Source organism: Melanerpes formicivorus, unplaced genomic scaffold (genome assembly GCF_026170545.1).
Source record: "Melanerpes formicivorus ecotype bairdi unplaced genomic scaffold, bMelFor1.0.p_v2 SCAF_84, whole genome shotgun sequence".
In the NCBI taxonomy this organism is placed as follows: domain Eukaryota; kingdom Metazoa; phylum Chordata; class Aves; order Piciformes; family Picidae; genus Melanerpes; species Melanerpes formicivorus.
In genome coordinates, this window is record NW_027142436.1 from 1,780,955 (window position 1) to 1,925,133 (window position 144,179).

At 45.8% G+C, this 144,179-nt stretch overlaps 2 protein-coding genes across 17 annotated transcripts in view; one reads left to right on the plus strand and one right to left on the minus strand.

Annotated features, from left to right (window-relative positions):
* Positions 1-7,628: 7,628 nt before the first annotated feature.
* Positions 7,629-95,469, minus strand: UBR2 (ubiquitin protein ligase E3 component n-recognin 2). Of its 7 annotated transcripts, none has more exons than XM_068165104.1 (47): positions 95,315-95,469; positions 87,912-88,171; positions 85,035-85,113; positions 83,708-83,821; positions 79,120-79,247; positions 77,499-77,637; positions 75,633-75,695; positions 73,875-73,995; positions 71,258-71,365; positions 69,929-70,017; positions 69,006-69,104; positions 66,575-66,738; positions 66,381-66,480; positions 61,236-61,364; positions 59,975-60,158; positions 57,702-57,763; positions 56,836-56,946; positions 54,820-54,885; positions 52,194-52,316; positions 49,569-49,632; positions 49,144-49,268; positions 46,586-46,638; positions 46,220-46,322; positions 45,355-45,403; positions 44,863-45,017; positions 41,724-41,826; positions 39,788-39,897; positions 39,477-39,557; positions 37,451-37,632; positions 35,450-35,649; positions 34,622-34,715; positions 31,872-32,033; positions 30,938-31,035; positions 30,642-30,714; positions 29,716-29,864; positions 29,570-29,625; positions 28,544-28,640; positions 26,376-26,443; positions 23,844-23,979; positions 22,569-22,659; positions 21,489-21,619; positions 18,021-18,129; positions 17,694-17,750; positions 14,351-14,428; positions 13,448-13,618; positions 11,172-11,273; positions 7,629-9,391 (listed from the first exon to the last, which is right to left on the minus strand). In XM_068165104.1, the coding sequence occupies exons 1-47, from the start codon at positions 95,390-95,392 to the stop codon at positions 9,250-9,252; spliced, it is 5,256 nt and encodes a 1,751-aa protein (XP_068021205.1). In that variant the 5' UTR covers positions 95,393-95,469; the 3' UTR covers positions 7,629-9,249. The 7 variants fall into 7 exon arrangements, with proteins under 7 accessions (XP_068021205.1, XP_068021202.1, XP_068021206.1 ...); XM_068165101.1 differs by having other exon boundaries at positions 37,451-37,668; XM_068165105.1 differs by lacking the exon at positions 69,006-69,104 and adding an exon at positions 69,179-69,277.
* A 20,355-nt stretch (positions 95,470-115,824) lies between these two features.
* The window catches only part of TRERF1 (transcriptional regulating factor 1), a 149,972-nt gene continuing 121,617 nt past the window's right edge, over positions 115,825-144,179 (plus strand). For 6 of the 10 annotated variants that reach the window (XM_068165126.1, XM_068165135.1, XM_068165133.1 and 3 more), the window contains exon 1: positions 116,927-117,228. The gene's annotated coding sequence lies outside the window, so the exon portion shown is untranslated. Of the gene's footprint in view, positions 116,050-116,784; positions 116,882-116,925; positions 117,229-144,179 lie in introns of those variants that run through there. The other 4 variants (XM_068165129.1, XM_068165130.1, XM_068165128.1 and 1 more) reach the window with 4 other exon arrangements.

Genomic DNA, 144,179 nt, shown 5'->3' on the forward strand with positions numbered 1-144,179 from the left:
GCCACCCCCTGAAAGACTAAAATCTTGTCTCTTCTGGTGTGACTCAACTAAGATAAAATCACCTTTGCTGCTTGCCCAGACAATAGCTGCTGTGTATTGGGCAGAGCCACTGGAGGGACTCTCGGGAAGGTGCATAGAGAAGGATTGCTCACCAGACTGCAGCTGCCCTGGAAATAATGGGCAGAGGCCAATCCACACTCTCTGGAATATACACACCTCAAAACTGTGTAAATGATCTGAGCAACTACTGGCTCAGGAGAAGGAAAACACCAGGGAAGGAAAAGACCTGGACAATGCTGCTCTGAAGAAAAGCAGAGAGAATACCAGGAGACAACAATGACAGAGACATCACCATGCAGCCTGGAAGAAGCAGGGCAGGAGGAAGCCTCTCTCCGTGTTGAAAGTTCCGCCTGCTGAGACTCATGGAGCTGAGGAGGCTGCTCAGAGGACCACAGCTCTTCTACAGCCAAAGCTACAGCATCCCTCCTCTACAGACTCAAACTGTCTTGGAGAGTGAGGGGTGTGGTAATACAATTCCTTTCCTCTTCTCTCTCTCTCCCTCTCTGTTTTCTCTCTCTCTCCTTCTGATCCATCCACTTGATTTGTGTAATAAATAGCCTCAGGGGCTGTTGATATTTTGGCCTCCTTTGTGCCTCTCATTTCATAACACAGGAATATTCAAAAGAACTGAGTCTCTTTCCCTCTCCAGACCGAGACACACCCACTGGGTTTGAGTGCCCCCTTAGGCTCCAGCAGTTAACCCTTAAGCCACAAGCAGCCTTACCTAAGATATAGGAAAGGTGAAGCAGGATATGGAGGCAAATTATGGCACCACAGCTACTGCTGAATCCTGGTGGGTACAAAAGACCTTTCCAAAAGTCAACTTGCCATCACCAATCAAGTGGCATGTAGGGAGGACCCAGCAGCTATTGCTTGTGTCCTCTGTAAGACATAGTGCTGGCCAGACCACTTGGACACACACATCTGGTGGATGTGGGGAGGCCTGTGGATGTAATCTACCTGGACTTCAGCACGGCCTTTGACACCATCCCCCATAGCAAACTCCTGGCCAAGCTGTCAGCCCCTAGCTTGGACAGCAGCACTATGAGCTGGGTTAGGAACTGGCTGGAGGCTGAGCCCAGAGAGTGGTGGTGAATGGTGCCACAGCCAGCTGGCAGCCAGGCACCAGTGGTGTGCCCCAGGGATCAGTGCTGGGCCCTGTGCTCTCTAACATCTTCATTGATGATCTGGATGAGGGCATTGAGTCCATCAGCAGTAAATTTGCAGATGACACCAAGCTGGGGGCAGGAGTTGATCTGCTGGAGGGTAGAGAGGCTCTGCAGAGGGACCTCGACAGGCTGGACAGAGGGGCAGAGTCCAAGGGCAGGAGATTGAACACATCCAAGTGCCAGGTTCTGCACATAGGCCACAGCAACCCCAGGAAGTGCTACAGGCTGGGGTCAGAGTGGCTGGAGAGCAGCCAGGCAGAGAGGGACCTGGGGGTACTGATTGATGGCAGGCTGAACATGAGCCTGCAGTGTGCCCAGGCAGCCAAGAAGGCCAATGGCATCCTGGCCTGCATCAGGAACAGTGTGGCCAGCAGGAGCAGGGAGGTCATTCTGCCCCTGTACACTGCACTGGTTAGGCCACACCTTGAGTGCTGTGTCCAGTTCTGGGCCCCTCAGTTTAGGAAGGAGGTTGAGTTGCTGGAGCATGTCCAGAGAAGGGCAACGAAGTTGGTGAGGGGTTTGGAACACAGCCCTGTGAGGAGAGACTGAGGGAGCTGGGGTTGCTTAGCCTGGAGAGGAGGAGACTCAGGGGTGACCTTCTTGCTCTCTAGAACTACCTGAAGTGAGGTTGTAGACAGGCTGATGATGGTCTCTTCTCCCAGGCAGCCAGCACCAGAACAAGAGGACACAGTCTCAGGCTGTGCCAGGGGAGGTTTAGGTTGGATGTTAGGAAGAAGTTCTACACAGAGAGAGTGATTGCCCATTGGAATGGGCTGCCCAGGGAGGTGGTGGAGTCACCATCACTGGAGGTGTTCAGGAGGAGACTTGATGGGGTGCTTGGTGCCATGGATTAGTTGTTTAGGTGGTGTTGGATGATAGGTTGGACACAATGATCTTGAAGGTCTCTTCCAACCTGGTCTGGTCTGGTCTATTCTATTCTATTCTAACCTTCTCTATGCAGGATCAAGTGGGACTCAGGGCCCCTCAGTTTAAGAAGGACATCGAAACACTTGAAGGTGTCCAGAGAAGGGCAACAAGGCTGGGGAGAGGCCTTGAGCACAGCCCTGTGAGGAGAGGCTGAGGGAGCTGGGGTTGTTTAACCTGGAGAAGAGGAGGCTCAGGGGTGACCTCATTGCCCTCTACAACTACCTGAAGGGAGGTTGTAGCCAGGAAGGGCTTAGCCTCTTTTCCCAGGCAACCAGCACCAGAACAAGGGGACACAGTCTCAAGCTGCGCCAGGGGAGGTTCAGACTCGAGGTGAGGAGGAAGTTCTTCACCGAGCGAGTCGTTCATCATTGGAATGGGTTGCCCAGGGAGGTGGTTGAGTCATCGTTCCTGGAGGCGTTCAAGAGGAGATTGGACGTGGCACTTGGTGCCATGGTCTAGTCATGGGGTCTGTGTTGATAGGTTGGACTCCATGATCCTTGAGGTCCTTTCCAACCTAAGTGATACTGTGATACTCTGATACTGTAACTCTCATCATCAGGAGGTGAGGAAGTGAACAGCTAATGACAGAGAACTGGATGCCTGCCTTAGAAAATTTTCCCTTACTGCCAGTTATGATGAGCATCATCCTACTCTCACCCAGATGCAGGACTGGCTATATAATGCTGCTGGCTCCCCAAAACCAGAGCAGAGTGCTCTATGAAAATATGAAGTTCAGAAAACCCACAGAAGCCCCAAGTTTATCAACCCAAATAGCTCTTGCTCTTACACCTCCCTGTCCTGGTCAGACACAAGACAGTTCAACTCTTCTAGTTGAAAGGCTTCTTCATAACCAAAAGCTGCTGTAAAGCCACTTTCCCTGTACAATAGGTGTCCTGCTCTAGAAAATTCTAATGCAATTGCAGAAAACATTCTTACAGGTAACCTGGGGAGGTGTAGATGAGAGAGATTGTAAAGTGGACAGAAACCTGGCTGGATGCTCAGGCTCAGAGGGCAGCAATGAACAATTGGGCCAGTTACATGTGGCATTCCCCAGGAGGCTCATATTCAAGCCAAAACTATTTAATACTGTCATCTGTGACTGATAGAACCATCATCCCAACAATGAAAACATGGAGCCAGTACTTCTCACCAATGATGATTCCTAGGAAGGTGCACAGGGCAGAAGAGAGGCAGACTGCTCACTCAGGACTCCACTGTGAAGAGATCTGAGATGCAACTCTTGTGCAGTTTCATCTCCCAGAAAGGAGAACAGCTGGGATTTGGTGCTGAAGGTATCACAGTATCATTCAGGGTTGGAAGGGACCACAAGGATCATCTAGTTCCAACCCTCCTGCCATGGGCAGGGACACCCCACACTAGATCAGCCTGGCCAGAGCCTCATCCAGCCTGGGCTTAAACACCTCCAGGGACAGGGCCTCGACCACCTCCCTGGACAACCCATTCCAGGGCTTCACCACTCTCATGGGGAAGAACTTCCTCCTCCCCTCCAGCCTCAATCTCCCCACCTCCAGCTTCATTCCATTCCCCCTAGTCCTATCACTACCTGAGATCCTGGGCAGTCCCTCCCCAGCCTTCCTGTAGCCCCCTTCAGATACTGGAAGGCCACAATGAGGTCACCTGGGAGCCTTCTCTTCTCCAGACTGAACAGCCCCAACTCCTTCAGCCTGTCCTCACAGGAGAGGTGCTCCAGCCCTCTGCTCATCCTCCTGGCCCTTCTCTGGACACCTTCCAGCACCTCCACATCCCTCTTGTAATAGGGGCTCCAGACCTGGAGGCAGTACTCCAGGTGGGGTCTCCCCAGAGCTGAGCAGAGGGGTAGAATCACCTCCCTTGCCCTGCTGGCCACACTTCTCCTGATGCAGCCCAGGATCTGGTTGGCTTTGGGGGCTGCAAGTGCACACTGAGAGCTCCTGTTGAGCTTTTTGTATCTTTTGTATCTGTACAGCAGGTCAAGCATCCAACTTCTCCTCTACACATTCAGCTCAAGAAAATCATCACAAGGTTAGAGTTTCTAAACAAAACACTGAGGTCCACTAGCAGAAAATGAAATGCACTTAAAATGAGACACCAGGGCTGGAGTGCAAGAGCTGGTAGGGCTTGATATCAAATGTGAAAGCACAGAAGAGGGGCTGTGTAGCTGCAGGAGCAATGCCACTGTCCATTTATGTTAACTGCACTGTGCAGCAACAGACTGAACCCTTCAGGCCAGGTTGTCCCCACTGCTAGAATGGAAAATGAGGCCTGAATTTACCTTTAGACATCAGCACGAAGACTTGCTGGTGGGACACAGAAGGAAGTTGTATGGAAGTGGGGGAGAGCTGAAGATGTAAAAAGGTTCAGAATACAGGAGCACTTCACCTCAGCCAACAGTAACCTTACAGATGAAGTACTTGGAGAGCTGGGGGGAGCACTGGCTTCTTGGCACGAGTCAGAAGGCATCAGGTGTGCCCTTGCTTGTATACTTCAAGAGTGAGAGCGAGCCTCCTATGGCGCAGTGTAACTCTGAAGAAGAGAATGACAATAACCCTTCACCCATGGGAAGCTCAAGCCTCAAGCCCTCACAAAATGCAACCCACAGTCCTTTGAACAGACCATGAGACCTTTGGGTGAAGGGCAGGAAAGGTTTAGCCGACTGAAGCAAGTGACACTAATAATATAATCATCTTACATTTACAGCCAAGGAACTGCAGGTGTTGCACATCCAAGCATTTCTGTTAGCTTGTGATTAACAAGGTGACACAGTAGGAGAAACAAGCTCAGCAAAACAACATTTGAGAAAGCACTTACTGACTGCTGGGACCCAAAGCATTCACTGGGTGCATTCAGCTTGGTTTGGAGATCTGTTAGAGCCGTTTCTGGTTTGGGGATTTGGGGTTGGGGTTGCTTTTGCTGTTTGCTTTTTGGTTGGCTGGTTGGAGGGGTGTTGTTAATTTGTTTTGTTTGATTGAGTTTGGTTTTTCTCCCTCCAAACACATAACACAGTCTAGATTGTACACATAATCCATAAATATTAAAGTTACAGCCAACTTTTTACAGATATTCTTTCCCTGATACTGAAACTGAGAAGGGCAACAAGGCTGGGGAGAGGCCTTGAGCACAGCCCTGTGAGGAGAGGCTGAGGGAGCTGGGGTTGCTTAGCCTGGAGAAGAGGAGGCTCAGGGGAGACCTTCTTGTTCTCTACAACTAGCTAAAGGGTGGTTGTAGCCAGGAAGGGGTTGGTCTCTTCTCCCAGGCAGCCAGCACCAGAACAAGAGGACACAGTCTCAAGCTGTGCCAGGGGAGATTTAGGCTGGAGGTGAGGAGAAAGTTCTTCACTGAGCGAGTCATTCGCCATTGGAATGTGCTGCCCAGGGAGGTGGTGGAGTCCCCATCCCTGGAGGCGTTCAAGAGGGGATTGGACGTGGCACTTGGTGCCGTGGTCTAGTCATGAGGTATCACAGTGTCACCAAGGTTGGAAGGGACCTCAAAGATCATCGAGTCCAACCTGTCACCACAGACCTCATGACTAGACCACGGCACCAAGTGCCACATCCAATCCCCTCTTGAACGCCTCCAGGGATGGGGACTCCACCACCTCCCTGGGCAGCACATTCCAATGGCGAATGACTCGCTCAGTGAAGAACTTTCTCCTCACCTCCAGCCTAAATCTCCCCTGGCACAGCTTGAGACTGTGTCCTCTTGTTCTGGTGCTGGCTGCCTGGGAGAAGAGACCAACCCCTTCCTGGCTACAACCTCCCTTCAGGTAGTTGTAGAGAGCAATGAGGTCTCCTCTGAGCCTCCTCTTCTCCAGGCTAAGCAACCCCAGCTCTCTCAGCCTCTCCTCACAGGGCTGTGCTCCAGACCCCTCCCCAGCTTTGTTGCCCTTCTCTGGACACCTTCAAGTGTCTCAATGTCCTTCTTAAACTGAGGGGCCCAGAACTGGACACAGGACTCAAGGTGTGGCCTAACCAATACAGAGTACAGGGGCACAATGACTTCCCTGCTCCTGCTGGCCACACTCTTCCTGATGCAGGCCAGGATGCCATTGGCCTTCTTGGCCACCTGGGTACTCTGCTGGCTCATGTTTAGGCAGCTGTCAATCAGCACCCCCAGGTCCCTCTCTGTTTGGCAGCTCTCAGCCACTCTGACCCCAGCCTGTAGCTCTGCATGGGGTTGCTGTGGCCAAAGTGCAGCACCTGGCACTTCAACTTGTTGAATGCCATCCTGTTGGACTCTGTCCAGTCTGTTGAGGTCCCTCTGCAGAGCCTCTCCACCCTAACTGACCAACATCTGCTCCCAGCTTGGTGTCATCTGCAAATTTGCTGATGACTGACTCAATGCCCTCATCCAGATCATCAATGAAGATGTTAAAGAGCACAGGGCCCAGCACTGATCCCTGGGGCACACCACTGGTGCTTGGCTGCCAGCTGGCTGTGGCACCATTCACCACCACTCTCTGGGCTCAGCCTCCAGCCAGTTCCTAACCCAGCTCAGAGTGCTGCTGTCCAAGCCAGGTGCTGACAGCTTAGCCAGCACTGTGCTGTGGGGGACAGTGCCAAAGGCCTTGCTGAAGTCCAGATAGATCACATCCACAGGCCTCTCCACATCCACCAGGCCTGATCACCAACCTGATCATAGAAGGAGACCAGGTTGGAGAGGCAGGACCTGCCCTTCCTAAATCCATGCTGGCTGGGCCTGAGCCCTTGGCCATCCTTCAGGTGCGCAGTGATTGCCGCCCAGGTGTTGGGTGACAGGTTGGACTTGATGATCCTTGAGGTCTCTTCCAACCTTATTGATTCTCTGATTCTAAGCAAGACTCACTGCAAAGCAACAGCAATGTCACCAAAAGAAGTGTGATTTCCAAGCAGCACACAGAGAAATTTCTTTCTGTATCAACCGGCTTAAGTAGTGAGGGGCAGAGATGAAGGAATAGAGTGGAGTAGAGTAGAGTAGAGTAGAGTAGAGTAGAGTAGAGTAGAGTAGAGTAGAGTAGAATAGAATAGAATAGAATAGACCAGACCAGGTTGGAAGAGACCTTCAAGATCATCGTGTCCAACCTATCATCCAACACCACCCAACCAACTAAACCATGCAACCAAGCACCCCATCAAGTCTCCTCCTGAACACCTCCAGTGATGGTGACTTCACCACCTCCCTGGGCAGCCCATTCCAATGGGCAATCACTCTCTCTGTGTAGAACTTCCTCCTGACTTCCAGCCTAAACCTCCCCTGGCGCAGCTTGAGACTATGTCCTCTTGTTCTGGTGCTGGTTGCCTGGGAGAAGAGACCAACCTCTGCCTGTCTACAACCACCCTTCAGGGAGTTGTAGAGAGTGATAAGGTCACCCCTGAGCCTGAGTTGTAGAGAGCAACAATGTCATTTTTCCCTGCAACTTCTGCATGCCTCTCAGTAGCTAGAGAGAGCAACAGAGAAGTGATGGAGTCTGACAGGTACCAGAGACAGAGTAGCCTGTGCTGTTTGCAAGAACAGGAAATCACCGTTGGCCAAGTTTCTTTATTTCGTACTTCACATCCTCACTCAATACTGGTACTGAAGGGTTGAAAAATTGTCCTGTACACCATCAATATACAAAATCATCTGAAGCATTAATCTGTAAAAATAGAAACAGTTAGGTCAGTGTATCTGAAGACCTGGCTGCCAGGGCAGTGAAGGGACTGCTCATCTGGGCTGAAGATGTAGTCAGGACGCGAGGCTTAACTAGCAGAACCACAGCTTACTACGGGAACAGAACAGCTACATTCAGATGGTACTACTTTGCCAGAAGATAGGAGAGAGAAAGGTAATGGATTTTATTTTAAATCAGTAAGCATAATGTCACCTTTTAGAGACACCTTGGTGGTCTAATTACATACAACTAGAAAATGCATTGCCCTCAGGCACCCTCATATCAAGTGCAAATCTGCGCAGTTACAGAATATATTTATAAAATATACTATATGCAAACATCTTTACAGAGCTTTCATTCAAGCCAGAGAGGAAATATACTTGATGAGACAACGGGGGAGGGGGGAGAAATCACTGCAAAAACGTGGGCAATGTGACTATGGCCCTTGAAAGCCAGAGGAAACCGCTCAGTTCATCAGCAACAAAAGGGAGGTGGGATTTGCACCTTTTGAAGTCGGCCGTTAACGAAAGGGAAGGAAACCTCCTCTGTGCTTCTGCAAATGAACACAACATCAGCTTTCATGGCATCTCACCTCTTGGCATGATCTTCAAATGTCCTCTAAAGCACAAGGTCAACCCTGGGATACCAACAGCCACTCATGGAATTGGGAGTGAAAGGGTTTCCCAGCTGAAGTCAAATTACAAACTACATCACCCTAAGGAGCGCAATGCTCTGGGGAAAGAAAGCTTTACAGCAAATCGTTTGACTTGTAAAGCTAGTGTTAGGTCTCTGTGTTAAAAAAACAACTGAAAGCAAGAAAGCTGCAGGAGTACAAGTGACAAAAATCAGTTTAGGGAACACCAAGTGAAAGAGTGAATCACCCACTGATGCACAGGAACATCCATTTGCTACATCATTTGCTTCCTCGCTTCATTCCTCCGCGTGTCCGCACAGCTGAAGTGTTCAAATGCAGAGTAATAAATAAAACGGCTCAGATTACTAGCAAGGGGCCAAACACAACCAGGATTGTGCTCTAGCTAGTTTCTGTTTCAGCAGTCTTTTCTCTCTGACAGTTCATAAGGAAACAAAAAAAAACCCCCAAACCAGACAATAAATCCTAGTCAGACTTCCAAAAAGAGTCCTTCTTGATCGGTTTTGTCAGGAACTCAAGTTCACTTGCTCAGGTTTATAACACAAGACATGGCTGTGAAGGAAGCACAGTGCAAATTAGATGAACTAATAAAACTCACCTACAGAGAAAGAAGATTACTTGATTAATGTTAAGTGGTGTCTTTAGGAAATATACTGGAAAACAAAGTTTAAATAACAGCACTGGGGGTGTGTTTTATTGTTGGTTTGGGTTGGGTTTCTCCTCAGCCTTTTCTTGTTTTTCCCCTAATCCCTCCTTTGAAAATCCTACTGGGTTACAAAAATCTTAACAGAGTTCCAGTCTTCAGTGGGGAACCATTATAAATGCTGCCAGTCAATGCCAACTAGTGTCTGATTTGCTTCCTGTGCATGTCCAATTTCTTCTGTGATACTGTGCTGCTGCCAGAGCTTTTGAATCTTTTTGAATCGTTCTCTGCACAGGTGTAAGGGATTCCCACGTCTGAAAAGGAAACAACAGCTCATCAGAGACCATAAAATACTGCAGCTGAGCACAAACACTCACGTGAAACAGGAAATGTTAGATAACCCTTGAATGCTCTTCTTGTCAGAACAAACCTGGTCTGGTCTGGTCTATTCTATTCTACTCTATTCTATATCAACAGGCATTTGGAGTAGTAAACCTGAGTGCTACTTTGTCTGGACTCCTGCACTTACTGTCCAACAGCACTGCTCCAGCTGTTGGGAATCTCATGCATAAGCACAGAAGTCTAAACTTAGGTTTTCAGCAACCCTTTCATGGTGACCCAGTTCATATTCTGAGACTGTGACCAGTTTCAGAAGTAGCAAGCATTAACAGATACAGAAGCACTATCAAGTCCCCAAACTATTCTCATAGGAACCAGAGACAGGAGATAGAATAGAATAGAATAGAATTAGAATAGAATAGAATAGAATTAGAATAGAATTAGAATAGAATAAGAATAGAATAGAACAGAATAGAATAGAACAGAATAGAATAGAACAGAATAAGAATAGAACAAGAATAGAACAGAACAGAACAGAACAGAACAGAACAGAACAGAACAGAACAGAATAGAATAGAATTAACCAGGTTGGAAAAGACCTTTGAGATCATCAAGTCCAACCTATCACCCAACACCATCTAATCAACTAAACCAGTGCACCAAGTATCAGAGTATCACCAAGGTTGGAAGAGACCTCAAAGATCATCGAGTCCAACCTGTCACCACAGACCTCATGACTAGACCATGGCACCAAGTGCCACATCCAACCCCCTCTTGAACACCTCCAGGGATGGGGACTCCACCACCTCCCTGGGCAGCACATTCCAATGGCTAACAACTCTCTCAGGGAAGAACTTTCTCCTCACCTCCAGCCTAAACTTCCCCTGGTGCAGTTTGATACTGTGTCCTCTTGTTCTGGTGCTCTAGCAACCAGCACCAGAACAAGAGGACACAATCTCAAGCTGCATCAGCCAGTCTCTTCTTAAATACTTCCAGTGAAGATGACTCCACCATGTCCCTGAGCAGCACATTCCAAGGGCCAATCTCTCTTTCCCTGAAGAACTTCTTCCTAACATCCAGCCTGAACCTCCCCTGGTGCAGCTTGAGACTATGTCCTCTTGTTCCGGTGCTGGCTGCCTGGGAGAAGAGACCAACCTCTGCCTGTCTACAACCTCCCTTCAGGGAGTTGTAGATGGCAAGCAGGTCTCTCCTGAGCCTCCTCTTCTCCAGGCTAAGCAACCCCAGCTCCCTCATGAAGTACTGCCACATTTCATCAAATTATCTCCCAGCATTTTCACTTGCTATTAAATTAGCACAGATTCTACAAATAAATGCTCTATGTACAAACAGTATTTTCAGTCTTGGTTTCTAAGGAATTTCACAGATGTTAAAATGATGTAAGCCTTCACACCTCAAGACAACTGTTTACAACCTGGGGAAGCTCTTCTGTTAAATATTTTCAACCTCAAAAACACACATTAGTGTTATGATGTTTGTAGGCATCAGATCCACCAGCAGGATCAAAATACAACATTGCCTCTAAATGTGACAGAAAGTGTACTGTATCACAGCATCACCAAGGTTGGCAGAGACCTCTAAGATCATCCAGTCCAACCTGTCACCACAGACCTCATGACAAGACCATGGCACCAAGTGCCACATCCAATCCCCTCTTGAACACCCTCCAGGAACAGTGACTCCAGCAGATAGTTTTAGAATTTCTCTCTTCACCATACCTGTATTTTAAATATTTACCTGAGTCCCTGGTCAGTCTCTCCATAGTCATCAAGGTAAGGAGGAGGATAAAAGCAGCCCTTTGTTTTTCCAGCTAAAAATAGCACCTGGCATTCTCGTACTCTAGAAAGAGATGCAGAGGAGATTTTAGGCATTGATTTTCAGGCAGTTTCTCCTGTTTTCATAGGCACTGCTTTCCCAGTTCTCACCTACTTCCATTTTGTATCATCTACATGTACAGGTGTTCAAAAGGCACTTCTGGTGGGTTCTGTTTGGTTGACTGTTTGAGTCTTCTTGTTTTGTTTTGATTTGGGGATTTTAGTTTCACAGTATCACAGTATCGCTAATGTTGGAAGAGACCTCGAGGATCATCGAGTCCAACCTGTCACCACAGACCTCAGGACTAGACCATGGCACCAAGTGCCACATCCAATCCCTTCTTGAACATCTCCAGGGATGGTGACTCTACCACCTCCCTGGGCAGCACATTCCAATGGCTAACAACTCTCTCAGTGAAGAACTTTCTCCTCGCCTTGAGCCTAAACTTCCCCTGGTGCAGCTTGAGACTGTGTGCTCTTGTTTTGGTGCTGCTTGCCTGGGAGAAGAGACCAACCCCCACCTGGCTACAACCACCTTTCAGATTGTATTGGGCTGAACTGAGGTGGAGTTAATTCTCCTCACAGCATCATTCTAGTGCTGTGTTTTTGCAGCAGTAGTTGATAACACCGCAGTGTGTTGGCTACAGCTGAATTCAGTATCCGAGCTGTGTCCTTTCAGCATTTCCCTGCCCCAAGAGTACATTGAGAGGTGGGCAAGATCTTGGGAGGGGACAGGACTGAGCCTGCTGACTCAGACTGGCCAACGAGGTCTTCCATACCATATGACATCAGCTCAGGTGTAAGAAGGAAGTGAAAGAAGGAAGTGGGGGGATTCATCCATGGCGCCTATCCTCCTAAGGAACCACCAAGCTTAGAGAGCCCTGCTGCCCGAGACTGACCACCGTCCTGCTGATGGGAAGCAGAGACCAACATCTCTCTCTCTGCTTTCTTTTGCTTCTGCATGGTCTATCTGCTGTTTGCTTATTAGTGTTATTAAATTGCTCCTATCTTATCCCTGGCTTCTGTTATATTTTCTTTCCCTTCTTCCCCTGTTCACTTAAGAATGGGAATGATAGAGCGGCTTGGTGGGCATCTGGCCTCCAGGCCAGAGCCAAACCACCACACAGGTAGTTGTAGAGTTGTAGATCTTACTCTGTTATAAACCCTTGGTAGCAGTTAAAAAAAGTAGTTTCATGCCCTATTATTTGCAGTCTGTGTGAAACACCAGGCATAGCCACAGCAAGGAAATAAAACCTTTGCCAAAGAGAAACCAGAACATATCTAACCTTTCCTTGTATGCTGGAAGACAGCTGGGTGGTTATGTTTTCAACAGCAAAGAAGCAATCAAGGTTTTACCTTCATTGTTTTGGAATAGTCAAATGCAAACAAATGTAGAGAGAATAAATTCACTTTTAAATGAAATTCAGACTCCTTTCATACTTTATCTTCAAAGAAACAATCTCTGAACCTCATACTAAAGTATAAGGAGGGTGAATACACTCTAGTTTTTGGGCAACCATGTTATTAACAAACCACTGCCTGTAAAAACCACTCCTGCAATCCCATTTATAGAACCACTCATTTCATGTGTACACACATGTGGTAGTTTAGGCTGGGTGCCTCCTGCTGCTACCACACAAGATACACCTTTGCTGCCCTGGGTGTCCAGCCCAGTGGTGGACACAGGAAGCTGCCTATGTCATTCCCATAATATCCTGCTCCCTATAAATCCATCTGCAAGGTCTCAGACTTCCTCTTTCTTCCCTTGCTGCTCCCATGGGAGATGCTCCCTATCTGGTAATGGAAGAGGAGTTATCTCAAGGCCTCTTGGGCCTGGCTAGGCCTAATGCCAGGAGGAGAAGGGGGAAGGGCAATCTCAGATCTGGCCAGCTGAGACTAGCCTAACAGTGGAGGGGGGGAAGAAAGAGCCCTGGGGGTTTTGGGTGTACCCTCAGGTAGGGAAAAGGGGAATGCTGGGAGGCTTCTGGGTATGCTTTGGGATCTCCTTTTGCCACTGTGCTTGTGGTTCCCTGTAAAACACTCACTGCTTTTCCATTGAAACTTTCCATCACTTCTGCCATCCCTTTGTCTGAGTCTCATTTTTCTGCCCCAGTGGGAGGCAAGGGAGGATCTGCCTTCCAACCCACCACAACACACCATCCAACCTAGCAACCCAAGTAGTGCTAGTCATTTCCTTACCTGAGGAATATGCCTACTCCAGAACCACAAGTGTATGTATGTGCAGTACAGGCTCCAACATCTTCTCCTTCTAATTCAGTCTGACAACAGTAACTCTGAGAACAGAGCATGGTCCCACACACAAGGCACAACGTTGGGGCTCTGCTTTTATCACCACCTGACTTCGGACAGCTTTTGTCAAGAGAAAAGAACAAATCCTTGTGTATTACCTCTGAAGGGACAAAGACTGCAAGCACTTTTGATGATCTACAGTTAACAGCTACAAAACCTTACACTTTGTGTTTCACTGAAATGCATGGCAGGTTTGCTGGAGGAGATGACAATTAACATGTGCCATTAACTTTAGGATTCTATAAACCACTTTCTGAGGCTTTCTGGGTAAGAGAATAGAAGTAACCAGGTTGGAAAGGACCTTTGAGATCATCAAGTCCAACCTATCACCCAGCACCATCTAATCAACTTAACCATGGCACCAAGTGCCTCATCCAGTCCCCTCTTAAAACACTTCCAGTGATGGTGATTCCACCACCTCCCTGGGCAGCACATTCCAGTGGCTAATCTCTCTTGCTGGGAAGAACTTCTTCCTCACATCCAGCCTAAACCTCTCCTGGCACAGCTTGAGACTGTGTCCTCTTGTACTGGTGCTGGCTGCCTGGGAGAAGAGACCAACCTCTGCCTGTCTACAACCTCCCTTCAGGGAGTTGTAGAGAGCAATAAGGTCTCCCCTGAGCCTCCTCTTCTCCAGGCTAAGCCATCCCAGCTCCCTGAGCCTCTCCTCACAGGGCTGTGCTCCAGACCCCTGGTGAGGGGGTGTGAGGAGAGGCTGAGGGAGCTGGGGTTTCCTAGTTCATCAAAAGGAGCAGAAGTCTTTAGGGGTCCTTGCTATAAATGCACAAAACTTACGAGAAATTGGACGCCTGGTTAATGAGGCAGCTGTAGTCATCTGGGAGGTCGATTAATTTGTTGGATTCTCGTGCATAGCTAGAACAAAACAGTGAAGTTAACCACAGGTATTTCACTCTGAGTAGTACACAGTGTGTTCAAACTCATTCATGTTTTCCTGACTCATCTAAACAGCACCTGTGAGAAACTGTTTCTCTTTGCAACTCAGAGAGCAAGATGGTAGCACAGAAATACACAGCAACTCACATCGCTCAACTCGACCACCTCCAGTTTCCTTAGTCATATCCTTTGTGAATTTGAGGAAACACACAGGCAGGAAGTTGGAAAGACTCATGTCATAGGGATATCTTTAACAAAACCTCATGGTGAGGCCACCACAGCTTTAACTATTTGTTCTGCTTCTTTAACAGTTTGCTTTGTGTCTTCCTTTTGCCACTAGTATTGACTTGGAAAAGAGCCTGAGTCTCCAGTTCAGAGAACTTGGGTCCTGAAGAGAATTAAATATTCATGCCATGAAAAAGGATTAATATTTCTATCTCTAGAAATGATAAATAGTCAAAAGTTGTTTGGATTTGCAGTGTTTTGCTGGTTTGGGGTATTTTGTTGGTTGGGAGGGGTTTTTCTGCAGATGCTATACACTACAGTCTAACACACTTCAACTAGGAGTAATGCAGATTAGACCATCAAAATGTAAGCAGAGGTTTGTAACAGAAGCAACACAGAAGGACATGCTGAGAGAAAACAACACAAATCATTGTCAGTTGAGACAATCCTGGGAAGAGCAGTTAAGAATCAGCAAAAAGAACATACTCTAAGAAATTCCAATCACCACATAGAGCAGGAAATCAATGATGCAGCCAGAGTAGTCTTGTAGTGTAAGAAACTCTGTGCACAGCCTGGTGGTGTTTGTTTTTAGAATAGAACAGAATTAACCAGGTTGGAAAAGACTTTTGAGATCATCAAGGCCAACCTATCACCCAGCACCATCTAATCAACTAAATCATGGCACCAAGTGCCTCATCCAGGCTCTTCCTAAACACCTCCAGTGATGGTGACTCCACCACCTCCCTGGGCAGCACATTCCAATGGCCAGTCTCTCTTTCTATGAAGAACTCCTTCCTAACATCCAGCCTAAACCTCCCCTGGCACAGCTTGAGACTGTGTCCTCTTGTTCTGGTGCTGGTTGCCTGGGAGAAGAGACCAACCCCCACCTGGCTACAACCTCCCTTCAGGTAGTTGTAGAGAGCAAGAAGGTCTCCCCTGAGCCTCTTCTTCTCCAGGCTAAGTAACTCCACCTCCCTCAGCCTCTCCTCACAGGGCTGTGCTCCAGACCCCTCCCCAGCTTTCTTGCCCTTCTCTGGACACCTTCCAGCAACTCAACATCTTTCCTAAATTGAGGGGCCCAGAACCAGACACAGGACTCAAGGTGTGGCCTAACCAGTGCGAGTCCAGGGCAGAATGACCTCCCTGCTCCTGCTGGCCACACTATAAAAAGAACATACTCTAAGAAATTCCAATCATCACATACCACAGGAAGTCAATGGTGCAGCCAGAGTAGTCCTGTAGTGTAAGAAATCGTGTGCATAGCCTGGTGGTGCTTGTTTTTGTCACCCAGTCTTACTGTATGTACAACATTGCAACACAGATTTCATGTATTTAGTGCAAGAGCCAGGATGTGTTTAATGACAGCACTTTGAACCTCAGACTCAATTATTTGGATAATTTATAACCACTATTTTTATTCAGACTTCATAAAGAAAAACACCTCCAATGCTTTCCTATGCATGCTAAGTGTTATAAGTGTTCTAACTGTTCTAAGTGTTCACCTGGAGTACTGCCTCCAGTTCTGGAGCCCCTATTACAAGAGGGATCTGGAGGTGCTGGAAGGTGTCCAGAGAAGGGCCACGAGGATGATCAGAGGGCTGGAGCACCTCTCCTGTGAGGACAGACTGAAGGAGTTGGGGCTGTTCAGTCTGGAGAAGAGAAGGCTCCCAGGTGACCTCATTGTGGCCTTCCAGTATCTGAAGGGGGCTACAGGAAGGCTGGGGAGGGACTGCTCAGGATCTCAGGTAGTGATAGGAGTAGGGGGAATGGAATGAAGCTGGAGGTGGGGAGATTCAGGCTGGAGGTGAGGAGGAAGTTCTTCCCCATGAGAGTGGTGAAGCCCTGGAATGGGTTGTCCAGGGAGGTGGTTGAGGCCCTGTCCCTGGAGGTGTTTAAGCCCAGGCTGGATGTGGCTCTGGCCAGGCTGATCTAGTGTGGGGTGTCCCTGCCCATGGCAGGGGGGTTGGAACTAGATGATCCTTGTGGTCCCTTCCAACCCTGACTGATACTATGATACTAAATTCAAAATAATTGCTCATTAAATAGAAATGTAGGAAGAGGATTCTTTAAAGAGCTACTTAGAAAAGCTCTTCAGTGCTGGGCATTTTTAAACAGAGGTTACAGATGCCTTTTTGGAACTGCATGTCTTCCTAATCAGCAGGTACAATTCTCTGGGGCAGTTTTTGGCTATGCCTTTAAAAATTAGCTGCAGATTTTGAGCAGAAAAGCAGAGAGATACAAATACATCACTGTGAAAGGGTGTAAAAAGGAAAACAAAAGATTATTCTAAGCAAATTCATTGGATGGGAGTCAGGGGTAAAAAGGAGCTGTATCAACATTCTCTTCCCATTCCTTTTCTCTTCCTTGGCTGTTCTGCTTCACTTGGGAGATAACAATGCTTCTGGCTGGCCTAGACAAAGATAAGCTACCCTGCTTTTCTCTCAACTCCTCTCTTTTCTCTTTGGTCCAAAGGGGAGGTGGGGAGGGGTGGTTTGGGAAGGGGGGGCAGTGGAGCACCTTCCCTGGTCTCTTCTGGGGGCCAGGGGGCTTTCCATGTCATTTGCTAATTGCAAATATCTGTACAATATTGTCACTCCTGTGTGTTTTGTACACATTCATTGCATACTGTTGCAGAGTGGAGTTTTTGCTTGTAAATACAGCTTCATTTGCTTCTGAGTGAGCTAGTCTGTGGTGAGTTAATGCTGGGGGGGAAACTTCAGCCCACCACAACCTGCTATAGGAACTATGAGAAGAAATATTATGGCTTCTGATTACTGCACATCCATCTGAATGAAACTTTCATCTTGAACTTCAGATCTACAACTTTAGGCCCAGTCTGACTTTTCTCACAGCATTCCAACGATCCTCTTTGCTTAGCACTTCATACATTGGTCATTCCACAAAGCAGAATGGGTAACTATAATGGGTGACTATAATCACCCTTTAGGAAAAGCATGCTTGGAGAACACTGCAACATGAAAGTTTATCCCCTTTTCACTCAGAATTTTCCCATCTTTACCTGATAGCATGCCTCTTGCCTTCCAGGTATCTTCTAACTTCCTTGTTACTGCACCAGCTGCAGAAGAAAAACACAAACAAAACCATCAAACTTTTCACTTCAATGTATGATAATCCCTGTAAACAAACAGCAAATTATCTACCATGTATCTATTCAACAATCCCTACAGTCAGAATGATTTCTTTCCAAAACCAGGTTTTTTTTGGTTACAAATGCTTTTCCAAGTCTCCAATTCAATACCATACACATGCCCTCCTGGGAAAACACATTCATGTCTCATGCAGGATCCTTTGTTGTATTTAAGCTGAGCATGGCAACATGACTTACCTTTCTATTAATGTGTTCAGAACCTCACTGTTTTCTTGGAAAAGGCAAGTGAGGTTGTTTGGCAAGGAAAGGTAGCTACATAAGTGTTCAAACTGGTTTGTTCCATTCACTGTAAAAACAGAAGAGGTGGAGTTATGTGGTTTCTGAAATTACATTATCCACAATAAATAGAATGGAACAGAACAGAATAGAATAGAATAAACCAGGTTGGAAGAGACCTTTGAGATCATGGTGTCCAACCCATCATCCAACACCACCTAATCAACTAAACCATGCAACCAAGCACCCTGTCAAGTCTCCTCCTGAACACCTCCAGTGATGGTGACTCCACCACCTCCCCAGGCAGCCCATTCCAATGGGCAATCACTCTCTCTGTGTAGAACTTCTTCCTAACATCCAAGCTAAACCTCCCCTGGCGCAGCCTGAGACTGTGTCCTCTTGTTGTGGTGCTGGCTGCCTGGGAGAAGAGACCAACCTCTGCCTGTCTACCACCTCCATCTGTCTACAACCTCCCTTCAGGTAGTTGTAGAGAGCAATGAGGTCACCCCTGAGTCTCCTCTTCTCCAGGCTAAGCAACCCCAGCTCCCTCAGTCTCTCCTCACAGGGCTGTGTTCCAAACCCCTCACCAACTTTGTTGCCCTTCTCTGGACTTGTCCCAGCAAGTCAACCTCCTTCCTAAACTGAGGGGCCCAGGACTGGACACAGGACTCAAGGTGTGGCCTAACCAGTGCAGTGTACAGGGGCAGAATGACCTCCCTGCTCCTGCTGGCCACACTGTTCCTGATGCCATTGGCCCTCCTGACTGCCTGAGCACACTGCAGGCTCATGTTCAGCCTACCATCAACCAGCACCCCCAGGTCTCTCTGCATGGCTGCTCTCCAGCCACTCTGACCCCAGCCTGTAGCACTGCATGGGGTTGTTGTGGCCAATGTGTAGAACCTGGCACTTGGATGTGTTCAATCTCCTGCCCTTGGACTCTGCCCATCTGTCCAGCCTGTCGAGGTCCCTCTGCAGAGCCTCTCTACCCTCCAGCAGATCAACTCCTGCCCCCAGCTTGGTGTCATCTGCAAATTTACTGATGATGGACTCAATGCCCTCATCCAGATCAGCAATGAAGATATTAAAGAGCACAGGGCCCAGCACTGATCCCTGGGGCACACCACTAGTGCCTGGCCACCAGCTGGCTGTGGCACCATTCACCACCACTCTCTGGGCTCTAAATAATGGGACATCTACCCTGTTTTTAAAACAAAACAACAAATCCTGTATTCACCCAGCCTCAAAATGTGCTATGAAGTATGGAAAATGGCAGTGAAGGGACCAGACAGCTATGCTGAAAAAGTGCAAGTCATGGAAAGCAACTTTCCTCAGACATGTTATTAAAGAACCACAATACAGCTCCATGGCCTCTGCCACTTACTATGCATTTCTTTAATGCTGTCCATTAAATGGCTGCTTGGTGCTCCCTGCACCTGGTGACAAACTGAGGTGGTCAGTGACAGGCAGCATACCACAGCCTCAGAAATGCACAAACTGCCAATGCCTACAATGCCAGTTTCTGGCAGGTCACCAAATCCACACTAGTCTGCTGGTTTGGCTCCCTGGGCTTCTGCTCTCCCAGCTTTCAGGAGAGTGCACCACACCTCCTCCATAGCACAGCCTCTTTTGCTCCTGAATAAATGAGTGAAGAGAACTACAGTAAAAACTGTGCTCACTTCCCTCTCATGCCCAAGTGAGTGCTGTTCCATAATAGCCAGTAAAAGACCAGAGAAAAGCAATACAGGCCAGCTGTGGGGTAAGGAGTGGCCTGGAGCAGGGAGTGGGAAGGGGAAGCAAAATATCCAATGCCATGGCTGCCACCAGGACATCCCTCAGGAGCAGGGACCTGCAGGGCCATCCAAGCACCTAAGACTTAAGACTGTTTGAAAAAAAGAGTGAGGCAAGACCTTCCTTCTTCCCTCTCCTACAACCAGGTCTCTACAGGCCCAATAATCTGCTGTCTGAAAGTACATCTGCACTTTGTACCTCACCTTTAGAGTATCTGTAACAAAGAACTCAAGTGGTCACTGCTACTCACCTAGACTGTGAACTTGAGAAACCCTGCTGAAGAAAAACTGAAGTTCAGGAGCAAAGGTTTTTACCCTTTTGGCCACTTTAACATTGCTATTAATAAAGGGAAAACTCATTAAACACCATTTGTCAGAGAGCTGTGTGTCAAGGAAACACTGTACAACAAGATCCCCAGGGCAAGAGACAACCATTGCTCTTGTGTCAGCTCAGCACCAAGCATCAGACCTTGTTTTAAACATGGGAATCTACAACTCCCTGAAGGGAGGTCGTAGCCAGGAAGGGGTTGGTCTCTTCTCCCAGGCAACCAGCACCAGAACAAGAGGACACAGTCTCAAGCTGTTCCAGGGGAAGTTTAGGCTCAAGGTGAGGAGAAAGTTCTTCCCAGAGAGAGTTGTTAGCCATTGGAATGTGCTGCCCAGGGAGGTGGTGGAGTCACCATCCCTGGAGGTGTTCAAGAGGGGATTGGACATGGCACTTGGTGCCATGGTTTAGTAGCCATGAGGTGTTGGGTGACAGGTTGGACTTGATGATCCTTTAGGTCTTTTCCAACCTTATTGATTCTATGCATCCTGAAGCAGCATGACCTACTTGTTATTAACATCTTCATATTTCATTCTACCCCTACAGACACCATAAGTGAAGGCCAGTAAAGTATGTTACTAACACAGATTCCTTGGGGTGTAACACAGTTAGGTGTATTTATGGAGAGCTGTTAGCTATTGCCAGATGCCAATTCATACAAAATCAATGCAAGCAAAAGCTGAAAATACTAATCAACCAGAGATTCAAAATCATCACATTTTCACTTTGTAACAGAAACCCATACATTTCTGTTTTAAATAATTAAGAACAGCATTTGCTTCTATATTAGAAGGGTCTCTCTGCAGAGCTCTCCTACCCTCCAGCAGATCAACTCCTGCCCCCAGCTTGGTGTCATCTGCAAATTTACTGATGATGGACTCAATGCCCTCATCCAGATCATCAATAAAGATATTGAACAGGATGGGGCCCAGCACTGATCCCTGGAGGACACCACTGGTGCCTGGCTGCCAGCTGGCTGTGGCACGATTCACCACCACTCTCTGGGCTCAGCCTCCAGCCAGTTCCTAACCCAGCTCAGAGTGCTGCTGTCCAAGCCATGGGCTGACAGCTTGGCCAGGAGTTTGCTGTGGGGGATGGTGTTGGGTGATAGGTTGGACTTGACCTCGAAGGTCTTTTCCATCCTGGTTAATTCTATTCTAAATACATCTATTTTCCCCTTTGTCATGCTGCAGGTATGATTCTGCTGTAGTTACATCTCATGCAATCAGCATCATCAGAGAAGAGAGTTTAAATGCAGTTTACTTTGTCCCTAAATGTTTGTCTTGAAAGGCTGATTTAATACAAAGCAGACAGTACCTTGTAACTCGGAGGGCGCTGGAACTCCATTTAAGTAATGGAAAAACAAAGCAGAACATCTCAGGAAAGGCATAATCCCAGCTTTTAGATTCCTCCACAGGTGCCAGCCTGAGGAAATTTCTTTCAAGGCACTTAAGAGAACAGAGTGAAAAAAAATAAGTTGGCTTTTATTTAATCATCTCAGTTTCAGATCTATATTAGCAAGTCTTCACTTGAAATTCACATGAAATCACTTCAGTTGAAACAAGCACTATGGAAAATGTTTATTTCAAAGCTAACTCCAAGGAAAGCCACACAGAGATCTGTAAAAATACAATCAATTGAAACAGTAAATTAAGGGCAGCTCTGCATAGACATTTCAGAACTTAAGTAGTTCTTTGTATTCAGACACTGCCAATTCCAGACTCTACACAGCTGCAAACTGACTGACAAAAACAATCTTCCAGAGCATAACCTTCATGGGCAGGTATGCCTTGATCAGCACAGGGGGAGTTATAGGAACTTCATGGGCAGCTATGCCTTGATCAGCACAGGGGGAGTTATAGGAACTTCCTGGGCAGCTATGCCTTGATCAGCACAGGGGGAGTTATAGGAACTTCATGGGCAGGTATGCCTTGATCAGCACAGGGGGAGTTATAGGAACTTCATGGGCAGGTATGCCCTGATCAGCACAGGGGGAGTTATAGGAACTTCATGGGCAGCTATGCCCTGATCAGCACAGGGGGAGTTATAGGAACTTCATGGGCAGCTATGCCTTGATCAGCACAGGGGGAGTTATAGGAACTTCATGGGCAGCTATGCCTTGATCAGCACAGGGGGAGTTATAGGAACTTCATGGGCAGGTATGCCCTGATCAGCACAGGGGGAGTTATAGGAACTTCATGGGCAGCTATGCCTTGATCAGCACAGAGGGAACTGTCACTTCAAAACTTCTAAGTAGTGGATATGAACAAGATGTAAGAATTAAAGTTAAAAGTCTCATCTCTGACAGCATCAGTATACAGAACTCAGTCAGTAGTTACTGTGGAGTCTGAGAGGGACAAAGTATTAGACAGTTTTAGCAACAGACAGCATATTTACCTTCCTGTACACTGGCAAAGAAATTTATACAGTGTAAGCACAGCTACTTCCTCTTCAGTGTTGGCGTTTTCCTGATCCATGCCATTTTCTTCTGGAGAAGAAAGAAACAAGCACCAAGGCACTTCGTGTGTACCTCATCACTTCATTTATCCAGCAAAAATGCAATTTTTCAAGTTTTGAGAAAGAAGCCAAAAAGCCCAAACTAAGTGAAACATTCCGCTGTACTACAGTATGATGGACTGAAATAAAAGCTTTCTGCAGCATATCTCACGTGGTAAGTATATGCCACTGTCAACTCCAGAGAGGTGCTGCTGAGCTCTCCTAACATACTTGCTTGAAGTGCTTGGCTTTTGGCATATCACACCTCAGCCAGTTCTTCTTGCCAGAAGATACACTGATTCCTTACTCTGCTAGGTCATTCTGCCCCTGTACACTGCACTGGTTAGGCCACACCTCGAGTCCTGTGTCCAGTTCTGGGCCCCTCAGTTTAGGAAGGAGGTTGACTTGCTGAAGCGTGTCCAGAGAAGGGCAATGAAGTTGGTGAGGGGCTTGGAACACAAGCCCTGAGGAGAGGCTGAGGGAGCTGGGGTTGCTTAGCCTGGAGCAGAGGAGACTCAGGGGTGACCTTATTGCTCTCTACAACTACCTGAAGGGAGATTGTAGCCAGGCAGAGGTTGTTCTTTTCTCCCAGGCAGCCAGCACCAGAACAAGAGGACACAGTCTCAGGCTGCGCCAGGGGAGGTTTAGGTTGGAGGTTAGGAGGAAGTTCTACACCGAGAGAGTGATTGCCCATTGGAATGGGCTGCCTGGGGAGGTGGTGGAGTCACCATCACTGGAGGTGTCCAGGAGGAGACTTGATGGGGTGCTTGGTCCCATGGGTTAGTTGATTAGGTGGTGTTGGATGATAGGTTGGACACGATGATCTTGAAGGTCTCTTCCAACCTGGTCTATTCTATTCTAACTGCAGCTTATTCATCATGCAATGCCTAAGTCATGTCTCTGCAATAAACACCTCCAGGCATTGCTACGTTCCCTTGAAAGCCAGGATCATGACTAGCTGTGCTCCAAAAACCCTTCAGTGCTATGCAGTAAGGACAAAAGTCTGAACTCTCAGGAGTACAGTTTATCAATACTTTCTATGGGCTGAAAGACAGAGTACCAACAATCTTATTTTACAACTGTTACGGGGCATACATTTACCAAGAGCACCTCAGTGCTTTTCAAGAACAGAATGGAGGAATATTTTCAACAGCATTTGAAAGAAAGGAGCATTACCTGTTGATGAGGTAAGTAAAATTTGTATTATGTGTGCCATGGTGACAAGATGAAACAGGTGAAGATCTCCAGCGCCAAGACTGACCCCTGAAAAATCCTGACAATGTATAGCAGGGAAAGAGAGCACCAAGCTTACCTGCAAGAGAAAACAGGAAAGATGGAACAGGTCATCCTGAGTGCAATCACACAGCACTTAGAGGATGGCCAAGGGATCAGGCTCAGCCAGCATGGATTTAGGAAGGGCAGGTCCTGCCTGACCAACCTGATCTCCTTCTACGAGCAGGTGACAGCCTGGTGGATGTGGGGAGGGCTGTGGATGTAGTCTGCCTGGACTTCAGCAAGGCCTTTGCCACAATCCCCCATAGCAAACTGCTGGCCAAGCTGTCAGCCCCTGGCTTGGACAGCAGCACTCTGAGCTGGGTTAGGAACTGGCTGGAGGCTGAGCCCAGAGAGTGGTGGTGAATGGTGCCACAGACAGCTGGCAGCCAGGCACTAGTGGAGTCCCCCAGGGATCAGTGCTGGGCCCTGTGCTCTTTAACATCTTTATTGATGATCTGGATGAGGGCATTGAGTCTATCATCAGTAAATTTGCAGACGACACCAAGCTGGGGGCAGGAGTTGATCTGCTGGAGGGTAGAGAGGCTCTGCAGAGGGACCTGGACAGGCTGGACAGATGGGCAGAGGCCAAGGGCAGGAGATTGAACACATCCAAGTGCCAGGTTCTGCACATTGGCCACAACAACCCCAGGCAGTGCTACAGGCTGGGGTCAGAGTGGCTGAGAGCAGCCAGGCAGAGAGGGACCTGGAGGTGCTGGTTGATGGTAGGCTGAACATGAGCCTGAAGGGTGCCCAGGTGGCCAGGAGGGCCAATGGCATCCTGGCCTGCATCAGGAACAGTGTGGCCAGCAGGAGCAGGGAGGTCATTCTGCCCCTGTACACTGCACTGGTTAGGCCACACCTTGAGTCCTGTGTCCAGTTCTGGGCCCCTCAGTTTAGGAAGGAGGTTCACTTGCTGAAAGGTGTCCAGAGAAGGGCAACAAAGTTGGTGAGGGGTTTGGAACACAGCCCTGTGAGGAGAGGCTGAGGGAGCTGGGGTTGCTTAGCCTGGAGAAGAGGAGACTCAGGGGTGACCTTATCACTCTCTACAACTACCTGAAGGGGGATTGTGAACAGGCAGAGGTTGGTCTCTTCTCCCAGGCAGCCAGCACCAGAACAAGAGGACACAGTCTCAAGGCTGTGCCAGGAGAAGTTCAGGCTGGAGGTTAGGAGGAAGTTTTACACAGAGAGAGTGATTGCCCATTGGAATGGGCTGCCTGGGGAGGTGGTAGAGTTGCCGTCACTGGAGGTGTTCAGGAGGAGACTGGATGGGGTGCTTGGTGCCATGGGTTAGTTGATTAGGTGGTGTTGGATGATAGGTTGGATGTGATGATCTTGAAGGTCTCTTCCAACCTGGTTTATTCTATTCTATTCCTTTTCCTTTTGAATCTTCCCATTCCCTTGGCTCATGCTGCAACTACACCCTTTGAAGGCAGCATCTCTCATGGCTAATGTTTCAGCTGATTAGCTAGTTCATTATTTTGTTCACTGAAATAATGGCCATCAGGAAGGTTTTAGGGGTGTGGGGGTGTTCACTTTTTCTGTTTGTGGTTTGCTGGGAGGGTTTCTTTTCAGTTTAGGTTTTGTTTGGGGCTATTTTTTTAAAGTTAATGTTAGTTTTTGGTTTTTATGTTGTTGTTTCATCAGCTTTTTATTCATTTGAGGTTTTGGGGGGAGGTATTTTGGGTTGTTGGGCTTGGCTCTTTATAATATCCAAAGAACAGAATAGAATAAACCAGGTTGGAAGAGACCTTCAAGATCACTGTGTCCAACCCATCAACCAATCCATCTAAACCATGGCACCAAGCACCCCATCCTACCTCATTTTACCCCTATTTGTAGCTAAGAATCTCCTATGAGGACAGACTGAAGGAGTTGGGGCTGTTCAGTCTGCAGAAGAGAAGGCTCCCAGGTGACCTCATTGTGGCCTTCCAGGATCTGAAGGGGGCCTACAGGAAGGCTGGGGAGGGACTGCTCAGGATCTCAGGTAGTGATAGGACTAGGGGGAATGGAATGAAGCTGGAGGTGGGGAGATTCAGGCTGGAGGTGAGGAGGAAGTTCTTCCCCATGAGAGTGGTGAAGCCCTGGAATGGGTTGTCCAGGGAGGTGGTTGAGGCCCTGTCCCTGGAGGTGTTTAAGCCCAGGCTGGATGAGGCTCTGGCCAGGCTGATCAAGTGTGGGGTGTCCCTGCCCATGGCAGGGGGGTTGGAACTAGATGATCCTTGTGGTCCCTTCCAACCCTGAATGATACTATGATAGATACTATGAAATCAAAAAAAGAGTCTTTAAATTGCACTGAGCAGTAGGGGGAAAGTACTAAAAGGCAGAACATTTGGAAAGGTTGCTAAACCAGAGTCAAGAGAAGGTTTCCAAGTAAGTTTTTACATAGTGCCTTCTTGACCAAAAGATTGTTTAAATGTGTTGTGGAACACTTACCAATAAATGGAACATGTCAATATCAAGTATGCAAGGAAGATTCCCGTTGTTTTCATTAGGCACCAGTGCTGAGAATATTAGAAAGAGAAATAAATCAATTGAAGAGTTACACATGAAAAGATTTCAGTGTACTTCAGTTACACAATGAGAGCCATCTCCTTTGTTTACATGCTTAGGATACTTCAAACATAATGCACCTGCTGCAGCCAGAAAGGTGTGAATTCCAAGTTGCTCAACATTACAGGAACAGACTCATGCCTGCTTGACTACATTGCATTAAAATGGAACAAACTGAAAATAACCAGAACAAACTAAATGCTACCTTTCACTACCTCCATGGTGACTTTCTTTCACTGCTTAAGTTTCCAGGGGGAGATGAGACAGCATCTCAATGAGACAGTATCTCAAGCTCTGACCCACAAATAAGCTGAAACAGTAGTGACTCATCAGAAACATTAATTGTTGTCTACTGGAGAGATGTGAAGATAATTGTGAGTTCCCTCTGAACTTTAAAAGGTTTGTAACAGGTTCCTCATGCTACCCTTTTGCTTTCTGGGCTCTAAAATGCATGTTATGCCTAAGAAAGGTATTGGTCTCTCCATCTCTGAAGTATTTGCATTCACAGTAACCACAAAATATAAACCAAATCACTCCAGCTAACAACAGAAATTCACACACTTAATAAATGGCAGGTACTTTCACCTGAAAGCAAACATAAGTGGCTTGAAAATGTCATGACAATTAAAACAAAATCAAGAAACAGTTACAAGATTCTTTACTGCAACAAGCAGTAAAACCTGATTAAGTATTTTCAACTGTAGATAGAAGAACACTTTTACATTGCAGCTATAAACCCTAAGCTGCAAAGTCAAGTTTAAACCCATCACTAGAGTAAAACAAAGTCTCATCATAGTAACTTTAAAACGCTTCAGTTGAAGGCTACTGCCCTGCTGGACAACAAATTAACAGCTGAAGATCAGTGATACTTTGAAGCTACTTCTATTACCACTGAGATTTCAAATGCTTATTTCCACAAGCACAAAGCCACAGAACTCAACCCAGAAGCATGAAAAACGCTTCCATCAAAACCATGAGCAGATCAGGGACCTTCCAAAAGCAAACCTTTAATCAGTAAGTTATCTTCATGTAATGCTAGAATGCTGACAGATCAAAGGATAATAATCTTCCTTATTCCTAGCCTTGAAAAAAAACCACAACTGCAAACCCTTTTCCTGCTGTCAGCTGGAAGGCAGAGCAGCCTTGAAGAAACTGATTCAATTTTAAGAAAAGCCAAACCCTGCAAAACACCACAAAATTCCAGTCTAATTGCTAGCAGTATTTGCTCTTCTGCTTCACACAGAAAATGACTCAGTCATTACTGCTGTATAATGATGCCAAATAAGCTCTTCCCTGTAGAGGTACCAACTGTTTTCTGAACTAGATGGCATCAGTTAGTTCTACTAGTGATTGCAGGATATGAATACACTCTGAAGTTTCTCTCATCCACCAACACATTTTGTACCACCCCTTCCTCTCACAGGTAATTACTGCATGAGGCTTTTCCTCTCTCTGTGTAAATGCTTCAAGCTTAGAAAACATGTTGGCTGTTCTCAGTCAACTTCTTAAAATCCAGTATTACTTCCCAAGTCCTGTCTTACCACAAACCCTCCTTTTGAAAGGCAGTCTGCAGATACATTAGCAACCCCTGCAAATATCCTCATTCCTTTCAATACTATATTAATCTTTATCTCCTCCTGTTTAAGGTTCCAGCATATCACTTGCTTTTGGGGAAGGCCCATGCTTCCTTTTCTTTGCTCTAGGTATCCTTCCAAAAGCAGCAATATAAATGCTGTCTTTGAGGAATCAAGAGAACTCCTTCATAACTAAATACCCATGGCTCTCTTGAAAATGTATCTTGGAACTGGAAGGATGTATCTTGGATTGAAATGTAAAACTGTATCTTGGATTGAAGGAAGTGTCCTTTTTTTCTCCAGTATGGTGTAGTATGTAGAGGCACAGATGTGAAAATGCCAGTTCTCAGTCCATTACATAAACCCACTACATGAAAGCATCCTCTCAGATTAATCTGTAATCACAACTAACAATAATTTTGTAAGCATTTTTCTCCATCTGCATCTTTGGAAAACAGCATAAGGTGTGGAACTTACATGCTAAAAGAGTACAAAAATGACCCTGTACTGCTGAGAGAGATGAAACTGTCCAGTGTGCTGCTGCAAATCTTGTTAATGATGTAAGGCAGTCATCCTTTGAAAACAAACAAGAAACATTGCCACAGTTAGTGAAGTTCCTCAATAGGTCTTTTCACCTACAAATCCCTCAGCTGTAGTTTATGGGAGCAGTTTGAGTGTATATAGACACACACACACACACAGAGCATACATACACAAGGTATAGCACAGATTCCTATTTATGCAAATACTCAAGTTTTCTGCAGTATTCAGCTCTATGAGGAGAGGCTGAGGGAGCTGGGGTTGTTTAGCCTGGAGAAGAGGAGGCTCAGGAGAGACCTCATTGCCCTCTACAACTACCTGAAGGGTGGTTGTAGCCAGGAAGGGGTTGGTCTCTTCTCTCTAGCAACCAGCACCAGAACAAGAGGACACAGTCTCAAGCTGTGCCAGGGGAAGTTTAGGCTGGAGGTGAGGAGAAAGTTCTTCCCAGAGAGAGTCATTTATCATTGGAATGTGCTGCCCAGGGAGGTGGTGGAGTCCCCATCCCTGGAGGTGCTCAAGAGGGGATTGGATGTGGCACTTGGTGCCATGGTCTAGTCATGAGGTCTGTGGTGACAGGTTGGACTCAATCTTTGAGGTCTCTTCCAAGCTTGGTGACACTGTGATACTAATCTTGGTTTGACTGTTACCATGAGAAGCCTTGACTTACTGAGCTACACAGCTACACATTTATTTAAAAAGGTTTTGCTAGATTTGACATTTAAATAGATTAATAACCAGATATTGATTGACTCAACAGTGGGATCCAACAAGTATAACTCTCCAATAACCGCAACTTCAACTTCAGATATTCTACATTAAGGACAGGACAGGACAAACCAGGTTGGAAAAGACCTTCAAGATTGAGTCCAACCTAACACCCAACACTATCTGATCAACTACACCACAGCTGCCTCTTTCTTCACCAGTTCAGAGAAGAATGAGGAATTGCCACTCGATCCTTACCTGTCGACAAGGTAAATGACCAAACAAGGGCTTATCTTCGTCAGCTAATATTCGTTCTAGAACAGAAAACCAAAGTATTTCACTGCTGTGAATTGAACTAAATTCTGAAATTCACACATTAGGGAGCAAAATGAATCCATTGGTACCTATAGTCTGTATTGTGTAAGCACAGCTGCCCCAGCACATAATGGGTACACGTGGGTCTTCCTCATTTGGATGAACCTTCAAGCCTACTTTGTAAGTTGCCGTACCGAAAGTTGTCAACATCTCTTTTATGCTCTCAGAGTAAGGATTCCTGAAACAAAGAAAACAGCATTACTAATTCATTATGACCTCCCCTAGCAGCATAGTACTCTTAATAATGAGCATTCACCCCATAGGTGAACACCTGGCTTTTTAAGTGAGAACTCCAGTGTTCTTCTGTGGATCTGGTATTCTGTAACCTCTCTTCTATTGCAGATACATTCCCAACTATTATTATTTCATTGGAATCACTCTCATTTTTTAGTGTTAAGAATAACCATTATTCAAAGAGAATATAGTTAAGCCTAAATAAAGAGAATTGTGGGACTGATAAATCTATCAGCAGCTGGGACAGGTGTCTTGTGTGCAGCTGGCAGACCCATGTCTGCACCAGGTAATGAAATGCATTACTTTCTCCTCAAGTGATGAAAGGGTAGACTCAAACACAAACACACTACAGTAACTGAAATTGCACACTAACATACTCTCCACTTCACAGCCTTCCTTCATGTTTTAGTGGTAGCAGTGCCAACTTATAATGATGAATCCTTCATCCAGCTACAATTAACACAGAAACAAAGTTTAATCCTGATGTTGAAGCTGATACAACTGCAGCACCTCCTCTGTCCATCCACTTACCACATCCACCTCTGAAATTCTACTGCACTATTTACTACTTGTCACTTGGACTTCAGTAGCATATCAGCAGAACCAACTTTTCTAAAGAAAGCAAAATTGATGTGTTTGCCTTAATTACTGAGGCCTTATAGCACAGAAGCTACATCTCTTTTCATGTTACCATTTAATGACTGAAGATGTAAATACATACTTCGGTTTGAAATTTGGTCTAAATCCTTCTGGCAACTGCAGCTGATCCATTTTCTCTGAATTACCAGAGCTGCCTGTATGAACAAGAAGTAATAAAAACTGATTATTCACCTATGCATGTTTATTTACTTGCTAAAATGGTGCAGGAGCACATCACCTGAAACTGAAATTCTAAGCTGTTCTCACCACGTTTGCCACCCTCTCTGAACTCTGCTCTGGTAGAGCCAAGATACTTGGTCTCTTCCCTAAACAGTGTAACATTTTCACATACAGACACACATGTTTCTTCACACTTACTTGCAGAGTCTTCATCTTGAAGTAAATGCAGTGCTTTTATTTGCTGAGATACTGTTTTGACCCACTGAGTTAGGTTTGGTTGGCCTGAAAAGTCTAACCTGTCCAAAAATACACAGAAACAGAACACAGACATTAGTAACAACCAAACTACATACAAAAATTATTTCATAGGCATTCCAGGTTCTTCTGTTCCTCAACAGGCTCTTTCTCTGCTGTCCACATATTTCTCCATGCTCCATTCTTCTCCTGTGGGTCCCTTTGCTGGAATGAGTCCAGAGAAGGGCAACAAGGCTGGGGAGAGGCCTTGAGCACAGCCCTGTGAGGAGAGGCTGAGGGAGCTGGGGTTGCTTAGCCTGGAGAGGAGGAGACTCAGGGGTGACCTTATTGCTCTCTACAACTACCTGAAGGGAAGCTGTAGACAGGCAGAGGTTGGTCTCTTCTCCCAGGCAGCCAGCACCAGAACAAGAGGACACAGTCTCAGGCTGTGCCAGGGGAGGTTTAGGCTGGATGTTAGGAAGAAGTTCTACACAGGGAGAGTGATTGCCCATTGGAATGGGCTGTCTGGGGAGGTGGTGGAATCACCATCACTGGAGGTGTTCAGGAGGAGACTTGATGGGGTGCTTGGTGCCATGGGTTAGTTGTTTAGGTGGGTTGGATTGGTTGATGGGTTGGACACGATGATCTTGAAGGTCTCTTCCGGTCTGGTCTGGTCTATTCTATTCTATTCTACACTTCACTGTCCTTTCACAGTCTAAATTCCATACTAGACAACAACCAAGGAAGGTCCATAACCCAAAATAAGCATGCAGGTAATCCATCTGAGGTTATCAAGGCAGAATGCAACAAACATTGTGAAAGGAGGTTTTGGGGTGTGGCTTCGTAGATATTTTGGGGGTTTTAACATTTATAGAAGACATTCATAAAGCAAACAAACCTGTTAAATAAACCTCTGGGTGGAGGAAGCAGAGGAATAACAGTGTTGCTTAAGCATTCACAAAGGGGGCAAAGGAATTCCCCGTTTTCTACATCGTAACTTGTGTGTACTCGCAACCGCTGCTGCCTTCGTTGTTCTTTTGCTTGCACAGCATCAAAATACCTTGAGAAAAGAGTCAGATGTTAGTGGCACGTTATTAAAACATTACTTTAACATACAAATTCATGAAGTCTCATGAAGACACTGTTTTGCCTTTTCCAAGAAAATGTCTACCCCCTGACTGGCAGCAGGCTGCCGGCAGTGATTGGCAGCCAAGGGGGCTGTTAAATCATATTGAAGTCTGAACTTTAGCCATCTCCACTTAGGAAGAAAAAAAGTTAGGGGAATAAGTAGAGAGAAAGATGAAGCATTAAAGAAAAAATAATTCCTCACTTTTACATCAGATTTTAAATTTCTCACTTTCACATCAGATTTGAAGGGGAGCTGCCATGGCTATCATTCATGTCCATACTCCACTAAAGGCAGCAACTGGAAAAGCTGGTGGCTACTCTCTGCATACATAAAAACTAAATCATAGAATCACAGAATCACTAAGGTTGGAAGAGATCTCAAAGATTATTGAGTCCAACCTGTTACCACAGACCTCATGACTAAACCATGGCACCAAGTGCCACATCCAATCCCCTCTTGAACACCTCCAGGGATGGGGACTCCACCACCTCCCTGGGCAGCACATTCCAATGACCAATGACTCTCTCCATGAGGAACTTTCTCCTCACCTCCAGCCTAAACCTCCCCTGGCACAGCTTGAGACTGTGTCCCCTTATTCTGGTGCTGGTTGCTTGAGAGAAGAGACCAACTCACTCCTGGCTACAACCCCACTTCAGGGAGTTGTAGAGAGCAATGAGGTCACCCCTAAGCCTCCTCTCCTCCAGGCTAATCAACTCCAGCTCCCTCAGCCTCTCCTCACAGGGCTGTGCTCAAGGCCTCTCCCCAGCCTTGTTGCCCTTCTCTGGACACATTCAAGTATCTCAGTGTCCTTCTTAAACTGAGGAGCCCAGAACTGGACACAGGACTCAAGGTGTGGCCTAACCAGTGCTGAGTACAGGGCAGAATGACTTCCCTGCTCCTGCTGGCCACACTGCTCCTGATGAACTGCTTTGATAAATACACTGCTATTCCAGAAGCCTCTGAGATGGTTTAGAGCATGCTCTGTCATAACAAAAGTGTCTGAATACAGACAACAAAGAACAGGAGTTACTGGCAAGCACACAAGGCTGTAGGTGAGCAACAAAATAAGATGAATGCCTCTTCAGTGAGCAATGCTATCAAAGACTGCAAATGAAAGCTGCACATGGTTATGGCCACAGAGTATCTGGGAGCTCCTAACAGCCTTCACACACAAGGCAGAATTTGAAACCAGTTGTTTTAAGGGCAATGTGCAAAAGCCCAAAGCAATGGCCCAAAGTCAGGGGCTTGAATTGTTTTCATTTGTCACGTGGCACTGGAACCACATAGCACTAAACATGGCTATACCCCTCCAAAAGAAACCAAAGAATTGAAATAACTCTAAAAGGTTTTCTAAAAAAATTAAAAATATTTTAAACCCCCAAAACAAAAAACAACCACCAAAAACCCAAAAGAAACATAAAAGGCCAGTGGCATCCTGGCCTGCATCAGGAACAGTGTGGCCAGAGGGAGCAGGGAAGTCATTGTGCCCTGTGCTCAGCACTGGTTAGGCCACACCTTGAGTCCTGTGTCCAGTTCTGGGCCCCTCAGTTTAGGAAGGAGGTTGAGTTGCTGGAAGGTGTCCAGAGAAGGGCAACAAAGCTGAGGAGGGGTTTGGAGCACAGCCCTGTGAGGAGAGGCTGAGGGAGCTGGGGTTGCTTAGCCTGGAGAAGAGGAGGCTCAGGGGAGACCTTATTGCTCTCTACAACTCCCTGAAGGGAGGTTGTAGCCAGGTGGGGGTTGGTCTCTTCTCCCAGACAACCAGCACCAGAACAAGAGGACACAGTCTCAAGCTGTGCCAGGGGAGGTTTAGGCTGGATGCTAGGAAGAAGTTCTTCACAGAAAGAGAGATTGGCCATTGGAATGTGCTGCCCAGGGAGGAGGTGGAGTCACCATCCCTGGAGGTGTTTAGGAAGAGTCTGGATGGGGTGCTTGGTGCCATGGTTTAGTTGATTAGATGGTGCTGGGTGATAGGTTGGACTCGATCTCCAAGGTCTCTTCCAACCTGGTTAACTCTGTTCCATTCTATTCTAAAACTAAAAAAGTCACTTTTAAGACAAGAACAAAGGATAACTCTGAGTTTATGTTTCAGTCTAAGCATGGAGGAATTAAGAGTGCAACGAATGCACTGTCATTTAAAACTCTGGTGGAGAGAACAAGCAGCAGCAGGAACACATCTGTTACTGAACTGCAAAAAGAACTCCAAGAATCTAAGCTTCAGAGTTTAAATCATGTGTGCAACAAAGGGCATCATGCATTTGGCTAAACCACCAAAAGGGAACAGAAGCTGCCATGTGTGGCTTTGGATTTTTCTTTGCCCAGATGACAGATAGTAAATCAAAATGATTTTGGACACGTTGACATTATTTAGGATTTCCACTTATTTTTTACCCTGTTTTAAATGCTTCATGAAATTCCCTTTTTTTTCCCCCCACATTTACTACATTGCAATAATTTTGCCATGAAAATTAGTGCCATTAGGCAAACAATGACATGAAATGCTACTTGAACTAGCCTCTTACCTTTGCCAACAGTGAGCATGCATAATATGTCCACAGCTCCCCGTGTGTGTCCCACATGACAGATCAGGGTGCATGAATAATGGATCATACTTTTCTGTAGTTAAAATAGAACAAAGCAACTTTGAAACAGACATTTATTAAAATGCTTACTTGCAGATAATGTTTTGTGTCATTATTAGCTTTATCACTCATTTGAGCACAAGACATATTACTAATCCCCAACAGCTTCTGTAATCCTTCACACATATCATGCAGTTTTGAGTATATTGCACTGCACTGAGACTTTAAAACAAGCTGATAACGGTCCCCATGATCTACCTGCACTGAACAATGCTTAAGAATATTAATCTTCAGAGTGAGAGTACAAAATGATTCAGTGCAGAAATCTTCTACATCTTTATGCAGAATGCAGATTCACAAGGTTACCTAAATCCAGGTATTTCATATCACTAAGAAGTGTTTCAGATCATGAGAGGAGAAGGAAACTTAGGTACTCTGCTTTACAGCACTAGATCTGCACCTCCTCTCTCTTGAATACTATGGGAGCAGTTTCAATATAAAGACTTCTGATTTTAAAGGGGTTTTAATCTGTTACAAAGAACTTTCCCATAAATGGCCAGCAGAAGAGTTAGATAATGCTTTGAAGTGTTTAGAAGACACATTTCTACCTCACTAAAAATAAGGGAGTTTTGCTGCTCATTACAATGATGTCACTCACAACTATGCAGTCAACATTAGAAGGTGATGCCACTGTCACAGAAGCAAGCAAGTGGTTACTGCAGCCTGTTGTAGCAACATTCATTACAGACAACCATGAACACTGCTTACCAGGATCAGGAGTCACTTTGTTCCTATTTTTAGACAACACAGTTGATCGCTGAATAAAGGCTGCCAAGACCATAGCCCTGCTGTCCACTTTAACTTCCTGTTCCTCCTGACACAATATACACATCACAACTTGCCTCTGTTCAGATACTCTAGTTTGCTCTGGTCCCAAGGCTGTGAGTTTTGCATCTGAAACTGCAGGGCTAGAATATTCAAAGACACCAGTGAGCAAATTTGGAGAACATTGCAAGTTAAAGATTTGAAAGCTGGTATTAGCAAGTTTTCTACCTTTATGAGAAATGCTGACAAAAAACCAGCTCTTGCATTTATACAACAATCCCTATGGTCATACAAACAGAACTGATTTCACAGGAAAAAAACCCTCCATCATACCCTCCCAAAAAATTAACCACTCCAGTTTAACACAGAAACTGCATCTGTGACAATCCATCATCAGCATCCCTCAACAGCCTCACAGATTCTGAAAACACCCCACTTGCTCACAACATTGGAAATTACTACTGGCCAATGGAATTGTGGCAGTTTGGGCTGGGTGCCTTCTGCTGCTACCACACAAGAGACACCTCTGGTGCCTCGAGCGTGCAGCCCAGTGGGTGGACACAGGAATACCCATAATATCCTGCTCCCTATAAATCCATCTGCAAAGTCTCTCTCTTCCTCTTTCTTCCCTTGCTCCCTCTCCTGTGGGAGATGCTCCCTATCTGGTAATGGAAGGGGAGTTATCTCAAGGCCTCTTGGGTGGCTAGGCCTAATGCCAGGAGGAGAAGGGGGAAGGGCAATCTCAGATCTGGCCAGCTGAGATTAGCCTAATAGTGGAGGGGGGGGAAGAAAGAGCCCTGGGGGGTTTTGGGTGTACCCTCAGGTAGGGAGAAGGGGAATGCTGGGAGGCTTCTGGGTATGCTTTGGGATATTCTTTTGTCACTGTGCTGGTAGCTCTCTGTAAAACATTCACTGCTTTTCCATTGAAACTTTCCATCACTTCTGCAATCCATTTGTTTGAGTTTCATTTTTCTGCCCTGTTGGGAGGCAAGGGAAGATCTGCCTTCAAACTGGGACAGGAATGTGTTCCCCAGGGAGTTGGTCGTGTCACCATCCCTGGAGGTGCCCAAAAAGGGACTGGACGTGGGACTTGAAGCCATTGTTTAGTAGTCATGACGTGCTGGGTGATAGGTTGGACTTGATGATCCTTGAGGTCTTTTCCAACCTTATTGATTCTATGAAAATCATGAAGACGCTTCAATTCCTATTTCCAACTGCAGGCAGATTTTCTTACAGATCTTCAGACATAGTATCATAGTATCAGTCAGGGTTGGAAGGGACCACAAGGATCAGCTAGTTCCAACCCCCCTGCCATGGGCAGGGACACCTCACACTAGATCAGGCTGCCCAGAGCCTCATCCAGCCTGGGCTTAAACACCTCCAGGGACGGGGCCTCGACCACCTCCCTGGACAACCCATTCCAAGGCTTCAACACTCTCACGGGGAAGAACTTCCTCCTCACCTCCAGCCTGAATCTCCCCACCTCCAGCTTCATTCCATTCCCCCTACTCCTATCACTACCTGAGATCCTGAGCAGTCCCTCCCCAGCCTTCCTGTAGGCCCCCTTCAGATACTGGAAGGCCACAATGAGGTCACCTGGGAGCCTTCTCTTCTGCAGACTGAACAGCCCCAACTCCTTCAGTCTGTCCTCACAGGAGAGGTGCTCCAGCCCTCTGATCATCCTCCTGGCCCTTCTCTGGACACGCTCCAGCACCTCCAGATCCCTCTTGTAATGGGGGCTCCAGAACTGGACACGGTACTCCAGGTGGGGTCTCCCCAGAGCTGAGGAGAGGGGGAGGATCACCTCCCTCGACCTGCTGGCCACACTTCTCCTGCTGCAGCCCAGGATCTGATTGGCGTTGCGGGCTGCAAGTGCACACTGAGAGCTCATGTTGAGCTCTGGTGTAAAAGGTAAAGGGAAAAATTGGAACAAGCTTCCTTTACCTATTTTCATTCACTCCAGAGGTCGAAGTATCCAGCTCCTCCAGAGTCTGCTGGAAGAGCTCTTTGTTCTCATTGATGAAGTGCCGCTGCATCTCGGACATCTGGGCCATGATTTTCTCCCGGCGCAACCTGGCAATCTCAGCTTTCCTCTTCCTCTCAGCCTTGTCTTTGTCACGGGAACTCTGCAATCGTGTTGCCAGGTCAGTCCCTGCTAAGACCTCGTTGCCACAGAATTTATTTTAGCTACTGCTATGTGTTACCAACCTCCAGACAGCAAAAATTTCAGAAAAAGATAAAAGGAAAGTCTGCCAAAAAGTTACTTTGTGCTCTTTTTACCTCCTGTTCAATGCTGGTAGAACTGCACATCCACAGTTATATTCCTCCTTAGCCTTTAACTGGGTTTTGTTTTTCCCTCTTTCCTTTGAGCATTCATAAGATTAAAAAGTCAGTAAAGGACAGGCCTCATCTCTAACGCTGCTCCTCCTCCATACTAGTTGTACTCCTGAATGCATTGCAGTGCTCTAAGCTGCTACACTGTGTGTAATATTTCATAGTTTCATAGTTTCATTCAGGGTTGGAAGGGACCACAAGGATCATCTAGTTCCAACCCCCCTGCCATGGGCAGGGACACCCCACACTACATCAGCCTGGCCACAGCCTCAGCCAGCCTGGGCTTAAACACCTCCAGGGACAGGGCCTCAACCACCTCCCTGGACAACCCATTCCAGGGCTTCAACATTCTCATGGGGAAGAACTTCCTCCTCCCCTCCAGCCTGAATCTCCCCACCTCCAGCTTCATTCCATTCCCCCTAGTCCTATCACTACCTGAGATCCTAAGCAGTCCTTCCCCAGCCTTCCTGTAGGCCCCCTTCAGATACTGGAAGGCCACAATGAGGTCACCTGGGAGCCTTCTGTTCTCCAGACTGAACAGCCCCAACTCCTTCAGTCTGTCCTCACAGGAGAGGTGCTCCAGCCCTCTGCTCATCCTTGTGGCCCTTCTCTGGACACCTTCCAGCACCTCCACATCCCTCTTGTAATAGGGGCTCCAGAACTGGACACAGTACTCCAGGTGGGGTCTCACCAGAGCTGAGCAGAGGGGGAGAATCACCTCCCTTGCCCTGCTGGCCACACTTCTCCTGATGCAGCCCAGGATCTGATTGGCTTTGCGGGCTGCAAGTGCACACTGAGAGCTCCTGTTGAGCTTTTTGTCCACCAGCACCCCCAAGTCTCTCTCCTCAGGGCTGCTTTCCAGCCAGTCACTGCCCAGCCTGGATTTGTGCCTGGGATTGCCTCGACCCAGATGCAGGACCCTGCACTTGCTCTTATTGAACTTCATGAGGTTGGCTTGTGCCCAGCTCTCCAGCCTGTCAAGGTCCCTCTGGATGGATCCCTTCCCTCCAGCTGTCTGCTGCACCACACAGCTTGGTGTCATCAGCAAACTTGCTGAGGGTGCACTCAATGCCACTGTCCATGTCCCCCACAAAGATGTTGAACAAGACAGGTCCCAGGACTGATCCCTGAGGGACTCTGCTTGTCCCTGGCCTCCACTGGGACATGGAGCCATTGACAGCCACTCTTTGGGTGCAGCCGTCAAGCCAGTTCCTTATCCATCTAGTGGTCCACCCATTTAGAATGTCATGTTCAGCTAAATGAGCTAGCTGATCTTAGCTGGAATGACCTGCATGGCAAGATACAGAAACCATCTCTTCTTAACCACATCCCCAGGAGGCTCAAATCATGGGAAGAGCAGAACCATGAAATGCTGTGACCAGTGCAACAAACAGCTCTAAGGAGCAAACCTGCAAAAGGTTTGACCACTACAATATATAAAGCAAAGAAAAATAGCCCAGGGACTCTTCCAATAAGTCTTTCAAACAAATGAGTTTCATCTAGAAGCTGAGACACAAAATTTCTGCAATCACTAATGCCTCCTGTCTAATTTAGAGCTGCAATCAGAAGTACAGTCCTTTGCAAGTCACAGGCAGATCTGTTCAACACCAACTAACTGTTAGCAGCGTGGTTTTACCTCCTCCATAATAGTTCCTTCTGTTTCAGCCACAGAACTTGGAGAAGAGCTTTCTCTTAGCTTCTTAATAGCATTAAAAGTCTGGAACAAGAAAGAAACAAAATGTCTTTGTGACAAGTGAAGGTAGCTGCATATACTATCGAGATGGTCAGGTAATGCAACTGCGCTGGATTCCAGAAGGGGAAAGAGGAGGTATAGCAAAGCACAACTTGGAAATAACGAGGGAAGTTTGGTTTGGTTTGGGTTTTGTTGTTCTTGTTGTTGTAAGTCATTTTCCCATGATTCTCCTAAGTTATATAGAATGACTTTACCTTCAATATCCATCTGATCATGTCCTTGTGCACTTCCAGATGAGGTGCATTTTGCAGTGTTTCCAGCATGGCTAGTATACTAGGGGAATTATTGGGTGCCTCTCCTGGTCCTGAGAACAACATGACAGCAATTGACTAGGCTGTTAACCTGACAAACCAATCATTCACTAACATGAGAAACAAATCCCCAGACCCCACCCTTCAAGCAGCTGAGAACTTTAACAAACAGGCACCATATGCAACTCTCATTGCCCCCTCCACCAGCATTTTCATGAAGATTCTCTAAACTGTGAGAAGTCACAACAAAACAGCTCTGAAAGCCTTACTCTGTATCTTCTTACAAGACAAAGGGACTGTATGTGCTCCCTGAGGGTTTTCATCTTGGGAGCTGCCACATACAGCCAGCAGTACTTTATTTTCACTGATTTAAAATGAAGTTGTCTTAGTGAAACTAGAGGTGCTGGTCAGAAGATACAAAGGAGAGTCAAGATGGAAGAATGCAACTTCAGTTTCTCCAGTTGTAGCACCTGATTATGTACAGCAGCCTGTGAGATGGTACTTAAAGATATTAAGAATCAGAGTTACTAGGAGTTAGTCAACCTTCAGATTTCTCATCTAAAAAAGGCCTTCAGCAGTATTACTACTAGTACAGAATCAACCTGTCTGTAAAGCACATATATATATATATGGTCAACTATGAGTCAGCCTGACCTCAGTGCCAGGGAAAGTGATGGAGCAGATTATCCTGGCACCAATAACTGCGCACCTGAAGGATGGCCAAGGGCTCAGGTCCAGCCAGCATGGATTTAGGAAGGGCAGGTCCTGCCTCTCCAACCTGATCTCCTTCTATGATCAGGTGACTGCCTGGTGGATGTGGGGAGGCCTGTGGATGTGGTCTACCTGGACTTCAGCAAGGCGGTTGACACTGTCCCCCACAGCACAGTGCTGGCTAAGCTGTCAACTCCTGGCTTGGACAGCAGCACTCTGTGCTGGGTTAGGAACTGGCTGGAGGCCGAGCCCAGAGAGTGGTGGTGAATGGTGCCACAGCCAGCTGGAGGCCAGGCAGTAGTGGCGTCCCCCAGGGATCAGTGCTGGGCCCCATGCTGTTCAATATCTTTACTGATGATCTGGATGAGGGGGTCGAGTCAGTCATCAGCAAATTTGCAGGTGACAGCAAGTTAGGAGCAGATATTGGTCAGTTAGAGGGCAGAAGGGCTCTGCAGAGGGACCTCGACTGACTGGACAGATGGGCAGAGTCCAACAGGATGGCATTCAACAAGTCCAAGTGCCAGGTGCTGCACTTTGGCCACAGCAACCCCATGCAGAGCTACAGGCTGGGGTCAGAGTGGCTGGAGAGCTCCCAAACAGAGAGGGACCTGGGGGTACTGGTCAATGGTAGGCTGAACATGAGCCTGCAGTGTGCCCAGGTAGCCAGGAGGGCCAATGGCATCCTGGCCTGCATTAGGAATAGTGTGGCCAGCAGGAGCAGGGAAGTCATTGTGCCCTGTACTCTGCACTGGAAGGGACTGGTCTCTTCTCCCAGGCAACCAGCATCAGAACAAGGGGGGACAGTCTCAAGCTGTGCCAGGGGAAGTTTAGGCTGGAGGTGAGGAGAAAGTTCTTCACTGAGAGAGTCATTCATCATTGGAATGTGCTGCCCAGGGAGGTGGTGGAGTCCCCATCCCTGGAGGTGTTCAAGAGGGGATTGGATGTGGCACTTGGTGCCATGGTCTAGTCATGAGGTCTGTGGTGACAGGTTGGACTTGATGATCTTTGAGTTCCCTTCCAACCTTAGTGATACTGTGAACATAGTTAAAATCTTGAAGGAAAACCAAATCTATCTTTCTGGCTAACACCATTTCAGCAGAATGAAAGATGAAATACTGGCATTTTCAGTTATGTAACATTTGCTGTAGACTTGCAAAGAAAGCCATACTTGATATTTTCTGAGTGAAGGTAAAGGTGACAACATTCTCCTCGCTGAGGTTCTCCAGGTGTTGCTTTTCTTCTTGTAGTGCCATTCCAAGCAAATGCAGAACCTAGGGGATTTTATAAACCATTATTTACTTACTTAAACAATGCATAGTCTCTCCTCAAACAATTTGGGTAATTCAGGAAGAGATAAGGAAGTCACACAATAAAATTCTATCATGAGAATACCCTTGAACTTATTTCTGCATGCACACAGTTTCAAACCCACATCACACATGAGCAGCAATGTTTGTTTATCAATACTTAAAACATTACCAGCTGAAAAATACATTGTACCATTTGTATCATCCTGTTTGCTGTCTTGTCTAGTGAGAGAGCAGGGAGTGCTTCTTAGCTTTCTCCCTAGCAATTGCCATGTCATTATCACAAGCCTCTGGACAGAAGCATGATCCACTCACAATCCTGTTCACATGCCAACTTTAACTGACAAATATTGAAATAATTAAAATTAATTATTCTAGCATTCCATTAACATCCAAGTGCCAGGTTCTGCACATTGGCCACAGCGACCCCATGCAGTGCTACAGGCTGGGGTCAGAGTGGCTGGAGAGCAGCCAGGCAGAGAGGGACCTGGGGGTACTGCTTCATGGTAGGCTGAACATGAGCCTGCAGTGTGCCCAGGCAGCCAGGAGGGCCAATGGCATCCTGGCCTGCATCAGGAACAGTGTGGCCAGCAGGAGCAGGGAGGTCATTCTGCCCCTGTACACTGCACTGGTTAGGCCACACCTTGAGTCCTGTGTCCTGTTCTGGGCTCCTCAGTTTAGGAAGGAGGTTGACTTGCTGGAGCATGTCCAGAGAAGGGCAACAAAGTTGGTGAGGGGTTTGGAACACAGCCCTGTGAGGAGAGGCTGAGGGAGCTGGGGTTGCTTAGCCTGGAGAAGAGGAGGCTCAGGGGTGACCTTATTGCTCTCTACAACTACCTGAAGGGAGGTTGTAGACCGGCAGAGGTTGGTCTCTTCTCCCAGGCAGCCAGCACCACAACAAGGGGACACAGTCTCAGGCTGTGCCAGGGGAGGTTTAGGCTGGATGTTAGGAAGAGGTTCTACACAGAGAGAGTGATTGCCCATTGGAATGGGCTGCCTGGGGAGGTGGTGGAGTCACCATCACTGGAGGTGTTCAGGAGGAGACTTGACAGGGTGCTTGGTGCCATGGGTTAGTTGATTAGGTGGTGTTGGGTGATAGGTTGGATGCGATGATCTTGAAGGTCTCTTCCAACCTGGTCTCTTCCAACTTGGTTGCCCTTCTCTGGACACCTTCCAGCAAGTCAATCTCCTTCCTAAACTGAGGGGCCCAGAACTGGACACAGGACTCAAAGTGTGGTCTAACCAGGGCAGTGTACAGGGGCAGAATCACCTCCTTTCCTTTCTTCCCTTGTGTGCACTCCATCAGAAATTTACATGTTTTCTACTCACTCTTAAAAATAAATTGCAGTCAGAGTAGTTTCCCAGTCCTCTGCATCAGAAAAGACCATTTATTTCTCATTTAGATATGTTAGATACCCCAACAGTGTTTTGGTTAGTTTCTGTTTGTCTCAGAATCGAGCTGTTTGCAACTGCATAGAACAGCATGTATCTTAACACAGGAAAGAGGTAGCCCAGAATTCCAAGGCTCATTTTGACTCTCAAGTTCCAAGGTTCATTTTGACTCTCCAGAAGGCAGATCAAATGGAAAAAGCAATTTGGTGCTAGGCCTTTCCCTTTAGGTTTTACCCCAACAATGTTTTGATTAGTTTCTATCTGTCTCTATTCAACTGCATAGAACAGCATGTATCTTAACACAGGAAAGAGGTAGCCCAGAATTCCAAGGCTCATTTTGACTCTGTCCAGAAGGGAGATCAAATGGAAAAAGCAATTTGGTGCTAGGCTTTTCCCTTTAGGTTTTACCCCAACAATGTTTTGATTAGTTTCTATTCATCTCAGAATCAAGATGCTTGCAACTGCATAGAACAGCATGTATCTCAACACAGGAAAGAGGTAGCCCAGAATTCCAAGGCTCATTTTGACTCTCGAATTCCAAGGATTCATTTTGACTCTCCAGAAGGCAGATCAAATGGAAAAAGCAATTTGGTGCTAGGCTTTAGGTTTTACCCCAACAATGTTTTGATTAGTTTCTATTTGTCTCTATTCAACCGCACAGAACAGCATGTATCTTAAAGGAAAGAGGCAGCCCAGAATTCCAAGGCTCATTTTGACTCTGTCCAGAAGGGAGATCAAATGGAAAAAGCAATTTGGTGCTAGGCTTTTCCCTTTAGGTTTTACCCCAACAATGTTTTGATTAGTTTCTATTCATCTCAGAATCGAGCTGTTTGCAACTGCATAGAACAGCATGTATCTTAACACAGGAAAGAGGTAGCCCAGAATTCCAAGGCTCATTTTGACTCTCGAGTTCCAAGGCTCATTTTGACTCTCCAGAAGGCAGATCAAATGGAAAAAGCAATTTGGTGCTAGGCTTTTCCCTTTAGGTTTTACCCCAACAATGTTTTGATTAGTTTCTATTCATCTCAGAATCAAGATGCTTGCAACTGCATAGAACAGCATGTATCTCAACACAGGAAAGAGGTAGCCCAGAATTCCAAGGCTCATTTTGACTCTCGAATTCCAAGGCTCATTTTGACTCTGTCCAGAAGGCAGATCAAATGGAAAAAGCAATTTGGTGCTAGGCCTTTCCCTTTAGGTTTTCCCCCAACAGTGTTTTGATTAGTTTCTATTCGTCTCTATTCAACTGCATAGAACAGCATGTATCTTAACAAAGGAAAGAGGTAGCCCAGAATTCCAAGGCTCATTTTGACTCTGTCCAGAAGGGAGATCAAATGGAAAAAGCAATTTGGTGTTAGACACCAAGTAAACAACCCAAATTTACAGTAGATAAAATATTCCTTAATACAATATATATAATATAAAGCAATAATATATAATGTTAATATAGATATTAATGATATATAATGTTAATATACTAATATATAATATTCTATATACACACCCCCACAATCTATCTATACATACAATAAATACAATATATAAAATATTCCTAAAAGGAAGGAGTCTTCCTTTAGCATAAGAATAATCTGTAAGAAGGAAACATACCCTCTGCAGCATGGACTCTGACCAGGCATAGCCATTGTGCTCTACTGCCCACTGCAGTATGGTTCCCATAATGCACAGCATGACATCAGACTGCAGAATATTAACCAGACTTGCAAAAAGTGGGCAGAAAGGAGGAAGAGCTGGTGGTGGAAGTGCTGAAAGAGAAATGTGTGTTTGACACTCCAACACCTCTGCAAGTTTGCAGCAGCCATATCAAATGCCTGACTTTCAAACAGCTTAATGACCCAAGACAGCATGCAATTGCTGGATCAACAGTATCATGGGTAACAAGCTCTATGGCTTTCATGTAACAAAAGCCAAAGGAATAAGCCCTTCAGAAGGCTGGTTCCATGACAAATCAGATTCCTCTCCATAAGGGAAATGGGTACATTTTCAACCACTTTCTTCTGGCTAGCTCAGGTACAGAACACTACCCAAGTACCAGGGCAATACAGTTTATAGATGCCTTCCTTTTCTCCCCAAAAGAAATACCTGTATCTTCTCTGTTCTGCCTTCTCAGCTTTCTTTGTGCTTCCTCTGCCTGAAACAGAAGAATAATGCCAATATTATTCAAACCCTGCAAAAAAACTAAAACCAATAAAAGAATCACTCATAGAATTATTATTATTATTAGGGTTGGAAGGGACCTCAAGGATCATCTAGTTCCAACCCCCCCTCCATGGGCAGGGACACCTCACACTAGATCAGGCTGCTCAGAGCCACATCCAGCCTGGCCTTAATACAAATCACAGTATCATGTTTTATGTTGTTACTGCCTGGGGATTTTTTTCCTCCCCCCCCCCCCCCCCCCCTTTTTTTTCCCCAGCCTTAAATAAAACAAGAAAGCTTCTACATTTATTCAGTTTGTCTTACATTCTACTTGTAATGCATAGTGTCATAGTATCAGTCAGGGTTGCAAGGGACCACAGGGATCATCTAGTTCCACCCCACAGTAGATCAAGCTGGCCAGAGCCTGGTCCAGCTGCAAAATCTTTCATCTAGAGCCATTCTGGATTCTTTTTCTAACATAAAACTGTAGGCCAAGTCTGAGCTAAAATGCTAACTTCCATAAATGCCAGCATGAAAACAGATTGTTTAACTCCTTTCAGTGAAGTAAGACATAAGAGAATCCACAGACAAGCTCAAAAAGGCCCACTGATTTCAGCAGCACTGTATAGTAGCTTAGAAATCACTGCAAAATCCTGGGCAAATTTTGCTAACATTCTCAACTAAGTTAACTCTCAAAAGTTGATTTTTAACCAGCTGAGAAGACTTCTTCACATAACTGAGCTTTGGGAAAAAAAGCAAAGCCAAAAAGCTACACAATGGAACCCAGAAAGTTAAGTTAAATGGTTACCTTTGATTGCTCTGCCCTTGAAAAGTGATAGAAATACAGATTGAAGTTCCTGGCACATTCTGGTTTTAATTCATACAGCCCTCTCCCTGTCAATCCAGGCTTCCTACAAAGAAAGGAAAGGCAAAAAGATATACAAACCATTATGTCCATTGGTTATTAACACCAGAGCATAAATGGTTAAATAGAACAGCTAAACCCCACTGCTCCACACTGTTCCTTGATTTCTACAACATCTATTAAGAATGATGCCTGAGGAAAGCCACAGGGAAACACCACAACCCCCTCCCCTTCTCTCTATTCTTCCAGTTTTACTAATCTCTGGATCTCAACTTTCAAAATGGGATATTAGAATAAAGGGAAACATACTTGAAGCAGGCTACTTCTTCAATCACACTTTCCATTCCTGTCTCCCTGTTCTCCTACATTGAATGAAAAGGCAAGACAGTGCGTTACTGTAGTTCTTGGATTAAACACATTCAAATATGATACAGCACTAAATGAGCAATAAGCACGCAAAATGAATGCAGCACAAAGTCATTTCATTGACACTAAAGAGAATACTAAATAGCACAGCTTCAGGAATACCATCTCTGAAGGAAGTGTGTGTAAAACATCATGCCATTTCAAGTGTGTTTTCTTTTCCCCCTTTCATAATGAGCTTGAATGTAGTAAATTCTAAGTTAGTTCAACTGAGTATACCTTAGGAACATACAGTCAATATTTCTGGACCTTTAAGTATAAATATATATACACACAAAGACATATATAAGCTAAAAAGACAAGTAACTGAAAGATGCTAAAATAACAACACAGCAGCTGGGTAAACCAGATTAAATATACAACATCATTTCATACACAGATTACCTTTCAATAGTCCCATCCCTTCCAGTGCTACATATCCACAGCACTCAACAGACCAGGGAAAAAGAATTTAGAATAGAATAGAATAGACCAGACCAGACCAGACCAGGTTGGAAGAGACCTTCAAGATTATCGTGTCCAACCCATCAACCAATCCCACACCACCTAAACAACTAAACCCTGGCACCAAGCACCCCATCAAGTCTCCTCCTGAACACCTCCAGTGATGGTGACTCCACCACCTCCCCAGGCAGCCCATTCCAATGGGCAATCACTCTCTCTGTGTAGAACTTCTTCCTAACCTCCAGCCTAAACCTCCCCTGGTGCAGCCTGAGACTGTGTCCTCTTGTTCTGGTGCTGGCTGCCTGGGAGAAGAGACCAACCTCTGCCTGGCTACAACCTCCCTTCAGGTAGTTGTAGAGCACAATAAGGTCACCCCTGAGTCTCCTCCTCTGCAGGCTAAGCAGCCCCAGCTCCCTCAGCCTCTCCTCACAGGGCTGTGTTCCAAGCCCCTCACCAACTTTGTTGCCCTTCTCTGGACTCGTTCCAGCAAGTCAACCTCCTTCCTAAACTGAGGGGCCCAGAACTGGACACAGGACTCAAGGTGTGGCCTAACCAGTGCAGTGTACAGGGGCAGAATGACCTCCCTGCTCCTGCTGGCCACACTGTTCCTGATGCAGGCCAGGATGCCATTGGCCTTCTTGGCTGCCTGGGCACACTGCAGGCTCATGTTCAGCCTACCATCAACCAGCACCCCCAGGTCCCTTTCTGCCTGTCTGCTCTCCAGCCACTCTGACCCCAGCCTGTAGCACTGCATGGGGTTGTTGTGACCAATGTGCAGAACCTGGCACTTGGATGTGTTCAATCTCCTGCCCTTGGACTCTGCCCATCTGCCCAGCCTGTCCAGGTCCCTCTGCAGAGCCTTTCTACCCTCCAGCAGATCAACTCCTGCCCCCAGCTTGGTGTCATCTGCAAATTTACTGCTGATGGACTCAATGCCCTCATCCAGATCATCAATGAAGATGTTAAAGAGCACAGGGCCCAGCACTGATCCCTGGGGCACACCACTGGTGCCTGGCTGCCAGCTGGCTGTGGCACCATTCACCACCACTCTCTGGGCTCAGCCTCCAGCCAGTTCCTAACCCAGCTCAGAGTGCTGCTGTCCAAGCCAGGGGCTGACAGCTTGGGCAGGAGTTTGCTGTGGAGGACGGTGTCAAAGGCCTTGCTGAGGTCCAGGTAGATCACATCCACTGACCTCCCCACATCCACCAGATTTAAGACTGACAAGAATTTAGAACTTAAATCCTAGTTGGCACTGTCATCCAACCTTCAGTTATTTCCTCAACAAAAATAATCACAATGCTCACCAAACAACTCAAAAAGTCAAGTTTTAAGGTTCAAAAATATTTAGGACATAATATTTCAGAACTTATCATTAAACAATGGCGAATGACACAACCCCAGCTCCCTCAGCCTCTCCTCACAGGGCTGTGCTCAAGGCCTCTCACCAGCCTTGTTGCCCTTCCCTGGACACCTTCAAGTCTCTCAATGTCCTTCCTAAACTGAGGGGCCCAGAATTGGACACAGGACTCAAGGTGTGGCCTAACCAATACAGAGTACAGGGCACAATGACTTCCCTGCTCCTGCTGGCCACACTGTTCCTGATGCAGGCCAGGATGCCATTGGCCTTCCTGGCCACCTGGGCACACTGCAGGCTCATGTTTAGGCAGCTCTCAATCAGCACCCCCAGGTCCCTCTCTGTTTGGCAGCTCTCAGCCACTCTGACCCCAGCCTGTAGCTCTGCCTGGGGTTGCTGTGGCCAAAGTGCAGCACCTGGCACTTGGACTTGTTGAATGCCATCCTGTTGGACTCTGCCCATCTGCCCAGTCTTCTCTACAGTAACTATTCATCTGCACTCATACTAACCTTGCTCTTAGCACAATCATGTTGCTCCCATTCCACATGCAGTGGCATAAAACAATGTAAGTACACTTTTCAGCCATCAGCCTTAGAAAGCTGGGAGCTGCTCTTTCCCCTCCCACACACTTTCCCAAGTTACTTACATCTTCAGGCAATGCCTTCACCAATTCACTGTGAGCCATTGGCCTGATGCTCAGCTGATGGATGATCTCTCGTTTGATTTCATCTGTTGCATTTACCTGTCCTATTCCAGGACTGAATCTTTCACCTGTGAGAATTGAATAAGCCTTTATATCTATTTATTTAGAATGTCAGACATTTATTTGTCTTCTGTTGCAGCCTAAAAGACTGGAGGAGATGCCTCTTCTGTGAAATCTTGTGGTCACCCTCCAGTGTTCCAAAACTCATTACATAAATCTGAGCTAGATTAAAGGTTTTTCCTCACTGGAAAGAAGTCTGAACTATAGGAAGTTCACAACAGAACCAAATTTCAGATGACAGCAAGAAATACTTATTGCAGACCATCACAAAGATTAATATTGGTTAATTAAATGTCTTCAGAACTTACCAACAATCATTATAATGAGGTACAGCATCTCTTCTATCAGAGTGTTGTTTTGTTGAACAACATCCTAAATTGAACAAGAAAAAGAACTGAAATTTTTCAGTTAAGGGTAAAATAATTACTCCATATGCTGAAAATGTTTTCAGCGTGCTTCAAAACACACCCTGCTTGCTTTCTTACCACTCCCAAATTGAGCTACACTGAAATTTCATCACAACTGCCTTGAAATTCTTAAGCACTGTGAAGATTATCATCACAGAATGTTAGGGGCTGGAAGGGATCTCAAAAGATCACCCAGTCCACCCCACCTGCCAGAGCAGGATCACCTACAGCAGGTCACACAGGAACACATCCAGGTGGGTTTTGAATATCTCCAGAGAGGAAGACTCCACAACCCCCTGGGCAGCCTGTTCCAGTGTTCCATCACTCTCACACTGAAAACAATTTTCCTCTTGTTTCCATGGGACTTCCTATGCCTCAGCTTCCACCCACTGCCCCTTGTCCTGTCATTGGGCATCACTGGGAAGAGCCAGGCTCCAGCCTCTCAGCACTCACCCTTGACATATTTATAAACATTTATGAGGTCACCCCTTAGTCTCCTTTTCTCCAAGCTATGGAGCTCCAAGTCCCTCAGTCTCTCCTCATAAGGGAGATGTTCCACTCCCTTAATCATTTCTGTGGCTCTGCAGCACACTCCTTCAAGCAGTTCCCTGTCCTTCTTGGACTGAAGAGTCCAGAACTAGACACAATATTCCAGATGCAATCTCACCAGGGCAGAGTAGAGGGGGAGGAGAACCTCTCTCGACCTACTAACCACACCCCTTCTAATACACCCCAGAAAGGCATTGGCCTTCTTAGCCACAAGTGCACACTGCCAGTTCATGGTCAACCTCCCAGCCACTAGGACCCCCAGGTCCTTTTCCCCTTCAATGCTCACCAACAAGTCAGTCCCCACCTACACTGATACCTGGGGTTGTTCTTTCCCAGGTGCAGGACTCCACACTTGCCCTTCTTGAATTTCCTTCAATGTCTCCCTGCCCAGCTCTCCAGCCTAAGTCTCACTGAATGGCAGCACAACCCTCTGCTGTGTCAGCCACTCCACCTAGTTTTGTGTCATCAGCAAACTTGCTGACAGTGCTCTCTGTTCCCTCATCCATGCCATTGATGAATATATTGAATAGTGCTGGTCCCAGTACTGACCCTGAGGGACACCACTAGATACAGGTCTCCAACTAGACTCTGTCCCATTGACCACAGCTCTCTGACCTCTTCCCTTCAACCAGTTCCCAATCCACCTCACTACCTGATCATCCAGGCCACACTGGAGAATGCTGTGGGAGAAAGCATAAAATGCTTTACTGAAATCAAGAGAGACCACATCCACTGCTCATCAGCCCACCTGGTTATGTCCATGATGGCCAAAAGGCCATCAGGGTTAGTCAGACACAACTTCCCTTTCATAAAACCATGGTGACTGCTCCTGATGACCCTCTTGTCCTTGATATGCCCAAGGACAGCACCAAGCATAAGTTTCTCCATTACCCTTCCAGGGATGGAGGTGAGGCTGATGGGTCTATAGTTACCTGGGTCCTCCTTCTTACCCTTTTGGAACACTGGAGTGATGTTTGCCTTCCTCCAGTCCCCAGGCACTCTCCTGTCTGCCATGACTTACCAAAGATGGTGGAGAGTGGTCTGGCCATGACCTCTGCCAGCTCCCTCAACACCCGTGGGTACATGCGATCAGGACCCATGGATTTATGGATATCCAGATTGCTTAACTGTTCCTTAACCCAGTCCTCATCAACTAAGGAAAACTCCTTTGTCATGCCTTCCTCTGGTGCCTCAGGGGTCTGGGACTCCTGAGGACAGTCTCCAGCAGTATAGATGGAGATGCAGAAGGCATTTAGTAAGTCTGCCTTCTTTGAGTCCTCCATCACCAAGGCACGCACCTCAGTGGGCCTACAATGCCTCTGGTATTAGCTTTTCTTGTGATGTATTTAAAGAAGCCCTTTCTGTTGTCCCTGACCTCCCTTGAAGAGTTGAATTCCAAGGAGGCCTTAGCTTTCCTAGTTGCCTCCCTACATCCTCTGACAACAGCTTTATACTCCTTCCAAGTGGCCAGCCTCTCCTTCTTCCACTTGACTTGGCTCAGCAGTTCCTTACTATGGGTCTCCTGGCTCCCTTTCTCGATTTCCGACTTGTTGGAATGCTCAGACCCTGACCTTGGAAGAAGAGGTTCTTGAATGTTAGCCAACTATCATGGGCCCCTTTGCCTTCCAGTACCCTGCCCCGTGAGATTTCCCCTAGCAATTCCTTGAAAAGGCCAGGTGGTCTGTAATGAACACCCACAACTGTATGAGTCATGCTAGCCTGCCCCTTAATTTGCACCCACAAACTCTCAAGTCACCTCTCATCTACCCCTGGATAGAACTCAATACATTCTGGTTGCTCCCTCAGTTTTAGACATGTAAAACAATGTATGTGTATTTTGAACTGGCCAAACACAACTAAAATAGGACAGGTTTTGCTTCTGATATCAAGAGATAGGACAATTCTGGGTACAACAGCACCTGATACACTTTTGAAAGCAATACTGCAGGCTTTGTCTTACAACAGTGGATAAAATACCTTGTTAGTATTTTCTGTGCTGAATCTTTTGCCATAGTCTGGAGTACTAAATATCTGATAAAGTTCAAAGCGACTCAGCATGATCATCAAGAAGTGATTTGGATCCATCATAGACACACCTGTCTGTTAAAGACAAATGAATATGGTTAGGGACAGAAATGAACTGGGTGCTACTACAGCATGTTAGTAAATTTATATACAATGTTCACAGTCACAGTCATAAATGTCACATTTATGACATTCATTCCTCAAGCCTGGGTATGAAGATTTGACTCAGTCAAGTTCACTCTCTGAGGACTTCAACACCACAAGTGACAGCATGTTTGACAAGCAGGATCCTAGGCTTCATCAACAATTTCCAATGCCCTTTTGAATGTAAAATACTCAGTGTTATTCCTTCTGTCTCCAAAACTTTTAAGTGACATTCAGTGAAAGACTTAGGGCTTGTTGGTTTTATCTCTACAATGCTGCTCCTGCAGGCTCAACTTGCATTATGCCTTCTAACACTTAGTATAGATTATCACAGTATCACAGTATCCCTAAGATTGGAAGAGACCTCAAAGATCAACAAGTCCAACCTGTCACCACAGACCTCATGACTAGACCATGGCACCAAGTGCCACATCCAATCTCCTCTTGAACACCTCCAGCGATGGGGACTCCACCACCTCCCTGGGCAGCACATTCCAATGATGAATGACTCTCTTGGTGAAGAACTTTCTCCTCACCTCCAGCCAAAACTCCCCCCGGTGCAGCTTGAGACTGTGTCCTCTTGTTCTGGTGCTGGTTGCCTGGGAGAAGAGACCAACCCCCTCCTGGCTACAGCCACCTTTCAGGTAGTTGTAGAGGGCAATGAGGTCACCCCTGAGCCTCCTCTTCTCCAGGCTAAGCAACCCCAGCTCCCTCAGCCTCTCCTCACAGGGCTGTGCTCCAGGCCTCTCCCCAGCCTTCTTGCCCTTCTCTGGACACCTTCAAGTCTGTCAATGTCCTTCTTAAACTGAGGGGCCCAGAACTGGACACAGGACTCAAGGTGTGGCCTAACCAATGCAGAGTACAGGGCACAATGACTTCCCTGCTCCTGCTGGCCACACTGTTCCTGATACAGGCCAGGATGCCATTGGCCTTCTTGGCCACCTGGGCACACTGCTGGCTCATGTTTAGGCAGCTCTCAATCAGCACCCCCAGGTCCCTCTCTGTTTGGGAGCTCTCCAGCCACTCTGACCCCAGCCTCTAGCTCTGCATGAAGACTTTTGAAACAAATTCTAATACTCTAAACAAAGGCTGAAGACTTCAACAAGACTTCTCAAACCTTCCTGGGAAGAATACCAACAATGTTTCATTTGATTCACAAACATTTACTCCTATTTCTGAAAACAACTAGTCAAGGCTTTTCTATTTGTTAAACAATGTATCTGCATTACCCAATTATAAGTATTTGTTGGTTTACTATCTCTGATGGGACCATCTTTAAGACAGCCATATCAAGGAGAACTGAAGGATATCTACCCAAATGGGCAACTGAAGATGATCAAGCCTCAGGTACAAATGTCTGAAAGTAGAAGTAGCTCAGGACAAACACATCATATTGGGTATTGCTAAGTCTAGGTAACAGCTAAAGTTTTGCTGTCTAGGTGAACTACACAGTCTGAGCTGCCAACTTGAGCTGCTGTCACTCTCAACACAGAAGTTAAGATCTCTCCTAGAGAACTGGAGGTGTTAAGGAGGAGACTTGATGGGGTGCTTGGTGCCATGGGTTAGCTGTTTAGGTGGGTTGGATTGGTTGATAGGTTGGACATGATAATCTTGAAGGTCTCTTCCAACCTGGTCTATTCTATTCCTAAAGCTGAGAACAGAAAACCAAGCAAACAAAAAAAGGAAAGGAAACAAACCCAACACACACACAAAAACCCCTAAAACTAAAAAAACCCAGCAATCTAAAAAAATATTTGAGGTACCACTTCCTCTCCAGCATTTCAGATGCCAACTTGAAAGAAGAGAGAAGAGGCAACACATACACTGAGTACATTACTGAAGATCCACAGACTCACATTACATATAGGTCACACAGAAGATTCTGCACTTTTCACAGTATATTTAGATACCCCCAAGAATGAGACCACCACAGCAGTTCCTTCACAAATTACCCCACAAAGGCATGGATACAACAGAAAGCAGAATTCCTGCCACAAAAGGTTGTAGAGGTTGTAGACAGGCAGGGGTTGGTCTCTTCTCCCAGGCAGCCAGCACCACAACAAGAGGACACAGTCTCAGGCTGCGCCAGGGGAGTTTAGGCTGGATGTTAGGAAGAAGTTCTTCACAGAGAGAGTGATTGCCCATTGGAATGGGCTGCCTGGGGAGGTGGTGGAGTGACCATCATTGGAGGTGTTCAGGAGGAGACTTGATGGGGTGCTTGGTGCCATGGGTTAGTTGTTTAGGTGGTGTTGGATTGGTTGATAGGTTGGACACGATGATCTTGAAGGTCTCTTCCAACCTGGCTTGGTTTATTCTAAATAAATGGTTTATTCTAAAAATCAACTTTTTTGCCTTGCCAGGAAATGGTTCTCATGGAGCTAAAAGCAAATGCACACATATCCTGAAAGTGATGGGTAAAAATGCAAGCTGGTACCTGAAGCATGACAATGTCCTTGTCAAACATCTCCCTCCTGCACTTCACATTATGATAGTAATAAATCTGAAACAAAGAACACCAAACAAACGACAAGAGTTAATAAACATCACATCTTCATCCTGGAAAAACAAACTCTGGTGTGCAGCATTAAACAAAGAAAATGCATCTGAGCTGAAAACAGCCTACAAATACATATTTGTATGCAAAACAGCTTTTTTATATAGCACAAAGCAAGCAGCTGCCAGCTGGGCTGCATGGATCTAATGCCTAGACTGCATACACTCAGAATGAAAAACCCTGTGCACCTCTTTGGGCTATGTTTTATTGCACCCACTTGGAAATTCACAGGAGAGAAAGCCCTTGCAGTTGGAGAAATGTTCTTTCTTTGCTCTGTGAAGTGCTCTTTAATTATCTGAGACAATCTTTCAGGAACTACCAGGTTGAGATTGTGGTAGAAACAGTTAACACCTCCCAGAACCACATTCTATGTGTGCTGCCCTCTGTGTCTTGCTGAGAAACATCACTTTAGCTGACCACCCTGGTGGGTGGCACAAACCCATTTTATACATTTTACAGGCATAACAACTAAGACCTAATTCTCACAAACACAGAGAACTGGAGTTTGGAGATGGAAGGAGACAGATTCCATAAGAGTCAATCAAATGAGAGAAAAGCCAAGACAGACAGCTCTGTGTGGGTTCTGATGCTTCTCTGTAGCCTTCAGATTTCAATCACTTTATAAGCAGTACCAACATATTAATGGTGTGTATTTTTGTGTTTGAGAGACATGGAAGTGATGAATGCATTACTGAAGATGCACAGATCCAACTCTGCACATCATGCTGCTGTTGAACAGTACATAAAGGCTACAACTCATTAGCTGCTTTACACTACAGCTTTACACATAGAGAACTAACTTCACTAAGCACTGTAACACTCCTGAAACAAAAAAGCAACTCCTGACCAAGAAATCAAAGTTTAAAACCACAAATATTCAAGACAGGAGGGCTGATAGAGAGGCCTACCTCACACTGCCTTCCAGAAGATTTAAGTGAGACTTGAATACAGAAAGGGGAGATTTGGAGGTCCAAAATTATCTTGGGGAAGTTGGGGGTAGGTGTTGATCTGTTAGAGGGTATGAGAGCAATGCAGAGGGACCTCAACAGGCTGGAGAGATGGGCAGAGTCCAAGGGCAGGAGATTGAACACATCCAAGTGCCAGGTCCTGCACATTGGCCACAACAACCCCAGGCAGTGCTACAGGCTGGGGTCAGAGGGGCTGGAGAGCAGCCAGGCAGAGAAGGACCTGGATGATGGTAGGCTGAACATGAGCCTGCAGTGTGCCCAGGTGGCCAAGAAGGCCAATGGCATCCTGGCCTGCATCAGGAAGAGTGTGGCCAGCAGGAGCAGGGAGGTCATTCTGCCCTGTACTCAGCACTGGTTAGGCCACACCTTGAGTCCTGTGTCCAGTTCTGGGCCCCTCAGTTTAGGAAGGAGGTTGACTTGCTGGAGTGTGTCCAGAGAAGGGCAACAAAGCTGGGGAGGGGTCTGGAGAACAGCCCTGTGAGGAGAGGCTGGGGAGCTGGGGTTGGTTAGCCTGGAGAAGAGGAGGCTCAGGAGAGACCTTCTTGCTGTCTACAACTACCTGAAGGGAGGTTGTAGACAGGTGGGAGTTGGTCTCTTCTCCCAGGCAGCCAGCACTAGAACAAGTGGACACAGTCTCAAGCTGTGCCAGGGGAGGTTTAGGCTGGAGGTTAGGAAGAGGTTCTTTCCAGAAAGAGAGATTGGCCATTGGAATGTGCTGCCCAGGGAGGTGGTGGAGTCACCATCACTGGAGGTGTTTAGGAAGAGACTGGATGGGGTGCTTGGTGCTTGGTTTAGTTGATCAGATGGTGTTGGGTGATAGGTTGGACTCAATGGTCTCAAAGGTCTCTTTCAACCTGGTTAATTCTATTCTATTTTTTTTATCACAAACCAGTGATAAATGATGATTCTACAGCTAGTATGCACTTACCTGATTAACAAGGGAGAACCCATTTCTTCTCCACATCCCTGCATGCACCTGGGCACAGAGGACTAGGCATCGTAGAGGGTGTTCTATTAACATAGGTGGGCTAAGCTCACTCTGCATGAAGAAGGTGCAATATTTGGATATATAGAGAGAAAGATAAAAGGAAATGGGTTTGAAATGAAGGAGGCAGATATCTGTAATCACTGAAATATTTTGGCAGTACAAAAGAGGAGCAAACCCAGCACAGGTATTACAGAAGTTTAGTGAGCCTGCTCACAACCTGCCCAACTGCTAACCAACCTTGCATTCTGTCTTTGCTCCACAGAACATTCCACAAGCATTTTAGTTTGGTCTTAAAGGCAGGAGGTTTCCTATCTTAAAACATCAACATTATCAATCTAAACACACTTTTTGCTTTCTTTCATTCAAAGGTTAAGCACTCCTTTCAAAAGACACTGAGATTTCTTTCTCCCAGTTATTTTCTCCTCTTTCAGTTTATGTTATTCTTTTATAACTCTTCTTTAAAAAACAGCATGTCACTAAAAACTTGCAGGAAGGAAAAAGCAGCTAGGGAAGAAAATCAGAAGCTAGGCCAAGGAAGAAGGAATGAGATGCTGCCAGAAGGTCCTAAAAGCAGTTTCTACTAAATGAAGTTAATCCATAAACCTTAGCCTTAAGTTAAGGGAGCAACACTGATTGCTCATGCTTCTGACATGAATATCTATCAATCTTTTAAGAGATGATTTTAGCTACTAAACATAACCTCCCATAACAAAAAGGCCCTTTTCTTTAATACACACTTGAATGACCAACTATGGGATGTTCAACATTAATCATACTTAATTAATATGCTATGTTTAATTACATACCAGGGGTAGCAGCTCTGGAAACTTGTATGCCACTTCAGTCTTACTCAGCAAAACATGCAAGCCTACATAAAAGCATAAAAGAGGTGCAGAATACCACACACAGGATCTTATATACCTCTAAATAAGACAGAAAAATGGTCATCTCATTTACTATGGGATCATTTCCTGCAGCTAGCTGCGAGTCTGTAGCTTATCACCCTGGAGCTGCACAGAGCTCTCCTGGGAAGACATGTCTACAAGGTATACATTTAAAAAGAATGAAACTCTTCTCATTCTCTTCATCTAAACCCTGCAGTTCAGGGGAGATTTTTGCTTAAAGACTGAAACATCTAAAGTGATTTTTCCTTGGTCTGTGCAGTATGTTACCTAAAAATTACCTTTATGTGAGAAAAAGAAATTCATAGGAAATCAAGATATGACTCTGTCCATATAATATAATTAATAAGATATAGTTAAGCCTAATATAATTAATAATATATAGTTAATATACTATAATATAAATGATATAGTTATAGTCAATATATATTTATATATTATATAATATATAAATAATAATACAAATAAATTATCATTACATATTATGTAAATCAGTATTATATACATAAATAACTATATTAATAAATATACATAACTGTATTAATAATATATATTTATATATAATATTATAGTTAATATATAATATTATATAGTTATATAGTTAATGTAATATAATTAATAAGATATAGTTAAGCCTAATATAATTAATACTATATAGTTAACATACTATAATATAAATTATATAGTTATAGTCAATATATATTATATTTATATATATTATATAATACATAAATACTATAAATAGATATTATATAAATTATTATATAATTAATATTATATTATTAAATATATAACTATATTAATAAAAATATATATTTATATATCATATTATAGTTAATATATAATATTATATAGTTCTATAGTTAATATAGTACAATTAATAATCTATAGTTAAGCCTAACTGGAGGGAATTGTGTGGCTGACACATCTGTCAGCGGCTGGGACAGCTGTCTTGTGTGCAGCTGGCAGACCTGTGTCAGTACCATGTCCATGAAATGTATTTGTCAACTTTTGCCAGCACAAGTGTGGGAAAACCAGCAGGCACCATCTAAAGACACAGCTCAATTTTCTGGTGACATCTGTTTGGTAAATCTGATCTCCAACAGAGGGTTGATCAGTCCATTCAAGCTGACAGCTAAACATCTCAAAACTGTCAACTGCAGTCTATATTTTCTGTATGTCACTCAAGTGGCATAAACAAGAGTAAAATGTCTACAACACAATCCACAAATTCAGAAGGATGAGACAGTCTCCCCAAGGCCTGAAATGACAACTTCTCCAATGCTCAAGAACATTTTGCCTAGAGGCTGTCAAACAGCTAGAAAATGTCCTCAATGCACTGGTTAGGCCACACCTTGAGTCCTGTGTCCAGTTCTGGGCCTCTCAGGTTAGGAAAGATGTTGAGTTGCTGGAAGGTGTCCAGGGAAGGGCAACAAAGCTGGGGAGGGGTCTGGAGCACAGCCCTGTGAGGAGAGGCTGAGGGAGCTGGGGTTGTTTAGCCTGGAGAAGAGGAGGCTCAGGGGAGACCTTCTTGCTGTCTACAACTCCCTGAAGGGAGGTTGTAGCCAGGTGGGGGTTGGTCTCTTCTCCCAGGTAACCAGCACCAGAACAAGTGGACACAGTCTCAAGCTGTGCCAGGGGAGGTTTAGGCTGGAGGTGAGGAGAAAGTTCTTCCCAGAAAGGGAATAGAATAGAATAGAATAGAATAGAATAGAATAGAATAGAATAGAATAGAATAGAATAGAATAGAATAGAATAGAATAGAATAGAATAGAATAGAATAGAATAGAATAGAATAGAATAGAATAGAATAGACCAGGTTGGAAGAGACCTTCAAGTTCATCACATCCAAACTATTATCCAGCACCCTCTAATCAACTAACCCATACAATTGGCCATTGGAATGTGCTGCCCAGGGAGGTGGTGGAGTCACCATCCCTGGAGGTGTTTAAGAGGAGCCTGGCTGAGGCGCTTGGTGCCATGGTTTAGTTGATTAGATGGTGTTGGGTGATAGGTTGGACCTGATGATCTCAAAGGTCTTTTCCAACCTGGTTAATTCTATTCTGTTCTACTCAGGCTTTAAACAGCTGCTGGGTGGTTCCTCATACATGCAGAAACAGGAGTCACATTTACACAATGCTTTTCATTTCCTGAAATACTTGTAAAGGAGTTCATACCTGCAAGCAAACGAGAAACTGGGAGATGAATGCTAACTTTTTCCTGAGAAACACAGTATCTGATAGTCTCAACTGAATGTCCACACATACTGAGAACAATAGGCTGTTCTCCATCAGTAAATCCACTATGACACTGCATCAACACAGTCAGGCATTTCTTGTAAGCTTCAATTAACACTTTTTCCTGAAAGAAAGATTGCAGTTTACAGAGATCATTTGAAAAAAAAAAGGGAACAAACCCCAACCAACAAAAAACCCAAACCAACAAACAAGGAGCTCTGCAAAACACAGTCAGCAGAAATAAGTCTGATGGGGGGTTTATTTCTATTAACAGTCCTGCAAATGTAAGTCACAGCATCCAACAAGAGCTGAATTAAGGGGCACATGGACTGCAAAACTAATACTGGCTACTCCCCAGTTCTGTGGTTCTTTTCCTTCCTGCAACTGATATTATGGGAACTTTTAAAGAAAGGATAATGCTAGGGTAGTCAAACCTGCACAGGAACTAGCAGTGACAGATTGAAGCCAGCTTGAATGCCCAAGTACTCTGCAATCTCTTGCTCCAGGGCTGTATTTTACCACAATGAAATTCAGTACTCAAACTACAACTCCCCGAAGGGAGGCTGTAGCCAGGTGGGGGTTGGTCTCTTCTCCCAGGCAACCAGCACCAGAACAAGAGGACACAGTCTCAAGCTGTGCCAGGGAGCTTTAGGCTGGATGTCAGGAAGAAATTCTTTACAGAGAGAGAGATTGGCCATTGGAATGTGCTGCCCAGGGAGGTGGTGGAGTCACCATCCCTGGAGGTGTTCAAGAGGGGACTGGACGTGGCACTTGAAGCCATGGTTTAGTTAGTCATGGGGTGCTGGGTGACAGGTTGGACTTGATGATTTCTGAGGTCTTTTCCAAGATTATTGATTGTATGAAATGGAGAGTAGAAACCTGATTTATAACCAGGCAGCATTTGGGAGATCCAAGGCCCACTCCTCTGTCCTCCCTTCTCTGAAAATTGCAACCTGATAGTGTTGCAATGGTCACAACTTTCAGGTGTGTGACACAACTCACTCCACAATACTTTTTAAAGAGCTTAACATCATTCTTACAAATTGCTTAGTCCAAGCTGTAAAAACTGTGTTTAAATACAGAAAAGATCTGCACTTGCTCAGAGAAGATTACCTTGGCTTATGTGTTTAGCTCATTTGTCACACAGGTTAATGCTTGTATTTTTATCACAACAGGGAGAAACAATTCAGAAGGAACTTACATCTAATGCACACCAGTCCTGCATCATTGAAATAACAAGTGTTAGCTTCATCTGCAATGTAAATGCTGCTTCCCACTCTGGTTCCATTTCTATGTGCTGCCCTACTTGACGAGTTATTGGATCCATGCCCTGGAACAAGGAGGTAGGCATTTCAGCAACACATCACTGAAGCATGTTGATAGTATTAGCAGAAGTGTGAGACAGCAGTTACCTGGCCCTAGAAACATACTGTTGCTACAACAGGAAAAAAGCAGCTTGGGAGACCATATGAAAAGGAATTATGCACATCAAAACAGTAACAAGAAAGCAAAACAGGAACTGGAAGAGGTACTGGATGTGAGCTTTATTTATTATCACCACCTGCAGAGATTTCAGTCTCATGAGCAGTACAATAACATTTGCCTAGATACATTAGCTTACACAAACATTTTTGGGTTTCAACATATTGTCTTGGGACAGTTAACTGTCATGAGCTGGCACATGAGATGGCAGGGCTTGTTGAAAGGGCTTTAAACTAGGCTCAGAGGGGAAGGGGGTTAAAAACCTGCACTACAGAAGAGTCAGAGGGTAACATCCAGTCTGCCCTTTCACTGGAAGTGGGAGATGACAATATCAACATTTTCTGTGGCACGTGGCAGGATGACACATCAGGGTTGGAAGGATGGGGTGATAATAGGGGCCTCCAAACTGTTGCAGTGAAGCATGCTGTGAACACTGCAGCAAGGTCTTACAGAGCTGAACCAAGGGCCTCTGAGGTAATAGAATAGAACAGAATAGAATAGACCAGACCAGGTTGGAAGAGACCTTCAAGATCATCGCGTCCAACCTATCATCCAACACCACCTAACCAACTAACCCATGGCACCAAGCACCCCATCAAGTCTCCTCCTGAACACCTCCACTGATGGTGATTCCACCACCTCCCCAGGCAGCCCATTCCAATGGGCAATCACTCTCTCTGTGTAAAACTTCCTCCTGACCTCCAGCCTGAACCTCCCCTGGTGCAGCCTGAGACTATGTCCTCTTGTTCTGGTGCTGGTTGCCTGGGAGAAGAGACCAACCTCTGCCTGTCTACAACCTCCCTTCAGGTAGTTGTAGAGAGTAATAAGGACACCCCTGAGTCTCCTCCTCTCCAGGCTAAGCAACCCCAGCTCCCTCAGCCTCTCCTCACAGGGCTGTGTTCCAAACCCCTCACCAACTTTGTTGCCCTTCTCTGGACTCACTCCAGCAAGTCAACCTCCTTCCTAAACTGAGGGGCCCAGAACTGGACACAGGACTCGAGATGTGGCCTAACCAGTGCAGTGTAGAGGGGCAGAATGACCTCCCTGCTCCTGCTGGCCACACTGTTCCTGATGCAGGCCAGGATGCCACTGGCCCTCCTGGCGAGGGTTGCTGCCATGAAGCACCTTAGGGGAAGCTCTGAGGTAATAGGAGGCAGGAGGGTAGCTGCCATGAAGCACCTTAGGGGAACAGTGGAGTACCCCTCTAATAAGGTGACATGGCCAGCAGCCCAGCTGAAGTGCACTACAGCAATGCACACAGCAGGGGCAACAAACAAGAGCTGGAAGCTATCCTGCTGCAGGAAAGCTACGACATAGTAGCAATTACAGAAGCTTGGTGGGATGAATCCTAGGACTGGAGTGTGGCTATCAATGGCTACAAGCTGTTCAGAAGGGCCAGGAGAGGAAGATGGAGTGCAGGTGTTGCCCTCTATGTAAAGAGGTGGATGGAGTGTGAAGAGTTGTCACTAAAGAATAGCCATGAGCAGGCTGAAAGCTTATGGTTAGGTATTAGGGATCACCACAACAAGCCTTATGGAGCCTTATGGTAGGAGTCTGCTACAGGCTGCCCAATCAAATGAAGCCTATTGATGAAGTTTTCCCACTCCAGCTTGAGGCAGCATCATGATCACAGGCTCTCATCCCTCTGGGGGTTTTAACCACCCTGACATCTGTTGGAAAAGCAACATGGCTGGCTGCAGGCAATCCAGAAGGCTCCTGGAGTGCCTAGATGCCAAGAAATTAACAGCCCTACTTGAGAAGATAGGTTGTTGGACCTGATGGTCACAAACGCAAGTGAAGTCATCAGGGCTGTCAAAGTTGAAGGCAGCCTGGGCTGCAGTGATGATGCCCTAGTGCAGTTCACTGTCCTAAAGCCCATGAGAAGCATAGTTAGGATTAAATTTTAGGAAAGCAAACTTCTAGCTCTTCAAGGAATCAGTAAAATAGGACCCCATGGGAAACAGCCCTCAGGGACAAGGGAGCAGAACAGAGCTGGCAGACCTTTAAGGATGCTCTCTATAGAGCACAAAAGATCTCAATCCCCACATGTAAGAAACTGGGCAAGGAAGGCAAGAGTCCACCATGGCTGAGCCATGACCTGCTGGTCAAACTAAAGGGCAATTTGGGACTACACAGGCAGTGGAAGAAGGGAGAGGCATCGTGGGAAGAGTATAGGGACAGTGCCTGGCTGTGCAGGGACAAGGTCAGGAAGGCCAAGGCACAGCTGGAACTGATCTTGGCAGGGATGTAAAGAAAAACAAGACTAGACTTCTACAGGTACATTAACCAGAAAAGAAGGGTTAAAGAAAGCATCCCCCACTAAGGAGCAACAGTGGGGAACTTGCAGCAATGGATGAGGAGAAGACAGATTCTCAACCACTGTTTTGCCTTGGCCTTCACTGGCAACCCCTCTCCTCACTGCTCTCATGTCAATAGACCACAAGTTGGAAACCAGGGAGCCATGTTTCCTCCCACTCTAAGTGAAAACGAGGTGCAGAATCAGCTGAGGAACCTGAAGATATGCAAGCCCACGGGACCTGATGAAATGCACCTCAGAGTCCTGAGGGAATTAGCTGGTGTAGTTGCCAGGAGACTCTCCCGTATATCTTGAGAAGGCCTGGCAGTCAGGTGAGGTCCCTGGGGACTGGAAGAAAGGAAACATCACACCCTTTAAAAAGGGTAGAGAGGAGGACCCTGGGAACTACTGACCTCTCAGCCTCACCTCCATGCCTGGGGAGACCATGAAACAGATCCTCCTAGACACCATGCTAAGGCACATGGAGGACATGGAGGTGATTCAAGAGAGCCAGCATGGCTTTACTAGGGGTAGGTCCTGCCTGACCAAGCTAGTGGATTTCTATGATCAAGTGACAATGTCACTGGGTAAGGGATGACCTATAGATGTGACCTATCTGGACTTCTGCAAGGCCTTTGACATGGTCCCCCACAACATCCTGCTCACCAAGTTGGAGAGATATGGATTTGATGGGTGGACTGTTCAGTGGATAAGAAACTGGCTGGATGGTTGCATCCAGAGGGTGGTGCTCAATGGCTTGAAGTCCAGATGGAGAGCAGTGACAGTGGTGTCCCTCAGGGGTCTGTGCTGGGACCAGTACTGTTTAATGTTTTCATCAATGACAGACAGTGGGATTGAGTGCACTACCAGCAGGTTTGCAGATGACACTGAGCTGTGTGATGTTGTTGATACACCAAAGGAACAGGACATTATTCAGAGGGATCTGGACAAGCTGGAGAGGTGGTGCCCAGGTGAACCTCATGAGGTTCAACAAGAGCAAGGGCAGGGTTCTGCACCTGGGCCAGAACAATCCTCACTATCAATACAGACTGGGGATGAGGTGTTAGAAAGCAGCCCTGTGGAAAAGGACTTGGGGGTGCTGATGAATGAAAAGCTGGACATGAGCAGGCAGTGTGAGCTTGCAGCACAGAAGGCAAATCACATCCTGGGCTGAATCAAAAGATGCACTGCTAGCAGATCCAGAGAAGTGATTCTACCACTTTGCTCTGCTCTGGTGAGACCTCACCTGGAGTCCTTAACATAAGGAGGACACCACCCTGATGGAGAGGATCCAGAGGAAGGCCATGGAAATGATCAAGGAGTTGGAGCACCTAAAAGGACAGGCTGGGGGAGCTGGGGTTGTTCAGCCTGAGGAAGAGGAGGCTACCTGGAGACCTAAGAGCAGCCTTCCAGTACCTGAAGGGGGCCTACAGGAAGGATGGAGAGAGACTGTTTGCAAAAGCCTGCAGTGACAGGACCAGGGGCAATGGCTTCCAACTGGAGAAGTGCAGATTTAGACTGGACATCAGGAAGAAGTTCTGTATTATGAGGGTGGTGGAACACTGGAACAGATTGCCTGGGGAGGTGGTTGAGGCCTCTTCCCTGGAGGTATTCAAGGTGAGGCTCAGCAAGGCCCTGGTTAACCAGGTCTAGTTAAGGGTGTCCCTACTGACTGTGGGGTGGTTAGACTGGACGACCTTTGGAGGTCCTTTCCACCCTGGACTATTCTGATTCCATGATTCTAAAGACTGGGTACTACAGTAACCTAATGGGCTGTTGGCATAAGGAAAAAAAAGAAAGGGGGGGGGGGGGGGAAAGGCATGATCTGAGGCCCACAGGGCATGCAAGAGACTACCACAAACCAGCCAACGACAGCTAAGCACTGAGAAAGGTATCCTGCTGAGGTACTGGAAAGTTACTTACACCTTACTGATGATACAGTCATTCTGCCCTTAGAAAAGTGTCACTGCTTTTAAAATACTCCTCTTAGGGCAACACAGCACATGAAAAAGCTGGGCAAAATGCAAGTAGGACTCTCTGTACATCAGGAACTATAGAACCCTCAATATGAGCAACAACTCTGCTGACATTTAAGTAGTGACTGGAGCTCTCACTACAGGCCAGTAACACACACCAGACTCCTCTCAAATCAATTAAGTCACCATTACTGGAGGTGTTCAGGAGGAGACTTGATGGGGTGCTTGGTGCCATGGGTTAGTTGTTTAGGTGGTGTTGGATTGGTTGATGGGTTGGACACGATGATCTTGAAGGTCTCTTCCAACCTGGTCTATTCTATTCTATTCTATTCTATTCCCTGAATCTACAACTGTGGAATATGTCCCAAATTAGTTTTTTAGCTTTTGGAACCACTTTTCCATTGTGTTGTCCTCTACAAACAATCATAATGACAAAACCCAGGGGAGACCTTGTTGCAGGAAATCATGATGTCCCCAGAATCTATACCGCACCAAGGTTAGAAAATGGGGAGTATGGCAAATTCCTTCCATTTTTTTTTTACCATGACAGCTAACTTCTTGCTTTCATTTTGCAAAGTTCAGATTCACATACCTGCATGCATTTGAGCAATTCCAAGAAGGCATCAAAACCCTCTAGGAACTTTTGCCTCAAGGTGTCTGACCACTCAGTCGGCTTACTTATCAACACATACCTGGGTACAACAGAAAGAAGCAAGTGTTAATTGAAGGTATTTTCTTTCCTCCTCAGTTGATCAAATCAGCAGATCAAAGAGCTGACAGACTTACTTGAGATCCAAAATGAGGCTCTGCACACGCCTGAACTTGAAGGCCTGCAGCGCGGTGTAGCGTTCAAACTGAAACCTGCCTTGGATGTCACGGTGCCGTAAGTGGTCCATGAAAGTTTTGATGATAGTGGTCATGAGATTTTCCTCTGTGATTAGCATTCGAGCCTATGCCAAAGTACAGTGAAATTTGCTGTAATTAGCAAACACAGCTAGCAAGAGAGGCACACTGCACCACATGTGGGAAGTTCACAAGTTTATAAGACACATGGACTTTCCTCCAAAGTAGTTCCATCAAGAAGTAAAACAGGACAACGTATCAAAAGCCAACCTCCCACACATTCACAGAGGAAAAAAGTAACCTAGACAGAAATCATCACAATCCAGATCTCTTTTTTCAGATGCCTTCTGTACAAAAGCCTGACATGGTTAGGCTCCTGCTAACCTATGTCACTAGGACAAAACATATGTCATTATGCACCTTACAATCAACTTGTACCTCGCTCAGTACGTGTTGTCTCCTTTTAAGCACGAGTTCTTTAAGGGAGTGAGAGCTCTTCTGTTTTCTGTTTACAGACTGTCAAGCTCTGTGAACAGAACATCTTCTGAACTGCTAAGGAACTGTAGAGTGCAATTTCCACATGGAAATGACATGTAATTACTTGATTCCCTTCAAGGGCTACTGCCTATATCTATGTGTTGGAGGAAACCAATCAACAGGCATCATAAAATATGATGAATAATGCCTTCCAAACCCACAACAGAGTAGGAGAACTAAAATGTTACTTTTACTCCTACTTAGGAGTTCTTCTAGAATTTCCCCACTCTGTTGGTTCTCCAAGGTAAGTAAGATCACTCCTGTAGCTCTCAGATCTCATGAAGGTTTTATTATGTGACTGGTAGACTCAAGAAGATTTGGCACCCTGATCTACCACGACAACACTGGTTACAGAGCCTCTGGGTTCTAGAGTTGCTAATGATACTCCAAAACACAGTTTCTAAAATTCTACTGACTGCAGGGGGGAAAATGAAACAAAGAATTCTAATGGTTAACATTTAATACATAAATGAAAGCAATATCACCACCAACAGCCACCCAGCCTCCCTCAAACCAAAAAAATCTCAGTTATGTCAGTGCTCAAACCCTTAAATTACTAAGATCAGTTTGAAAATATAACTGGGGGTGGTGGGGTGGTTTTACATTGCTCAGCTTATTCAGTTAAGAATGAATAGCTCCAGATCCATATAAAAATAATTCCCAATTTATATGCTAAGAGCTGATCATAATTACTTCCATGTCATCAGTCTACAAAAGAGTCAAAACCAATTTGCTGTAGTGGTTTTTTTTTTGCAGGCTTTTGGAAGAGAAAACATGTAAAAGGGACACTGCAATTATCCTCCTCTAAAGAAATGCTTGAAGCTCTTTTCTAAAGGACATATTTAATATGTCTATTCCACTGCCTCATCTGCTAGAGGAAAAAAATACTATATCCATTTGCATAACACTAGCTGGCTAAATCTAACTGCAACACTGGCAACACTCTCACTGAGAGCATCAGAATGAGCAAGGGGTAACAACATTGCTGTTAACCATGGAAACAAACTCCTGAGGTCTTGCTGAATCCCCATGAATAACATCCACCCCTAGGAAACTGAAAACCAACTTTGCTCATTACTGTAACTACTGCTGGATTGTGGAGCTCGATCAAGCTGATTAAATTTGGAAGGATTCAGATGCATTTATTTTTGAGCAATTGTGGCTAGGAAAAAAAAAATAAATCAGACTTTTCTTGCCAGTACAGCTCCAAAGCTTAAATTTGTCTAGTCTGTAATATAAGCAAAGGCAGACTCATTTGGAGCCTGAAGCATAAAAAGACATTTCCTAAACAACAACTAGTGAAGGACCAGCAGAATTAGTCAGCTGGGATAAACAGCATTGCCTGAAACAACATACCAAAAGCTAACGGGAAGCCTCAAATAATGCATCTGAGGCTGGAAGTAGGAAATATCATGGCTCATTCATAAAGCTGGAGCAGAGAGGTGTGCTCCGAAACAGTGCAAACCACAACAGGCTTCTACAAACAGTGACTGCATCCTGCTATGAGGAGGAGTGGAAGTGTTATGGGTATGTTTCCAAATAATCATCTAAAGTTCTTTTCTAAAATTACTAGAAGAAAAATGTAAAAAGAAATCCAAAATTGCCTAGCCCCCTCTGGGAAGCCAGACTCAAACTCTGCAGCAATGCTGAACCATTTAACTTCTAAACCCTTTGCGATGTGTGTGAACAGCCTGGCTGCTGCGCAGCAGCACTGCCCTGAGTTTCCACAGTTAACATTAAAGAAACCTGCAGTCTTCAGTCAAGAACTTCTGAGTGGCTTTTAACAAATAAAGATTTCCTTTCTTGGGTGGTTGGTTGATTTTTTTTCAGTACTTACAAGAGAAGGCACTGTGAATATCTGTATCGAGAGGTCAGCAATTGAGAACTCTCTGTCGTGGTCATCTTTCATAAAATCACTCTGCAATCGCTCATAGTTCTATTAAGAAGGAGGCAAAAAAAGGCAAGGAGTGCCAACTATCAGTTTTTAAAAGAAAGACAGGCACTACTCACCAGAGTAGGTACAGTGAAGAGTTGGACAGACAGAGCAGCCACCGATACTGCCCGTTCGTGATCATCCTCCATATAATCTCTCTGCAACTGCCGGTAATTCTAAACAACAAGGGGAAATTCACCTCTAATCCACACTGACCTGATTGTTTAATTTAAATGTCTGCTCTGGGAAACTTTAATGCCATGATAAAGGGAAGAGGAGCTCTTATGGATTATTATCTAGGTATTCTGAACAAAGCACATGACAACTTAATCTGCTCACACGTGAGAGCTGCTCGCTCGTTCTGACAATGAGAGACTAACATTTTATATTCCACTCAAAATTTGTCTTCAGCAGAGTGAACCTAATTTTGCAGTGCTGATTTGAAACCTTTCAGATACTAATTACTGCAGAAACACTAATCAGCATAACTGAGCTTCAGAAGTATCTCTAACAGCTCACATCTCAACAATGAGAAGCGATTAGCTCTTAAGAAGTGACAGCCTGCACAGTCGAAGACCAAAACATCCTAACTGCTTCAGTTCTGGGGAGCCTGGCATGCCCATTGTCCTCCCAGGAGAGGAGAGGCCATTGTAACGAATATTTTGAAGGCAGATCTCAAGTAGTCAGCATTTCATTTCAATTTTTGACTTTTGAGAAGTGAAAATCATTCTGGGTGAGAGTTCTTTGGAAGCACTGCATGCTAACTAAGCTCTCTCTTTGCTCAGCAGCGTGAGCGTGCAATGGCTTCCTGGGAGGGAGATACTTACTCTTGCAAAGCGGATAGCAAAGAGTTTCTTGTATTTCAAATCCATAAGTAGACTGCTCATGAATAATTGGTGATACACATTTCTAGCTCCTTTAAAGAAAAAAAAAAAAAGAGTAAAATATTGCATGCCACCATTTTCTATCAATGTGTTATGGAAACATCTAGAAGAGCAAACTTCCACAGAAGGAGGTAAGGGTAAGGGTGCGCTTCAGCAGATTTGTTAAGTCTGTGAGGTGATGGCAAAGGATGAAGAACACAGAAAGCAAAATTCTTTACTCTTGTGTAAGATAACACTGTGCTGTTGAATGAGGACTGAACTCTATGCCTCCCTAGGATAAGCAGAGGATTTGGATGGTCCAGAGTGAAAAAGGGGAGAAACCCCCAAACCAAGCACACACACACAACCGCCCCCACAAAACCAAACCCCCAACCAACCAAAACCTGACCGTGCCATTATGAAAAGTCTTGCAAACTTCAATAACATTTGATAGTTGTGAACAACCCTGCAAAATAATCAGCTTAGCCATTTCTGAATTCCCAGGCTGTTGGAGCAGCATCCCAAAAACTATCAGTACAAACAAGAACTGACCATATGGGTCAGTATGGGTGCATGAGAGGACAGGAGCACCTCTCCGATGGAGACGGGGTGAGGGAATTAGGGCTGTTCAGTCTGGAGAGAAGGCTCTGGGAAGACCTTGTAGCAGCACTTCAGTTTCTGAAGAGGACCTACAGGAAGGCTGGGGAAGGACTGCTCAGAAGGGCTTCTAGCCATAGTATGAGGGGAGATGGTTTCAAACTGAAGCAGGATAGATTTAGGTTGGACATCAGGAGGAAGTTCCACATAATACGAGTGGTAGAATACTGGAACAGGTTGCCCTGAGATGTGGTTGAGGCCCCATCCCTGGAGACATTCAAGATCAGATTTGATGTGGCCTTGAGCAGCCTGATCTAGTTGGAGGTGTCCCTGCTCGCTGTAGGGTGGTTGGGCAAGATGACCTTTGAGGGTTCCTTCCAGCCCCATGCAACCTGTCAATCTGTACATTCATGCACATATGTGCCATTTCTTTCTGTAGGTCACTTTTTAAGTCAAAAGCCATTCTTTATTTTGAAAAGCCAGACCTAAAGCAAACCCCATCTCCAAATGGTCTCCTTGTGCTCCTGTCTTCAATATATTTTGAAGTGCATCATGAAGGGACAAATCATAACAAGTCAGGCAATTCTGTCTAAAGCATACCACAGTAAAAGTGCTCAGACATTAGCAGATACAGGAAAGGGAAAACTGTCATGCATGGCATTCTTTAGCACTTTCCAGAAGTTTGAGAAAACTCACCTTTCCACAGTTTAGAATCATACAGCATCAGTTTATCCACAAGAGAAGAATTATCACCATCCGGCCCCTCTTGCAAGCCAACCTGACACAGTATTCGACGCAGGCCATCTTCGTGAAGATTGAGTGACACAAGTTAGTTACAGTTCAAATGCAAACTTGTACATTATTTTGACAGACTAGAATTTTCATGAGACACAGTAGAAGCTACAGGGCCCTCTTTTCCTTGATACTGCTCATATTTTGCCAACAGAAACAAGTATTTTAACACCTTGCAAGTTTCTCACTAACCTTATAGAAAAATAGGAGCCTCGTGAAAAGAAATCAGCCACACTATTTGTTTCAAAGTGATCAAACAGAACCATGTTTTCCTGAAAGAGCTGCCTGCTTACTAATAGAAGCAATATTAGACAGCAGGCTAATCTTCTAGCTTATAGTTGCCTTGTTTCTATAATTAATCTATGAAAAGACTCACACTCACACATGAGGTTTTTTTACACTCACTAGCTGCTGCTATTTTAACACTTCTCTACATATTTTATTCTTGAGGAAAGCAGTAATAATTGTTATTGCATAAATGTGTAAGTTGGTACATGCTTGCAGAGAAGCCTGCATCTGCAATGGAACACCACATAAGCACACTCACAGTGACAAGGTGCAGCCCAGCTTTGCACTGCAGGTAGTGTATATGCGCTAGCACAACTATATGACTTATTTCTGCACACTGCTCAGCCACCTCAGCTTCTTAGCCAAAGCTGGCAGTGGATTAGTGCCATGTATACTATTCTGCACAGCTTAGTGTCATGTATACACTCTATACATCCTGTGAAGCCCTATAGCAGTTGGGGGGTTTTGCCTTGCAGAGTGCATTCCAGTTATTGTTAGGAAAGTTAACTGTGTTGCTCAACAATACCAAACACGCTTACTCCTGAAGAACTGACATATGCTAGCAAGGATGTGGTAGTCAAGTCCATGACAAAGTTGCATGGTGAGGTTTTCCCTTTTATTCACTGACAAGAGTCTGGCATTCATCTCAGAGCATTTACTCAGCCTTTGGCACAGCAGCAGATCTCTTCACCTGCCAAGTGCCCCTTGGTCAGGGCCGTTTAAGTGTAACTACCTACACGGTGCAATGCTATCATTCCACGTTGCAGATGAACAGCGACATTCTGTTTGAAAGATCAAGCAGAGCCCAGATGCTTGGGTGCCTTTGTTGAAAAGCTAAGGAAAACCATATTTTTCCAGAGTCTATTTTACAAAACCAGACTCCAGAACACGCTGCAAGACCGTGTCCCAAGGCAGGTAAGGCACTGCAAGCAGCTGAGCACGCAGGTCACAAACAAAATGCTACCATCAAACACTCTTGCCCTTCTGAGTTATAAAGGACCCTGCATTTAAGATCAACTCTGCAGGACTTCAAAAACACTGCACACCAATCAAACTATAAATGCTTCCATCTGTAACTTGATGCTCCATCAACATATTACAGCTGCAAAAAAGAAAAGTCATTTGAATGCAGTGCTGAAAAGTGGTGACTTCAGCACCTGGCACAAATGACTTGGTGCAGAGCTGGGCTTAAAAAGAGAAATGAGAAAAACAGTGCCTGGCTACACGTTACACTGAAAGGAAAGATTATCCCAGAGATTAAATACCTTCATGTCTCTCTATAATTTGCCAGCAACACTAGGAAAATGTTAAACTGCAGCCTCAACCTTTCAAAAGCTGCATTTCCTGTCTTCAAAAATTAACAGACAAACTATTTATCTTTCAAAACTGGCAACATGGTAGAGACCCTGTGCCTGAAACCTCGGCTAGTTTTTCAACTATCAGTCTAAAACATGCAATCTCTGAAGTAATCTTGCACCTAAGCAGAAGATACAAGCAGTATCACTGCTGAGTATGCCTTGCCATTAATTCTTACTAACGTTTACAGATGCACAGAGCACACAGTGCACTGGGATCTGTCTCTATGTTTCTAGGTATCAGCAGTTTGACACATCTTCCTTTTATTTTCCCTCATCTTCCACATCTTCACAACCTTATGATTCATCAGGATAAAGGAGAAACCAAGTCAAAACAAAACCAGAGCTGCTCCATAAAAACTGTGTGCATCTTGATTCCTTTGAAGAAATCTTGTTCTAAATTTGATTCATACTTGGCTTCTGTGCTTAATCCAAAACCTCCACCCATCCTTGCCTTTTCTGTTGTTCTACTTAGCCACAAGTCTGAAGCAATCACTTTCATCAGCATTCATCAAATTACTTCTGAATAATTTTCTTTTATCTAATCAGGTTATTTTCAGTTTACTGCATTCATTTCAGACAAACCAGGGACTAAAGAGTAGCTTGTTGGCATACTGCATTTGACAGCGATTCCCAGCTTCTATTCAGCAGCAACTGAACAGAAAACAGTATCCAAGAACACTGAGTAGGACTAGTAGCACCTTGATATGAAAGTTAGAACAGCACTCCAACACCAGAAACAGACCCAAGTCTGGCAGGTGATTAACAGCTTTGGCTTACATTAGGTATCTGAAATAGGCAAACAAAATTGCTTCAGAAATTCAGCTTGCCTCACCAGTATGTTCTAACTTATCTCAAAAGAGTTGAAGTTTGCCCACCTGAATATCCAATCACACTGCCAAGCCAAGTTAGAAGCTTCAAACCAAAGCTCTGATGGGCAACAATAGATGAATGCATAACTTGTACCTTCAGTGGCTTGGTCTGGCGGCTGGTATTTCTCTTCAAAAGAAAAAAAGGCAATGCATGTTGGAGACTACAGAATCAAGGCAATGCATGTTGGAGACTACAGAATCAAGGCAATGCATGTTGGAGACTACAGAATCAAGGCAATGCAATTTAAATGAAGACTACAGAATGTTTTTCTGTGCAGAAACAGAGTCTCCTTCTCTGGAGTCTTTCAAAACCCACCTGGATGCACTCCCGGGTAGCCTGCCCTAGGTGACCCTGCTTTGGCAGGCAGGGTGGACCTGATGATCTATAGGGCACTTTCACCCTCTAACATTCTATGATTAATTTAAATAACTGGTAATATTAATAAACATTCTAATTACTAACACCTACACAGGGATAAACCAAGAACATAATTACCCTATTAGTATTTGAGGGATCATCTTATGCAATATCAACATATTTAGGTCAATCCATTTTCCACCCCTGGCCCCTTATCACTGCATACACTGATCTGCTGCTTTCTACTGATAAGCAATCCCATGCACAACCTGACAGCTGTGCATGTTTGTTTCTCACAACGTGATGTACAAGTCATACAGCAGTCCAGCAATAAAGAAACTCTTTAGTCATGTTCTATTTTCAAAGCTACAAATGAGAGACACAAGAGTTAAAGCAAGAATTGAAGTATTTTCCCTCATCTCTTTTATAGAAACCCTAATGGTGAAGGCATTACACACAGAAGTCATTTGTTGACTGCATAGGTGGCAAGTTAAACATGTTGCACAACTGTATGTTAGTGATAGGACTAGGGGGAATGGAATGAAGCTGGAGGTGGGGAGATTCAGGCTGGAGGGGAGGAGGAAGTTCTTCCCCATGAGAGTGGTGAAGCCCTGGAATGGGTTGTCCAGGGAGGTGGTTGGGGCCCTGTCCCTGGAGGTGTTTTAAGCCCAGGCTGGATGAGGCTCTGGGCAGCCTGATCTAGTGTGGGGTGTCCCTGCCCATAGCAGGGGGGTTGGAACTAGATGATCCTTGTGGTCCCTTCCAACCCTGACTGATACTATGACACTATGATACTATGTTTAAAGACGCTAATGTTTTCAAGATACCTTTAATAGTTTAAAGCCTAAAACTCTAGTTGCAGTTTTTGCTTTTCAGTGGTAGCAGCATTATACATGAACTAATTATTTCACATGATGAAGTAGTTTAGAAAACCTCACTCTCATGTTCTTATATAGAAGAACACTAACATATAGGTATTATGAATATATACACACCCATGCAAAATGAAAGTGCATTCATAGTTTCACACTTGAATTCAACCAGTAGCAACACCCATAGCTGTGGCTGTGAGAGACAAACTTCATACTACAGACAAAAAAACTGAAGTAGCTGAATATGAGTGGTCTGAACTGGCATGGATTTCTAAAAGTTTTATTTCAAGGTCCTGAAAAAAATCTGTTTTCTGAAGGGAAAAGTTGTCTAGGAATTTCTTTTAGTAGAAAAAACACTACAGCAAACAGAGCACACAGCTGTATTTTGACACCCCTTCTGTGCTTACTGTAAGTGTACTGTAATAATACAAAGTACTGGACATGCTGAAGAGTCATGACTGTTACATCACAAAAATCATCTAGCAAACTCTCTGATTAGGATAATAAGGCAAGTAAGTAGATGATATTACTTACCACTATCACTGATTTTGCTTGATCACAGTACTGAAAGTCTCCGTATCGAACAGACCTACGCCCCTTGAATGTGTAAAGAAGCAACATTACCACCAGCTTCTAAACAAGAAGTTCCAATGCTGTGCTTTACATTAGCATAACAGACACAGGAAAACAACTTTCAGATGCACATGAACCACTCTATGCTGGTTTTCACTTTCTGAAGTACTTTGCAGCATTGCATACTTGGATTTCCAAATACTTAAACAAACAAAAGAATTATATTCATATATGCAGTCACCTGATGCATTAAATGTTCTCTGCTTAATATTACTTTCAAGATCTAACCATCACAATTCTTTTATTTAAAATACCAAAAACCTGTCTTTTGCACTAATGTAGCTGAATGTGAGGAGGAAGTTCTTCCCCATGAGAGTGGTGAAGCCCTGGAATGGGTTGTCCAGGGAGGTGGTTGGGGCCCTCTCCTATGAGGAGAGACTGAAGGAGTTGGGGCTGTTCAGTCTGGAGAAGAGAAGGCTCCCAGGTGACCTCATTGTGGCCTTCCAGTATCTGAAGGGGCCTACAGGAAGGCTGGGGAGGGACTGCTCAGGATCTCAGGTAGTGATAGGACTAGGGGGAATGGAATGAAGCTGGAGGTGGGGAGATTCAGGCTGGAGGTGGGGAGGAAGCTCTTCCCCATGAGAGTGGTGAAGCCCTGGAATGGGTTGTCCAGGGAGGTGGTTGAGGCCCCGTCCCTGGAGGTGTTTAAGCCCAGGCTGGATGAGGCTCTGGCCAGCCTGATCTAGTGTGGGGTGTCCCTGCCCATGGCAGATGGGTTGGAACTAGATGATCCTTGTGGTCCCTTCCAACCCTGACTGATACTGTGATACTATGATTTTGAAGATTTTCAAAAGCAGACATTAAAGCTAATTGGTCTATTAAACATACAACTAAAGCACTTGGGTTATTTCAACACTGGAAGGCCTCTAATCTCTCTATATTGTCAGTACATGCATTAAAATAGTTGATTCAATTTATAGTGTATTACACACACTGAGATTTTAGATCTGGTCTGATGCCAAATCATTGTTTCAGGCATAATCTTCTGATTTCTTTTACACACACAGAGAGGCATATGTATATACTTATATACATTCATGTATGTATTTAGAAGTGGGACAGGAATTAATAGTAGGGGAAAAAAAATCTCCAAGGTGCATCCTACATGACACAGCAGGTGTTCAAGTCACCATTTACATACTCAGGGATCAGAGAGAACTCTTGAAGGTTACTGACACAACAAACATAATTAAGAGTGATAGTCAGCACACTGATTGTGGACTGGTTGTTCTATCCCAATGCTGCATGAAAAGCTTGACCTCTTCCTGTCATTATCATCTGACAATTGTGAACCAGACCTGAATTTTTAAAACCACACAAATAGTTCCATGATCATCACAACAAAAGCAATTATGGATCTTATCTTTCACAGTTGACTGGCATTACTTTGAGAAGTATTTCTCAACCTTTGAGCTCTTTCAATGCCAGCTCCCTGGTGTGCAGTAAGGGATGAGCTAAAGCTGCTGCCTGTCTTGGACAGAGGAGTGAGAGACACCCTGCTATCTACACTCATAAGACTGACTGGAATGCAGTTGCATTGAAATATATATTCCATGATCTTGAAGGTCTCTTCCAACCTGGTTTATTCTATTCTATTAGGTCTGATTTGGATTGGCCAACAAGTTAGGATGTTTTAGGGTGACCTGACACACAGTGCTCAACCACATTAACCACATCCTTTGGTAAAACAAACAGCAGGAAGTGTAGTTGTATAAAATAAAGAGTAGGGTAAGTATAATTGAAAGTTCCAGCAATTAATTGACTTACATCTCTATCTACTGTTGTGGCAAAACCAATGGCTTCTTTCTGTGTGCAGTTGACAGCCTTCTGAAGAGTGTAAATGACTTGTTCGTAGGTATGGACTTCATCATTGAACAGCATGCAGTAGTAAGTGTCACTCTTCTCACTTCAAAGCAAGGATTGAATTTGTATCATCTGAAGTAATGCAGTTTTTTAACAAAGCAACTCCTAGTTCAGCAAAGTTTTCCCACCAGCAAGACAACCCAAGAGTGGCCTTCCTTTGCCATACATGAGTATCTGTCAGCAATGTGGAAAGGACTGACCACCCCTGGGTCTTACAGAGATGTGCAACTTTCCTTCAGGATTAAGTCCAAAATGAGCAGACTCTTAGGACAATACTTAAGTCCAAGTATTTGATTATGAATGGAGAGTTTGCTACTAAGGAAAACACGTTTCCTTCCAGAGCAGCTGTACTCAAGACATTCCTTCATAGCTTCTCAGAGATTTCACCAGGCTTGGCATTAATTTGCCACACCTGTTTCCCTAATATACACAAAGGTCTATTAGACAGGAAAAACTTGGCAGACTCTTAAAAAGCCCAAACTTCACAATCTTCAAAACCACAACTTCCTAAGCTTATATAGATTCAGTGCAATCCCTCAATTCCCACAGCATTCTTACTCTTATAACCAGAGACACTAAAGAGACATCACGGATTGTATGTAGCTGCCATGTTACAATACACTTACACATCCTGTACTGCATCAAAGTTCGTAATAAGTGGACCATAAAAAGTAGAAAATACCTTTGCCATCAGAATTTCTCTAACTTTGATCATAGGAAATTAATCTGCCACTTCTTCAAGGGTACTGCACTGCTTAGGCCACACCTTGAGTCCTGTGTCCAGTTCTGGGCCCCTCAGTTTAGGAAAGATGTTGAGTTGCTGGAAGGTGTCCAGAGAAGGGCAACAAAGCTGGGGAGGGGTTTGGAGCACAGCCCTGTGAGGAGAGGCTGAGGGAGCTGGGGTTGCTTAGCCTGGAGAAGAGGAGGCTCAGGGGAGACCTTCTTGCTGTCTACAACTCCCTGAAGGGAGGTTGTAGCCAGGTGGGGGTTGGTCTCTTCTCCCAGGCAACCAGCACCAGAACACGAGGACACAATCTCAAGCTGTGCCAGGGGAGGTTTAGGCTGGATGTTAGGAAGAAGTTCTCCATGGAAAGAGAGATTGGCCACAGGAATGTGCTGCCCAGGGAGGTGGAGGAGTCACCACCTCTGGAGGTGTTTAGGAAGAGACTGGACGGGGTGCTTGGTGCCATGGTTTAGTTGATTAGATGGTGTTGGGTGATAAGTTGGACTCGATCTGAAAGGTCTTTCCCATCCTGCTTAATTCTGTTCTATTCCATTGTATTTTCTAATACTTCCCTCTCAACATTAAGAATGCAAAGCTGTCACAAAATTGTTGTTTCATCATTGCTGTATAATCACAGAAGTAAAAAAGCATGAGACAAACAAATCTATTAAAAGTTATTTTAGTCCATTGTCTACAAAACATTTTAGGACGGGCAGTAAAGATACTGAAAACTGGAATTTGCATTTACTGTTGCAAGTATCTGCAAGCCTTCAAAATGCAGAAGACAAGAACTATACTCACCTCATTTCTAGGCCAGGCAATTCATTTTCCTTTTCCCAGGTTAAAATATCCACTGCATACTTAAATGTGATGGCAAAAATATTATAAGCTCTTGCTACCATATCTTCTGGTAAGTGTACAAGAGGGTCCTGGAAAACAGATACAATAGCATTTGAGAAATTAAATGACACTCAAAACATTGTCCAGTTTGCACCTCTGTCAAAGATGTAAACATCTTTAAATGACCACATTTGAAAGGAACAGAGCAAATAATTCCAGGGCTTTTCCCCCCAGTGTCCACTCCCATCACTTAAGTAGCAGTCTAACATTCAGTACCTAAATATTAACTTGCCTCTGATCATCTACTTAAAACTTTCAAACACTTCTCCATTTTCACTTTTACTCTTTCCACTTCTGCACACCTTCTGAAACAGTTCTTCTTCAGAGCTTTTAACCTCAGCATTATTAAAATGTGCTTCTTCCATGAGGCCTTCAAAACCACTTTGAAGTCACTGCTTCTACTTACCAAAATTAGTAAACAGCAGAACACAAACAGTTATGCAGCTATTGCCTTGATTTATATGCAGCACACTTCTAGAGGTAGAAGTCTTATATATCATATACACTCGGTGCTGGGTTAGGAACTGGCTGGAGGGCCAAGCCCAGAGAGTGGTGGTGAATGGTGCCACAGCCAGCTGGCAGCCAGGCACCAGTGGTGTGCCCCAGGGATCAGTGCTGGGCCCCATCCTGTTCAGTATCTTCATTGATGATCTGGATGAGGGGGTCGAGTCAGTCATCAGCAAGTTTGCAGATGACACCAAGTTAGGAGCAGATGTTGGTCAGTTAGAGGGTAGCAAGGCTCTGCAGAGGGACCTTGACCGACTGGACAGATGGACAGAGTCCAACAGGATGGCATTCAACAAGCCCAAGTGCCAGGTGCTGCACTTTGGCCACAGCAACCCCATGCAGGAATGTTAACAACTGCCATCTCTCTTTCTTTGCTTCATTTAAAACCTATCTAGGGTATAGAAAACTGCCAGTCACCAGGATCAAAGACAAGTCTTAAGCAGCAGTACTGTCTGCATTCCCAGCACTGTCAAGGACATACCTGGGCAAGACAGAAAACAGGCTCCAGTAATGCTCAACAAATGAGCCTTGATCTACCTCAAAACTAACACTGCATAAGATAAGACATCTCAGTCTCCTTCATTCATAGAGGAAACACAAAGCCTTCTCAAGAGCTTAGTTTTTCTGGCAGTCACTCACTGTGTGACACCTTTGGACACAAAAGTAGCAGATCACCCAAGATTTCAGAACAAGAGTCTTCTAAGGCTGCTAGGCTAATGCAGGCTGGCAGGTAGATCAAGTGGCAAGCACTTGCAGCAGTGCTACAGTCTTAAGGTTGAGATAGCGAGAACGGGTATCAGAAGGGCTGCTGTCACTGCAAATACTCTCATAGCTGCTTCCTGGAACCACCAGAGCAGCAAAATAGCTACAAATATTTGCCTTACATTTTCACTTCCAAAAACCCCAACAAACAAACTCCAAGAAACTGTGTTACTTAAGAACAGATGCATGTGGCCAGACCAGAAACCAAACCACCCATACTCATTCCTGAGAGGATCACCTCTTATACTCTTCCCCTACTATCTGTGAAGGACAGAATGCTCCTCTGGTTTCCATTCACTTAAGACAGCAATACTTCCCCCACCAAACATGGTCTCTGCCATCTCAAATGGCCCCTGATCATTTCTTCCCTTTACAAAGGTGTTACATTTCCTTTGGAGCATATATAACTTTTAACAACAATGGTGTTTTGTAACACACAGACCCACAGCTTGAAATCACACTGTGAGAAGCAGCATGCCTTTTCCCATGCCCAAGTTGTTATCCCATAAGAAATGATGGAAGTATGTTCTCCATTTCCTTTCTCCATACAAACAAGCTTTGACAGATCTCTAACCCCAGATCATTAAGGGCTGAGACCTTCTTTTAGAAGCTGCTAAGGATGAAGGACAGCTGTCCACCTCAGACCCTGGCTTTGTGCACTGCTTTCACAAAGCCTTTCCCCAGCCTTCCCCACACTGCCTGCTCTGCCAAGCTGGAGTCCCTTCTTCCTCTGCCCTCTCTGCACTAGAGAGGACTAACAGAAGATTCCTCTGTATTAATCCCTCAAATGGCCTCTTATGGGATGAAAGTGTCCTGTTCCAGGGGCAGCTCCCTGCAGAGCTGCTTGCTGGCTGTCCATGTCCTTCACAGGACCAGCAAAGCTTGGTGCTGCCCACTGCAGATGGGGCTGATCTTTCCTCCAGCTGTACTTCTGCCTCTGGTCCTGCAGAGCTGTGGAGCTGGGAAACAGCAGATAGGGCCTGTGGAGCTGTGCACACTTTGTGATGCTGTGGTAGGAAAGGAGGTCTTGGGGTTTATCTGCCTGGGGGTAAGACTCCTGCTCAAGGACTAAACAGATGTGGGGGCATGGGACATTTTCTGCAAGGAGCACACCAGGACAGCATTAGCCAGCATGGTCCAAGCTGTGATGGATCAGAAATGTGATAGATCAGAACTATGTTTCTTCTGGGCTTGCTGTGTGCCCCATCCACTGTCATAGTGTGGCCACATCTTGGATCTCATGTGACTGAAGAATATCAGTGCCTTGCTAGAAGGACCCTTGGTGCCTAGTGCTGGGGCAGAAGAGACTAATGCTGTCTGCAGGTACCATGTGGACTAGGAAAGGTGATGTTGGGAATTTGTCTGATGCATCTCATGGGCCAAGAGTTTCTCCTCACTGATGAGGCTCAGACCATGAACTGCAAGGCATCAGCACCAGCAAGCTCTGTAGCTGTGTGGTGGTTTTCAGAGAACAGGGGGTTCCCAGAGACAGGGAGCCCAAGAGAGAGAGGAGAGACCTGACACAACTCAGCATCTCTCGTGTGTGTGCCCGAGAGGGCAGCAGGGCTGGTGGCACTCATGCTGCAACAGCAAATTCCTTTGATTTAAAATCTGTGCACTTTATCTCAGTAAGAGTCAAAGCATATCTGCACAGACAGCTTGATTTGGCCTCTTCATGACTACACAGAGAGGATTTTGCAATCAGGTGGCAGACTCCCTCTACCTTTCAGAGTAACTCAGAGAAAACAAAGAAATAGAACTGGAGCTGCAGAGGCACCCAGGAATGCACAAAATGAAGCCTTCAAGTAGAAAATGTCATTCTAAATAGCTCCCTAAATTAGAACACTTTGTGTGGCACACTGTCAGTCCAATATTACTATTAAATTTCATCCCCTCTCACACATATGGCATAGAAGCCTAAAAATAACCTCACATGAATTTACTTTAATATATATATATGTACACACATACATCATGAGAGGCAGCTCACAGACTGTATCAGATTGGAAGGGACCTGCAAAGATCATCTTGTCCAACCTACCTGCAGTCAGCAGGACACCTCCAACCAGAGCAGGCTGCTCAGGGCCACATCAAGTCTGATCTTCAATGTCTCCAGAGACAGAGCCTCAACTAATCCCTGGGCAACCTGTTCCAGTATCTTACCACCCTCATTGTAAAAAGCTTCCTCCTGATGTCCAACCTAAATTCCCCCTGCTCCAGTTTGGAACAATTGCCCCCCAGTTGTCTATGGTTTGCTCACAAGATGACATATTTTCATCTAAGCACCAGCAGATGAAGTTTCTCCCTGTTTCAGTAACACTTTTGAAAGCTACTCTGCCCAGAACTCCTCAGTCATGACAGCTCCCTTCTGTCCTACCCAAAAACTAGCAGCCAACATCCTAAAATTGCTGTGTACTGGTGTAGTGGACAACTGGCCAAGAATTACAGGAGTAGCATCTTGAACAAGTGCACTCCTTTCCAGTCTTTATTCAAAACACATACTTCCTAGAGTCAATTACACACTTCCCTATCCCTACTTCTAGACACATCTCAGTAACAAAATATCTATCATGTTCACATCTGTAACAGTCAGGGGCTGCAGGCTGGCCTAACTTGCACAGGTAATGTGATAAATGGGGGGGCATCAGGATCTGCTTGCTCAGCGCTGTCCTGATGGCTGTGTAGGAGCTCGTGTGAGCCACTGCCACATCAGTAGTAGGATGCAAAAGCCAAGAACTGAGTGGCAGAGAAGCTGCTCTCTACACCTTAGGAGGATGCTGATGGTTGTAAGAGATCTCCAGCCATGTTGTTTGCTGTGGTGGATGCTTTGCTTGCTTCTTCCAAAGCCCTCAAGTTTCATATAGTGGACAATAAGAAACAGATACTTAGGGATGTTGCTCCTGGGACACCATCCCTGGAGGTGTTCAAGAGGGGATTGGATGTGGCACTTGAAGCCATGGTTTAGTTAGTCAGGAGGTGTTGGGTGACAGGTTGGACTTGATGATCTCTGAGGTCTTTTCCAACCTTATTGACTCTATGATTCTATGACAGTACACAATTGGCACTCCAAAGGCACGAGCAATTTAGCACTACAAGAGCAAAGATAGTAGAAATGTTAGCAATAATCAAAACTACAGAATCTCACACATCATCTAGCAGGTTAAGAAAAGGCAGCTATACACAACAGTGTTTTGAAACACAATGCCTCAATTGCTGTTACCTCTTCTTCTGCAGTCTCTGAAGTGTTAAGTTCATGCTTCTGACAGTAAGGACCTTCTTTCCAAGCTTCTGTATCACCACAGTCACAGAAACCTCCTCCACCTGATGTTGTCATCTAAAATTATTGAAGATCAAAACAGCTCATGTAAATACACACATACATACATGCCCATCAAGAGCTGAGAAGTCCCAGCTAAAACCACAAACCCACAGTCACAATACCTGACAGCTTCAGCTTGTACCATGCTAAAACAGCAGTGAAGCCATGTCTGTTTCCATGGAGGCTGAAAGCTTATCTAATTAATCTATCTTTGCCAAAAAACAAGGAAATAAAAACCTTCCAACACCCCCAGTTTGCCCCACCTGCAGGCTGTGGGCTCTCCCTGCTTTCCAATCTCTCTGAATCTCTTTGCAGTGCCATCCCTCTCACTTCAAATTCTCACATTTGTCACCTGAACAAAGCTCAAGCATTTCACGTGGCACTATCACACAGTGAGTGAAAAACGTGCTCTTTACAGCAGAATGTGTTTACAAACAAAACTTGAAACAGCTCAGATAAATCTTAGTAAGCACAGGGGGAAAAAAAAAGTCTGCAAACTGTAAAGATGTAATTTATACTGACTCAATAAAACTTATTTTAAAGCCAGGACCATCTCAAATCAATCAGTGTAGTAAAACTCTTTTTGCAACCCCAGCTATTAACTTGATTCATAGAATCCAGATTTACAAGAAGGCTGCTACAGCAGTTTTCTCTTAGCTTCTTAGTTTAAAAGCACTCCAAGGGCTCCTTGATTCTGTTTGTAGGGTTTTTCCTGAACTAATCTGCACTAGTAGTAGCAATATATATTACTAAAGTAAACAGGATCTACAGTCCTAGTCTTCCATTTGAGCTTCAAGAACAAACAAAAACCCAGCTGCTGTACAGGGTCTGATATCTCAGGCCTTTAAAGGAAGTGAGTCTCAAATAAAAGGGGTTTCTTAACAAAGGTTTTTCAATGCCACTTTAAAAACAATCAAACTCAAGGTCAAGGCAAGGCAAAAGCTGATGCTGTGACAGTCACTCAAGCACATGTGTTAAACATCACAGTCTCCTGTTTGTGAGATGAACTGCTGTGCAGAAAAATTAATTACTTGATGTTTTCAAGTGGTAACTTTCAGAATTTCAGAATGTAGACCAGCACCCTCATTTCTGTGAGGATTTCTACAGAAATAGTGCCAAGCTTTGTGTTGATCCAACACTGTGAAGTTATGGATACACTCTTAGACTTTAACGAAGGAGTTTCACGCACATTAGTGAGCGGCTCACACATTCCAGCAGTGTTACTAACCCTGTATCGGTGCTCTCTGTGGATACTGCCAAGAAAGCACTCCATGCATAACACACAAGTTGGGTCAACTGCACAGTCTCTGAAAACAGCAACAAAACAGAGGGGAGGGGGAGAGGGGGAAGAAAAAGCATTAAACAAGTCAGTCTGTCTTTCATTACAGATTTTACAACAGGTGGTTTTGAAGTCTCACCCATATGAACCTTCTGCCTAATGTCTGTGGTACCCTGAAAGAGGAAAGGGATGGCTTCCAGTAAGGTGGAAACAAATGAAGAAAAACAGACTTCAAAAAGTCTGCTTTCTAACCAGAAGAGGCTTTACAAGGTTGTTTGGACAGCATTTGTATTTGGGCAGTACAGGCACCGCCTCCAAGAGGTTAGACAAGTGCATAAGCAAACAGATGAATTACAGAACACAGTACAGACAGGTAAACAAGCAAGTTCTCCCGGGTACAGAGTGCAAGTATTAATGATCTCCAGCAATCAGAGAAGACTTTTTTCCCACTGGACACTGCAAAGAAAACACACAACAGGTTAGATTAAGCCTCTGCCTTTAGATGCAGTCCTACAAGCTGACTGCAGAGGTCGAAGACAAATTTCCTCAGCCAGGAGATCAGAGCCTGTAATAAAGCCCTGTCTGTGAGCACTGCTAGGCAGGATGGGATGAATGGCACCAGACTAAAACTCAACCCATGACAATTAGAGAGCAGTAGTATTTCTAGGAAAAGTGCTAAACAAATGACTGAGACAATTATGCAGTTACATTTAACTGCCTCCCTGAGAAACAACACAAACACATAAACCTAGGCAAGGCAACCCACTTGGAGGCATCTCAGGATTAAGAGTCAGGTTTTGCAATGGAAAAATAAGTACCATGAGAATGAATGTCTTATGATCACTATCAAGGCAATAATGCTGAGAAATATCTGATGTTTTTCAAGAGGAAACACCAGAGAGCCTATGGAATGTCACTAGTGAGAATTCCCTTAATTTCACTTCACCAAATGAATTAAACCACTGAAGATAATCAGGCAACCTTGACTCACTATGCATAAAATACCATTTGCTCCAGAGGGGCTACTAAAGATGAAAATACCAAGGCAAAAAAGTCACACAAAGCTCTTCTGAGAGAGTAACTTATGCTTATGGCTTTTTGCTGCTGTTGTTCATTACAAAGTAAGTAAATAGTCCAAAGCCACCTGTTGGAACAATGTGCCTACAGAACTGAGTAGAGCAGGGTCCTGCATCTGGGTCGAGGCAATCCCAGGCACAAATCCAGGCTGGGCAGTGACTGGCTGGAAAGCAGCCCTGAAGAGAGAGACTTGGGGGTGCTGGTGGACAAGAAGCTCAACAGGAGCTCTCAGTGTGCACTTGCACTTGCAGGGGAAGAACCTCCTCCTCACATCTAGCCTGAATCTCCCCACCTCCAGCTTCATTCCATTCCCCCTAGTCCTATCACTACCTGAGATCCTGAGAAGTCCTTCCCCAGCCTTCCTGTAGCCCCCTTCAGACACTGGAAAGCCACAATTAGATGGGAGTTTTCTTACTGGTTCAAAGTATTTAAAGTATCCACCAGTTTCATCTCATCCCTCTCAAGAGAGGAGCTCTCAAAACACTTCCAAAACTACCTACTGTAACTGATCATTCAAACAAAGTGCAGTAGAGGAAGCTTGCTGAGTTCAGTATCAGCCAATAAAGCCAATGAGGTAACATTATGAAGCTGGAGGTGGGGAGATTCAGGCTGGAGGGGAGGAGGAAGTTCTTCCCCATGAGAGTGGTGAAGCCCTGGAATGGGTTGTCCAGGGAGGTGGTCGAGGCCCTGTCCCTGGAGGTGTTTAAGCCCAGGCTGGATGAGGCTCTGGCCAGGCTGCTCTAGTGTGGGATGTCCCTGCCCATGGCAGTGGGGTTGGAACTAGATGATCCTTGTGCTCCCTTCCAACCCTAACTGATACTATGATACATTACTTCTAGAAAAAGAGAGCACTAGAGAGTCAAATTCTCAACAATCATTCTCTCCTTGTAAATAAATGGGATGGAAACCCAGGCAAATAAACCCTTGCAACAAGACAGACATTTCCTCCCTCTGTCACTCCACCAAGCATTCAAGTGTCAGAGCGTGGTAGAACCCATAAAAATTAAGAAGCTGTGACAGAGAACATACAAATTAAACTTGGACTACAGATGGTTAAGGAAAGAGAAGATAATGAATATACTGCTCACAATGCCCTGTCTTAAAATTAAGGATTTTTTTAAATATCACAGTATCACCAAGGTTGGAAGTGACCTCAAAGGTCATCAAGACCAACCTATCACCACAGACCTCATGACCAGACCATGGCACCGAGCGCCACGTCCAATCCCCTCTTGAACACTGGCAATTGGTTAGCAACTCACTGTCCTCTCCCAAGCAAAATGGTATTTTTAGAGAGATATAGAGATAGGGATGAAGAAGAAGCTGACATGCCTGTTTCAGCATCCAAGAGATTTAACAGGTCATGGAGAGAGGTCTAAAATCCAGGATCAGCACCAGAAGCTGACACTGAACACCTCAATTACATCCCCATTCACCTGCCTGCTCACTTCTAACCAAAACTCTCCAATCATACTGATGGTTCATGCCAATCTTTTTTTGCTCTTGCATTTCTTTTGCACAGCAATCACTCTGTGTTATAGTAATCACTCATTTTCCATTTCCAAATCTAAAGCCTTCCTTTCCCCCTCCCCCTGGTGCCAGCAGCCATGAAACACTGCAAGGTTAGTTAAGAAACAAAAAGAGAGATCTGTATCTGGGTCACTAATTTTTCACTAGGGCAGGATCTTCTCACTGCAGAATGACCCCCAACTTCACAGACAGATTATAAATACTTCATAACTGAATTACCTGCAGGAATATGTAGGCTCTCCCACTTTGAAAACACGGCCACAGAGGTGGGAAGGTTTGTTGGCTTGCTCCAGCTTTGGGAAGCCAAACGCAGGATCCTCGCCACACAGGTACCACTCCATCGGCCCCAGCAGAACCTGTTGGGCCAGCATGTCTTCTCTTTGTGGGGCAGGGTTAGGGCCCCTGCAGTAGATTTTTGGTACATAATAGGCCAGATGCTGGTATACTTCTTTCTGAAGGTCACTTGCCTGCAGCCATTTCTTTGGAAGGAAAAGGAAGGAGAATGCAAACTGTTAATTAATAAAAGCCACCCAAGTTCGAGCCACCAAGGTGGCTGTTTCCAAATGGCTATTTCCAAACCAGAAGCCCAAATTACATTGCAACACTATGAAGTCATGCTTCCTTCTAAGAGTCAAATCCAGATGATCACAGAAGGCAGACATTAGGAAAGGAGTGATTTCTTTTCCTGCCTGCACATTTGATCCTTTTGCCCTACAAAATTCTTTATGACAAAACACAAGTTAAGAGGCTGAATTCTTGAACCTTCTCCTCTGGGATGCACAACCAGTGATTTTTAGGACAAGGCTTAGAATATGCTGATTGCATTTGTTCAGAGTGCAGACTGAAGCTGACAGCTGGGGACACAGAGGAGCAGTGGAAGCCTGGAGTTGGCAAGGATCAGACAAAGACAAAAAGCACAAGGAGAACGGCCAACACAGCATTAGGTAACACTCTCTTACTTACATTCAATGAACTACGTAGGAAAATGAGGGGATTTTGTTTCCTCCTAACACCAAAATAGCTTATCTGAATTACTCTTTCAAGTATGATGCTAGATCCATGGATTCTTGCACTGGCATGGCAAGGTTTGGGGAGTGATGGACTACAAGGATGGCTCAATGGAGAGAGGAGCCCACCCTGGAGCACAGCTGTTGGCAGGAACGGTGGCCCTGTGGAAGGGACACACACTGGAGCAGTCTATGAGGAACAGTAGCCCAGGGGAAAGACCCACATTGGAGAAGTTGACAGGGCTGTCTTACATAGGAGGGGCCTCACATGGAAGCAGGGAACAGTTCAAGGAGTCTTCCCCCAGAGGAGGAAGGAGCAGCACAGACATGTGATGAACTGACTGCAACCCCCATTCCCTCTGCCTGCTGTGGGGAGGAGGTAGAGAAAATCAGGAGTGAAGCTATACCCTGAAGAAGGCAGGGGGGAGGGAGGGGAAATGTGTTCTGGAGATTTGGCTTTATTTCTCATTATCCTTCTCTGACTTGATTGGTAATCAATTATTCTCCCCCAAGGCTGTTTTGCCCATGGTGGTAGCTGGTGAATGAGGTCTGCCCATCCTTATCTTGACTCACAAGTCTTCTGCTACATTTTCTCTGCTTTGTCCAACTGAGGAAAGAAATGATAGAGCAGCTTTGGTGGGCACCTGGTGTCCAGCCAGGGTCAGCCCACCACAATTCTCTTACTCCATCAACTGTAACAAACAATGCTGACACAGTTTTTTAAAGCCACCAAACTACTGAACCTACTATCACAGGATACATTGGGCCCTCAGTTTAGGAAGGAGGTTGACTTGCTGGAAGGTGTCCAGAGAAGGGCAACAAAGCTGGGGAGGGGCTTGGAGCACAGCCCTGTGAGGAGAGGCTGAGGGAGCTGGGGTTGCTTAGCCTGGAGAAGAGGAGGCTCAGGGGAGACCTTATTGCTCTCTACAACTACCTGAAGGGAGGTTGTAGACAGGCAGAGGTTGGTCTCTTCTCCCAGGCAACCAGCACCAGAACAAGAGGACACAGTCTCAGGCCGCATCAGGGGAGGTTTAGGCTGGATGTTAGGAGGAAGTTCTACACAGAGAGAGTGATTGCCCATTGGAATGGGCTGCCTGGGGAGGCGGTGGAGTCACCATCCGTGGAGGTGTTCAGGAGGAGACTTGATGGGGTGCTTGGTGCCATGGGTTAGCTGATTAGGTGGTGTTGGATGATAGGTTGGACACAATGATCTTGAAGGTCTCTTCCAACCTGGTTTATTCTATTCTATGTCTGGTTGAAGAGACCTCAAGGATCATCCAGGCCAACTTTTGACTCAGCACTTAAGGGTCAACACTGAATCATGTCACTAAGTGCCAGGTCCACACATCTGAACACCCCCAGGGATGGTGACTCCACCACTGCCCTTTCAGTGAAGCAGTATTTCCTCATGTCCAGCCTAACCCTCCCCTGGCCACTGGAAAACCTCACAGCTCTTTCTAGGGTTTTCCTCCCTCTGTACACACACAGAGTAAATAACTAACTCCTCTAGGGGCAATGTTTGTTTTATTTATGTCTTGTGTATTACAGTTTTGTAAAGGTTTATGCTGCAAATTAAGGCTGCAAGGTTTTTATAACAAACAAATGGGAGAAGGCACATAGTGCAAGAGTGCATTGATTAAACCCTGTGTTACATAAACAGCCTGAGTATGCTATCTCTCATTGTAAATATGACAACCAGATCCCCCTTGGCAGCTTCAAGAGAAATGAAAAACCAACCTAAAACTGTACATGAAGCCCCAGAATTAATTATTCCAAACCAAACTGGCTTGGCAATCAAATGTAACAGCCTGGGTTACTCTAAATCATTCATGACATACTCCAAAGAATTTATGTTTGAGACAGCACAGTTGTAGTAAGTTCTTCAGGATACAGACATGCAAGCTCAAAGCATTTGTGCTGTTTGAGAATGACAGCATCTTTGTCCTCTTAAAAACAAACCCACCCCAAACCGACCAACCAACCCAAACCAACACAAACCCACAACGCTGTACTACTACAGGAATATGTTTTCTAAAGCAGAACTTCCTAGTAAAATAACCAACTTGTCAGCACAGCTCTTAGAATAATATAGAACAGAACAGAATAAACCAGGTTGGAAGAGACCTTCAAGATCATCACATCCAACCTATCATCCAACACCACCTAATCAACTAACCCATGGCACCAACCACCCCATCAAGTCTCCTCCTGAACACCTCCAGTGATGGTGACTCCACCACCTCCCCAGGCAGCCCATTCCAATGGGCAATCACTCTCTCTGTGTAGAACTTCTTCCTAACATCCAGCCTAAACCTCCCCTGGTGCAGCCTGAGACTGTGTCCTCTTGTTCTGGTGTTGGTTGCCTGGGAGAAGAGACCAACCTCTGCCTGTCTACAACCCCCCTTCAGGTAGTTGTAGAGAGCAATAAGGTCACCCCTGAGTCTCCTCCAGGCTAAGCAACCCCAGCTCCCTCAGCCTCTCCTCACAGGGCTGTGTCCCAAGCCCCTCACCAACTTTTTTGCCCTTCTCTGGACACACTCCAGCAAGTCAACCTCCTTCCTAAACTGAGGGGCCCAGAACTGGACACAGGACTCAAGGTGTGGCCTAACCAGTGCAGTGTACAGGGGCAGAATGACCTCCCTGCTCCTGCTGGCCACACTGTTCCTGATGCAGGCCAGGATGCCACTGGCCCCCTTGGCTGCCTGGGCACACTGCAGGCTCATGTTCAGCCTACCATCAACCAGCACCCCCAGGTCCCTCCCTGCCTGGCTGCTCTCAGCCACTCTGACCCCAGCCTGTAGCACTGCATGGGGTTGTTGTTGCCAATGTGCAGAACCTGGCACTTGGATGTGTTCAATCTCCTGCCCTTGGATTCTGCTCTCCTCACTTCTCCTCTAAGTTTACTGCTTAAAGTCATAAGCTATCTACTAAATCTTTCTGTATTTTCCAGCTTTGATGGTCAGAGACCAGGTTTTTTTCCTAAGGAAGTCCATAGGAAAAGGATGCCCCAAAAAAGCCATAGAAGTTCACAGATAATGCCCCCCTTCACAGCAGGATTTGAAGAATCCACACAGAAATGGAAAGAAGCAAAGTTTTCACTTTCCCTCTTGCCCTTCAATCATTTGGGCCAAGTATCTACTACTGCCAGGAGCTGACCCAGTCACAGTGGAACTGACTGAGTCTCTTCACTCTTCACTCAATAAGAACCTTTTGAGATTATTTTCTAGGACATGCATTAGTTATCACAGCTGCATTTTTCTCAGCAAAGTACCTTAGAGAACAGAAGAGAACAGAAGAGAACAGAAGAGAACAGAAGAGAACAGAAGAGAACAGAAGAGAACAGAAGAGAACAGAAGAGAACAGAAGAGAACAGAAGAGAACAGAAGAGAACAGAAGAGAACAGAAGAGAACAGAAGAGAACAGAAGAGAACAGAAGAGAACAGAAGAGAACAGAAGAGAACAGAAGAGAACAGAAGAGAACAGAAGAGAACAGAAGAGAACAGAAGAGAACAGAAGAGAACAGAAGAGAACAGACCAGGTTGGAAGAGACCTTCAAGATCATCATGTCCAACCCACCAACCAATCCAACCCACCTAAACAACTTAATGTCAACCTTTTAATTTGGTGGTACATCACTAAGTCCTAGAAAACACACAGGGCATGTTAGGCACACTACAAGCTCAGACAAATACCTAGCCAGAGAAAATCCTTGCTCCTCAAGCAAACAGCTTTCCCATCCCCAAAATTCTGGGAGTAGCTGCCTGCCAGTTAGGTGTGGCAACACCAAAACCCATTGCACCTTAGCCTCTTTGTGGAACCAGTTCTAGACACATCATTGTGCATGCAGTATTGACAATCAGATGCTGGCTGAAGGAATACCAGAAGGAACTAGATGGTGTTGGGTGATAGGTTGGACTCAATGATCTCAAAGGTCTTTTCCAACCTGGTTAATTCTACTCTGTTCTTCAGGCTGCTTAGGACAGGGCAACCCATCACTCAGAGGCACCCCTAGGGCAACTCACAGCGCTGCTGTGTGTGTAAAACTGTTGCTAGAAATCCATACAAATGCATACACATGTTGCACTGCCCTTCTAAATGGCTACCCAGGAGGCTATGAACTGCAGCAAGACTATTTAAAGCTTTGGAATTTGTTCTTTAACAAAAGCACTTTGTGTTTAGGCAAGCTCCCCCTTCATATTTATCTATCTTCTGATCTGAAATCACACATAAGATAAACTAATGTTCTACTAAGCCAATAGAGGTTTTCATTCAAAAGGAAAGTGTGTTCCTGCTCACTTCCTCCCCTCTCAGACTCACTCTCCTGCAGCCATTTTTGGCTGCTTTGGGAAAAAAAAAAATCTCATCAAATAATATTTCTGGGCCCCTCAGTTTAGGAAGGAGGTTGACTTGCTGGAACGAGTCCAGAGACGGGCAACAAAGTTGGTGAAGGGTTTGGAACACAGCCCTGTGAGGAGAGGCTGAGGGAGCGGGGGTTGCTTAGCCTGGAGAGGAGGAGACTCAGGGGTGACCTCATTGCTCTCTACAACTACCTGAAGGGAGGTTGTAGACAGGCAGAGGTTGGTCTCTTCTCCCAGGCAGCCAGCACCAGAACAAGAGGACACAGTCTCAGGCTGCGCCAGGGGAGGTTTAGGCTGGAGGTTAGGAGGAAGTTTTACACAGAGAGAGTGATTGCCCATTGGGATGGGCTGCCTGGGGAGGTGGTGGAGTCACCATCACTGGAGGAGACTTGATGGGGTTCTTGGTGCCATGGTTTAGTTGGTTGGATGATAGGTTGGACACGATGATCTTGAAGGTCTCTTCCAAGCTGGTTTATTCTATTCTATTCTAAACACCTAATGGTCCATCAGGGTTTCTACTAAATCCACATCCAAGTAAGAGACTCCAAGGAAACAAAATACACAACACAAGTAAGCCATGGAACAAACTCAGTTCAGCATTCCAAAAGCTAAACAGTGCCATTTATAATTGTCTTAATGATGTAAATGAGTATTTGCACTGCAGGCTCCTGTTCTGATACAGTTATTTCATTGTTTTGATCGTTGGCCTCTGGAAATCTATCCCTAAGTTTGTTGTTATGAGGAACTGAGGTTTAAAGTGATGTAACAACTGCTTTGGACTGGTATTTGTTTTATCAATATTGGGCTACCAGCACAGTAATGCTACCATCCAAGGAGGGAGAAAAACAATGCTACAACACTCTTTACCTATGCAATCAGGCAGTACCACCAGCATCCAGTGGGTAGCACATTGTTGATTTGGAAGTGACAGATCTCTGAAATGCAGCTGGTGTTGGTGATGACAGAGGATAACAATGAGGAAGAATTAACTAAATTTAAGATGGCACTTGTACTTACAGGGAGTTCCCAAATGTGTTCCACTTGCTGCACATCTGCCTTTGGTTTGGCTATGATATGACCCAAAAAAACCCAATTGCTACTCACACAGCCAAAGTAGTCTGGGCTCAGCTTGGGCTGCTTTATTAAATGTTTGATGGAATTACTGGGTTTGCTGTTGAAGGGAGGGAAGGCTAATCCTGGAGCTGAACTAGTTAGGATACAGCTAACTATGCCAATCTGCCCATCTAATGATACCTTTGTGCCTGCACTGTAGGTATAACCAGCATAACCTGAGGATTATCTAAGTCATAACATCGTCTTTTATTTTCTTTTGGAAAGCAGCCAGTGTGGTTCTCACTGAGATACACACAGCCAGCTGGCTAGTCAAGGTCTCATCCTACAGACGGGCATGAGAGCACTCCCAGCATTTTACCATATCTACCCAGTTCCTCAAATGCACAAATGCCTGGCACCTATGCCAGAGCTCACTTCCCTTTCTACTACTCCTCAAAAAAAGCAGGAAAAAAACCAGATAAACAGAAGTCAATTATTTCAAGTATCACATTGACTTTACTCACTCTACAGACGTCCCATTCTTATGCTCCTAACGCGCAAGCTTTGGCCAGGACCGCATACCAAACACCAGGGAGGAAGGGAGAACCTCCTCAGGGAGATTCAACACTACAAAGCCTATCTGGGGACATACAGTGGAGGAGGGGAGGGGAACTCCTGACGTCCATGCATGATGACTGCCAGCAGAGAGATGTGAAAAGGCTGCAAACTAAGTAGGAGAACTGAACTTCTCTGCTGCTTGCCTCCTCCCTGTCGCCGGCGTTTGCGCCGCCAGCTCCGAGGAGGAACCGCGGCCGCCCTCGGCAGGGGCTGACCGCGTCTAGGCGCCTGGCTGGTGAGCCACCTGCGCCAGCCAGAACAACAGGAAAAGCTGGCTGCTCGCTGCCACCGATCTCGGATACTGCAACAGCGGAGCGGGCGACAACAGCAGGCTAAAGCCAGGAAGGGGCACCGCCGCCAGCCGGGGGTGCCATCAATAACCGGCTCTGGCAGCGACACCCCTGCACGGAGAGCCTGCTAGCACCCCGCCCCCGGGCACAGCCTCGCCCCGGATATAAGAACGGCGCCTCGTCCTCGCGCCTACCCCGCCGGCCGGGCAGGCCACTGCCGCCCGCCGGCCTCGCCGCCCTCGCTCCTTCCTCCCCCAAGCACTTCTCGCCCTTCCGCCGCAGCCCCGCTGCCTCACCACGGCGATCTCCTCGGCAGAGCACTCCATCAGGCTCCTGTCAATGGCCTGCACCTCCGCCTCCAATTCCGCCGCCATCTTCGAACGCAGTCCCCGCACCGCCGCCGCCGCCGAGGCAGGCAGAGACACCCGGAACCGGGCCCGTGCGGCCCGGGGAAACCACTTCCGCTCCGCCTCCGCCCGGCACGTCACCGCCCGAGGCGCCGCTCCGCCCGCGGGGCCTGATGGGAGCTGTAGTCTTGGCCCCACGCGCCGCCCCTAGCCGGAGGCGGCGGCCGGTGCCCGAGGCTGAGGTGCGGGACGTTGCGAAGGCCCAGGCCGGGGCCGGGGAGGGCCGGAGGCTCGGCACTCCAAGCCGCGGACACCGGCAGGCGGCGGTTTGACGTTTTGGCCTCCGGCAGTGCGGAGCGATGCGCGCGGCAGGGGCCAGCTTCGGTCCGGCTGGCAGTCAGGCGGCGCACGCGGCCGGAGCCCTCTGGTCCCTGGCGGGCCCGGGTGGTGAGCGGGCCTGCGGGACAGCCAGCAGCAAGCGCGTCCCGGGAGGCCCTCTCAGCGCCCAGCGTGGGTGGGAAACACGAAGGTCCTAGGTAAATTATGTAAATCTGGCAACTAGGGCTTTAAGGCAAATGCTACTGAGCAGCACACGCTGTAAGTCCTTCTGCTGGGCACTCCTCCAGCCCTGGCTCCTGTTGGGGCCACACATGAGCCAAGCTGTAGTGTCATAGCTCAGCCTCACTAATTCAGGTAAACCTCCAGGTCACCACCGACAAGCAGTCATCTCCTGTAACTCATTTTAGTTAGCACAGGCTCTGCTGCTTGCCCGGCCTTTCAAGGAGCCTGCTGTGCCGCTGTGGTAGCCACAGGCTCCTCTGTGCGTCGGTGCTGCTCCACGGTCGCTGCAGTTGGGCCAAAAAACCCCAGCAGACACGTCTGACTTCGTGTGTACGGCCACATGGCACCTAAGCACCTGCACGTTCCATGGGCTTCACACTTCCAGAGCTTACTGGGAACTTCTGTGTAGATCTAAGTGTCTTGCACAAACTCAGTACTTCCACCTCTCCCTCTCTGTCCGCCTTCACAGAGGTAAGGACCCACCCTGCAGGAGCCTCCTCCAGCAAACCCTGCTGAGGAAGTTCCTGCTCTGGACGCTTTACCACTCCCAAAGCTAGACAATGCATGGGAGGGGAATAAGCTGGAAGGAAAGACAAACTGGGTTATAATTGCCTGAAGTACCAGTTGTGTCCATGAATGTTGTCTTTGCCACACAGGACTAACTTACAACCAAGCCAGGCATTAAAAGTGAGCTCAAATTCACCACTTCTATTCCTTCACGATTTTTCAGCCTTTACTGAGTGGGTATCCATAGCTGGTCTGAACCTTTTTTTGTCTCCCTTTTTCCTTCCTTCTCCCCATCCTTCCCTCAACTAATAATTGAAATAGTGATTTGCTCAAGGGAGATGAAGTAGTGATTTACTCAAGGGAGATGGAATAGTGGTTTACTCAAGGGAGATGCATTCTCTGGTACCTGTTCAAGCAGTAATGAATAGATCTATGGCCATATATTGATACGAGGAGGAAGGTGGTCTGCTCCAGAAGAGATTTAGCGTTCCCTGCATCAGGGGGCAGCAGCGCACGCTGGCGTATCGCTCACACTGCGCAAGCACTCCATTCTGAAACCTCCGGGGCTTTGAATCGTCACATTTACTGTTAGGGGGAGTTCTGGGGAGTCTGGAGATGAAGGGAACGTACATGTCTGAAAAGACTGATTGTAAGAACTGAAAAAGATGGGTTTAGCCAGAGCTGAGGGAATCATAGGATGGTAAAACAATCCTTCAGAAGATTATTTTCTCCCCCTAATGTTCTAAGACTAAGCATAATTGCCTTCTGCCTGAGCGTAGCCTTTCTGTATGCAGGGTGCCTCTGCCTCTGTATTTATTTTTGTGTAGCTTGCCCCTTTTTGAGCAACAGCTCTTAGAACATGGAAAATAATTATATATTCCTCAGAAGATCAGCAAAGCCCACACTGTTTCTCATTCATGAGCTGTTGGTGCCTAAGGAACAGAGAACATGACACTCCTGTGGAAGAAGGCAGAGGGTGAAAAAAAAAAGGCGCTGCAGGATTTAATTATCCTCCTTCTGGGCTGCATGAAGGAAATGGCAGAAAAATCCTGGAGTTTGGTGATGTGAAAGGCATCTTGTTTTACATAGAAAGGTGAGCAACCCAAACAGAACTCAGGCTGCAAACCCATTCTTCTTACAGAAACAGAACAACTTCCCGGGTACCGCTCTTAATAACTTCAGGTAGAATTTTCCGTAGCTTTTAGACTGTGTCATTAACTTCATAAGCAAAGGCATTATTCAAATGCAGGAACAATAATGAAGGTTGAGGAGACTGCCTTTATCTTCTGCCAAAAAGCCTAACTCTTCTGAGGTCTATTATCAGATGGAAACTGGAGAAAAGAAATCTAGAGAGTTTAATATTGCACCAGGGTTAGTAGCAAAACCTTCCTCTGCTTTGTGTGATACATATGGGGGGCTCACCCTACTGTCAGTACCTAAGATAGACCACAGGCTATGGTTATGAATGATGTCATATATCCTATAGAATAGAATAGAATAGAAGAATAGAATAGAAATAGAATAGAAGAATAGAATAGAATAGAATAGAATAGAATAGAATAGAATAGAATAGAATAGAATAGAATAGAATAGAATAGAATAGAATAGAGAATAGAGAATAGACTAGAATAGACTAGACTGGACTAGAATAGAATAGAATAGAAATAGAATAGAAGAATGGAATAGAATAGAATAGAATAGAATAGAATAGAATAGAATAGAATAGAATAGAATAGAATAGACCAGGTTGGAAGAGACCTTCAAGATCATCATGTCCAACCCATCAACCAATCCAACCCACCTAAACAACTAACCCATGGCACCAAGCACCCCATCAAGTCTCCTCCTGAACACCTCCAGTGATGGTGACTCCACCACCTCCCCAGGCAGCCCATTCCAATGGGCAATCACTCTCTCTGTGTAGAACTTCCTCCTAACATCCAACCTAAACCTCCCCTGGTGCAGCTTGAGACTGTGTCCTCTTGTTCTGGTGCTGGCTGCCTGGGAGAAGAGACCAACCTCTGCCTGTCTACAACCTCCCTTCAGGTAGTTGTAGAGAGCAATGAGGTCTCCCCTGAGCCTCCTCTTCTCCAGGCTAAGCAACCCCAGCTCCCTCAGTCTCTCCTCACAGGGCTGTGTTCCAAGCCCCTCATCAACTTTGTTGCCCTTCTCTGGACTCGTTCCAGCAAGTCAACCTCCTTCCTAAACTGAGGGGCCCAGAAACTTCCTCCTAACCTCCAGCCTAAGCCTCCCCTGGCACATCTGACTTAATCTGTGTAAGTGATACTTGTCATTCAAAATGAAACAAAACAAGAACAATAACAAAACACAGCACCCCCCTCCCAAACAAAACAAAATGCTGCTTTGCCTGGGGGTCAGTTAACCTGGTTAGGTCCCAGGATCTTTAATCAATGCTGTATCCATTAAAGCTACAATATAAATAATCATAAGTGAGCAAATATGAATTATGACAGGGCAGACTGATGTTTTCCTTCCAAAAAAACTGTTTCAGAAGCTACTAATGAAACAGGATCTTTTACACCAGAAGGCTGCCTCTCGATGCAAGCCCAACAGAAGTTACCAGTGGCGTCAAGCTGAAGCTCAGCTGTTTTGAAACAGAAAGGGCTTCCAGGAGAGTGTGCTCCAAAGAGGTGCTCTTCTTACAGAAATTATCATCTTGGCTGAGTGCTGCTTGAATGTAATTATCTTCAAGGCCTGTTGCATTTGTGAATAGGAATTTGTGAGGAGGTTGCTGAACTGCTATTGTTTTCCAAAAGTCCTGGCAGTCTGGGGAGGTCTCCACTGACTGGGAAAGGGGAAGCATAACTCCCATTTTCAAGAAGGGAAAGAGGAATGACCCAGGGAACTACAGGCCAGGCAGTCTCACCTCTGTGCCCGGTAAGATCATGGAGCAGATCCTCCTGGAGGCACTGCTGAGGCAAAACAATAATGAAGAAGTGATTTGGTACCATCAGCACAGATTCACCAAGGGCAAATCCTGCCCGACAAACCTGGTGGCCTTCCATGACAAGGTCACAGCATCAATAGATGAAGGCTGAGCAACTGAGGTCATTGACCTGGACCTGAGCAAAGCCTTTGACACTGTCCTACACCACATCCTGGTCTCCAAGCTGGTGCAGGATGGGTTCCATGGAAGGACCATTCAGTGGATACAGAACTGGCTTGAGGGCCGCACCCAAAGGCTGTCAATGGTCCATGTCCAAGTGGAGGCCAGGGACAAGCGGAGTCCCTCAGGGATCAGTCCTGGGACCAGGCTTTGTTGGTGCCAGGGACAGTGGCATTGAGTGCACCCTCAGCAGGTTTGCTGATGACACCAAGCTGTGTGGTGCAGCAGACAGGCTGGAGGGAAGGGATGCATCCAGAGGGACCTTGATAGGCTGGAGAGCTGGGCCCATGACAACCTCATGAGGTTCAACAAGACCAAATAGCAAGGCCCTGCATTTGGGTCAGAGCAATCCCAGGCACTGATATAGGCTGGGCAGGGACTGGCTTGAGAGCAGCCCTGAAGAAAAGGACCTGGGGGTGCTGGTGGATGAGAAGCTCAACAGGAGCCAGCAGTGAGCACTTGCAGCCCAGAAAGCCAATCCCACCCTGGGCTGCATCAAGAGAAGCATGGCCAGCAGGGCCAGGGCCAGGTGATTCTCCCCCACTACTCAGCTCTGGTGAGACTCGACCTGGAGCACTGTGTCCAGTTCTGGAGCCTCTATTACAGGAAGGATCTGGAGGTGCTGGAAGGTGTCCAGAGAAGGACACATTCACAAAGATGAGCAGAGGGCTGGAGCTGTTCTCCTATGAGGACAGACTGAGGGAGTTGGGGTTGTTCAGTCTGGAGAAGAGAAGGCTCTGAGGAGTCCTAATTGCAGCCTGAAGGGGGCTACAAGAAAGCTGGGGAGGGACTTTTTAGGCTGTCAGGGAGTGATAGGACTGGGGGGGATGAAACAAAACTAGAAATGGGTAGATTCAGATTGGATGTGAGGAAGAAGTTCTTCCCCATGAGGGTGGTGAGAGACTGGCACAGGTTGCCCAGGGAGGTGGTGGAAGCCTCATCCCTGGAGGTTTTTAAGGCCAGGCTGGATGTGGCTGTGAGCAACCTGATCTAGTGTAAGGTGTCCCTGCCTGTGACAGGGGGGGTTGGAACTGGATGATCCTTGAGGTCCCTTCCAACCCTGACAGTTCTGTGACTGTATGAATTTGAATATGAATAGACATATATTGCAAATCTAGACTTCAGGGCTAGATGTCTTCTTTATAGACTCATAAAAATAAAATGCTATTTCACTTTCCCCACACTGATGGATTGTTCTGGAAATCATTAGGACAGGCAGGTCTTGTGTGACAGTTTAGGCTGTGCCTTTAAGAAAGGATTCAGACATGTTTCTATTCTCCATGAGAAGTTCCTCTCCTGGTATATTTAAAATACATATTTTTCAAGCATTTATTTCCTTTTCAGGTCTCTAAACCAAGCTGCAGTTATGACTGAATTTCAAAGCTTAGCTTTTAAAGCAAATGATCAGCATTTTGCTGCATTAAGCCCGTTGTTACTTACCTGTACCTAAGATCATTACCCTCCAAAAACATTTGTATCTCTCTAATCTCCCCTCAGCAAGCAACCATTTCTCCCAAATAAAGCATGTGTCTGAATGTAGGGTTATGTGTTCAACAACAGTAATTTTGATAAAAGAGTTTGCTGAGCAGGTACTGAATGACTAAAGTAGTGATTTTTACATTGCAAATACAATTTTTAAAGCCATTATCATTTACATGGCTTCCCTCCCTTCCTCTCCCGTGCCGGATGAGGTAGGTTTATAGCCACCCTCTCCTACATTGTCCTCAGATAAATTCAGATTTTATTTCTGTACTGCCAATTCCAGTGACAAATTAAGCTGACCAAAATAGAATTTTGCCTGTGATAATGTTAATTAAAAGATGAATTGTGAATGAGGTGAACAATGACACTCAGTGCTTGGTGGATTGATAAGCCATAGTTCACTAAGCAAGACATTATTCAGAACAAAAGAGCACACGGTAATCTGCAAACACAGGGTATTTTAGGAATCCAGCTCAGAATCAGAGTATTAAAAATACTATCTGACAAACTGGGGGCAATTCTTTCTTCCTTGGAGGCACCAGTGCCATAATATCAGCCCTGTTAGCAACAGATCAGAATAATCTCGTTTCTTCATCCTGCGTTGTCTGTGCATGATTTTAGCTTATAGGTGTGTGCCATTCAAAACACGATGTCAAGACGACTGATTAAAGAAAGATACTCAAATCAGAGCATACTGCATAATAGCACTGAGCATTGGAGACATCATAGAAAGCATAAAGACACTGTGGCCATCTTCCTGTCTGGTGAATGCTCTCTGTAAGTCTAGCAAAGGCAGTTACATAACTGATTTTTATTGCGTTAGGCAACAGCAATATTGCTAAGCAAACCAATGTGCAGAATTAGAAGGCTTCTTCCACAGTGGAAATGAGTAAAAAAGACAGAGGAAGGGTTCTCACTTAATATCCAGTAAGAGAGCAGGGCAAGGGGGTGTGTATCTTCATTAGTGGATCATGTCAGGGTGACAACATGATTTATTCTCATCACGCAGCGTCGCAGAAAAAATACAGTGCAAACTGAGTCCGTGCTCATTTCACTGCTTTCTGCAGTGTAACACATCAACAGGATAGAGCTCAAGCTGGTAAATGAAAATGCCAGCCTCTAAAAGAGATTTAATGGGAGCTAAGATAATCGTCAGTAATGAGTTGTACAGGAGGGAAAAATTAACATGGGAGCAAAGGGGGAAAAAAATACCCTAAAATGTGCCTAAACTAATTTGCTTTCACTGTAAATTCAGAGCACTGCTAGTGTATATTTAGACATAGGAAGCTAATACAAAGAGGTCTGTGAGCTGATACCAAGAAAAGCCTAAATTTTGGTGCATGGGTGGTCAGATTTGACACCTAGGAAGGTGCAAGCACCACTTGAAAATCTTGCTGTAGCTAACACCCTTCCCTCATGCTTATTCACCGCTACCAAGGAACATACTGGCTTATGTTGCACCCTTTCCCTTAGCAGGCCTTTCTTTTGTGAGCCTGAATATTGTTTCAAGCTTGAACAAACTTAATTATCCTTGAGACTTCTGCACTGGTGTTTGTGTGGCAAACAAAGTGATAGGAAGGAGGTTATACAGACAGGCAGCCACCCATGTGAGGTGTAACTGTGTATGCTACATTACTGTAGGGATCAGACTTCTAAACCCCTGCAATAAGAAAGAGTAGGCATGGTACTTAGCATCAGCTGAAGCACAAGAAATTGCATTGCCAAAGTTCAGAGAGCTAAACCTGTTTTAATGGGTGTAGTATATGGTGGAAGTAGGTAGGTTAAGCTACAACAGAGAAGGACCTTGTGAGTCATGACCACTTTGGTGGCTGCCTCTGCAGGAGTCTTGGTCTACAGCAGAAGAGAAAAAATAAATCTTGCTTTTCCATATTTGCTGCACTAGGTGGCAATACACCGCACAGGCATGGCAGTGCAGAAGTCCTCTGCCTGTGCTTCCACTCCTAGCCCTCACCGGCTCCCACTCGCTCCAGTCTGCAACCGGAAGGGTGTGGGCGGTGGGACTGGAGGAGCCATCCAACTTCTGAATTTTTTTCTCTCAAATCAGGCTTTAACTGCTTACTGACTGGTACTTGGGAAAAATCAAGACGTTTTTGGAACGAGTCAGGTGTTAGAAGACAAGAAATGTGCTGTGAAGTGCCTGGGAACCATGGATAGGGCCTTGGGTGGTAGGAGTGGCAGATTGAAGGAAGCAGGACTGGCTGAGGAATCACCTGCAGAGATGGATGGCAGGACAAGCACAGATGCAGTCATCCTTTGGCAGAAGAAATTGGAGCAACCACCTCTAGCAAGGCCCCTGCCTATGGCAATAGTATCATAGTATCATTCAGGGTTGGAAGGGACCACAAGGATCATCCAGTTCCGACCCCCCTGCCATGGGCAGGGACACCCCACACTAGATCAGCCTGGCCACAGCCTCATCCAGCCTGGGCTTAAACGCCTCCAGGGACGGGGCCTCGACCACCTCCCTGGACAATCCATTCCAGGGTTTCACCACTCTCATGGTTAAGAACCTCCTCCTCACATCTAGCCTGAATCTCCCCACCTCCAGCTTCATTCCATTCCCCCTAGTCCTATCACGACCTGAGATCCTGAGAAGTCCTTCCCCAGCCTTCCTGTAGGCCCCCTTCAGATACTGGAATGCACAAGAGCTTCTGGGTGTCATGAACTGCTGGCCACCTCAATGGTGCCCCTCTGTGACATGGCTGATAGACAACAACTGAGGCTGAACTGCTGGAGGAAGAGTTCTTGCCTCCATCTGAAACCACATTTATGTGCCGTTATGTGGGGGATGCAGGGAGGAAATGGGAACATGCAGCCCACAAGCAAAGGCAGGGTGGATGAAAGATTTATCTGGGAATATGAAAATGCTTTGAACAAGCAAATGAACTCTTCTTCTTTTCCCCTTCATTCGCATAACAGAGCAATTTTAAATTAGAACAGGTTGTAACAGATTTAATTTAGATCACCATGGTGCCTAGTGTAATGCTACATCATTTTCTAGTTTATCTTTCCCCCTGATTTTAAAGGGCTAAACTGTTTTAAATGGTGAGTTTGTTATTGAATGTATGGCTGCTAGACAGTCCTAGCCAATTAGAAATTTTCTCTTTTTTACTGCACCATGATTAATTTTGCTAGATAAAACCACTGAAATACAACTGAAGGTAGAAATAAAGAGCATTTACGTGCTGTACAGTCATGATTTACTCTTCAGAGATGCATTTAACGCTGTCTCCAGCAGAACAGCTTCATCCATTTTCCAAACATTCATTTGTTTATTTCAAGATTAGTCTCAGTTATAAACAGACACTAAATCACCTCCAGGCCCTAATACATTGTAATGAAGTATTGTAAACCATGTAGTATGTTGGTTTAAACACTGTAATCAGAAAGCAACAAAACCGTTTTCTCCTGGCTCTTGCTGGCTCCCTGACTTCTTCTGCCTGTTCAAAGAAAAGTTCTTTTTAGTCTGTAAATGTCAAGGTTAATCAGAGGTCAAGTTTGTGCTTTTGAGCCGTGGTTCCTTTCAGGTTATTGGCTTTGTTTTATTACTGAAAGGAACCATCCATTTTGGCATATAGAGCGAAGGAGTCATGTAATCCTATTAAATACAAAACCAACATGTACAAATAATGGTGAGGGTTTGACAATTGCACAAAAGCCCCCTTTTTCTGCCCATGGTTAAGCCTGTGCTGAGTAATTAATGGCCCTCTATGAGCCTGTCTGCACCGGGGAAACTGCCTAACTAGTTTTCAAAACACTGGCTTGAAAACTGGTTAGGAGCTCAGCTAAATGTCCCTTTCAGGCAAGCTGGCGTCTCTCTACCGCGATGCTCAGGAGTGGGAGGGGGCAGAAGAGGCTAACTGTCACCTTCTATCTCAGAGCAGAAAATGGCACAGAGGCAGACAGGCACAATCCAAGGCAGAGCATTCTTGGAAGCAGAGAGCCGCAAATTAACAAGGAAGAAGGAGGGAAGCATCTGCAGAGAGTTAAGCATAAAAGGAGGCACTTTAAGTTATTAGAAAGTAAACTTGCTTTGTTGACAGTAGAGAGAAGGAGCGGAAAGCCAGGGTTACAGCACGCAAGTTGAGATGTAACTGGATCGTTATGTACTGAGCACAAAATGCAAGACCAAAAATTAACTACAAATATCTCACTGATTGCCTTATGAAGAATGTTTATGCATAGTGCAAGGTCAGTCGAAGGGAAAAAAATAGGCAGAGGAAATGAGGTATAAACAGAGGTTAAAATGGAGTCATGAAAGCATAGGATAATGTAAAGAAAACTGTCTTCACAGTAGTATCTAATGCAAAGCACACTGTCTTCACAGTGGTATCTAACCAAGGACAAACGCTGAGGGGTTTTGTGTCCAATTACTGGTGATCAGATGTAAATGACAGGATTGCATCACTATTGGTTCTACTTGTCACTTTGTTGAGGGCAGTCGGCTACAGCGGATGGAAACCAGGGAAGCTGTGCAAAACCCGGTTTTCATAAGCAACATTCATAACATTATTTTCACATCCCTCAGACAAGCGTATAGGTTATCACAACCTTAATATCTCTGTTTGCTGGCAAACCAAAACATTACCATTCTAGAGCCTATGAAGTGACTGGATCTATTACTAATAAAAAGAGATGAGCTGATTTAGAGCGCAGATAGCAATTGCAGATAAGATGAACTGCATGAAACGTAGGCGGGAGCTGCAGAAATGAACACCAAAGCAGACATACAATTGAATGTAATAAACATTACATAAGTGGAAATGGGAAACAGAAATCTACATCACCCAGACTGTAAAACAAGCCTTACCAAAAGCCAGACAGCAAAAGCTTCCAAGCCTATTACATCGCAAGGTCGGAGAGACAACAAAGATGCTTGGAGCTTAAGTGTGGAACGGGTCCAAGATCTTCAGGTCTTTTAATAGGAAGGGAAAAATACTGGCACATCATTGGGGAAGGACCTCCACACGGGACTGCTCCTTAAACACAGACTCAAGAGGTTTTCAGCAGACACTTCAGCAAGAATGGCCTCTAATGGTGCAGTCTTAAAACAAGTCTGCCAGGAGCTCCTCTCAGCCCTGGGTGTGCTCCCCGGGTTGGACATATTCTCAGAGGGCCATGGGTTAGTAGGAATCATTAGGACTTGATTTTTTTGGGGTTTGTCTTCCTTTGTTCCCAGCACATCACTAAAGTAGTGCAAAGAAAGTGAAACACACCCGCAACTCCTCTTCTGGGGAATTCCTCAACTGATCCACAATCAATGTGTGATTAGCTCCTTTGCCACTCTCTGGGGTGCAGAGGAATTATTAGTGTCTCAATCTTCAGGTATCACTCGCTGCTAGATTAGTCAGCCGGCTGGTACTCAAAACAAAAAGCCGTGGAGCTGTAACTGTCTCAAGAGGGTTTAGAGGAGACATTTACATGATAAGAGGACATGGAAGTTGTGAAATACGTACCCAGAGAAGTGCAAATGCATGCCTCCTCCCTGTTAGAGTTCCTGAATAAAGAGAAATGGATTCTGCAGACCAACACTTTAACAAAGTAAATGTCAGTTTGAGAAAGCTCATTTTCCTCCCTAGACGTGATTCCCCATGTTTCTTCAACATTTTCAATCCAGCTAGCAATGTTGTGGCTACTGCAGACTAAGAGATGAACCTCCTGGTTCCTAGGTTATCCAGTTATCACTGCTGCATTCCCAGGGAGCTCTCAGACACATGGAGGAAAGTTGGTACTAAACATGAGTAGAAGAAAACTTTGGAGACTCTTAGAGCAATATTCTACATGTTAGTGACCTGGAGGAGAGTCTTTCTTTTTCCCCCCTCTGAAAACAATCTTATTCCTATTTAGCACTATTAGTTTGCTTCTCAACAGAACAGATGTGAAAGTCTGAGGCCTTTGGTTTAACAGACCTAAGCCTGCTTCTGAAGCATTACATGTAGATTGTTTTGGAGACACTGCTTAATTTCCCAGCTTCCATATTTGTTTGGAGACTTGCAGGCCATCTGAATGGGATGGAGATAATTTCTTCATCTCTAGTATCCGAATTTGTCCATCAGAAAGCTTGTTATAAGACTCAGCACATTTATCTGTCCCTGGATTTACTTGTCATCTGCTGCACTTCAGCTGCTGCTGAAGAAAAATTCTCAGCTGCAGAGCACATTGGTTTTGCTTTACTATTAATTTTGTTAACCTGCTTTACAGGGGTCCCTTGCAGTTCTCTGTCTCACTGCAGCTATATAGTCACTTCACCACATTTTCTGCCTTCTGTTTTTCAGTCCAGCTCTTACCTCCTTAAATGTTTTGGAGCCACTAAACAAAAACCACTGACACAGAATTGTGATTGTGCTTGTCTTCTACTGTAGGTGTATTTCCATCACTGTAAAAATGTGAAATGATACAGCTTATTTAAATGTGATGATGCAAAGTGCCTCACAACACTAAAAACAGAGCATGCTGTATATATAATTGAGGTACAAAATCAGCCTAGCCATGGCTCAGGCAAGACCCTATCACTCTCTACAACTACCTGACTGGAGGTTGTAGAGAAGTGGGTGTTGGTCTTTTCTCCCAAGTAAGAAGCAATAGAACAAGAGGAAACAGCCTTAAGTTGCAGCAGGAGAGGTTTCAGGTAGATAGTAGGAAAAAAATCTTCACTGGAAGGGTTGGTAAGCATTGAACAGACTGCCCAGGGAGTCCCCATCCCCAGAGGTGTTTAAAAAGACACATAGATGTGATGTTCAGTGGTGGACTTGGCTGAGCTGGGTTAAAAGTTGGGCATCATGATCTTAAAGGTCTTCTCCAACCTCAATGATTCTGTGTTAGCTAATAGTATTTTAAAAAATCCCAACAGCTATATCCTTACATTTAAAATGTCTGTCTGCCTACTCTCACATATGTAAGGAACAAATAAGAAGCAGTGAGAACAAGAAGTAACTGGTATGTGTGACTGTAAGACTTGTATCAAAATTCAGGTTATGATTCTGAATTGGCAAGCTTAGAGCAGAAGATGTGGATGGTTGTTTTCTTTTGAAGTCCTTCAACACACCATACACAAAGTACATTCAACTCTGCATAAAATAAGCAAAATAATTTGCCTCTGTAACAAGGAGCAGGGAATGGAAAGCTGAGAAGCTGCTGAAAGAAATCCAGTAAAAAAGCACAAAGACTTAGGAGACTTAGTTTCATGCTTTAGCTCTGCGGCTACTTCCCTGGGTGACACCGGACCACTGCTGTCGCCTAGTTTAGCCATGGAGACATTTTTGGTCCTTGATCGTACAAAAAGCTGTAACAGAGGGAGTGGTTTGACAGTTTAGAGTAGCTCAGAAGACACCATCAACTTCAAATCTGGCAATTATTCAAGAAAATGAAAGTAAAAATGAGATTTTCACTTCTGTTAGTGTCCTCGAGATGCCAGAGTTTTATGTTAGAATAAACCTTTATTAGAATAAACCAAACCAGGTTGGAAGAGACCTTCAAGATCATCGTGTCCAACCCATCAACCAATCCAACCCACCCAAACAGCTAACCTATGGCACCAAGCACCCCATCAAGTCTCCTTCTGAACACCATGGTCTAGTCATGGGGTCTGTGTTGATAGGTTGGACTCGATGATCCTCGAGGTCCTTTCCAACCTAAGTGATACTGTGATACTGTGATACCTTCAATGACGGCGACTCCACCACCTCCCTGGGCAACCCATTCCAATGGGCAATCACTCTTTCTGTGTAGAACTTCTTCCTAACATCCAACCTGAACCTCCCCTGGCGCAGCCTGAGACTGTATCCTCTTGTTCTGGTACTGGGTGCCTGGGAGAAGAGACCAACCTCTGCCTGTCTACAACCTCCCTTCAGGTAGTTGTAGAGAGTGATAAGGTCACCCCTGAGTCTCCTCTTCTCCAGGCTGAGCAACCCCTGCTCCCTCAGCCTCTCCTCACAGGGCTGTGTTCCAAACCCCTCACCAACTTTGTTGCCCTTCTCTGGACACGCTCCAGCAACTCAACCTCCTTCCTAAACTGAGGGGCCCAGAACTGGACACAGGACTCGAGGTGCGGCCTAACCAGTGCAGTGTACAGGGGCAGAATGACCTCCCTGCTCCTGCTGGCCACACTGTTCCTGATGCAGGCCAGGATGCCATTGGCCCTCTTGGCTGCCTGGGCACACTGCAGGCTCATGTTCAGCCTACCATCAACCAGTACCCCCAGTGCCCTCTCTGCCTGGCTGCTCTCCAGCCACTCTGACCCCAGCCTGTTCATGCATTTGCAATTTACAAATGCATGCAATAGAACTTATATAACATGTATATATTATACACATTTGTAAATGTATAAATACATATGTTAGTGTATTTTATAAAATAAACCAAAACATTTCCTCTTCTCCAGCCTGTGAAAAAAAAACACACAGACTGGAGCATTGCTCGCTAAGATGTGATCCTTCAAGATGCTCCATGTCACTGTCTCTCTTGCATGCACATGTTCATGCCCACAGATTCATCCTGACAGCATGATAATATAAGTCACTCTTCCAAAAGGAACAGGAACTGACACAAATCAAGTGAAGCAGGAATGTCCCCTTTAGAGCTCCCAATGTCTCCAGCTCATTTTCCTCTCTAGGGCTCATGCAGAGTTGCACAGCAGCAATAGTGTCATTGAAAAAAATAATGAAATAATCAGAGACATGACTATTTCTAACATGCCTGTTAACTTCTTCTTCTAAACATTCCAAAGCACTTTCACAGGCTTTAATTTGCCTCAGAACATCCCTGCAAAGTGGCAGAGTGCATCTCCTGTGTGCCTAGCTGCACGGAGATGCAGGAAGGTCCAAGGTGGGTCTCGCTGAGGAGCTGTCATCTAGCAGCACTTGGCTCCACCAGCACTGGGCCAGAGCCAGGCAACTTCCATGGGCTGTACTGGAGGAGCAGCTCAGTGACTGACTCATAGACAGGCAGCTCTAAGCTCTGTTAAAAAATTTCTGAGGGTGAAGCTGAGAGAAAACCAATGCTCGTGGACTTCCAGAGCTGACCACTGTGCAAACAGCCATGAGGGTTTGTTGCCTGCACTGACCTTCTTAAAGAGCATGTTACCTGCTAGATGAGACAGCAGCCATGGCTTCATGACAATTAAAGGCAATTTAAACTGGTACAGCTGCAAGTCCTGTTCTTGAACATAAAACCTTGCCTCCTTTTCTGCTACTCATCTGGCTGACTCAGTGAAGCAATTCCAGGGAAAAATTATAGAGGGTTTGTGGCAGCACTGGGAGGTGATCTTGCTGCCTGAGTGTCAGTGTTGGGTGCAACCAGGAGGAAAAACCGTGTAGCTGGAGGCAGTGGCTTGCAAAGGTGACAGCAGGGCCTTAGCCATCGCCATTTACTTTGGGTTTAGCCTTCATGGAAAGACACCCAGTGGGCAGCGTTGTCACCAGCAGTCTGAGTGACAGCAGCATGCTTTCATGCTCTTCCATCCTCAGCCCATTTTCTGCACCATTCCTTATACTGTGCAATCAGCAAACTGCTCTGGCTGAAAGTGAATCATCAAAAATAAAAACATTAGATCATAAAAAATAATCAAATCATCAAAAAGAAAAGTATTAGATTCAGATTGGATGTTAGGAAGAAGTTCTTCACCATGAGGATGGTGAGACATTGGAACAAGTTGCCCAGGGAGTTGGTGGCAGCCTCATCCCTGGAGGTTTATAAGGCCAGGCTGGATGTGGCTCTGGCCAGGCTGATCTAGTGTGAGGTGTCCTTGCCCATGGCAGGGGGGTTGGAACTGGATGATCCTTGAGGTCCCTTCCAACCCTAACAAGTCTATGATTCTATTTCAGTGTTAGTTTTCAAACGGCAGCAGCACAGTCTCAGCTCAGATTAGGCTGTTCAAGTCCAGTATCAGAGCAGCCATTTCACTGGACATGAGACAATTCAGATCAGCAAAGCTGGGATGCTGTTTGTCTGACACAGGCCTGTTCCTCTTCCAGGTGGAGGGAGCAGTTGAAGGAAAGTACTCAGCAGTCACAGTAGCTGGGGTCCTCATCCATTCCCACTAAAAATTATTCATCTCAATTTCAACCTTGGCCATTTTTCCTAACTTGAAGAGGATGTGGTAAGAAGTGACACCAAACAGCACAAGGTGGTTTATCCTGGAAGCTCCCAATGTCCTGAGCTTCCTGGGAAAAGCACCTGAAAGGAAGAAATGCTGTACTTGAATGTACATGAAGGCAAGAAGCACCAAGGCCGCAGAGAGGTTGCTAATCTTACCTTTGAACAAAGCAGAGATGCACAGTCTCTTGAAGACAGGGATTGATAAACTTGCCAATCCCTGAGCAGATCCATTGCCAACTGTCATTTATGCTCTCTCTGTACAAGTATGCAGGCTGCTGTGGCTATTTCCCTTGTGATGCGTAAGGACTGTGATCACAGAAAACATGTTTAGCTTTTTAAACCATTCTGACTCTACTGGCGTCACTCCTGTAAGGACCCAGTGCTTCTTATTTATCTAACAGGAAAGATACAGACTGAATCCAAGGTATTCAGTGACAGCAAACATGTTTAGAAGGGAAAGAACCAGCTCACAAATTTAAGTGAAAAATCAAATATTTGGCCAAGAAGTGATCAGTAATTACATCAGCACAACTGATAGCAGAGGACTTACTAGCCATTTCTTGACCTCTCCTTAATGACCTTTTAGGAATTTATTTATTTCATTATTATTCTGGAAAGTAAACTCTGCCTAAGCAGGTTATAATCTCAGATTCTACAGCTCACAGTATGTAAGATGTCAGATCGTGAGAGCAAACATGCTTCTAATCCTACATCCTGTACCCATCCTGAGCTATATGGCTCAAAAGAGCCCTATTAGAACTAAGCCTCTCAGTTTACCAACATGGAAAATTAAGGTGGTCTGATTGTTATTTTTTAAGATAACATGCACAACTCAAAATTCAGTCTGGAAACAAGCATCCCAAGCTGAGAAACTGGAGGGCCAATGGCATCCTGGCCTGCATCAGGAACAGTACGGCCAGCAGGAGCAGGGAGGTCATTCTGCCCCTGTACACTGCACTGGTTAGGCCACACCTTGAGTCCTGTGTCCAGTTCTGGGCCCCTCAGTTTAGGAAGGAGGTTGACTTGCTGGAGCGCGTCCAGAGGGCAACAAAGTTGGTGAGGGGCTTGGAATACAAGCCCTATGAAGAGAGGCTGAGGGAGCTGGGGTTGCTTAGTCTGGAGAAGAGGAGACTCAGGGGTGACCTTATTGCTCTCTACAACTATCTTAAGGGGGGTTGTAGACAGGTGGGTATTGGTCTCTTCTCCCAGGCAACCAGCACCAGAACAAGAGGACACAGTCTCAGGCTGCACCAGGGGAGGTTTAGGCTGGAGGTTAGGAGGAAGTTTTACACAGAGAGAGTGATTGCCCATTGGAATGTGCTGCCCAGGGAGGTGGTGGAGTCACCATCACTGGAGGTGTTCAGGAGGAGACTTGATGGGGTGCTTGGTGCCATGGTTCAGTTGATTAGGTGGTGTTGGATGATAGGTTGGACACAATGATCTTGAAGGTCTCTTCCAACCTGGTCTATTCTATTCTATTCTATTCTATCCTATCCTATCCTAGTCTAGTCTAGTCTAGTCTACTCTACTGTACTCTACTCTACTGTACTCTACTCTACTGTACTCTACTCTACTCTACTCTGTTCTATTCCCAGCCAAGGCACTGGCCATTGGAATGTGTTGCCCTGGGAGGTGGTGGAGTCACCGTCCCTGGAAGTGTTCAAAAGGGGATCGGACATGGGACTTGAAGCCATGGTTTAGTTAGTCATGAGGTGTTGGGTGATAGGTTGGACTTGATGATCTCTGAGGTCTTTTCCAACCTTGTTGATTCTATGATTGTATAATTTTGGCTGCTGTGACTTTGGACAGTAAGATAAATGTGATTCATTAAGGAGTCTCAAGGGGTTTTATTTTAACAACCCCAGCTGTTGAACAAAGGCGTGCTGCTTTCTGCCACAGTCATACTCTGTTTCCTTCAGCATTGTCTTTCTTGGAAGCCCACAAATTCAAGGAAAAACCTTCTTATGAAAACTAAGAGGTTGGTTAATATAATGACACAGCATTATTAGTATTTTCATTCCTGTGTCAGAAAGGAATGGACCAGGAGGATAATCGGAGCCCTCTATCACTTCTAAACTTCAGTAATTCTTTAATTTCTAAAACAGCTCCACATAGAAAAATTGAAATTCATTAATCTCTTAAAAACAAAACAAACCAAACAAACACAAACCAAAAACTGAAAAGCAAAGGCAGTTACCTTAAGACAATCTCTGCTTTTCTGTTGTTTATAAGCGGTGGGAGGCTCCAGCAGGCAACGGAGCCACCCTGGCGGTTTGCTGCTGCTGCAAGTGGTGCCTCCCCAGCTCCCCCCCAAACCCCTTGTGCTGCCCCCGGCACCTAGCTGACCTGCGAGGAGCTCACCAAAATGCCAGGAAACTAACTCAGAGGAGGAGTAGTCTTCTGGCTGAACCAACTCGGCGGGGCAAGGCAGTGGGCAGGGAAGAGAGCGAGGTAAGAGAGCGAGGTAAGAGAGCGAGGTAAGAGAGCGAGGTAAGAGAGCGAGGTCTCCCTCTTCTGACAGCAGCAAGCGGGCGGCCCGGCCGGCCACGCTCTCAGCCCGGTTCCCATTGCCAAAAGGTCCTTCAACAGCATCACCACAAGTCTGTAGGACTGTTCAGAGGCTTAATACTGCAAATAACGATTTGTGAATGATTTGTTATTCAATCCCAGGAAGCCTGCTAATCTTGAGGCTTGATAAAATTGACGATAAGAAGGGTCAGGAAAACAGAGAACATAAATTAGGCTTCATGCTTTTGAGACCAATTAATAAAGTCCAGGATAAGCATGAAGAACACAGTGTGGCTATACCCAGCCCCCCGGTTTTGGTGAAGTGTTGGCCAAAGCTAATAGTTTAGCTCTCTCAGAAGAGTTTTGGCTGGCTAAACTTGCTATGTCAAAGTAAGATGTGGGGGTTGGTCTCTTCCCAGGCAACCAGCACCAGAACAACAGGACACAGTCTCAAGCTGTGCCAGGGGAAGTGAAGGCTGGAGGTGAGGAGAAAGTTCTTCACAGAGAGTTGTTGGCCATTGGAATGTGCTGCCCAGGGAGGTGGTGGAGTCACCGTCCTTGGAGGTGTTCAAGAGGGGACTGGACGTGGCACTTGGTGCCATGGTTTAGTGGTCACGAGGTGCTGGGTGACAGGTTGGACAAGATGATCTCTGAGGTCTTTTCCAACCTTCTTGATTCTATGACTCTATGGTAAGAATGCTGCTTGGTGATCCTTTGTTCAAATTTAAATTATCCATTTGCTTCTGTTTTGAGAGTTGCAGCACAAAGCTGTAAGTTAGGAGTAAATCAAGTGTGATTGTGCTGATTCCATACAGATCTGTTTGCATTGATCAGCTGGACAAGTTGAGGTGCCGAGACACACCTAGCAAGGCCATGTTAAACTCCATTGCTTATTTTCAAAGGTCATTTTGGAACTCACAAGCCATATGGGCTGTTCTGGGTTTCAGACTGGACACAGAAAGCAGAGCCAAGGCACACGTCGAGTCGTGGTTTTAATTCTATTTTCAAGGTAGCTTACATGACTGAGGACTCCGGCAAGCAGACAAGCCAACCATTGAATCCAAAACTCAGCACAGATTCTGCATAGCTCAGCACAGAGAAGTTACAATGTCTGAATGGTGTTTTTCACTCCAGCAAAAATAAAAGTAAGAAAATTACTAGCTGGCTGAGCAAAAGCAAAAAGAACCTTTCCCTCAACATCTGAAACAACTGAGACCTTTGCGTGTAGCACAGAGGAGTGCAGTAGCCAATGGGTGATATCATACTGCTACACTCCTGCCCTAATCTACACCGTAAATCAACCTTCTCATAAAAGGTTATATTATTAAGAACAGTGGCCCAACAGAAGTGTCATGCAACCAGGAAACCAGGATGACCATAAAAAGAAAACGAGGCTGCTAGTAACCATTGTAATGTAAGGCTGAATCACAAATGCTAATACCAAAGCCCTTTTCCTGCTCCAAATATAAGCCTTGTGGGGGTTTTTGCTTCTTTGGGTTTGTTTTCTCCTCTGAAGGCAGAAGTAGGCCTTATAACCACCCTCATTTCAATTTCCCCCTTTCCTGCCACAGGTTCTCACAGTAACTTGTCACTGTCCATGAGCTTAAGCAGGGTGCTGAATTAGGCTGTATGCATCACAGACCTGTCCCCAAGACGCAAAATCCTTCCCTGCAAGGGAATATTTTGGTGCAATCTCATGCACGTTCTGAGCTCAAGGGAGGCAGGATTTCACCAAAACATTTTGGTAGAATTATAAAAACAAAGACAGACACAAAGAGACAGACAGACAGAAAAAGAAAGAAAGGGGAAGGAAGGGAGGAAGGGAGGAAGGGAGGAAGGGAGGAAGGGAGAAAGGGAGGAAGGGAGGAAGGGAGGAAGGGAGGAAGGGAGGAAGGGAGGAAGGGAGGAAGGGAGGAAGGGAGGAAGGAAGGAAGGAAGGAAGGAAGGAAGGAAGGAAGGAAGGAAGGAAGGAAGGAAGGAAGGAAGGAAGGAAGGAAGGAAGGAAGGAAGGAAGGAAGGAAGGAAGGAAGGAAGGAAGGAAGGAAGGAAGGAAGGAAGGAAGAAAGGAAGGAAGGAAGGAAGGAAGGAAAAAAGAAAGGAAGGAAGAAAGGAAGGAAGGAAAGAAGAAAGGAAGGAAGAAAGGGTTGAAAAAAGAAAGGAAGAAAGGCAGAAAGGCAGAAAGAAAGGGAAAGAGAAAGAACGAAAGAGAGAAGAGATAATTTAAGACTCCCAGTGGCAGGGATCAGTGATCACAGGAGCAAGTTCCTACAAGGCTCGTTCTATGAGAGAAATTACTTCTAAATTAATGCAAAGCGCAGGAGCATCCCTGGCGACGGCAGCAGCCCCGGCAGCCCTTCCCCGCACCGGGTAGGAAACCTCCCCGGTGAGAACGCGCCTCTACCGCAGAGACTTTTCTCCTCCGTAGCCCCGCGGCTGAGGGAGGCCCGGCCGCAGCTCCCGCCGGTTCCTGCCCCGATTGCCCCCGGCCCCGACGCGGCTCCTCCGGCTCCTTATGACACCCCCCTCTCACCCCGGCTCCTCGGCGCCGAGTGGACGCCCCCCCTCACAGCCCTCTCCCCAGCCCCTCGGCGGCGGGACCCCCCCGCCCAGCCTCGGGGCTGGCGCGGTGTCGGCCCGCGGCGCCGCTGCCACCCTCCGGTGCCGCCGCCCGGGCGGGAGCCGGCCCCGGCCCCACCGCCCTGCGGCATGCAGCGACGGCAGCGAGGGGATCCCGCGGCACCCGCTTGCCCGCCGACCCGCGGCCGCGGCCGGAGCCGTTGACAGGTCGCTGCCTGTGGCCCCGGCACCTGCGCTACGCTGGCCGCCCTTAGAGGAGGGGCTGCCGGCGAGAACGCGGCGCAGCCGCTCGGGAGGCGGGAGACGGCGGCGGCTCGCGGCCAGCGGCGGGCCCCTGGGGGCGGCGGGCGCCCCTCGCCCCGCCGCGGGGCCGGGCTGCCGCGGCGCCGCCGACACCTTACTTCCTGCTTCGCTACCCAGGGCCAGACCCATCGCGGCGGAGGGATCCCGCCGCCTCCCGCAGCCTCCTCCCCCTTCTGCTTCCCCCCCCCCCCCCCCCCCGCTCCTGCAAGAAAATTTGACAGCGATTTGCTGACACCGGATTTTTTTTTATTATTTTTTTCCCTTTTTTTTTTTTTTTTTTTCCCATCACGGACACGGCAAAGGCAGCACGGCGGGAGGGGGAGGCCGTGCCGGAGGTAAGTGCCGGTGCCCGGAGCCTCCCCCAGCGCGGGGCAGGTGGGGGTGTCTCGGGCCCCCGGCCCGCGCCCCGCCCCGCCCCGCTCCATGTGCCGCCGCCGGGGTGGGTGCCTGGTAGCGGGGCCGGGGCCGGGCGAGGGGGGAGTATGTTTTCTGGCGGAGCGATATTTGTTTACAGGATAAGCGCCGTACTGTAAGTGAAGTAGGATCGAGCTCGGGCAGCTCTCTAATAAATTAATATCGCAATAGCTCCCTCCTTGCCCGCACCGACACAAGCCCCGCGCCTGGCTCCGCCGCTCCCTGCGCCCGGCTCCCGCGCCTGCACTTGTTGCAGACTTCACGCCAGGTAGGCGAATGCTCCGCAAGTTTCATTTTTGCAGGAGCTGGGGCTGCGATGAAAGGGGGGGGAAAGAAAAAAAATCGGGGGGGAGGGGGTTGGTAAAAAAAAAAAAGTTTGCAGTTCACTTTCACTCTGCAGCGCCGAGTAGGCGAGGCCCAGCCGGCTCCCTCCTCCTCCTCACGAATCGCCTCTCTCCGCCGGCTGGGCGCCGAGGGGGGGCGGCGGGGGGGCACGCAAGGGGGGGCGGTTTGGAAGCGGGCTGGGGGCGGGCGCGGCGGCGGGGCACTGCCCGGTACCTGCGCGGCCCGGGCGGGAGGGGTGGGCGCGGGGCGCGGCGGACCGGTTCCTGGGCGCCCCACCGCGGCGCTGCCGCCAGGTCCCAGGCGCTGCGCTGTGCCGCGCCGGAGAGGAGAGGCGGGGAAGGGCGGCGCGGCGGGGCTTGCCGCGGAAGTTGTCCGAGCGGCGGTCCCGCGGTCCGCGCCGCGGCCCCAGGCACCGGTTGCCGGCCCACGCGTGGTCGCCCCCCGCGGCGCATTAGCCGGCGGCGTGGTCGGGGCGGTCTCGGTGTCAGTCGGAGTCAGCCAGAAGGCGGTCCGGGGCTCGGCTTTGGAGCCGTTCCGGGCGGCCGGTAGCCCCGCCGGCTGAGCCCCGGCTCTGGAGCAATGTGGATTTCCCCATCGTTTCCGCGGGAGAGGGAGGTGCGGCGCGCTGGGCGCTGCCGGGGCGCAGGAGTGCCTAATTTTTCTGGCCCGTCAAAACGTGGGGGGCAACGATCAAAAACTCTTTAGCCAGATGTTTAAATACTAGAGCGGTAATTTGCAAGTAAAATTAATTGTCAGTTAACCAATTAATAAATGGATAGTGCCTACTCATCCTTCCGCTGACTTTTTAGAGTGGCTTTCACATCTGCTGGTCCACCAGCCGGGCATGACTACCTGAGGTGTGAACTTAATGGGGTCGCTACTTTTGTCCAGTAAAGTCTGACCTGTACTTGGCTGTCCCACTGCATCCACACTGGTTGCAGTTCAGGTAGTTGCTGGTGATGTGCCTAGATTTTTGCAGGCTGCTATGATAGCAGTGAACTAAACATGGTGGCACATAGCTCCTCTGTTGGTGAAAAATGTTGCAAATGCTTAACTGCGTGATTAATGTTTTAAGCAGGTAATCACTGGGGGTGAGTTTTAATGTCTTTGACAGCTATAATTTTACTGTAAGTGTGGGAAAAGGGGAGCGGTTGCCTTGCAAGCTTGGGCCTGGCCTGCCGGGCTGCTCAGTAGGGCCACCATGCCACATGTACCTGTCTTGACTTGGACTACTGGCCCTACTTGGGCTGCCCCTGAGGTCCTGCCCCCAGCCCTTCTTCGAGGTACAGTGTTGTGATGAAGTAGCCCATCTTTACAACATCGGTGTGTGTGTGAACTGTGCCTACGTACTGTACGTGCACCTGCTTGCTGTGATTGCAGTTCTACTTGGTGATCTTGCTGGGATGTTCAACTGGATCAGAATGGATCCATTTCCTCAATAAGACATATCTAGTTAGAATCCATTTCACTTTGTTCCCTGCTGAAGTGGCAGGGAGTGATGTGCCCTGGTTGTTACGTTACCTTTTTTCCTAAGGCTTGTGCGAGGCACATGTTTAACAGCAGAAGTGCTGCTTCACCAATGCTTTATGCATGCATGTGTAGCATGGAAGCTCAGCTGTGTGAATTTGCTTAAAACAAATATTTGTTTAAAATGTAGAGAGGTGATTTTTCTGATGAAGAAAATGTGTTTTCATCTGTAACCACTAGTCTGATATACTTTGGAAAAACGCAAGTAAGGATTCATGATCTATTCCACTGCCACCGATAAGGAGTTGGGAGACTGCAGTGGGGAGCTGAGCAGCACAGTTGGTGTGCTAGGTCAAACCAGCGTATTTTGGAAAGCCAAAAAAAGCTGCAATTGAAGGAATGGACCTCACTGTGGAAGTTGGCCTGAGTGAAGAGTAGAGAATTAGCCCTTCTGGGTGGAATGATAAGCCAGAACTTATCATGCTCCTATCATTGTCCTGCCATTACCATTACTCTACTGGGGAGAGGAATGAGGTGGTGTGTGGGGGGGTATGTGGGTAAGAATCCTGCCTCCCACATAGGCCAACATGAGCATAAATAAACCACAGCAACCTCTCTACCTAATACTGACTCATATTGTATTTGGCTAGACTGAAAAAGTCTCCATCTCTTATCCATTTAATTTTTTTTCAACCTTTTATGTTGCTGCTGAAGAGCTGCCTCTGAGAATACTTCAGTATGCATGGAAGACTAAAGCAAGTCCTCATGGTTTTGGGTTTGTTATGGTTTTGGGTAGCACTCAATTAGCCTTAGGTAGGAAAAAGGAATTCCTAAGTTTTCAACTCAGAACTCTGCTGTTTCTCTTCTTCTGGCCATTTTAATCCTCCCAATGATACTAGTGAAGCTTGCCATCATAAATTGTGCTTGTAACTTGCCAGGGAGTATGAGAAAAACACAAGAAGAGCAGCCCTCTAATGTATTGTAGGCTTCCTAATGCAGCAAGATAATACTTGCTGTGTATATTTTAATCTTATCTTCTTCTTTTGTTTGTTCTAATCAAGTCAAGAATATGTTGTTCAAGAACTTGGTTGGCAAGTATTGGAGAAGGCTCTTCTCTTCCTTTCCCAATACTGTAATAGGGCAGTGGTAAGCTAGAGAAGGGCCCTTTGATTCTGGTTCTGGAGGGACTTTGTCTCCTTAGGACGTGTCACAATAATTTATGAGGTGAGGCAGTTTCATTTCAGCTTGCCTAGAAATACAGATTTCTTTTTGTTGTTTTGTTGTTGTGAAAAGCAAGCAGTGTTTGACTGATACAAAATAATTGTTGATATGGAAACAATTTGCTTCCTCCCCTTGTCTTTCTTTGAGGCCACATAGCTTCCACGGAGACAATGGTTGAACTCGATTATCTTAAAGGTCTTTTCCAACTGAAATGATTCCACGAAACTGAATAAAAACAAAATGAAGGCAGCCAATTCCACATGTTTTGCCACATGTGAGATGTTAAAGCATCTTCTTAACTTGCCCAGCTCTGGGAAGCCTATTATTGTCATCAATTGTGGGGCTGTGAGGGGAAATCAGGCCTTCTAAGATAAAGACAAAAATAGTGCATTCAAATGTATTTTAAGGCAGGCGTCTCTTCCTTCCAAGGCTAGGTTTTAAAAACTGCTAGCAACAATTTTATCAGTTTTAGCTTGTTCTTTAACTCTTCACTTGAAAGCAAGCAGATTTCAGAGATCCAGTGAATGTGCTTTTGAGCAGCATGCATTTGTGTGCTGAGTTACCTCGTAGATCTCGGGGGATTTTTTTCCCCCTTAGACCCGGAGATGCCGAGGATGGGCTCTTGCACCGCCGTCTCCAAGCTGTTGCAAGGTAGGCTGCAATCCAGCATGGCCAGGAGTGCAGAGTGGGTAAGGTGGGCAATCAGCAAGTCAAATCAGCGCTGGTTCTTGGATATTGGTTCCTGTGGGCAGCAGTAAGAGTATTTTTGGCAGTGGCTTATTTTCTGACTTTCTCGCTCGGCCGTGTCGCGGCGTGGGGTTGAGCGTGCAGGTTCACCTGGCCCTGCCTGAAACAGCAGTTGAAAGGAAAAAAAAGGGAAAAACTGGAAAATGTGCTCAGGTTACAACCTGCTGCTGCAGAAACTGGAAGGCAAATACATAATTTACCTGACTTTCTTCTTGAGAGGATAATGGTTTGGGGAATGCCCTACTGCCCTGTAACAGTTTAAACTCCTTGTAGTAGAGTGGAGATGTTGCAGGGCTTTGGAGGAGCTGTGTAGCACTGGGTATATTTTGAGGTCTGCATGAAGTGAGTCTTGTGGTTTCAGCTTACTCTAACAAAGAGTAATGTGTCTCACACAAACAGCCCACCTAAGTTTTCATAGTTGAGTGATGATTTGCTCTGGAAAGACCCAAAATCCTGATGTGTTGCAGACTCAAAATGTAGATGATTCTGAGTTTTTTTTTTTAAAAGAAACATTTGAGCTGTGTTTTGTCTCTCTCCAATTCATGGTCCATATTTTGTTAAAGAGTTTCACACAAATCACTGATCTTCAGGTTGCCATCCTCTGCTTGCCTGGGCTGCTGTAGGTCACTTGATTTCCAGGCACATGGCCGCAAGTGCCGAGTTTCCCTGCCCCACCAATCCGACCTTTCTGAAGCAGCCATCCTGGGCCTTATCACAAGTTTTCTGGCTTTTAAGTTCAGCAAGAAAATGGTTTCTGTATTTCCCCTTCCTCCCTTCATCAACTAACTGCTCATGGTAGGATTTTTGATAGAGCCTGCATTGTGATATGTCCTTGAAGTGCAGGGCTGCAAGGTTTTGTTTTGTGTTTTGGTTTTTGGTTTTGGTGGGGTTTTTTCTGTAATGTTTAGGCTCCATTGCATCTCTAGCAGATGAAGATTGCTGTAGAGGGTTGGGTTTTGTTTTGGTTTTGGTATTTGGTTTGTCCTTTTTAGTTTATAACAAAAATCTCATGCTTGCTAATGAAGAAGATCTCACTGAGGTACTGAAACCTCCAGCTAAGCCTGGAGTTTTAAGACTGCAAAAGTACAGAATAGGGAAAGATTGCTCCAGAAAAACAAGCATTGGTTTAAGTTATTAGCAGCTCTTTTTAGAGAAGGTTCTTGATAGTGAGAGGATTTTGTTCATACTGGCTCGGACAGAGCTTGCCAGAGCTCCTGAGGGACTGTTGGAGGTGCAGAATTTGTATTGGATACTTTAAGTGAATATCAAATCCTAAATGACTTCAGCGTAGGACTGTGGGGAAAAAACAACAACAAACGACCCAACCCTGTGAGCAAGTGACTATTAAGTTTCAATTTGGTAGTGGCTGGAGTTCTCAGTCTATACAGAAAGAAAACCAGCACAGCAAATAACAACAATAACAACAGCAACACAACCCAAAAGTCGTTTAACTCTTAGTTGGCCGTAAAAGATGCTGTACAGACCCATTATTGTCTTTGTTTTCTAGCCCCCCCCCCAGGCCTCCCCACCCCCTGGCCCCATTTTCATTGATGGGGAAGTTTCATTTCCTTTATTTATATATTTTTAGTGTGTGTGTGTTTGGGAGGGGTGTGGGGGGAGAATGGGAGGGAAGTCTGTGTTCTAGTTTTTATATTTAAAAGGAGCAGAAATAGTGTCTGCTGATGTGTTTAGAAACGGCCTGAAATAGATTCTGCCCTTTCCACTAAACATTCTGCTGGTAAAATAGTGCTTATTAGGGGACTGAGGGGTTTTGCAACACTTCTGTGTGGGCAAGAGTGCCATCTGAACTTCCAGTTGTGCTAGCATGAAAGCGTTTTTCCCAGTATTGTCGTGTTTCATGTGCCAGATCAGAACTAGAAATGCCTTTTCCTGGAAGGACCTCTGTTTATGCTAGGAGGGTTGTGCCAATTACATCTGTATCAGTAAGAGGGGTGTTTAATCATTTGTCTCTTTGTTTTTACATTTTAAACTTGACCTAAATTGTAGCAACTTCAGTTTTCTTACCAGGACCCACACTGCAGTCCTGGTAAATACTGACTAGTGTTGGACTGGTCAAGAGGGTGAGCCCTGATGTCCTGTGGTAGAAACACCTATGGACGTGGCACTTGGTGCCACGGTCTAGTCATGAGGTCTGTGGTGACAGGTTGGACTTGATGATCTTTGAGGTCTCTTCCAGCCTTGGATGGCACTGTGATGGGCACTCTCACAAGAATCTGATTTTAGGTAGCTCCTACTGGAGTGAATGATCTTAGATCTTTGCATAAATTGAAATAGCCTTCTGCTCTGCATAGAGAATTGGGCACAGTTTATTGGTGAGCAGGAAATATGAAGTATGTTATTCACATGGCATAGCATTTTTGCATCAAAGAAGGAACACAGTTGAGTTTTGAATACAGTTTTTAAATTCTGAGGATTAGGAAATACTGCATTATGAACCTGTGAAAGTTTGGAGGCATAAGATGCCATCAGTACTAGTTTTGATCAGAAACTAAAAATCATTTACTGATTTTGACAGTCTAGCAGTGCATGAGGAAGGAGCAGTTAAGTGAAGTGAGGTTTCCTTGGCAAGAGCCTGTAGCTGTTGGGTGTTAGAACAGGACTGCTGCTGGCTGTGCTGGACTTGTACCACCTGCACTTCGTCTCTGCTGCTACCCTGCTGTCTCTGCTGGTGGAGGTGTCCTGGTGGATGATCAATTTTGTACCAGAAAAAAAAGGGCTGAGCTAGTAAATAGTGATGTTATTATTTCATGGGAAAAATCTGTTACTTAATTGATTTTATAGTGCTTGTAAGATCTGCATTTTATAGTGACTGTAAGATCTGCAACAATAGCATTGCATTCAACAAGAAAATGAGTGCTGACCTGTCTCTAAATGGTTCACATCTGTCACAAGTATGAATACCTAAGGATCCTAAATAACTGAACTGAGCCTTTTTTCTCCCCAGAATGTAGGCTGTCAAGCCCTAAAAAATTTAGGCAAGTGACTCAGAGTTCTGAAATAACCTTCCAGTTCCTTTTGTTTTTTATCCTGACTCTGATTTGTTTTGTCCCAATCATCAAAGCTTGCCTTACCTTGCAGACAGGTGGTGATGCTTGAGCTGGCTATGCGACTTCAAGCAGGGAGAAAGCTACATGTTGCACTCTCTCTGGAGGCTGAAAGCATCACCTTTGCAATGACTCCTAGGTCTCAGTGGGATTTCAGGTAGCCATGAGCTCTGTGGCTGTTACCAAAGCTGCGTCTGCTGAGCCCGGGAGGAGGCTCTGTGACTTGAGCTGCAAGCGTACATCATGTTAGCTCAGCATTGAGCACAACATTTTGTTGCTGCTTTTGCCCCTGATGTGATGGGGGGAAGTGGGCAGCAGCAGTTCAGATGGCTTGCCTTTTTTTTTTGGGTTACTTTTCAAAAGCTTATATTCAGCACTTCAAAGAAACCCCTGTGTATTCGGACGGAGCAAAAGAAATGCTTACTGTTAAGCTACATCAAATGGTGCAAGCTTTGCAGGGACACTGCTACTCGAACTGCCTCCATGGTCTGCCATGCAATTCCAATTCAAGCAAAGGTCTCCCACGTGGTTATTTGCATGTGCCCTCCTATCTCTGTTTTGGATCTGCAATTTCAGTATGTGCTTCCCAGAATTATTTTTGTGCGTTTCCAATATTTCTTCAAAGGTAACTGGCAAAATCCGACAGGCTGGTTGTGATTTCATGGCAGCAGAAGGCAGACAACTTTGATCTTATTGTTAAATTAATTTTCTTCATGTGTGGGCTGGGTGTGTAGTGTGTGGATTTAGTTTTTATTGATCAGTGTAAAAACACGAATTCAGCATCACAGCAATGATAATAAGTACTTGCAGTGATACTCTAATGAGTTCCTGGCAAAAATAGGGCAGAAAACCATCTCAGAGACTGATGTGCTTTAGTGGTGAGATGCTGAATCAGGATACTTTTTTATATAAAAGGATTGAGTAAAGCTGTTTGAAGTTCTAACTTTCTTTGGCAACACAATCGCTGCGAGCAGTAGCATGCCAAGCAGGGCAGGATGCAGGCTTTTCTGTAGGTATGTGAGCATCAGAAATGAAATTCTTGCCTCTGTCTTTCACCATCCTGATCTCACCAAGATAAGGCAGATTGTGAGAACCAGGTACCTGCTTTGGTAGAGGGTGTCTGTGTACGTGGGCAGTGAAGCACTTAGCTATGTTTCAGTCCTCCTCTACAGGAATGCCCTGCGAGCCGTCCACGTGTGGCTCAATACCCTGCATGGCAAAGCATCGGGTACAGAGCTGGGCGAGCGAGGAGAGCTTTCTGACATTAGAAGACAATTTGTGTCTGGAAGAGTGCAATTCATATTCATAACTATGTTCATAGTATCATAGTATCATAGTATCATTCAGGGTTGGAAGGGACCACAAGGATCATCTAGTTCCAACCCCCCTGCCATGGGCAGGGACACCCCACACTACATCAGCCTGGCCACAGCCTCATCCAGCCTGGGCTTAAACACCTCCAGGGACGGGGCCTCGACCACCTCCCTGGACAACCCATTCCAGGGTTTCACCACTCTCATGGGGAAGAACCTCCTCCTCACATCTAGCCTGAATCTCCCCACCTCCAGCTTCATTCCATTCCCCCTAGGCCTATCACTACCTGAGATCCTGAGTTAAACCTGTATTTCTGAGTATCTCCATTGAAACAAGGCGGCAATAATTCCTCTTTAAGCCAAAATGTTTGCAGAAGTGCAGGCAGGCAGCTTACCCCACTGATGTTGTGTTTCCAAGGCTGGAAGAGGCTCCATGGTTGTGGTGGTGAACAGGAATTCTCTCTCTCTCTCTTTTTTCCCCCCCCACTTTTTTCCCCCTTTTTTGTTTTTAATTTCTTTCAGATAAGGTTGTTTTATGCTGTCAGAGTTCAGTCAGTTGGTACCTGCAGCTGCTGCCTGCGTTTGGCAAAAGTAGAAAAACGAAAAGCAAAATTTCTCTGAAGTGAGGGGGGAAAAAAAAATAGCTTTTTTAGAAGGATGAACTGTTGAAAAAGCTGGTTCATAATGAACTTTAATACTTTTTAAAAGTTGCTGCTATTATAATCAAAAAGCATGAATAAGAGAGTATGCCTTGCAGGTGAAAGGAAAAAAGCCTTCCCCATTTATGTGCTTGAAAACCAAAGATGCGTTGCAGAGGATGAGTTTTACCCTTCCTTTGGCTTGTAGTAAAACACTGGTCTTTGAAGTTAAAGACAGCTTTAGATTTGGAGACATAATATGCCTGAAAAGGGAGGTGCACAGAAAAAAAGGCACTGGGTTATGTGCTGGTTTGTTAATGAAAAAAAGAGTGAGTTAAGCCAAATGTGGCTGCTTGCATAGTAAGGTACTGCTTGCTATGTAAGGGGATGATAAACCAAGGTCCTCACAGGCCCTTGTTTCAGCAGTCTCCAACTTTCAGCAGAACTTTTAGTCTGGATGTTGAATGCCCATCTATGAAGGATAGAGACCCATGCCCCAGCACGGTGATGACTTGTGAAAGGAGCAGTACTTTCATGCCGGAGGTCTGTCAGCACGCCATCCCTCGGCTAACTGCTTGATCGTTAGTTAAAGTAGGGGTTCATTAAAATAACATGGGCTCATCTGGTTTTAAAGACGAGCTCTCAGCCAGTAGGCAGTGGTCCAAACCCAATAGAGTTGCAGAACAGACGTTGTGGTAGTGGCATGTAGATTACTACAAAGCCGGTTGATGGAAAGGCTTCTGTTGGATTAAGCTTGCTCTGGATTCGGCCAGGTTTTTTGATTTTTAGTCATCTGTAGCCATGCCTGCTTGTATGGTGCTCAGCTGAACTGCCTGTGTGGCTGTTTGCAAGAAGCTGCAAGGCTGGGTCTGTGTCTGAGTGCAGCTTTTTGCTGCAATTATTTGACTTTGTAATAATTGGAGACCTCTCGTCGAGGAACCGTAATTGCAAAGTGGGTAATAGGCTTCAATTATGTGAAGCGAATCCTCACACTGAAGCGCTGGGCTGTCCTTACAATAAACAAGTGTTTTAGTTTTCACATGGAACTCTTACTTTCAGGTTATTTCTGCAAAATCTGTGCTGCTAATTATGTAAATTGCAAGAAATGAAAAAGAAGAGACAAAAGGGTGGGACAACTTAATTTAGTCTTCAGCAAATGCCAAGTCATATGTGGCCCTTCCAGCTATCTATAGTACGTGGCTGCGTTGTTCTGCTGCAGCTTTTGTTAGCAGTAAACCAGATCAGTGAAACGGGGTGTTTCTCTCAGCCTTTGTGTAATCAGTTTGCCAAATGTTGTATCTGGGCATTTTTTTCCAGGGGTAGGATCAGTGTTGAGCCTCCTGGAGCCTCCCTTCCTGCCGCGCTCCTTCCTCACACACGCAGAAGGTTCTTGCCGAACAAAAACGTTGAAATGTAGGAGGGTTTGGTTTGGCTGTGTGTTGTTGTGTGGGTTTGGGTTTGATGGCTTTGTTGTTGTTGTTGTTTTTCTGTTTTCTTTTTTTTTCAATTAATTTGGTTGTATACTGCGGTATAGACAAGTCCATGGGTTTTTAGGTCAATCCTGTACCCTAGCAGTAAGCTTTTGTACCTGCGCCTATTGCCTATTAAGGCAATAAGAATCTCTCATTGAATGAAGGGAAGGCAGATTTCAGATCTGCCTGCAGATCAGAGAGGGAGGAGAATGGAAGAAGCAGCGTTCAAGTCAGTGAGCAAACTTTCAAGCTGACTCAGTGATACTCATACAGTATATGCTGTAAAGATTAGTCACCACTTACTGTAAATCTTTCTTTATGGTGCTTGGTGGGCATGTGCCTCTGTCAAGCTGCAGTTAGTGAGCTTTGTGGACTGGGAATGCAGGTAAACATCATTTCCACGCTGTTTTCACATTGAATAACAGCAATAAGACCTGATGAAACCTGAGGACTTGTAAATTACTGAGCTAAAAGCAAAAGAAATCTTCCCACTGTCTCACGACGCTGCTATCTTCATCTATGAAACCAGTAGGAAAGTGAATAAATTATGCAACAGCTTTTTTTTCCTGTTGTTTGGAAACCTGTGCTCACATGTTGCTCTGCCCTGTCCTGTGCAGGTTGGTTTGGTTTTATGTTTTATACATATATATATATTTTTTGGTGTGTGTTGTATAGGTTCCAATCTGCATTTGTGTAAAACACTGATTTACATAATGGTAACAGCACAACAATTACAGGGAAGGATATTCATCTCTTGAAAGCGCTGTTTTCATTTGCCAGGCAGAAACTGAAGGAAAATTACCCTCCAGGTTGAATTTTCTCATAGATGTGCTCAAGTTCTGAAAGCATTTGCTGGCATCATAGGCATGCACATAACACTTAAAGCCAAGTTTGTGTTAGGCATTTAATTTTTTGAGGGGGGTGGAAAGCAGGGTTTGGGTTTAAAAATAATACTAACTTTTTTTTGAATAATATTTGGTGAAAGTAGTAAAATTCTGCAGCCTTTTCTGGGTCACCCCCAGTCAGTGAGGTTGTTCACTGGGGTTTTTTTGGTTTGGTTCTTTTCTGTTTGGTTGTTGGGGTTTGGGTTTTTTTGTTCTGTTGGGGTTTTTTTTGTCACAGTCTCACAGTGTCACAGTCTCACAGTCTCACAGTATAACCAAGGTTGGAAGAGACCTCGAGGATCACTGAGTCCAACCTGTCACCACAGACTCCCATGACTAGCCCATGGCACCAAGTGCCACGTCCAATCCCCTCTTGAACACCTCCAGGGATGGGGACTCCACCACCTCCCTGGGCAGCACATTCCAATGATGAATGACTCTCTCAGTGAAGAACTTTCTCCTCGCCTCCAGCCTAAACTTCCCCTGGTACATCTTGAGACTGTGTCCTCTTGTTCTGGTGCTGGTTGCCTGGGAGAAGAGACCAACCCCCACCTGTCTACAACCACCTTTCAGGTAGTTGTAGAGGGCAATGAGGTCCTTTCAGACTTTTCTCCCAGTGGTTTCTTCTCTCTTAGCTGAAGTTTATTTTCCTATTGATATATCTGAACACCTTTGATAATTGATCTCAGGTAGTGATAGGACTAGGGGGAATGGAATGAAGCTGGAAGTGGGGAGATTCAGGCTGGAGGTGAGGAGGAAGTTCTTCCCCATGAGAGTGGTGAAGCCCTGGAATGGGTTGTCCAGGGAGGTGGTTGAGGCCCCGTCCCTGGAGGTATCACAGTATCACAGTATAACTAAGGTTGGAAGAGACCTCGAGGATCATTGAGTCCAACCCGTCCCCACAGACCTGACCAGGCTGGATGAGGCTCTGGCCAGGCTGATGTAGTGTGGGGTGTCCCTGCCCATGGCAGGGGGGTTGGAACTGGATGATCCTTGTGGTCCCTTCCAACCCTGACTGATACTATGACACTATGATACTATGAATTCTTAGATGCCTGTTTTCTCTGACCTTTGCCCGTTTTGCCTGGTTTGTTTAATCTGCCCTCAGGGAATCGTTAATTTCAGCCATAATCACCCCAAAAATCCTGCAGAGTTGTCACAGCAAGATGTTTATTGTTTTTGATTGTTTAACATTTCTTCCTTCAAAACAAACAATAAAAACACCTACAACAAAACCAAACCCAGACATCTTCTTGAAGAGTGAGAACCAGGCTCTGCTGGCACCGGTGGGTAGGATGGGGCTGAGGCTGCGTGCCCCTACAAGTGGTTTGGCTTGCTGCTCTCCCAGCCCTCTGAGCCTGTCATAGGCTCTGAGCCTTCTGCGGAGCACGAATGAAAGCTGAAAGCGTTATTAAGGTTTTGGGCTCTCTCACACAGTTTACTTGAAATGGAGGCCAAGCAGTTTGCATATCTCAGTATCTTGGAGCTGAAAAAACTTTTTTTTCTTTGAGTAGCCTTTCTGTGGAAATGACATCACAGCTTATTTCAGCCATGGTGAATTCAGAGGTTTTTATCTTCCCTGTAGGGCTATTAACTCGCTATGAGCTCTGTGCTCGGAGTCTTCCCTTGCTGACTGTGGCACATTGATAACTCCGTCGTAACTGCTCTGAATTTTGTATGATGAAGAGAAATAAAGACCTGATCCAGAGCCTCTTGAAACTGATGGGAATGTAACCTCATTGCTGTGCACATGAGCAGGACTGGGTGACCTCCTAACACCGTGTTACTGCCTGGATGGCAGGTGCAGCACAAGCAAGGGAGGGACGGCGCGTTGCTTTTTGACAGATCCAGCGATCAGGTTTGGAGTTCCCTGCAGCACATTGGCCACAACAACCCCATGCAGAGCTACAGGCTGGGGTCAGAGTGGCTGGACAGCAGCCAGGCAGAGAGGGACCTGGGGCTACTGATCAATGGCAGGCTGAATATGAGCCTGCAGTGTACCCAGGGGGCCAAGAGGGCCAATGGCATCCTGGCCTGCATCAGGAACAGTGTGGCCAGCAGGAGCAGGGAGGTCATTCTGCCCCTGCACACTGCACTGGTTAGGCCACACCTCGAGTCCTGTGTCCAGTTCTGGGCCCCTCAGTTTAGGAAGGAGGTTGACTTGCTGGAATGTGTCCAGAGAAGGGCAACAAAGTTGGTGAGGGGTTTGGAACACAGCCCTGTGAGGAGAGGCTGAGGGAGCTGGGGTTGCTTAGCCTGGAGGCTCAGGGGTGACCTCCTTACTCTCTACAACTCCCTGAAGGGAGGTTGTAGCCAGGCAGAGGTTGGTCTCTTCTCCCAGGCAGCCAGCACCAGAACAAGACGACACAGTCTCAAGCTGCACCAGGGGAGGTTTAGGTTGGATGTTAGGAGGAAGTTCTACGCAGAGAGAGTGATTGCCCATTGGAATGGGCTGCCTGGGGAGGTGGTGGAGTCACCATCACTGGAGGTGTTCAGGAGGAAACTTGATGGGGTGCTTGGTTGCATGGGTTAGTTGTTTAGGTGGGTTGGATTGGTTGATGGGTTGGACATGATGATCTTGAAGGTCTCTTCCAACCTGGTTTATTCTATATTCTATATTCTATATTCTATATTCTATATTCTATATTCTATATTCTATATTCTATATTCTATATTCTATATTCTATGTTCTATCGTCACACGGGTCTGTCCTCTCAGTCTCTTGAAGGTTAAAACTGCCTGCCCTTGTGAGACTGATTAGGTTTGTGAAATAAACTCTTAATTTGTTCCTGCATGCCCCATATGCAAAGCTGAGCTCCCTTACAAGGGCTCGGAGAATGCCCTATCTCTGCTAGAAACACCAAGGTTCTGGGGCCGCCCTTCTGGGATTGATCCTGGGGCTGCAGCTATGGCAAAGCGTGAAATGGAGCCATGGAGGTTTTCTGTGGGAGCCTGAGGAGCTGGGAAGAGGGAAAGAGAATGAAAATTAAAGTTGACGTTTCAAAAAGTTGATTGCTGCCTTTTTTAAATCCTAAAGCAGTTTGCAAAGTAAGTCACTTCCCAGAGGAAAAGTAAATACAGTAAGAGGAGAGGAGGGGAAAATATGTCGAATTCATGCATTTGAATGTAGCAGACTTCAGACTGTGATGGTACTAAGTGTGCACAGAGACAAAGTGAAAAGGTAACAATCACCCTGGCTCCAGCCATCATGTCCTATATGCAGAATGATTTTATCTTAACTGCTCTGGGAGGTCTGAGGCAGTGGAGGAGGGACAGATTCAAACTACTGAAAACAAACAGCAAACCAAACTCACCTGTCACCACAGTGGGCATTGGAGAGATTTCCCTTCTCCTCATGCCTCTGCCCCAGAAGGAAGTCAAGGAAGCTTCTGTCTGCCTTCAGTAGGAAGGCTTGTGTGAAAACCTTCACTCTTGGCATGAGAAAGCGATGGATATCCCTTCAGACACTTTGTTGGGGTACTTGTATGGCTCCTCTTGTAGCTGTTGAATAGAAGGCAATAGAGAGAAAAGTTCTGAGGGACACCCTGAGTGTTATCCCATTTGTATGTGTCAGAGCAGTAAGTCCTGCAGTTGGTGTTACCCCATTTGTGTGTGTCAGAGCAGTAAGTCCTGCAGTTGGTGTTACCCCATTTGTGTGTGTCAGAGCAGTAAGTCCTGCAGTTGGTGTTACCCCATTTGTGTGTGTCAGAGCAGTAAGTCCTGCAGTTGGTGTTACCCCATTTGTGTGTGTCAGAGCAGTAAGTCCTGCAGTTGGTGTTACCCCATTTGTGTGTGTCAGAGCAGTAAGTCCTGCAGCTGGTGTTACCCCATTTGTGTGTGTCAGAGCAGTAAGTCCTGCAGTTGGTGTTACCCCATTTGTGTGTGTCAGAGCAGTAAGTCCTGCAGTTGGTGTTACCCCATTTGTGTGTGTCAGAGCAGTAAGTCCTGCAGTTGGTGTTACCCCATTTGTGTGTGTCAGAGCAGTAAGTCCTGCAGTTGGTGTTACCCCATTTGTGTGTGTCAGAGCAGTAAGTCCTGCAGTTGGTGTTACCCCATTTGTGTGTGTCAGAGCAGTAAGTCCTGCAGTTGGTGTTACCCCATTTGTGTGTGTCAGAGCAGTAAGTCCTGCAGTTGGTGTTACCCCATTTGTGTGTGTCAGAGCAGTAAGTCCTGCAGTTGGTGTTACCCCATTTGTGTGTGTCAGAGCAGTAAGTCCTGCAGTTGGTGTTACCCCATTTGTGTGTGTCAGAGCAGTAAGTCCTGCAGCTGGTGTTACCCCATTTGTGTGTGTCAGAGCAGTAAGTCCTGCAGCTGGTGTTACCCCATTTGTGTGTGTCAGAGCAGTAAGTCCTCCAGTTGGTGTTACCCCATTTGTGTGTGTCAGAGCAGTAAGTCCTCCAGCTGGTGTTACCCCATTTGTGTGTGTCAGAGCAGTAAGTCCTGCAGTTGGTGTTACCCCATTTGTGTGTGTCAGAGCAGTAAGTCCTGCAGCTGGTGTTACCCCATTTGTGTGTGTCAGAGCAGTAAGTCCTGCAGTTGGTGTTACCCCATTTGTGTGTGTCAGAGCAGTAAGTCCTGCAGCTGGTGTCACCCCATTTGTGTGTGTCAGAGCAGTAAGTCCTGCAGTTGGTGTTACCCCATTTGTGTGTGTCAGAGCAGTAAGTCCTGCAGCTGGTGTCACCCCATTTGTGTGTGTCAGAGCAGTAAGTCCTGCAGTTGGTGTTACCCCATTTGTGTGTGTCAGAGCAGTAAGTCCTGCAGCTGGTGTTACCCCATTTGTGTGTGTCAGAGCAGTAAGTCCTGCAGTTGGTGTTACCCCATTTGTGTGTGTCAGAGCAGTAAGTCCTCCAGCTGGTGCTACCCCATTTGTGTGTGTCAGAGCAGTAAGTCCTGCAGTTGGTGTTACCCCATTGTGTGTGTCAGAGCAGTAAGTCCTTGCACACTCCGGGGAGGCAGCCTGTTGGAACACTGATGAAATTACTTGTCCCTTTAAGAGCTTGTGAGGAGCACTTCATCGCTGTAGTTATTTGTGTAGCCATATGTTATTCTTTTTCCTTACATATGCTCTCTGATAATTGTCAGCAGCAGGTGCCTGTGAGCCAAGGCAAAGCGGTATTTAAAAATCAGACTCCTAATAGGAATAAAGAGTTGCATGAGCTTCATGCCAGGAAAAAAGACCAAGCTGAGAGTGTTGGCCTCTGAAGGTTATAGTCATAGCAGGGCAATAGCATGGTTGGTAGCAGTGCTGGTCCTTCAGCTCCACAGTTCAGCTGCAGAGGTGTGAGCTGTGAGGAGTCACTGGATGTGATTTTGGGTGACAAGTGGTTTGGCTGAATCAAGGAAAAGGCACCATCCCTTCTGATGTGCACACCAGCTCCCAGAGCCTGTATTGCACGTGCACTGCACCTCAGCTTGCTGACTTAGGTGGTGTAAGCTGGTGGGAGATGTGACATGAAATACCTAGTTTGATTTCTCCTACTCTTTGATCTCACCTTTCCTTGTTGCCTGTAGACCATTCTGAGATGTTCCATTTGTAGTACTGGTTGCTGTTCCATTGCGTACGAGCGTATAAAGTCCCTGTGGGTCACTACTGTGACACTAACTGCTAACGTTGACTCTTCCTCCATCATCTCAAGAATAACTGCTGAGAGGAGGATGTGGGGAGACTCTGGACTTGGAACAATGGAAATAGAAATAGAATAGAATAAACCAAGTTGGAAGAGACCTTCAAGATCATCGTGTCCAACCTGTCATCCAACACCACCTAATCAACTGAACCATGCAACCAAGCACCCTATCAAGTCTGCTCCTGAACACCTCCAGGGATGGTGACTCCACCACCTCCCCAGGCAGCCCATTCCAATGGGCAATCACTCTCTTTGTGTAGAACTTCCTCCTAACCTCCAGCCTAAACCTCCCCTGGTGCATCTTGAGACTGTCCTCTTGTTCTGGTGCTGGTTGCTTGGAAGAAGAGACCAACCTCTGCCTGTCTACAACCTCCCTTCAGGGAGTTGCAGAGAGCAATAAGGTCACCCCTGAGTCTCCTCTTCTCCAGGCTAAGCAACCCCAGCTCCCTCAGCCTCTCCTCACAGGGCTGTGTTCCAAGCCCCTCACCAACTTTGTTGCCCTTCTCTGGACACATTCCAGCAAGTCAACCTCCTTCCTAAACTGAGGGGCCCAGAACTGGACACAGGACTCAAGGTGTGGCCTAACCAGTGCAGTGTACAGGGGCAGAATGACCTCCCTGCTCCTGCTGGCCACACTGTTCCTGATGCAGCTGTGTCCACTGAAAATAATTTTGGGGCATTGCATGGTTAGAACCCCACAGTATTCCTCATACTGCTGTCACATCATCTTCACATCCCCACAGAGTGGGGAGCTGCCATTCCTGCTGTGTATCTGTTGGGGAGCTTAGAGCCGAGCGGAGGAGGCCCCTGGGAGAGCAGCGGTTCAGCAGCATTTGGGATTTCAAAGTGTCACGGGGGGCATGGTGTCCAGCAGTCTTCCTGTGTCCAGTTTGTTGGCTTGTTGATTTTGGTGTTTTTTTTTTTTTTTCTGTTTATATGCTTGTGGTTTTTTTTCCCCTTTCTGTTAAAGGCCTAGTGGAATACAGAGCACATATGGGAATGGCAGACGCTGTTGGCTTCGGGAATTTTTGTTGTTGTCCTTGTTTCTAAAATTGAGCACATGGGAGTCTGCAAGATCCTGCAAAGGACTGAAAGGATAATGCACTGTCATGTGTTCAAGGAGTCTTTAATCTAGTCACAATACATGTAGTGAACAACATAGATTTAAGAAAGTACATTACAAAAAGGGGAGACAAACCAACCAGGGTAAAGGCAAAAGACAACTGAACATCCCTAATTGTACTTACAGTGCTTAGCTTTGCTGCCAGCATTCTGTTGATTTTTGTTGTTGTCCTCTGTGTTCTGCATGTAATGAAGTAACCTGTGGTATCAGCTGTTCTGCCAGTACCTTGCAGAAGGTTGGTAAGGGGAAGTTGGATTGTGTGACCAGAGTGAGTGCCCCTCTATGCCAGAAAAGTATCACAGTAGCACAGTGTCACTAAGGTTGGAAGAGACCTTGAGGATCATCGAGTCCAACCTGTCACCACAGACCTCATGACTAGACCATGGCACCAAGTGCCACATCCAATCCCCTCTTGAACACCTCCAGGGATGGGGACTCCACCACCTCCCTGGGCAGCACATTCCAATGGCTAACAACTCTCTCCGTGAAGAACTTTCTCCTCACCTCCAGCCTAAACTTCCCCTGGCACAGCTTGAGACTGTGTCCTCTTGTTCTGGTGCTGGCTGCCTGTGAGAAGAGACCAACCCCTTCCTGGCTACAACCTCCTTTCAGGTATCTGTAGAGGGCAATGAGGTCTTCCCTGAGCCTCCTCTTCTCCAGGCTAAACAATCCCAGCTCCCTCAGCCTCTCCTCATAGGGCTTATGTTCAAGGCCTCTCCCCAGCCTTGTTGCCCTTCTCTGGACACATTCAAGTGTTTCGATGTCCTTCTTAAACTGAGGAGCCCAGAACTGGACACAGTACTCAAGGTGCGTCCTAACCAGTGCAGAGTACAGGGGCACAGTGACCTCCCTGCTCCTGCTGGCCACACTATTCCTAATGCAGGCCAGGATGCCATTGGCCCTCCTGGCCACCTAGGCACACTGCTGGCTCACATTCAGGTGGCTGTCGATCAGCACACCCTGTCTGGCACGAGTCCCTGTAAGACGTGTCAGCTGCATTAACTTCTGCTGGCTCTTGCTGCGGATACCATAAAAAAATACATCTTCCTTGGTTGTTTGAACTTCTGCTGCATCTCCAGAACCTAGACCTTGAACTACTACCAAACTTTGGGAGATAATTTTGACAGCATGTCTTACACCGCTTCAGAACAAGTGCTACTAAGTCAGACACTGGAGTCAAGTTTATATTTAGTAACTGAAAAATATGTACAGCACATGGTATAAGTGTATATTCTCTTCTCTTAACTGTATCTGACAGTAAATTGAATAGAGAGGTCTTGAGATACCTCTGTATGTGTGTGCTGATGCAGATACACACCCAGAGAGTGCAGATCTGTAAAGCAAATGAACGCAGGCATATATTGCAGCCTTGCAGTTGTTTTCCCTGGGGGGGGGGTTGTTATTGTTGTCCCTTTCACAAACTGTGAACCTGTGATTTTTCATGTACTATTCTTTGGCCCTCTCTGCCAGAGAGGCTCAATCTATCATGTTAAAAAAAAATCAATACAAAGTCTAGAGGTTTATTTTTAAAGTAGAGCATAGAGAGAGGGTGCACAGATCCCATTAAAATGGCAGTTCAGCGCTGGCTGCATCTCTTTGGGACTGAGCTCCAGTATTTTAAACTATTGAAATTGTTGCAGGAGTGCTTTGAAAGTACCACAAATCACAGTGAGGCTTTCTAGTTGAAACTTGCCTTTATGTAGTGCACTAGAACTCAGCTTGTGTCTGTATGTGGAGTGTCTGATGCTGCCCTCACACACCAGTTTAGCATCCCTGTTAGAGCTTGATTACGGTTTAACAATGTTACAGCTTTATGCCCCAGTAAAAATACGTGGATGTAAGAAGTCAGAATTTATTTGCCTTCAGGAGTGTAAGTGTGTGGATGTCTCTGTGCAGATGCAGCTCTGGGCAAATTAACTGTTGCTCAGACATCTATAGGCTTCTAATGCAATTCATCAGGATTGCCTGGCGTGGCACGTGCTGCTTTGTTAGAGGAGCTTGTAAATTCAAGTGGCTGTGGGTTATTTTATGACACAGGAGTTTTCATTAGTGATGTGTTGGTCATCTACTCCATGCTTTCTATCCAAAGAAATAAATGTGTCCCCCTGCTCATAAATGTAACGTTGAAGAGTTTATGAGATGGTATCTGTATTAAACCTCCCAAACATCAGAAGCAATGTGTCTGAAGTAGAAGTTTCACCTCCAGCCAGCATCTTTGACTTGTTTTACTAGCTGAAGAAGATGGCCCTTGAGCTTGTTGACTTTTAAATACAAATGGCATTGTATGTTTTTGTGTTGTACAGTCTTTTTTTTCCTGGGATGACAAAAATAGTTGCTAGTGGAAATGCCTTTTGTTCTTTTACTTCCAAAGATGCCCCCTTCCTTCCCCTCTCCAAAAAACAGATATATTGAAATTATTAGCTCCTATTTGGTCCAAAACCAGGCTCTCCTCTATCCAGGAGACAGTGCAGACTGTTGGAGAGCATAGCTCTTGGTAGGAACTGTGGGAGCAGGCTACATAAATGAACATGACAGAAGGCAAAAGAGAAGCTCCAACTCCTCAAACATGTGTGTGTGGTATAAATATGCACCCTGTCACACAGGCATATCTGTGCATACAACTCAATAACTCAATCCATCATTCCTGCATTATTCATCCAGCACTTTTTTCTCACTAAAACACAGCCTAGTTCTAGCTTATTTCTTGCTGTTGTTTCTTGCATACATTTTCATCTTTTCCTGGCTACATGAAGTTGGAGTAAAGTAAGGATCCCAGCAAGCTTAAAACCAAAAAGCTGTAGTGTTGGATGATAGATTGGACTCAGTGATCTCAGAGGTCTCTTACAACTTGGTCTATTCTGTTCTGTTCTGTTCTGTTCTGTTCTATTCTATTCTATTCTATTCTATTCTATATTCTATATTCTATATTTTATATTCTATATTCTCTTCTATATTCTATTCTATATTATCTATTCTGTTCTATTCTCTATTCTCTATTCTCTATTCTCTATTCTATATTCTCTATTCTGTTCTATTCTCTATTCTCTATTCTCTATTCTCTATTCTCTATTCTATATTCTATATTCTATTCTATATTCTCTATTCTATATTCTATATTCTCTTCTATTCTATTCTCTATTCTCTATTCTCTATTCTCTATTCTATATTCTATATTCTATTCTATTCTATATTCTATATTCTATATTCTATATTCTATATTCTATATTCTATATTCTATATTCTATATTCTCTATTCTATTCTCTATTCTCTATTCTCTATTCTCTATTCTATAATCTATATTCTATATTCTATAATCTATATTCTCTATTCTCTATTCTCTATTCTATTCTATATTCTATATTCTCTATTCTCTATTCTATAATCTATATTCTATATTCTATAATCTATATTCTCTATTCTCTATTCTCTATTCTATTCTATATTCTATATTCTATATTCTATATTCTATATTCTATATTCTATATTCTATATTCTATATTCTGTTCTATTCTATTCTATATTCTATTCTATATTCTATATTCTATATTCTATAATCTATATTCTATATTCTATATTCTATTCTATAATCTATATTCTATATTCTATATTCTATTCTATTCTGTTCTATTCTATATTCTATATTCTGTTCTATTCTCTATTCTCTATTCTCTATTCTCTATTCTCTATTCTATTCTATTCTATTCTATTCTATTCTATTCTATTCAATCCACTTGGCCCTTCCATTGTCAATTAAAATCTGAAGTTTCAGAGAAAGGGATCTCACCTCTGTCATTATTGTGTGGTTAGAAATCTGTGGCAGATTCGTAGCAGTGCTTGGAAAGTGGAGATGTTAAAGGGAGATCATTAAAGCTTGGAACAAAACAGGTGTTTTTCTAAGCAAAGACTACTAAAATCTGTTCCATAAGGTGCTTCTGAGTGTGAAAAGGAAAGACTTTAGTTGTGTTACGCAGCTCTGAGCAGAAATGCTAGCTGGCTTCCCTGCTTTTGAGCAAATAATCCAGTGGTGTTAATGAGGATAAAGAAGAAGGGGAATCATTCAGGAAACTGGAGTGTCCTGGGAAGCCCTCACAGCCAGGAATCAGCCCACCAGAAACTGGGGCTGTAGGGGGGTCGGTTGGGTTTGGCCAAATTGTGGTTGCTTCCAGCTGAGGTTGGATTCCCAGTTCAGCTTCTGCCTGGTGCCCCTCCTCCCAGGGTTCCTCCTTTTTCTTCCTCCTGGCTTTGCTTTGGTTGAGTAACAAGTGTTGGCTGTCGGGTGTTTTGGTGCTGGGTGATGTTCCTGTGCCCAGATCTGTGCAAAATACCACAGGGTATGGCAGGGAGGTTGCTGGGGGGGGGGTGGGGAGAGGCAAATGAGGGGTGGTAATGCAGGCTGAAGTGTTAGATGGGGTCCTTTGGAAGTCATTTGTTAGGTCAGGGTGCTGCAGTGGTGTGGATGTAGTCTGAGACTGTTTAGGAAGGGTGATGCCCCTGAAGAGAAATGAAGTCTTCTTTTCTACTCTGGTTATGCTGTAGCTCTCAGAGCTGTTGTGGAAGTTAATCTCTGATTATGGCTGTGTTGGCAGAGCAGCTGTCCACCCAGCTTTTAATGCCCTGTGCTTCAACCGCTGGTTTCTATTTCCCCCTCTTCTTGGCAATGAACGTGTTCTTGGTGTAGCAGGAGGCTTTTCTGCAGTTTCCCATTCAGTTTCACCACGAGTCTCTGTGATTTTGTTGCTCTGGGGGAGTGATGTGGAAGAGTGGGAAAAAGTGGGGTTTTATTAAGTATTTCTGCTAGGGCAGGACTGCTGGGCCCTGTGTGGGCATCCTGTGGTGTGCTGCTGCTCTCAGGGTGTACTGCAACTGGGTCCTCTCTCAGTAGAATTACTCCTTTGCTTACCTCTGCATCTCTCAACAGTCAGGGCTGGATCCTGGGTTGCTATCTCACCTCCTTTTCCTCCTGTGCCTGCATCGATAATGTCTCTACTCTTGCTGATGGGACATGTGGTCAAGATGTAGGCTGTAGAGTGTCTCAGCAGCTCCTGAGGCCCAAACCCCCACTATGTATAAGATGTGGTCATACTGAAAAGCTGATGGGGTACTGGGACAGAGTGGCCTCTGGAGGAAAACTTGGTATGGGCTCATTGCCCACAGTGCTGACCATTTGCAGGGAGCAGTAAAGTGTGGTTTTGTTGTTGAACATTCACCAGTGTGGTGCTGGCCTTAATGACAGCTGGCATGTACTTTGTGTAATGAGCTAAATCTGTTGGATTATTGCTGAGCAGCCCTGACTTACCTCTGAGTTGTCCCCAAAATGAAACTGCTCAGGTTTGTCAAAGGGGTAGTTGCTTCTAAAATTCCTTTGTAAAGAGTGCTGTCTTTTGCCAGCACTGCAGGATGAGTCCAATCAGACCCTTTGATCTCACTGCATAGTCTTTGTGGAGCTCAGGGCATGGAGCAGCTCCTAAAGAAATGGCCTGTTCCACCTAGCCTGTTCTCATCACAGTGATTTGGACATGATCCTGTACCCTTTTCTTTGTGTGGGAGGTGGGGAAAAGAGCCTTTTTTGTGGCTTGGCCAAAGAGAGGGGATGGTGTTTCAGGTCGTTCCAAGGCTTGTTTGGTGTTTTTATGAATGTGGATGCTCTGATGACCTTCCTGAGCTACACAGGCTGGAAAGGACTGCTCTTCTGCAGGTCAAATCCCTTGCAGGTTTGTGGTCCTACTTTTGTAACAACTGCTCTCTGAAACCCTTCAAGAAATTACCATTTAAGCAGAGTGGTGAAACCAGATGTTCCTGCCTTTGAGGAGTTTCCCTACCAGATCTTCTCCAAGTTGTGCATGAATGCCAAGCATTGGCCCTCTCCTGTGCCTGGGGGTGAGCTTGCCATAGGTAAGGGAGGGCTCTCTTGCTTCTTCTAATTTATTTAGTCTTTTTTTGGTGGCAGGGAGGAAGTGGCAGATACCAGCCTTCCTCTCTCGCATCTCCTTCCACACGCAACTCGCTGGCAGGCAGCCAGGCTGTCCCCTGGAGATGCTGCCGTGACTAATTTCCTGGCTTTTATTTTGAAAATGCACTCATCAAAGTTTGCACATCAGCTGGGGCAGGTTCCAGCCTCTTTTGGACTTGAAAACCTAGAAAGCATACTTTTGGGAAGAGCTGCTGGAGATGGAGTGGGTCTTTGGTTGGTGCTCGTGTTTTGTTTGTTAGGGGTTTTTTGTTTGCTTGTTTGTTTCTTTGTATGCTGCTGCAAAAGCTTGAGTCTGACTGCTGAGATGATCCACCTGTGTAATAAACACTACCAAGCCCTTCCTCTGCTGTTTGTACAAATACCTCTGTTGGTAGTATTTGGTGGACATTGCCACTTATGTGTCTGTGCTGTTGGTAAAACTTCCCTCAAAAAGGTATTTTAACTAGGAGGTGAATGTGCCCAATTCTTTAGGTGTTGTTTTCCCAGCTACAACAATGTTCAAGTTAAGGAAAATAGTAACTTTTCTCACCAAGTGTTTACTACTCTAGGGGTAAGATTTCATGTTTTCTGGCATTGGGTGTTTGCCCAGGTGGCCAAGAAGGCCAATGGCATCCTGGCCTGCATCAAAAATGGTGTGGCCAGCAGGAGCAGGGAGGTCATTCTGCTCTGTACTCAGCACTGGTTAGGCCCCACCTTGAGTCCTGTGTCCAGTTCTGGGCCCTTCAGTTTAGGAAGGACATTGAGAGACTTGAAGATGTCCAGAGAAGGGCAACAAGGCTGGGGAGAGGCCTTGAGCACAGCCCTGTGAGGAGAGGCTGAGGGAGCTGGGGTTGTTTAGCCTGGAGAAGAGGAGGCTCAGGGGAGACATCATTGCTGTCTACAACTCCCTGAAGGGTGGTTGTGGCCAGGAGGGGGTTGGTCTCTTCTCCCAGGCAACCAGCACCAGAACAAGAGGACACAGTCTCAAGCTGCACCAGGGGAAGTTTAGGCTGGAGGTGAGAAGAAAGTTCTTCCCAGTGAGAGTTGTTAGCCCCTGGAATGTGCTGCCCAGGGAGGTGGTGCAGTCACCATCCCTGGAGGTGTTCAAGAGGGGACTGGACGTGGCACTTGGCGCCATGGTCTAGTAGCCATGAGGTGTTGGGTGAGAGGTTGGACTTGGTGATCTCTGAGGTCTTTTCCAACCTTGTTGATTCTATGATTCTTTGAGGTGTGTTTTGAAGAAGAATGCCAGCTGAATAAAAACCTTTGCTTGAGCTATTGATGATTTGGTAATACACAGTCAGATATTGTTTGTGCCACTTGTTTAAAAACAAATTCTAATATGCATTTCATATATATCTACACAACCACAGATGTGGTAAAATATAAAGCACAGAGCTGAACAATAAATGTAAGCTATAGTCAAAGTATCTCAAGTATCTGAAGGGGGCTACAGGAAGGCTGGGGAGGGACTGCTCAGGATCTCAGGGAGTGATAGGACTAGGGGGAATGGAATGAAACTGGAGGTGGGGAGATTCAGGCTGGAGGGGAGGAGGAAGTTCTTCCCCATGAGAGTGGTGAAGCCCTGGAATGGGTTGTCCAGGGAGGTGGTTGAGGCCCTGTCCTTGGAGATGTTTAAGCCCAGGCTGGCTGAGGCTGTGGCCAGGCTGATGTAGTGTGGGGTGTCCCTGCCCATGGCAGGGGGGTTGGAACTAGATGATCCTTGTGGTCCCTTCCAACCCTGACTGATACTGTGATACTATGAAGTAGATGCACTGAGCTACAGATGCCTGGGGACATGAATTTAGAAAGACAAGAATTAGGACAGGTCCCTCCTTATCTGGGTGAGTCAGAAGTTGTAAACCAGCAAGAAGTAAATTTTTAAGGCTTGTAGAACTTCAGTATCTTACAGCCATTGTAACCACATTTTGCATTTCTAGGCAGAGCTATAAATAAATGCAGAATAATTTTACTGAGCTCCACGGAGTCTGTGCCGACGGACATCAGCCCAGCCGCTTCCGCAGCTTGGCCTCACTTTCTCCTTGGCTGGAAAAGCCAACACAGGTCTTTAAAACTGGGGGGAAATTGGCTGGCCATTAATCTTAGATAATTAGATTCTTGATTGTTCAGATTATTTTGTTGTTGTTGTGTGGTGGTGTGGGGTTTTATGTTTGTTTGGGTTGGGGATTTTGTTCTTTGTTGTAATAAACCCTTATCACAGTAGCACAGTATCACCAAGGTTGGAAGAGACCTCGAGGATCATCGAGTCCAACCTGTCACCACAGACCTCATGACTAGACCATGGCACCAAGTGCCACATCCAATCCCCTCTTGAACACCTCCAGGGATGGGGACTCCACCACCTCCCTGGCCAGCACATTCCAATGACTAATGATTCTCTCCGTGAAGAACTTTCTCCTCACCTCCAGCCTAAACTTCCCCTGGCACAGCTTGAGCCTGTGTCCCCTTGTTCTGGTGCTGGTAGCCTGGGAGAGGAGACCAACCCCTTCGTGGCTACAACAACCTTTCAGGTAGTTGTAGAGGTCAATGAGGTCTCCCCTGAGCCTCCTCTTCTTTTGTCCAAGCCAGATTCATTCTTAGGAGCGCCAGGAGAAATTAAGTCAGGAGCTTTCTGTTACCGGTCTTAGTCCTAGTGTGTCACTCCAAGAAAGCAAAATACAGACATGGAGAGCTTTGTGGTTTGCAAATGAAGTATGCAGGAAAGTAAAGTTTCTGCTGTTTGTGTGGGAACTAAGGGAGAAGTGACAGCATTGTCTCTGCCTTAGTCCAAAAACAGAGTTAAGAACTTCCTTAGGAACTCGGCTTTCCTTGCAGGGAACTGTTTTTAGATTGCCTGGCTCTTCAGGAACTGGTTGATACCATTGAATCTCAGAGGAAAGTGAGCCAGTCAGTTATCTAAAACAATACTTTTGTTGAAGCTCTGCCCCAGTGTAAAATATTTGAAGTTTAAAAACCGAAAGCAAATCTCTTCTCTTTTTCCCCCTTCTTTAAAATTGGCTTAAAACAGCTGACATCATCAGCTGTGAAATGCTTGTGACACTATCTTGACTTAAGCCTGTGTCAAGACTCCACTCCAGGGAGTGCAATCATGTGATAAGCAGACTAGTCAAACATCTTAATTGCTGCATATTCCATTTAGATGCTTTCTGGGGCCTTCTAGCAGGGGTTTGCAGGACTGGGGCCTCTATTTAGCTGTTCCGTGTGGCTGGGGATTCTTAGCTGAACAGGGTAAAGGAAAATACAGCATGCATCCACGTAGAGACAGAGCAAATGAGAGGACAGTTCACCTTTTGGTTTTAGCTCCTGGCAGTGCAGGTTTTACTGAAGTGCTGATAAAAGAGGTTT

Bases quoted from the DNA above. Each gene is read 5' to 3' on its own strand.
- UBR2 (XM_068165101.1), bottom strand. From the start codon at position 95,392: ATGGCGGCGGAATTGGAGGCGGAGGTGCAGGCCATTGACAGGAGCCTG. The intron at 71,366-73,874 runs GTGGGCAAACTT...ATCTTCACGAAG, and splicing joins CAGTGTGATTGGATATTCAG to ATGGCCTGCGTCGAATACTG. The intron at 34,716-35,449 runs GTAAGCAGTGTT...TTTTAACTACAG, and splicing joins CAAAGTGACTCCTGATCCTG to AAAAGTATGATCCATTATTC.